Source organism: Vipera ursinii (genome assembly GCF_947247035.1).
Source record: "Vipera ursinii genome assembly, chromosome: 1".
Lineage (NCBI taxonomy): Eukaryota > Metazoa > Chordata > Lepidosauria > Squamata > Viperidae > Vipera > Vipera ursinii.
In genome coordinates, this window is record NC_139512.1 from 1,970,662 (window position 1) to 2,086,415 (window position 115,754).

At 43.9% G+C, this 115,754-nt stretch overlaps 3 protein-coding genes across 4 annotated transcripts; 1 reads left to right on the top strand and 2 right to left on the bottom strand.

Moving 5' to 3' along the window:
• Window positions 1-281: 281 nt before the first annotated feature.
• On the bottom strand, window positions 282-17,199 carry ISYNA1 (inositol-3-phosphate synthase 1). The gene is made up of 11 exons (XM_083358088.1): window positions 17,066-17,199; window positions 15,786-15,906; window positions 13,744-13,905; window positions 11,779-11,908; window positions 11,371-11,564; window positions 8,926-9,075; window positions 7,083-7,298; window positions 5,127-5,291; window positions 4,852-4,965; window positions 4,364-4,578; window positions 282-977 (listed from the first exon to the last, which is right to left on the bottom strand). The coding sequence occupies exons 2-11, from the start codon at window positions 15,897-15,899 to the stop codon at window positions 758-760; spliced, it is 1,680 nt and encodes a 559-aa protein (XP_083214214.1). The 5' UTR covers window positions 15,900-15,906; window positions 17,066-17,199; the 3' UTR covers window positions 282-757.
• A 33,907-nt stretch (window positions 17,200-51,106) lies between these two features.
• On the bottom strand, window positions 51,107-106,851 carry ELL (elongation factor for RNA polymerase II). Its single transcript, XM_083349534.1, has 12 exons — window positions 106,615-106,851; window positions 80,230-80,277; window positions 74,661-74,782; window positions 74,160-74,323; window positions 70,896-71,149; window positions 69,609-69,733; window positions 64,718-64,814; window positions 62,884-63,352; window positions 58,417-58,483; window positions 55,713-55,884; window positions 55,474-55,518; window positions 51,107-54,016 (listed from the first exon to the last, which is right to left on the bottom strand). Exons 1-12 carry the CDS (start codon window positions 106,744-106,746, stop codon window positions 53,900-53,902), a joined length of 1,812 nt encoding a protein of 603 aa, XP_083205660.1. The 5' UTR covers window positions 106,747-106,851; the 3' UTR covers window positions 51,107-53,899.
• A 5,201-nt stretch (window positions 106,852-112,052) lies between these two features.
• LOC310631651 (E3 ubiquitin-protein ligase TRAIP-like) lies at window positions 112,053-115,594 on the top strand. Of its 2 annotated transcripts, none has more exons than XM_083348276.1 (2): window positions 112,053-112,161; window positions 113,150-115,594. In XM_083348276.1, exon 2 carries the CDS (start codon window positions 113,215-113,217, stop codon window positions 114,583-114,585), a length of 1,371 nt encoding a protein of 456 aa, XP_083204402.1. In that variant the 5' UTR covers window positions 112,053-112,161; window positions 113,150-113,214; the 3' UTR covers window positions 114,586-115,594. The 2 variants fall into 2 exon arrangements, with proteins under 2 accessions (XP_083204402.1, XP_083204401.1); XM_083348275.1 differs by lacking the exon at window positions 112,053-112,161 and adding an exon at window positions 112,959-112,998.
• The last annotated feature ends 160 nt before the right edge of the window (window positions 115,595-115,754 follow it).

Below are 115,754 nucleotides of genomic sequence, written 5' to 3' on the forward strand. Positions count from 1 at the left end.
ACGAAGCCATCCTGGAAACAGTGAGGGAATGGCCCCCACTGCCTTGGCCCTGGCCCAGAGACCCTCAGGTCTGTCCCACTCCTGACCAGGCCCCCATAGGCACCCTTGATGAGAACAATGTAGAGCTGGCCACACCCACCCAGTAGGCCATACGCACTCTAGCCACGCCCACCCAATAGGCCACGCCCACCCTGGCCACACCCACCCGGCCCACTGAGGGCAACCGCAATGCTGATGCGGCCCTCAGTGAAATTGAGTTTGACACCCCTGCTATAGATTGTACAAACCACAGAGATCTGTATGCCAGTAGGGGGTTGAGGTAGCCTTAGCCGACAATGGAAGATTGGAGGCCAATATCACAAAGTAACCAGGCCATTTCATGTTTCAATGTGTTTATTCCAATGTCACCATTAAAAAAGGATAGCCAAATAAATCTAAATTTCTGAACTATATGAAAGATATGACTATAGTTACATCTTATTTCAAACATTCAAGTGTTCAAATTAAATTTCATTCATAACAGGTAAGGACACAGAAAAAGAAGGCATGTTGCCTGTCCCAAAATACAGCTTTGCCACTACTACATAAAAATCTAAGTAACCAAATACAAAAAAATGGGATAGTGTGTGTGTGTGTGTGTGTGTGTATGTGAGAGAGAGAGAGGGAGGGAGAGGGAGAGAAGGAGGCAAATAGTCCAAGCTGTAAATCTGATCTGGTTATCATGCAGTGTTGACTGGCAGTGGGGCATGCTGGATTTCTAATTTTGCAGGTCAGTTAAGCGGCTGTGGGCACTGGAGTCTGGGAGGCCATTGCTTTCAATGGGATCCACAAAGCCATTCCTGTGGGGGGCTGCCTTTTTAGGAGTGGATAGCCAAGCTGGGGGCACAGGGGAATGGCCTTGCTTTGCCCAGCTCCACAATCTCTGGGTTTTGTATTCCAGCTGCATGTGGTTTTGTGGCGGGAGCCCCACACAGGCCCTGTGGAAGAAAGGAAAAGAGCCAGCAGGTTAGCATACGTTGCTTGCAAGCAACCATTCCTCCCTAACACACCGACGTTTTAAATCTTCAGTCAAAAGGAGACATAGGTTTATATTATAGTTTATAGTTTATTTGATTTATATACCGCCCTTCTCCTTGGTGGGACTCAGGGCGGTTCACAGGGCATACATAAGAAACACTATACAAAAATTAAAAAGAATTAAATCCATGCCCAATTAAAAGCAGAAGTACAGATTAAAAACAATTAAAAGCCCATAATCCCCCATCAGGCCAGACCAGCTAATTCGAACAGATGGGTCTTCAGGCCCCGACGGAAAGTTCGAAGGTCTGGTGCCATCCGGAGCTCCACCGGCAATTGATTCCATAAAGCCGGAGCCCCCACAGAGAAGGCCCTCCCCCTGGGGGCCACCAGTCGACATTCCCTGACTGGCGGCACCCTGAGGAGGCCCTCTCTGTGGGAACGCACAGGGCGGAGGGGAGTCGATGCCGGCAGCAGGTGGTCCCTGAGGTAACCCGGACCCATGCCATGTAGGGCCTTAAAGATCGTAACCAACACCTTGAACCTCACCCGAAAGACAACTGGTAACCAATGCAGCTCGCGGAGCAAAGGTGTAACATGGGAGTACCGGGAAACTCCCAAGACAACTCTCGCGGCCGCATTCTGTACCAGTTGGAGCCTCCGAGTGGTCTTCAAGGGAAGCCCCATGTAGAGAGCATTACAGTAGTCAAGGCGAGAGGTCACGAGCGCATGAGTGACTGTACACAGGGCATCCCGGTTCAGATAGGGCCGCAACTGGCGCACCAGGCGAACCTGGGCGAAAGCCCCCCTAGTCACGGCCACTATATGCTCTTCCAAAGTAAGCCGTGAATCTAGAAGGACTCCCAAGTTGCGAGCCCTATCCACGGGGGGTAAGAGCTCACCCCCCATAGAAAGAGATGGAACATTTGGAATGTCCCGGGATGCCGGAATGCACAGCCACTCAGTCTTGTCAGGGTTGAGCTGAAGTCTGTTCCTCCCCATCCAGACCCGAACCGCCTCCAGGCAACGGGACATCACGGCGAGGGCATCACTGGGGTGGTTTGGGGTCGAAAAGAAAAGTTGGGTATCATCGGCATACTGATGATACCCAACTCCAAAACCACGAATGATCTCACCCAGCGGTTTCATATAGATGTTGAACAGGAGAGGCGAGAGAACCGACCCCTGAGGAACTCCACAAACGAGAGACCTAGGGGCCGATCTCTGCCCCCCTGCCAACACCGACTCCGAGCGTCCCAGGAGATAGGAGGAGAACCACTGAAGAACTGTGCCTCCCACTCCCAATCCCCTGAGACGCCGCAGCAAGATACCATGGTCGATGGTATCGAAAGCCGCTGAGAGGACTAGGACAGAGGAATGTCCCCTATCCCGCGCCCTCCAGAGATCATTCACCAGAGCGACCAATGCCGTCTCCGTGCTGTACCCGGGCCTGAAACCCGATTGGTAGGGGTCCAGATAATCCGCTTCATCCAGGACCAGAGGGAGCTGATGCGCCACCACACTCTCAACAACCTTCGCAAGAAAGCGAAGGTTGGAGACTGGACGAAAGTTGTTCAAAACGGCTGGGTCCAGGGCAGGCTTCTTGAGGAGAGGTCTCACCACCGCCTCCTTCAAGACGGTGGGGAAATAACCCTCACTCAAAGAAGCAGATATAACCGCCTGGAGCCAGCCTCGTGTCCTCTCCCTAGCTGCATAAACCAGCCAGGAAGGGCACGGGTCCAACAAACATGTGGAGGAGCTCAGCCTCCCCATAATCCTGTCCACTTCATCAGGGGTCACAGAATCAAACTCTTCCCAGATAACATTGACAAGACCGCCCGTGTCCTGATCGCCTGACTCTGCCCAGCTGGAGTCCAAACCGGTCCGAATCCGAGCGATTTTATCCGACAGATGATGACTAAATTCCTCGGCACGACCTTGCAAGGGATCCTCCCTCACCTCCTGATTGAGAAGTGAGCGAGTCACCCTAAACAAGGCGGCCGGGCGATTATCTGCGGACGCGATGAGGGCGGAGAAGTAATTACACCTCGCCACCCTCATCGCTGCGAGATAAGACCTAATATAGGTTCTTAACCGCAACCGGTCGGGTTCGGATCGGCTAGACCTCCAGCAGCTCTCTAGGCCCCGTTTCCGGCGCTTCATCTCCCGGAGCTCCGCGGAAAACCATGGAGCTCGCTGGGATCTGCGCCGGGTCAGGGGCCGCAAGGGTACAACCCGGTCAAGTGCCTCAGTGGCTGCCCTTCCCCAGGCTTCCACTAAGGCATCAGCCGAGCTGTGAGCAGTGGAGGCAGGTGGGGACCCCAGCGCCGCTTGGAATCTATCAGGATCCATTAAGCGTCTGGGGCGGTACCATCTAATTGGCTCCGTACCCCCACGGCGGGGGGTGGCAAAGCGGAAGACCAGCCGCAGGAGATGATGATCGGTCCATGACAGGGGCATAATAAATGGAGAGCCCCCACCTAGATCATCCAGAGCCCCCACCTAGATCATCCACAATCCAATATTGTGCAGGAAGGAAAAGGGTTTTCTACTGCTTATAAAATTCATGAATTAAAACTTGGCTGGGAGATCTATGGCAGAAGAGGAACACAAACTTTAAGGAACACTGCCATAAAAAAATGCTTTCTAGCTTGTCAGAAAGAGTTGGATAAATTCACAGAAATAGGTCTTACAGTAACTAGTAACCATGACAGCTAAACACAAATCTATGGAGGGAGCTATCCAAGTATCCGGTCCTTGGGGAAAACAGGAGGGTTGTTGTCTGTCTAGTAGAAACAATGTGGGAATGGAGTGCTATGTTTTAAGCTAAAGTTAATGAATTTAGGGGATAGTGGAGGGCCTGAAAAACCAGAGACCTGCAAGGAAGAAATGCAGTGTTACCATGGTGACTCGAACACAGTTCTCAGCAGGCCCAGTCAGAAACAAATGCAGGAGTTGCTATGGTTACCTTCACAACTCTTTTGAGTGAGATGGGAGGTTCAAAAATGTGAGTTAAAAAAAAGAAAAAAAAAGAAAATGCTCCTGTGGTAACAAAGGGGCAGTTGGGACTGAACCTATGTACCAGAGTCCGTTTGCGTCTTCCACACTCTTGAGTTTAATTAAGCCACTAAAACTAGCTTAAAAATTATGGAACTATGTACACGCCCCAAGTTGTGTTTTTTAGCTGAACGCCACCCGGAGCCACTTCGAGAGTGAGATGGATGGCACTTAAATTGGATAAATAAAGCGGAGAATTGTGCAGAGCAAATACGGATTTTCACTGCGATACAATCCACATACAGCTGACTGCTTATACGGGATGTTATCCAAAGAGAGTTGCCGTTACCTGAATAGGTTCTCAATAGCAGCCCGCTGGCGGAAGAGTGCGTTGACCACTGGAGTGCCTTTAGGAACAAGGGGAGCCTTGCAGAGGAAGCTCAAAAGGGACAAGACGCTGTGAAGGCGCTCTGGCTCGGAGTCTCCTATGCCCACCTGGATCCGTTGGCAGAGCTCAGCCAGAATGACCAAGTCTAAGATTATGGGAGCAGCCAGTAATGAATCCTGCAGAACAAATCAGAAATGCAACTTTGCAGGTTATTCCAACGTAGGAACATACATCCGGTTGGTGCAGGAATATAGACCAAGTTCCTAAATTCAGAATTGGCAGTCATTTCCTGCCTGTGGGCTAAGCAAGAAACGGAATACCTCCTCCCATATACATTCCTCCCTCCCAATCTCTTGAACAGGGGGGGGGGGAAATCCATAATCTCCTCTCCAATGTAGGGCTTCCAGAACACGTCTGCCTCGTGTAGAATCCTACAGCTGTGTACCCACCTCGCACACATTGTGAATGACGATGGTGTTGGTTCCCCCCAAAGCGATCTCCGAAGTATATTCATCTAGTGCCCGCTTGCTGTCACCAATGTAGGGCAGGTACTTGATCACCACCTGTCTGGGGAGTGTGCAGTGGTGTCTGTGAGCAAGCAACAGGTAAATAATCCCTTGCAGCCAAAAGAGATGAACACCCCCCGACATACACACACACACACACACCACAACCAGACTGGCACACTATTGTGCTCCAAATAGCACCACTGCCTCCCACTCACGCAGTGATCCGGCTGTTCCCCTGGTCCATACAGGACAGGGTTCGACTTCACCATGTCATCCACCACGTTGCTCTTGGAGATTTCCTTGGCGCGGAACTGAGCTGGTGCAGACAGGTTCCTTCCATCATTGTTGCCCAAGTGGTTGTAGCTAACAATGGAGACTGGCTGTAAGGAAGAAAAGAGCGGTTGTTGAAAATGCAAGGTTTCTAGTCCTTAGTATGAGCTTTCAGGGAAAATGAAAAGAATGCTATTCCAATCATATGCCTTGGTGGAGCAGTGGGCTAACGCCTCCTTAAGTAACACCAGCTGCCTGCAATTAGTGCAGGTTCGCATCCCACCAGGCTCAAGGTTGACTCAGCCTTCCATCCTTCCGAGGTAGGTAAAATGAGGACCCAGATTGTTGGGGGCAATAAGCTGACTTTGTAATAATGCCGCTTGGGGGGCCCTGAAAGCCCTAATAAGCAGGCATATACATAGAATGAAGGCTATTGCTAAGCACATTGGTTTGTGCTTAAATTGTAAGCCGCCCTGAGTCTTCGGAGAAGGGTGGGATATAAATGGGATTAAAATAAAATAAAATAAATATTGCAAAGCAATGACTGCTTACTTTCATGCCAATTCAGCTCAACCTTTGCATATAGATTTTAAAGAAAGGGATACCTGAGGCCAGAGATCTCCCATGGTCATTTGTAGAATTTTGTTAATCTTTCTCCAGCTGTTCTATTCCTGAAATTCACTTACTAAAAGAAAAAGGTTTCAATCTCAGATGGGAGGTCATCTCTGCCTTGAAACAATCCCTTCAGATGTGTTGGCTATCACACCTATCATCCCCAAATTCAGCCAAAGGGCAATTTGACTGCAGAGGATGGGAATGATAATCCAATGCATCAGGAGGATAGCAATAGCACTTAGATTTATATACTGCTTCATAGTGCTTCACAGCCCTCTCTTAAGTGGTTTATAAAGTCAGCCTATTGCCCCCAACAATATGGGTCCTCATTTTACCGACGTCGGGAGAATGGAAGGCTGACCCAACCTTGAGCCGGTGGGAATCAAACTGCTGGCAGGTGGCAGAATTAGCCTGCAATTCTTCATTCTAACCACTGCGCCACCACAGATACTAACATGGAAAAAACTGCCCATGGTCAGTCAGATTCATAAGAGATTTGTTCTGTTTGAAGTTGGCAAATTGGAGGTCTTGAAGTTCACACATCGTTCAAACTACAATTACAAAATATTACAGGAGCAGCAATTAATGGCACTTAGCATTATAAAGAACATATTTATGTAATGTTCATGGAGTTTCTTATTTTTTTACCCTGAGCCTGTGAATTCTTGTTTGGCTTGCAATATGAAAATGTATAAAGTGGTTCCAGCAAAGATCATACAGGTAGTCTTCAACTTATGACTGTGAGATCTTAAATCCTGTTATAAGTTATTACAGTCACAAGCTGAAGCACCCACGTGACTGGAAGTGTTTTTCCATCATTTTTCACCGAGTTCTTAAGAACGCAGTAATTGTTTTAATGAAAGTGGCAGTCATTAAGCAAATCCATTCATTCAAATGGAGTTTTTTGCTATCAAAAAACATGGGTTTGCAACCGTATGACTGCAGAATGTCGTGGCCAGTCATAAAAGTGACCAGTTGGCAAGCACCTGACATGCAGTCATATGATTGGGGGGAGGCAACCATTTATGACAGCTAGAGGGATGTTTTAAAAGCCATAAAGCACCTGTCCCATAGCTGTCATGATTGTAAGCCAAGAATTACCTGTACTACAGTTACAGTAAAGGTGGAAAAAATCTGCCTCCTCCTCATGTTTGTAAACTACTGTTCCCAGCATCCCTCACTATTGGAAGCTGGAATTCCACCACCTGTAGGAGGCCACATATTACCCAAACTTACAGCATAACCAGCAGTCCAAGGGTATGCCCCATCCCACTGTTGTCACTCACCTTAATGCCAGAGCTGATGAGGAAGTCCACCAGAACTGACTTGAGCTTTGTCTGACCAGATTTGAAATCGTCTCCGGCTATAAAGACTCCCTGTTGGATAGCAAGCTCAATAACTCCTGGCACAAAAGTGTTTTGGGGAGAGCCATTGATGTAGGTACAGCCTTCCAGGATACTTGCCACAGCAAAGAGTGTAGAAGGAGAAACCTCCCGGCCAGCCTGGGGGAAAGCATCAAGAGGTCAATTGGTCAGGAGACTGAAAGACAGACCTCCTCTTCTGCCCTTCAGCCCAGAGAGACCCATACCCTCAATGAACTATTGAACGTTACAGATGTTGAAAATGTCTATAAATTAGAAAAAACACAGAACAGGGCAATGGGCATTGAAGGGAGGACTGAGATACAATCTGGATTACAGAAGAAGCTGGTTCACACATTGTACTAAGCCAAGATACTAGCTAGGACTGGCTGAGTTCATTCATAAGGTCAGCCATGAGCTATTATTAGCTACAGTGGCTGGGTTCACTTACCTCACTTAAACCAAAACACACAAATGTGTTTATATACCTAAGGAAAGTGGTAATGTAATTCTTTTTGATGAAATGCGAAAGTCATAATATAATTGCAAATTCTCAGGTTGTCTTGAGGATTTTGGAAATTTTAATACTTGCACATCTGGAAGAAAACTGGATTGGACAAGGCTGCACAAGGTAATCAGTTAATTAAAGCTGAATATTTCTCTCATTCAACCTTTGCTACAAATGTTTAAAACTTAAAGGTAAAGGTAAAGGTTCCCCCGCACATGCGTGCTAGTCATTTCCGACTCTAGGGGCCGGTGCTCATCTCCGTTTCAAAGCCGAAGAGCCAGCGCTTGTCCGAGGACGTCTCCGTGGTCATGTGGCCGGCATGACTAGACGCCAAAGGCTCGGTGGCTCAGTGGGTTAAGACGCTGAGCTTGTCGATCAGATGGTCAGCAGTTTGGCAGGTCGAATCCCGAGTCCCGCGTAACAGAGTGAGCGCCTGTTACTCGTCCCAGCTTCTGCCAACCTAGCAGTTCGAAAGCACGTAAAAATGCAAGTAGAAAAATAGGGACCACTATGGTGGGAAGGTAACAGCGTTTAAAACTTAGGCTATTGCATTTTCTTTCTGAAAAACCTTTACTTTAATTATGTACCACAGCTAAAAATTAAAGTAGTTGATATTTGGGACATACTTACACCACAAGTACAAGTTGGTTTTTCAAAGCATTAACCTGCCTAGCATATCCAAGTAGCTGAGAAAACACACAAATATACTTTCATTAAAAGTCTGGCTCATATGTCATATGAGCCTTGGTGGAGCAGTGGGCTAATGCCTCCTTAAGTAACACCAGCTGCCTGCAATTAGTCCAGGTTCGAGTCCCACCAGGCTCAAGGTTGACTCAGCCTTCCATCCTTCCGAGGTAGGTAAAATGAGGACCCAGATTGTTGGGGGCAATAAGCTGACTTTGTAATAATGCCGCTTGGGGGGGGGGGCGAAAGCCCTAATAAGCAGGCATATACATAGAATGAAGGCTACTGCTAAGCTTGTAAGCCGCCCTGAGTCTTCGGAGAAGGGCGGGATATAAATGGAATTAAAATAAATAAATAAAATAAAATAAATGTGGGGGGGTAGGAGAGGAGGGGGCCAACAAACAAGAAAAATTAAGTTTTTAACTGGTTTAGATTTGTAATGCTTAGGAGTCTAATCTCAATACAACATCTTTAAAACCTAAAGTTCAAGTTAAAGGAAAAGAAAATACGTTTAAGGAACAGCAAGAGCCAGCACTGGATGAAAGAAGCAAGGAAGCAAATACACCCATATCTCACCTCAATTGCTTGGAGTAAATTGCTAGCTGTATCATTCACTCCAGGATGGATTTCACAGAAGCGCTCGGTGTTGGCCGTCCAGAGAACAATCACCTTATCTACCCCACTGGAGTTCTTGAAGTCCTGGATATCATGGCGAATCCGAGCCATCTTTGGAGGAAAAAATAAACAAGCAAAATGTAAAGATCTTAACTTCAAACGATAAAAGAGCAGTTGCATTGCTGCTTCTCACAAACTCATTCCATAAAGTCATACCAGATTCCTAATGAAGACATTTAAGCCAGTCTTTATAAATATAGCCTGGATCCATCACCAACAACTGTTATTAAGCCGCCTAGAGTCACTGAAAGGGTGGCCGTATTAATTAAATAAATAAATAAACTACCCATAAATTTGGGCCCAAATAAGCAGGAATCTAACACGAGAAATCGCCACTTCAAATGACTCAGCAGCCTTTAATAAGCTACTTTCTTCCCCCACCTAAAATAAGAAGGTAACAACCAGACTGCATAAGATAATGCATGCTGTACACTGCCCACTTGGGAAAACCCCTGGATAAAAGTAAATAAATTGGGATTTAACTAATCTAGGCAATTTAGACTATATATAGTACTACTGTAACATTCGCATCCTCAATTTTTTAATTTCTGTTCAGTGCCTAACAATGCCAGCAATTTCCAAGCAAGTAATTTCCAGCAGCAACTAATGGAAAGGCCGCTTACTGAGATGGGACACCAGAGATCATCTGCAAATTGTCGGAGAGAATATTAGGCTAGATGGCCTAAGGTAGCTTCCTAGTTTAAGGGGGGGGGAATAACCAGCTATGTTGTACTCCTGGAGATCTGGGCCTGTATATCAGCGAAGTGGGGCAGATATGCCAGGTTTTATCTCCAAAAGCTTTGCATAAAAGTATCTTTAAGGTGAAAAAAAAACTTCAGTTCTTGATTTGCTTTGCAGGCTCAATGAAAACGTGCATAACTAGAAGAGCCAGTTTAGTGTAGGAGTTAAGGCCTAAGGCTAAAAGATGGTAATTTCTGAGTTCTAGTCCTGCCTTAGGCACATAGCTAGCTGGGTGACCTTGAGCTAATCACACACACTCAGCCCTGGGAAGGAGGCAATGGCTAACTACTTCTGGAAAAAATACCCAAGAAAATGGCAGGAATTAATGCAGGCCTTTGCCACGAGTCAAAAACTGATTCGAAGATACCCTTTCACCCTGCAAAAATAATCTCTTAAGTAGGCTGAGAAGTCACTTTTGCAGTGGTTGCGATCCTGTGACATGTATGTCAAAGATGACATGCCACGACATTTTTGGCTGACCTGTCGGCGTTCACCAACACCTGATAACAGCTATTCATAAAAGCACACCCACTGTCATATGTTTCTCAGAGGCTGCACAAGAAGGAGTGTGCTTTTGTGCGTCTCCAAAGTCTTTAAAATTCATGCGAGAATGCAGCATGCTTTCACACGGTTTTCAGAGGCTGCGGAAAAGCATTCTCCAAAGGCACATCAAGAACAAGGGCCTCAGGTGAACTGGAGCTGCCTCAGGTAGGCCTCAGGGGCCTGTCAACAGAAAGAGAACACCGCTTGAGAATAAGTGGCAATCCTGGGGAGCTCTAGGCCATGGGGGCAACTGCACCATTCCCCAAGCCTTGTGCCCCTTGAGGATTGATGCAAGGTGGCCTTTTAAAATGGCAGAAGTAATGCTAGAATTGAAGTTGAGGCCCAGGGCCAGCCTTGGGGCTGCCAGGTGCTGCTGCTCAGGGTGGCCTAAGGTGGGAGGGAGATAGGTTTTTCTGTTGTTTTGGGGGTGGGGAGGTGTGACACGCCAGCAGAGTCCATCTAGGCATTTTTTGTATTTTTGACATACTAAGCCAAAAAGGCTCTCCACCACCGGTCTAATGGTTATGGCGCTAGACAGAGCAGGGAAATCCAAATTCTAGCCCTGCCTTTGACATGGAAGCCAGGAGGGTGACTTTAGCCTGGTCACTCTTTTAATCCTGGAAAAATCCTCCCAAGAAAACTGCTTGGACCTGTCCATCTTGTTGCCAAGAATTGAGACTCAATAGGAAGCACCTGCAGGCTGAACAGAAATGCAAAAACTGAACCATAAATATCTCCCCCAAAGCCTTGAAGGAAATGCCCCAAGCACACTTCCCAAAATTGCTATTAAAAATACCAAATGGTATTTTTACTGCAGAAATATTCTATTTAATTCAGCTTGAACTTTAATCCAGTTTTGACTAATGTAGATTTTAAGCCTGACCCTATTTAAAGATTGGCACCAAGGTGGAAGACAAAAAGTGGATCTCACCTCAAAAAAAAGACGTAGGTTAGAGGGGTTCTTTTTAAACCAGAGTCCCATTAACTGCTTCATGATTGAATATTGAGCTAAAGGACCAGACTCTAACTAACTTTATGCCTAACTTTGCACCTTCTACTCACCTGCTCCGCTCTGCTTCCGGTCAGAACATTGTCAGCTCTTTCTCCTTGATTGGCAGCGATGAAATCCGGGATGTAGATGGAAGGCCGAGGTTTCAGACCTATCATGTAGGGGCGCAGCTGCTCTTGAAGGGGCCAGTCCAAGACCTCAGCCCTGCGCATGGCATCAGCCAAATTCATGGAGGAGATGTCCCAGCCTAGCAAGATGGAATTTATTTATTTTCAGAATTTATTGGCTGCCCATCTTACCACAGGGTAGCTTTGGGCATTAGTTGTCAGGCCCATACTTCAATATGACCACCTTCCTTTTTTTTTTCTTTGACTGTTCTCCCCATTAAAGTATGCAACTTTTAAAAAAAGGCAAGCAGGCCCCGTCCCGTGACATTTTTCCCCCTCCAAACCAGTACTTACCATCAAAAACAATGTCATTAGGATGCACCATGGGGAGCATATCGTGGAAAGGAATATAGACATCTCCAGAGGGACCGGTCCCAAGACATACTGTGGATGCTTGTAAAAGAGAGCCGTAGTAGTTGGCATGCTGAGGGGTAGAAGTGGGAAAGCCGACATCAGTATGGGCAAAGAGGGTGAAGCATTCAATGGAGCCACCTAGTGACCTTATCTAGCATGGACCACTTGCGTTTTATATTAAATTTTAGAAGCTAGAGATGGAAGGGGCTGCCACTGGCTCCAGCCTGCTGCCAAGAGCCAGAATCCAAATTAAAGCGTCCTTGATAGGCTTTAATTTGGTATTCTAACCTCCATTTGAACATACCTAGGGAAGAGGACTCTCTGGATAATTGTCCCCTCTGCTGAATGAGCATTATTCTTAAGAACGTTTGGGAAGTTCTTACCATTAGAGGAAGGAGATGTGGTCCTTTCATCTGCACTTCAAAAGATTTCAGTGCAGATTGTAAGAATGGCCTAAAATTGCTTGAAATACTACAGAACTTGCCTGACTCATCCAGGACAGATGGAGAGCACAATTGCACAGCAGACAATTTTGTCCAGCACCATCAGGCCCACCACTTTATACACAGTTTGGGGGTGCCTTCGAATCAGCATTGACTCCTGACTATTGCCTACAGCCTAGACTAGTCCTTCTTGGCAAGGCTTTTCAGAATTGATTTGCCACTGCCTCTTTCCTAGGGCTGAGAGAGGATGACTTGACAACAGTCACCCACCTGACTTTCAGACTAAAGGGGGACTAGAACTCAAGTCTCTAGCCTTCTGCCTTCTTAGACCAAACTGGCTCTTACACAATTAGGAGACATTTAGGAAAAATGTTAATGGGAAAATACCTGGTCCCACAAGCCTACTAAGATTTCACTTTATAGGTCAGCATCATACCTTATTGTTTTCTCCTGGCTAAATTATCATTTCTCAAGTCATGTTTAGCACAAATTTAAGAGATGATAATTATATATATCCCCCTTCCCCATAAAATTAAGGTTCTTCCACTGTCCAGGCAAGGATTTACTCAGAACCTATGAATACCAGAAAAATGAATGATTAATATGCAACATGTTTACATTTTTACCTTATAAGTTACCCTATTAGCTTCCCACCCTTTCTGCTAATCATAGACATATAGAAATATTCCTTTATATACAATGTTACATATATAACATTCTACTATACAAAATTCTGTCTCTTTTCCTGAAAAGGAGGAATGTTACTTATCTAAATAAAAGAAGATCCATATATTTATTCACTCTGATATTCAGGAAATGTAGGAGAAAAGATGATCCCAAAGTACTTGAACTCAAATTTTGGGGGTATAAAAACTGCAAAAAAATGTTTTAGATCTCTCACTAAAATTGAGCAACATAGTCACCCCCAAAGGTAGGATTGCCGGTGGGTGATCCCCAGGGGGAGGGCGTTGTCTGTGGGCACGCCTGCCCTATGGAATCAACTGCCAACGGAACTTCGGACTGCCCCCGACCTTCGTTCGTTTTGCCGGGACCTAAAAAACTGGCTCTTTGAACTATCTGGCCTGGACTGAGGGGTTTTAATGATTTTAAATTGTGATTTTGACTTTTTGGGGCTATACTTAATTTAATTTTATTTTAATTTTATATTGTATTGTTTTTAAATTCTGCCCTGTAAACCGCCCTGAGTCCTTCGGGAATAGGGTGGTATATAAATCGAATTAATAATATTTTGCCAAACCCATTAAATGCCATTTATGAAACCTGGTACAATATTCCATAATGTCTCTGTTTGGTCTACTCTAGATAAACCTTTTACTAGGTGGAAGATAAAGCTAAATAATCATTAGACTTTGCAGATTATAAACCAATTTTTTTGTTCACAATTTTAGTGTCTCTCAGAAAACACGGCACATATAACCAAGAATCTGAATGGCTCACTTACCTTTTGACCCCTCTTGGTCATCCAAGAGAGACCCAGCCTATTGGCCAAAACAGCAGCAGTCACCGTTGTGCCATTGTTTCCCCCCCAGCCAACAAGCATCACACCCAGCTTGGGGACCCGCAGGCCTGTGCGGAAAATGAGATCAGTAGAAGTTGGCTTGACCTGTAGAAACACCCCACCACAGAAACCTTGTGAGATCAGAAGCTTAGTGAGGATGGAAGGACTCAGCAAGATATGCTAACTCCAAAACAGAAAATCATTCTTATTTCCATGTCTACACCATTTGCCATTATTTAGGGGGGTGTTTCTTAACCTTGGTAACCTTAAGGTGTGTGGACTTCCAACTCCCAGAATTCCCTAATCAGCATGCTGGCTGAGGAATGCTAAAAGTTGAAGTCCACACACTTAAGGCTGCTCAAGTTGAGAAACACCACTTTAGGTGAACGATTAGAACAGCTCAAAATTGCAATGGATCATAGATTACTTCATATTTAATCCTGGCAGCAGATCCCCTCTCACTAATCCAAATTATCTTCCTCTCCTTGCTAATAAAACTTCTACACATGAGCAATGCCTGAGACTGTGCAGAAGGTGCTTAATTCAGCTGGCTGTCTGCTTCCATGTAGAAATGATACTTGCAGATTTTATTGCAGTCAAGTTAACTGAGGAACCAATAGGAGGGTGGAACAAGTTTCCAGATTACCTTTGTTGCTGCTTTGCTAAGGACTTTAGGGTTCCTAATCTACCTTGAAAGTCCCTTCCCAAATTCTGCGTTTGCTCCAAGAAATAATCCCTTGTCCTCAAGGTCACTATACAATTCAATCCCCCCTCCCACCCCAGATGGAATGCTTGTAAGTTGGTTTCTTTAACAACATAGGAGCTACTCTCCCCATTTTATCAAAGAAACCAATTTACAAGCATTCCAGGAGTTTATTTCCCAAGCAAGTGGAATATCTGGAAACTTTCTGACCTAGCTTACCCTTTATAAACAGTGGGCAACATAAGAGGCCTAAAGCCAGTAAGTGAAAGAAAACAGACGAGGATGACATTCAGGCCTTTTTTTTTCATCTCTGCCCTTTGTAGTAGGGTCACCATCTTCTTTTTCTTATTTCTCACCCAGATATCTGGTCTTTACACTTCATTATATGTAGCCATTTTCTTTCTGTTCCCCTTACCTTACCTTTCCAGTTTTCAAGACCTTTTTCCATCTTTGACTTCTCATTGGGCAGTTTGGAACATGGGATCTTTTTAAACTTATAATTTCAGCCTACCTTTAGCTTCTTCCCCACAAGCTGGACCACATATATTCCTAACACTTCACTCCCATCGTTCTGGCAAACCGTCCCTGAATGTTTCCTTACAGATTTTATTGGCTCCACAAGTGGTATCAGTTGCCTTCCTCTTCAGACATTGTTGAAGAACAGGTGGTATCTTAGTTTCCTTTGGATCTTAATAAAGTATAAGATCCATTTAAAAGCTTTAAAAGCTCCTGGGGGATTTTTTTCCCTTTTTAATTTTGTACTACTCTATTTACATTCAGACACGTAGGATAGGCAATCAACTGCTGCAATCTGAATTCTTGTTCACAATTCCTACCAGACACCAATTCTCTTTTCCAGAATATTCTTTGCCATCTTCTTTCTACTTTTCCAGCCACATTACCACTGGTCAACAGTTACCTGCTCCATCGTTAGCCCCACCTGTCTCATTGGTGATTTTCCCTCTAAAAATTCTTTCACATTTCTGCAAAATGTAAAGTTCAGCAGAGCTTGTCAGTATTCCCTTTTAACAGTAGTCCTAGTTGGATATATAACAACTCAGAGAATTTATTCCTACCATCCTCTTCCTCATCATTTAATGCTTTGGCTGTTAGTTTCCTCCCAATGCCTTTCAAATGTATATCTCTCACAATCCCCTACCCAGGAGTGGCAAAGCTGAGTTTGACTGCTCCAACTGAATTTGACTTTGTATTTTCCTAGTTGAAGCACAAATTACTTTGATTTTTTTTTCAGCAGAGAAAAGCCACTGTGCCCCCTTCTTACCTTGGTGACACCATTTTCCTGGCAGACCTGTACTGTGTCATAGGTGTACTTAGCCTCAATGAACTCCTGAGTGTACTTCACATTTGGGCTGTCCACTAGAAATGATGTTGCCATGTTTGTGCTGGATCAGGAAGAATGGGAACAACCGAGTTAGCCAGAGTTTTAACTCTCTCCTTTAGTTAAAATTGGACACAGAGTTTGACTTATTATTCTGTTCGGCTGGAAAGGCAAAATGTCTCTCTAGGGTGGGCAGCTCGCACAGTCCTTTTGCTTTGAAGGGACTAAAGGGCTAACCAGGGGTAGGCAACCTTGGCTCTTTTATGACTCGTGGACTTCAACTCCCAGAATTCCGGAATTCTGGGAGTTGAAGTCCACAAGTCATAAAAGAGCCAAGGTTGCCTACCCCTGGACTATCTCAGACTAGGCTGCTTAGGCCTTCCCAGCAACCTATACACAAGCAACTCTTGTCTATGGGAATCCTAGTTTGAAAAAACTATAGTTTCTCAGGATATTCAGCCTATACAGGGCCGGTGTGAGAAATCTCTCCTAGACTCCCAGAATAAGAGTGGGGAAAAGTTAAAGGGAGACAGGACAAGGGTCACTTGGGGGGGGGGGTGTCTTTGGGAAGAGGGAGTGTCTCTTGGCGGCGGAATCCCTAAGGGAGACCCGCAGAAGAGCAACGGGGTTCTCCACCGAGACCCTCACTCCCCTTGCCAAGTGGTGAGCCTGGCCCGGCTCGCTCCCCAGCCTCCTTCCCACAGTCACTAGACACCCACTCCCTTGCCTTGCCTTGCCTTGCCTTTCTTTCAAGCCAAATCGGCCAGGTAAGGAGGGCAAAAGCTGGAGGGAGACACCGCGCCGTCAGGGGAAACGCCTCCCACCCGCCGACCGTCGTCTCCTCCCGAGCGAACCGGCTGCCTCGCCTCTTCCCCGGTGTCCCGCTTCGGGTTGCCCGCTTTCCTCGGGCAGTTTAAAGCAGGGGTCTTCAAACGTGGCCCTTTTCTGACTTGTGGACTTCAACTCCCAGAATTCCTCAGCCAGGGATGCTGGCTGAGGAATTCTGGGAGTTGAAGTCCACAAGTCAGAAAAGGGCCAGGTTTGAAGACCCCTGCTTTAAAGCCTGACTCCAGAGCGAGAGGACAAAAGGCTGAGCGGAAAAGGAGGCGCTGCCGCTCCTCTACCTGAGCGCCCCGGTGCCCGTCCTCCTTCCATCCCCCCGCCCGCCCCAGCCAGGCACCCCGAGCGGCTCCAGCTTAGCGCAAGACCTACAGCAAACCCACCTGGAGCTTCAACGGTCGGTTAAGTCCTACTCGCCGTTCCACCGCGCCGGGCTTTATCAAATCACAGGACCCGCCTCCCCCTCCCCGGAGGCTCCGCCTCTTCGGGGAAAAAAAAAAAGAATCTACATCTTTTTCCCCGAGCGCGCTCCCGCGGCTCTTGCCGCCGCCCCTTGCGCTGGGTTTCTTTGCGCTTTGGCCCCGGGCTTGCGCGCCCCTTCTCGTCTAAAGCCCGGTGGGAACGCTGGGCAGTTGTGAGTGAGGAAATCCTTAGTTCTGAAGCGAAGCCGGAGCAGAATTCGGTGTGTCTCTGAAATAAATCGAGCTTAGCTAAATCCTGCTTAGAAATGGAACGGGACGCCCCTCGAAAATCCTGAGTTGGGAAGGTGGGTTGCCATGCTGGAAGAAGACAGTGGCCATTGGTATATACCAGGGGTCTTCAAACTTGGCCCTTTTATGACTTGTGGACTTCAACTCCCAGAATTCCTCAGCCAGCTTTGCTGGCTGAGGAATTCTGGGAGTTGAAGTCCACAAGTCATAAAAGGGCCAAGTTTGAAGACCCCTGCTATATAGTCAGTGCAAGGGTGCCCGCTCTTGGCAATCTTTGGCAACTTCAAGTCCCAGAATTGCCCAACCAGGCTGACTGGAATTCTGGGATTTCAAGTCCACAAGTCTTAAAAGTATTCAAATTGGGACACCCTTGGTACAGTGGTAAAGGTGGTTGCCTTAGAAACCAGGACACCGAGTTCTAGTCCTGCCTTAGGTCTGAAAGGTGACTAGGTGACTTTGGGCCAGTCATTCTCTCAGCCCAGCTCACCTCACAAGGTTGTTGTGTGGAAAATAGGAATATGAAGGAGTATTAGGCATGTTTTCAGCCTTTAGTTACTTATAAAGCAATAAAGGCGGGATAATAGTCAAGTAAACTTCTTCTAAGTTCTTGAATGTTGTTGTTGTTAGTTGCGAAGTCGTGTCCGACCCATCGCGACCCCATGGACAATGTTCCTCCAGGCCTTCCTGTCCTCTACCATCTTCTGGAGTCCATTTAAGCTCATGCCTACTGCTTCAGTGACTCCATCCAGCCACCTCATTCTCTGTCGTCCTCTTCTTCTCTTGCCCTCAACCTTTCCCAGCATTAGGCTCTTCTCCAGTGAGTCCTTCCTTCTCATTAGGTGGCCAAAGGATTTGGGTTTCAGGATCTGGCCTTCTAAAGAGCAGTCAGGGTTGATCTCCTCTAGGACTGACCGGTTTGATCGCCTTGCAGTCCAAGGGACTCGCAGGAGTCTTCTCCAGCACCATAGTTCAAAGGCCTCAATTCTTTGGCACTCAGCCTTTCTTATGGTCCAATTTTCACAGCCATACATTGCAACTGGGAAGACCATAGCCTTGATTATACGCACTTTTGTTGGCAGGGTCATGTCTCTGCTTTTTAAGTGTGCTGTCTAGATTTGCCATGGCTTTCCTCCCCAGGAGCAAGCGTCTTTTAATTTCTTGACTGCAGTCACCATCTGTGGTGATATTGGAGCCCAGGAAAATAAAATCTGTCACTGCCTCCATTTCTTCCCCATCTATTTGCCAGGAATTGAGAGGGCTGGATGCCATGATCTTGGTTTTCTTAATGTTTAGTTTCAACCCAAGTTTTGCACTCTCCTTCACCCACAACAAGAGGCTCTTTAGTTCCTCTTCACTTTCTGCCATTAGAGTGGTATCATCTGCATATCTTAGGTTGTTGATATTTCTCCCGGCAATCTTAATTCCAACTTTTGATTCATCTAGCCCTGCCTTTCTCATGATGTGCTCTGCATGATGTGCTCTGCAAGTTAAACAGGCAGGGTGACAGTATACAGCCTTGCCGGACTCCTTTCCCAATTTTGAACCAATCAGTGGTTATTGCATATAGACATATATACCCTCTCCTGTGAATGTATCTATGAAAGCATCAGCAGTTCAGCTCAACTAGGAGAAAGCTTTACCAAGCGGAACAGAGTGATTCCCTGCCCTCCATAAATGGTTAATTCTTTTGCTGAGATCAGGGCCACAGGAGAATCAGATCCCAAACGTATTTGTGTGAACCACAACCTAAAACCCCTTCCAAGCTTCCTTCCGAGATTCAGTCCTGGAATACTGTATTATGGGTTTTAGTCAGTGGTGGGATTCAAATATGTGAACAACCAGTTCTCTGTTTGGATGGCGCTTCCGGAAGTCCATTCTGGGCCTGGGCAACAAAAAATTAGCTACCCGGTTCTGCCAAAGTGGTGCAAACCGACTGAATCCCACCACTGGATTTAATACTGTAGTGGGATTTGCAGACATTTCTGAAAGGGAGACCTTTAATCCCAGATAAGAAGTGGTAGTTTTGTAGACAGTTTTTTTAAAATTATTATTATCTTAGTTCTATTCTGGGTCTGGTCTTCCCTGGTTGCTCTAAGATCCATTGCAATAAGCTAGATAAAAGTTTGAGCTCTCTGGAAGCAAAAAAGGAAGACTTGCAAAGGTAATCTGCTTTTAAAATCCTCTATCATTTGACCCCATTCCTTAGGGAGAACTGGCAAGAGACCACAGTACTGTAGTCCTGGAATGTCCCCTCTTCTAATCCACCCCCCCCCACCCCCCCATCACGATTACATTCATAACAATTTGTACTCAAGCCTGTTTGTGTTCTGAAAGGCCCCGCAGGGAGAGACTGATGCCCATTGTTCTTTTCTTTCATCCAAAAAACATAGCTGGCCAATGTGTGTATTGGACAAAGAAACGAAAAAGATTTTGTGAGCTTTCAGGTTCAACAGAACAAGGTTACAGAAGTTGAGAAATGGAAAACAGATTTAGATTTAGAAAAATCTAAATTTTCCAGAGAACCATATAACCCAAAATTCAGCAAGAGGATCTCTTTAAGACTTGTGTTTTTCAACCTCAGGAGTTTTAAGATGTGTGGACTTCAACTCCCAGAATTCCCCAGCCAGCATGATTGCTCAAAACTCCAGACAAGTGTCAGGCAATTCAGTCAAGGCAGGGGAGAAAGCATCCTTGAGCAAGGGGGTTCCCTTTTGCCTTGAAGGAGATAGTGGTACATCCTCTCCTCAAGAAGCCATCACTTGACCATACAATATTGGCTATTGGAAGAAGAGGTCTTCTCCAGGCCCCTTCACAAGGGGATCCAGTAAATGGGGCCTTAAAAAGGTAAAGGTAAAGGTTCCCCCGCACATGCGTGCTAGTCGTTTCCGGCTCTAGGGGCCGGTGCTCATCTCCGTTTCAAAGCCGAAGAGTCATCGCTTGTCCGAGGACGTCTCCGTGGTCATGTGGCCGGCATGACTAGACGCCAAAGGCGCACGGAACGCTGTTACCTTCCCACCGTAGTGGTCCCTATTTTTCTACTTGCATTTTTATGTGCTTTCACACTGCTAGGTTGGCAGAAGCTGGGACGAGTAACAGGCGCTCACTCTGTTATGCGGCACTTGGGATTCGACCCGCCAAACTGCCGACCTTCTGATCGACAAGCTCAGCGTCCTAACCCACTGAGCCACCGCATCCCTTAAATGGGGCCTTAGAGGTGTTCTTTATAACTACCATCCTCCTATAGAATAGCATTTGCCCCTCCCCTCAAGATCTATCTATCCAGCACTTTCATGAAATATAGAAAGGCCATTAAAATCTGAGGGTTTTTTTAAGCATGGCAGAAATTCTATGAACTGTTTAGTGGGAGGGTTGTTTGAAATAATAGGGGGCATGGTGGCTCAGTGGTTAAAGTTGATAGCCCGGGTTCGAGACCCCAAGGCTGAGCTCCCATTCCTTGGCCCAGCTCCAGCCCCTCTAGCAGTTCAAAAGCATGTAAATGCAAGTAGATAAATAGGTACTACTTCAATGGAAAGGTAACAGCATTCTGTGTGCCTTAGCACATATTCATGCTGGCCACATGACCATGGAAATGTCTTTGGACAATGCTGGATTCCTTGGCTAAGAAATTGAGATGAATACCACCCAACGACTGGACAGGGGAAACCTTTACTTTTTGTTTGAAATTTTAGCAATCTGTGGCATAAAGTTATAATATTACTCTGTTACTGGTGTTTGTGTATTTAGAGCATAGACTAATAGGGTTAGAAGGGGTCTTGGAGGTCTTCTAGTTGAATCCCCTACTCGGTGGGATTAAAATACCTGAACAACCAGTTCTCTTATTGCATGCAGGCCTGGGCCTCCGAGGCCTAGAACGGACTTTCAGAAGTGGCATCCATGCACTTCCGGTGGGCTGTTCTAGGCCTGGGAGGCCTCCTCCCAGCGTCCGAGGCCTAGAACGGACTTCCAGAAGTGGCATCCATGGCCTTCCGGTGGGCCTTTCTAGGCCTAGGAGGCCTCCTTCAGGCCTCCGAGGCCTAGACTGGACTCCCGGAAGCAGTGTGCATTCAGCCAGTTCTCTGAACTCAGCAAAATTTAGCTACTGGTTCTGTCAAACTAGTGACAGAGAGTTGGCACCCTCCCCTGTTGGGATACAGCTGGAAATGTCGGAGGACGGGGGAGGAGAAGCTGGGGAGGCCGACTGACCATCTAGCACACCAGTGAGAGGACACTGGCAGCTGGGCAGGGCCGACCACGTTCAGTCGGTGGAACTGCCGGGGGAGAGTTGGCACCCTCCCCCGTCGGGATACAGCTGTAAACGATAGAGGACGGAGGAGGAGAAGCCAGAGAAGCCGACCATCTAACACACCGGAGGACGGAGGAGGAGAAGCCAGAGGAGGAGAAGCCAGAGAAGCTGATCATCTAACACACCGGTGAGAGGACGCTGGCGGCTGGGCGGGGCCGACTCAACTGTTTTCCTGCTGAGCCAAGCCGAGTGGAGCTGGGCCGAGTGAACTGGGCCGAGTGAACTGGAGCCGGAGTTGGGCTCTGCTCGTGCTTGTTCGTTTTATTGTGGGACCTGGGCTGTGGCGGGGGGAAGGGGGCTTTGATGTCGTGTCTCCCCCCCTCTGCCACTCGGTGAGTTCGGTTCTGTGAGCGCAGTGGACCTGGTGGCGCTGTGGCCGTGGCTATGGGGTCTGTTGTTGCTGTTGCCTCCCCTTGCCGCCGCGGAGGTTGCAGCTGTCCTGGTCGCCGTGGCTGAACCCGTTGTTTTGGGTCCGTTGTTATTGTCATCGGGCTGCCCTCCCCTTTTTCTGGACTTGTCATCGCCATCTTTTTTCTGGACTTGTTGCCACCTTCATTATGGCTTCTGCTGTCTCCGCCGTTGACCATACTATCGTCACCACGACTGTGGCTTTGGGACCTGCCACATGCTGACTGAACTCTTCATTGCTTCCACCTGCTGGCACCCTTCATTGCCCGATGTTACTGTTTCCCTTTTGTATGCCAGCCTATACTGTAGAAGACCTTTACTCGCTGCGAGATTCCCCCCTCTCACAGGAGCGTCCATCTGTTTTACAGAAGATCTTCCTTGATGATGGGTTGTGGAACCCCGAGAGATGGCTTGCCGCAAAGAGGAGTCTGAGGGGATTTTTATTAAGATTTTTAAATAAATTTTTAAGGGAATCTGCCCTGTACACCGCCCTGAGTCCTTCGGGAGAAGGGCGGTATAAAAATTTAATAAATAAATAAATAAATCTGGGAGGGGGGAGGCCCAAGCGATCCGGAATGAACTTGGGGGAGTTCAACCCGGACAGCAGTCCAGACCATCGGACGGTCACAGGGGGGGAGTGGGGGTTTGGGGGTAGACTCAGCTCCAAGTGAGGAGGGTCTTCCTATCCCGATGGTGATTGGGAGGGGCAGAGAGTGTGGGAGCAGAGAGCTTTATCGAAATTGGGGAATGGACCACCGCTGTCTTCAAGCGGTCACCTGTTCCCGCCGTCATTGCTCTTCTCGCTCCCCCAGGGGCATAGGATTGCAGGACCCTGGGCTCAGGTTGGTTTATTTCAACGCCAGGTCCGTGGTGAACAAGGCTCCCCTCATACATGATCTTATTGAGGAGGAGAACGCGGACCTGGCCTGCATCACTGAGACCTGGTTGGACCAAGAGGGGGGTATCCCCCTCTCTGAATTATGCCCGCCAGGCTTCTGGGTGCTTCACCAGCCGTCGGCCCAGGGCAGGGGTGGGGGGGTGGCAGTTATTATCAGGGAGAGTGTTTGTCCGCAAGTGGCCACTGTCCCTCAGATAGGCGGGAGTGAGTCTCCTTTTGAAGTGGGGTCCTGGAGTTCAGTTGGGCCTATTGATTACATACCTGTCTCCCAGCTGCATGTCATCGGCCCTGCCCAATCTCCTCGACGTCTTGCCCAGGTTGGCGATTGAGTTCCCCAGGCTTATAGTTCTGGGGGATTTCAATCTGCCTTCCACGGGTGAGGCGTCCGAGTCGGCCCGGGAGTTCATGGCTTCCATGACGGCCATGGACCTGACTCAAATAATTCAGGACCCGACCCATAATGGAGGGCACACACTCGACCTGGTTTTTATCTCTGGGCAGTGGATCAATGATCTGGGTAGGGGGGATTTAACCATCCAACCCCTGTCATGGTCCGATCATTTTTTTCTCTGGCTAGACTTTCAGTACACCACCCCCTGCCACTGGGAGGCGGAACTGACCAGGTGGTTCCGCCCTAGGCGCCTGATGGACCCTGAGAGGGTCCAGACGGAGCTTGGGACATTTCCTGCTTCCCTTGCCCACGACTATGCCGAGGCCCTAGTGGTTGCCTGGGAGAGGGCAGCTGCTGGGGCCTTGGATCGAGTTCTGCCTCTGCGGCCTCTGACCCGGCGCAGATCCCGGGTGGCCCCCTGGTTCACCGAGGGACTCTGAGAGATGAAGCGCCGGAAAAGATGCCTAGAGAGCTGTTGGAGGCCCAGCAGATCCGAATCTGATCGAACACAGCTAAGAACTTATCTTAAGTCTTACCTAGTGGCAATGGAAGCAGCAAAGCATGTTTACTTTTCCGCTCTCATTGTGTTCGCAGATAACTGCCCAGCCGCCCTGTTTAGAGAGACCCGCTCACTGCTTAACCAGGGACCGAGGGATGACCCCTTGCAGGGTAGGGCTGAGGAATTTGTTCAGTATCTGCAGGACAAAATCGCTCAGATCTGGACTGGCTTGGACTCTGACTGGGCGGAATCTGGCAGAGTAGAGAGGGCAGGTCTTGGTCATACCATTTGGGATGAGTTTGACCCTGTGACTCTGGATGGTGTGGACAGGATTATGCGTAAACTGAGCGCTACAACTTGTTTATTGGACCCATGTCCCTCCTGGCTGGTTTCGGCCGCCGGGGAGGTGACAGGGGGCTGGCTCCAGACAGTTGTCAACGCTTCATTGATAGAGGGTGTCTTCCCCTCTGCCTTAAAAGAGGCAGTGGTGAGGCCCCTCCTCAAGAAGCCTGCCCTGGACCCGGCCTCGTTGAATAACTATCGTCCTGCTTCCAACCTTCGCTTTGTAGCGAAGGTTGTTGAGAGTGTTGTGGCGCGTCAGTTACAGCAATTCCTGGATGAAGCGGACTATCTGGACCTGTACCAGTCCAGTTTCAGGCCTGGCTACAGCTCGGAAATGGCATTGGTCGCACTGGTAAATTATCTCTGGCGGGCCCGGGACAGGGGTTGCTCTTCTGTCCTGGTCCTACTTGACCTCTCAGCGGCTTTTGATACCATCGACCATGGTATCTTGCTGCGACGGCTCGAGCGGTTGGGAGTGGGAGGCACTGTTTTACGGTGGTTCTCCTACCTCTCGGGCCATTCGCAGTTTGTATTTGCAGGGGGGCATAGGTCTACCTCGAGGCCCCTTTCTTGTGGGGTGCCTCAGGGGTCAGTTCTCTCCCCCCTCCAGTTTAACATCTATATGAAGCCGCTGGGTGAGATCATTCGTGGCTTTGGGGTGAGGTATCACCAATATGCGGATGATACCCAGCTCTTCATCTCCACCCCGAGCCAACCCAGTGATGCCCTTGATGTGATGTCCCGGTGCCTGGAGGCAGTACAGGTCTGGATGGGAAGGAACAGGCTCAGGCTTAACCCCTCCAAGACCGAGTGGCTGTGGATACCGGCACCTCGTATTGTCCAACAAGTTCCATCTCTTTTGTTGGGGAGGTACTGCCCCCCTCAGAAAGAGCCCGCAACTTGGGTGTCCTCCTGGATTCACGGCTTAACTTGGAAGATCATCTAACGGCCGTGACCAGGGGGGCCTTCACGCAGGTTCGCCTAGTGCGCCAGTTGCGCCCCTTTTTGGACCGAGATGCCCTATGCACGGTTACCCATGCCCTCGTCACTTCTCGCCTGGATTACTGCAATGCTCTCTACATGGGGTTGCCCTTGAAGTGGACCCAGAGGCTTCAACTGGTGCAAAATGCGGCTGCGCAGGTGCTTATGGGAGTATCTTGATACTCCCATGTTACACCACTCCTGCGTGAGCTGCATTGGCTTCCGGTTACCCTCCGGGTGCGATTCAAGGTGCTGGTAATAACCTTTAAAGCCCTACATGGCTTAGGCCCGGGGTACTTGCGAGACCACCTGCTGCCATTGTCAACCTCCCATTGCCCGGTTCGCTCCCACAGAGTCAGCCTCCTCAGGGTGCCGTCGGCCAGGCAATGCCGGCCGGCGACCCCCAGGGGGAGAGCCTTCTCTGTGGGCGCGCCGAACCTCTGGAATGAACTGCCTCCGGAGCTGCGGATGGCCCCGGACCTTCGGTCCTTCTGCCGTGACCTGAACACCTGGTTATTTCAACAAGCGGGTCTGGACTGATTATGGTTTAAATTAGGCTTTTATTTGGTTAAATTGTCATGTATTTATCACATTTATTGTTTAATTCTTTTTTAATTTTTGTACTTTATGTTTCTTAATTTTTTATTGTTGTGAGCCGCCCTGAGTCCTTAGGGAGAAGGGCGGCATATAAATTTAATCAATCAATCAATCAATCAATCAATCAATCAATGCGAACCAGCTGAATCCCACCACTGCCTCTACTCAAGCAAGAGGTCCTATAGTACCATTCCAGACAAATGTCTTTGTAGTGTATTCTTAAAAATCTCCTGCAATGGAGCATCTACAACTCTGGCAAGGAAACTACTCCATCGATTAATTTTTCTCACTGTCAGGAAATTTCTCCTTAGTTCAAGGTTCTTAGTTCTGGATCTCTTTTTAATGATCTTCCACCTGTTACTTCTTGTTCTGCTCTCAAGTACTTTGGAAATTGGACTTTGGTCCCCGGATCCTGTCAAAGGTTGTTTCCAAGAACAGGTAGTTCTCAACTGACAACCACAACTGGGACTAAGGTTTCTTGGTGGAGCAGTGGGCTAATGCCTCCTTAAGTAACACCAGCTGCCTGCAATTAGTGCAGGTTCGAGTCCCACCAGGCTCAAGGTTGACTCAGCCTTCCATCCTTCCGAGGTAGGTAAAATGAGGACCCAGATTGTTGGGGGCAATTAAGCTGACTTTGTAATAATGCCGCTTGGGGTGTGTGTGAAAGCCCTAATAAGCAGGCATGTACATAGAATGAAGGCTACTGCTAAGCTTGTAAAGCCGCCCTGAGTCTTCGGAGAAGGGCGGGATATAAATGGGATTAAAAAAAAAAAAAATATTGCTACGCAAAGCAGATAAATCAGTCACACCTGATTTTATTTTCTTTTTTTGCCATGGTTGTTAAGCCAATCACTGCAGTCGTTAAGTGAATGATGCAGTCATTAAGCAAATATGACTTCTCCCATTGACTTGGCTTGATAGAAGCCAGCTGGGAAGGTTGCAAAGAGTGATCACATGATCCTGGGATGCTGCAACTGTCTTAAATATATATAAGTTGCCAAGTTGCTCAGTTTTGATCACAGCAGGATACGTAAACGGTTGTGAGAACTGGTTATGTCACTTTTTCCAATGCCATTGTAACTTTTTTATTATTATTAAAGAGTTTTACAAAAAAAATTTTACAATACATATCCCCAAAACCCACCCACCCCAAACCACCCCCCTTCCCCCCCCACTTCCCAGAGCTGAATACAGGGTTATAGATATAATAATCATATTCTAACTAAAATTATCCATTATAAAATTAACCAAATTCATAATGTGCTTTAACTCCCCTTTAACATAGATACATTCAAATTATTAAAAACATAATAATAATAACTTAAACAAAAATATAATTAATACTAATACTAAAATTAATAACAATATCCCTCTAAAATCTACTCATAAGCTAAGTGGAACTTTTTAGTCCCATATTTATTCTGAATATAATCTATCCATCTTCTCCAAACTGAAATACTGTAATTCACCCTGTGGGGAATGATCATATTCTTAATAAGTATTTAATTCCATGTTAATTTAAACCGGTTTATTTGTTAGTGGGTGCTGCTTCCTGGCAGGAGGAGGCCCACTCCTCAGCCCATCCATGGCAAGAGGGAGGAAGGGCCAGTTCTTCTGGCTTTAGAAGCAGCTCTTCCAGCACCAACACAGTTCTGCATTTCCTCCTCTTCCCCCCCCCTCCCCCAGGACAGAGGGCTCCTCAGCTTATTTACCACTAAGGAAGATGGTTTTCAGCTGGGACACCCATGGTGCTGCTGCAAGCAGCTTCAGTGCTGGAATGCTGGCTAAGAAGCTGCTTTCAAGGCCGTCTTTAATGTGAGGGTGCTGGCCAGCAAGGCTCACCCCCTCCCCCTCCTTTGTTAGGGATAAGCATCTAGCAGCAAAAACTGTGGGACACGCATGTTAAACAGCCACCATAACTTAGGAAACAGCTCTTCTGGGGGCAGGAGCACTGCTGCAGTCAGCCTTCCCCACCACCACCACTCCTGACAAAAAGACAACCTTGGAAGTTGCTCTGTAGTGGCACATATCAATCACACACACACACACAGAGAGAGAGAGAGAGAGAGAGAGAGAGAGAGAGAGAGAGAGAGAGTGAAGCTTCCCTTGGAGAAGTGAGAAAGATGTCTTTTGGCCACAATGACCACAAAATCCCACCTAATTGCCCAAAAGTGAGTGATCTTGAACATCAAGAACCAGGAGGGCATGCGTGTAGCAGGCAGACATAGTTAATAGAAGTAGAGACCCTTTCACCATCCCCCCCCAAACCTTGCCAATGCTTACTTTGCCCAATGGCACAGCTAGAAACCACCTCTTTAAACTCCTAGACCTAGTGGGTTAGGTAGGAGCTGAACATGGCACCCTCCATTAATGTTCTGTATACAGGCTCACTGAGGTATCTCCAAGTCCTGCTTAGCTCTTTGACTTATGAAATAAAGGGATTCTGAGGATATTTAGACTTCAAAAAGAAGCCTGAGAGAGGAATGCTAAAACTCCTAAAGCTCGTGAAAAGATGCCATCAAGAGGAAGATCAAGGCTTTTCTCCTACATCCAAAGGAGAAGAACACAGAATAATTAAGAGGAAGGAATGGTAGGAAAAATGGCCCAACAAGAATTGGTGGGCTATGGAATCAGTTACCTCAGGAGGAGATGGATTCTTCTCCTCTGAATACGTCCAAGCAAAATCTCTAGAACAGTGTTTCTCAGATGTGTGGACTTCAACTCCCAGAATTCTTTGCTGCCTGGGAAGTTCTGGGAAATAGCCTTTTGTTAGAATTTAGATTAGCTAGCTTTCACTGCCTTTCAAAAGCAGCTGAAAATAGACACTCTTCTGGAGGAGTTCTGGGAAATTCTGGGAATTAAAGTCCACACATCTTAAAGTTGCCAACTTTGAGAAACACTGGTCTAATAGTTCGTTTCAGGAATGCCTTAATTCAGATTCCTGGACAGAACAGGAACAATTTCTTAAAAGCTTCTTTTTGTTTTATGATGCCGATGGAGCTTCTGCAATTTGGTTTCTTCCAGAAATATTGAGACAACCTTGTTATTTAACATGGGTTTACTAACATACTAACAACTGAACGAAGCAAAATTGATTGGCAGATATCATATCCTGGGAATATGTTTAAAGACATCTAACTTTCTAAAAAGCACAGTTCAAAAGGGAAGCAATTCCTTCAGGATTGGGGCAGGCGCCAAGCAGGAAACTGATTTTGCAAATAATGAAAATTAGCGCAGCAGCTGCCAATAAGAACAAAGCAAATTCTACTCTGCATTATTGTTATTTTACTAGTGAATGTTTATTTGCGTGGCATTTATGCTCAAATAAACCAAGTTCCAAAAAAAATATCAAATAATGAAAGTAATCAGGTCAAGGCCAGGGTAGAGATATGCTTAGAGGAGATCATGTTTGGGAACACCAAGTCAAGCAAATTTCTCCGTTGAAAAAACTGCAAAGAAGGGAAACCTAGGTTTTACCCCCAAGGACATTGTCTTTAATAGAAGACAGAAGAAGAAAGTTTTTATAAGGGTCTGACCAATATGTTCTCTTGTTTGAAACAGGTGACCAAATTTTTTCTTGCAGTATGGCAGAACTAAAGCCGTGAGGTGAAAAGTGAGCACCCATAACATAAAAATAGTTGAACAGAACATTCATAACCCAAATCACAATATCTTTCTCTTAAGTTTAAAGATGTGGGTGGTCCAGCACTGGAGGTTTTTAAGAAGAGATTGGAAAACCATTTGTCTGAAATGGCATAGGGTTTACTGCTTGAGCAGGGGGTTGGACTAGAAGATCTTCACAGTCCCTTCTAACTCTTGTTATTCTGTTATGGAGTTCGATTTAAGATCCTACTGGATCTTGACTCCATCTGGAATAGTTGCTGAAAAGGAGGTGTTAAATGTTTCAAAAGACTGGAATAGGACCTTAAAAACTTTACTTTGCTATCTAGCCTGGGGCCGTGGCAGTATGGGGGAGTCCGTTTAACATAGTAGGGATTTGAATGTGGGATGTTATGAATGTTCTGATCAACTATTTTTATGTTATGGGTATTGTTTTTAAATGTTGGGTGTTTTCATTTAGTTTTGATTATCAGTCATCCAGAGTCTTATTTCTTTGTTTGTACCTCATCTTTATTTTTTTTACAAATAACTCAAGGTGGCAAACATATGCAACACACTTTCCTCCTCCTATTTTCCTAACAACAGCAACCCTGTGAGGTGGATTGGACTGAGAGAAAGTGACCGGCCCAAAATCACCCAGTTGGCTTTCATGGACCTGAACTCATGGTCTCCAACTTTCTAGCCTGATGCCTTAATTACTAGACTAGACCAATCTGAATGTACGATATATGAGATGGGAGGCCACATTTAATTTAATTTAATTTAATTTATTGAGATTTCTATACCGCCCTTCTCCCAAAGGGACTCAGGGCGGTTCACAGGGCATAAATATAAATGACAATACAAAAATTAAAAGACAATTAAATCAATGCCCAAGTTAAAACAAGAATAATAAAACAAGCCTATAAAAACCCATGTACCCCCATCAGGCCAGACCCGCTAGTTCAAATAAATGGGTCTTCAACCCGCGACGGAAGGATCGGAGGTCTGATGCCGTCCGGAGCTCAACCGGCAGTTGGTTCCATAATGCCGGAGCACCCACAGAGAAGGCCCTCCCCCTGGGGGCCACCAGTCGACATTCCTTGACAGGAGGCACCCTGAGGAGGCCCTCTCTGTGGGCGCGCACAGGGCGGAGGGGAGTCGACGCCGGCAGCAGGTGGTCCTCGAGGTATCGCGGACCCATGCCATGTAGGGACTTAAAGATCATAACCAAAACCTTGAACCTTACCCGGAAGACAACTGGTAACCAATGCAGCTCACGGAGCAAAGGTGTAACATGGGAGTACCGGGAAACTCCCAAGACAACTCTCGCGGCCGCATTCTGTACCAGTTGGAGCCTCCGAGTAGTCTTCAAGGGAAGCCCCATGTAGAGAGCATTACAGTAGTCTAGGCGAGAGGTCACGAGCGCATGAGTGACCGTACATAAGGCCTCCCGGTCCAGATAGGGCCGCAACTGGCGCACCAGGCGAACCTGGGCAAAAGCCCCCCTAGTCACGGCCACTATATGATCCTCCAAAGTGAGTCGTGAATCTAGGAGGACTCCCAAGTTGCGAGCCCTATCCACAGGGGCTAAAAGCTCACCCCCCATAGAAAGAGATGGGACATCCCAGGTGTCCCGGGAAGCCGGAATGTACAGCCACTCAGTCTTGTCAGGGTTGAGTTGAAGTCTGTTCCTCCCCATCCAGACCCGAACCGCCTCCAGGCAACGGGACATCACAGCGAGGATGTTAACATTTTCCTATGATTCACTCTTTTATTATAGGGGAGAATAAAGGGAGATGTGATTAAACCCTGCAAAATTGTCTGAAGGCGGGAGAAAAGAGGTTGTTCACCAACCAGATGCTGAGTTGGGTGTCCGTCACAACTCACCGGTTTGCGGTGGCTCAGTGGGTTAGAACGCTGAGCTTGTCGATCAGATGGTCGGCAGTTTGGCGGGTCAAATCCCGAGTGCCGCGTAACAGAGTGAGCGCCTGTTACTTGTCCCAGCTTCTGCCAACCTAGCAGTACGAAAGCACGTAAAAATGCAAATAGAAAAATAGGGACTACTACGGTGGGAAGGTAACAGCATTCCATGCGCCTTTGGTGTCTAGTCATGCCGGCCACATGACCACGGAGACGTCCTCGGACAAGCGCTGGCTCTTCGGCTTTGAAACGGAGATGAGCACCGGCCCCTAGAGTTGGAAACGACTAGCACGCATGTGCGGGGGAACCTTTACCTTTATCTAATTGATAAAGTAGCTTTCCTTTTTTTTCCCACCTCTCACTTCCTCACTTTATGCAAGATTTTCATCAGGACAGATGGAGACGCTTAGAACCAAACCAAGCCACTTTTATTTTCTAAGAATGCCTTTGCAGGCTGCCTGGGCCAGGAAGTCTTTTTTTTAAAAAAAAAAAAATGCAGGTTCTGCTGGAGGCTGGAGCTTTGCACAATGTCAGCTTCCCTTTGGAGGAAAAAAATTCACAACTTCTACAAAGCAAGCAAAGTGGGAAGTCTTCCTCAGGAAGTCAGATCCAAAGGGCTTCCTTCTTTTCCTTCCACCTACAGTAATGCTTTTCTTATTGTTCAACATTGTGACCGGCTGGAGGTTAAAAAAAAACCCAACCCAATTCTTTCTCCTTATCATTAAGGCAGTGGCTTCATTCGGAAAGCGAGGGCCTTGTTTGCTTGCAAGAGAAGGCTGGGAACCGTTCCTTTAATTTCCCCCCTCCTTCCTCCCTCCCTCTCCATCCCATCACATATTGTTCAGTCCTGCAACAAGGAAATCCAAGCTCTACAATGGAATTACCTAACCTCAGCAAATTTTGGGCTCCAAAAATCACATTTCTCTGTCTGGGTTCTTTGGTCCCATTTAGCGATGCCAAGTTGAGTAGTTTTCCACTTGCTTCCTTAGCCACAACAGCCCCAAAGCTGCTCTGGCCATCAGCCAGCCAGAGTGGGAGGGAAGGGGGCTGCCCATTTCTCCTGCCTAATTCTTCTTGACAAACAGCAGTGCTGCAGTTTCTGATTTCTTCCTTAACGTCTCAAGAGGAGAATGTACAACAGCCAGAAAGGGTCCAGGGTCCTCACAGTTCCCCCTTAAAGGGGCACCAATCTCTCCTTCTCCCTCATCTCCCAGATTACAAGAAAGGTACCCATTGTTTGTTTTGTTAAATTTGTTTGCTGCCCATCTCACCATGGACCTTCTCTGGGTGTCTTACAACAGTAAAATGGGGGGGGGGGATTGATAAAAAAAATGTAATCATAATGATGACAAAGGAATAAAACAATAAAAATAAACTATGTGAGTGCAATATTATGAAATTAAAAAGATGGGCAGAGTGGGAGCAGGAAGCATGGGGGAGGGGAGGGGGTCAGCTAATTACCCTTTTGGTGAATATTCTAAGAATCTCATGCTCTTAAAATGGGAATCTTTAAAAGACATCTGCTTTTCCTTCTAATTTGTTCAGTTATTAGGAGGATTCCTGTTGGGGTTTAGTCCGTTACATTTACACAAAATCTTCGAATAGAAACAATCTGGCCACTTGGAAGGTGTTGTTTAGATTTTAGAACTCAACGCAACCTACCTGATCCTTTGCTGGAGATAGGTACGGTTGCTTCACATTTGTCCTTTCAGTTTACCCCTCACTGAGAGCTGCAGTATACTGTGTTTCTACTGCTACTTCTACTGCTGTAATTAGAATAGAATAGAGCTGGAAGGGACCTTGGAGGTCTTCTAGTCCAGCCCCCTGCTCAAGCAGGAGAAGCTATACCATCTCAGATAAGTGATTGTCTAGCCCAGGGGTCAGCAACCTGAAACAGTGAAAGAGCCACTCGGAACCGGTTCCCTCACAAAAGGAAAAACTGGGAGCCGCAAAAAATGCGTGCGCATGCGCGTACATGCGCACATGCGCAGAACAGGGTTTGACTGAAGAGTGGAGACAAGACAAGATATGCACCTACCCTGCATATTTGAATTGATTGGTTGAACTTTTTTAGTCCCTTTTTTTTGGGACTGCATATGGCAGAGGACTGGGAGCCGCAGGAGACGGCTGAAAGAGCCGCATGCTGCTCTGGAGCCGCGGGTTGCAGACCTGTGGTCTAGCCTCTTCTTAGAAATCTCCACGATTTCTGGAGGAGCTCCCAGATCCGGAATGGTATAAGATCCCCTATACCCGTGGGCAGGGATTTGGACTAGAAGACCTCCAAGGTCCCTTCCAACCCCATTCTTCTATGTTCTTCCTTGGGAAGTGTGGTGCCTCCTAGTCAAAGTTTTCTCTTGATGAATGCATAGATGGCTTTTGCTTATTCTGACTCTACCAGGTAATTTGGGGTCTTGATGGAGATGTTTGGTAGATTAATTGAGAAGATCTTGCCTTTTTTGCTTCCTGCTTTTGTATTTAATGTTTTAAATATTATTTTAATTTTTAGCCACCCAAAGCTGCTTTTTAGAGTGAGATGGGCAGCATATAAATTTAAAGAATAAATTCACGTTATGAAAGAAATGTTTAACAAGCTAAAAATGATACCAATTCTAGAGAAGGAAAAAGAGTGAATAGATGAGAAAGAAAAAGGGGAAAATATGATAAAGAAGCATCTTCCAATTTTAATATCGGTTATAAATGCTCTTATATTTTACCCTCTCTCTCTAAGATTATATTTTGTTTCTTTTCATTGTCTACCTTTTCTAATTGTCAATTGCCATAAATCACAAGTTCATTTTTTTCCTTCCTTCAGCAAAACATTTATAGCTAAAGATTCTGTGGGGTTCAGCAAAGCCCCTATACCATTCAGAAGAAATGGCTATCCAAATCTCTTCCTAAAAACCTCCAGTAATGGAGCACTCACAACTTCTGGAGGTAAGCCTTTCCACTGGTTAATTGTTCTCAGTGACAGGAAATTTCTTCTTAGTTCTAGGATGGATCACTCCTGGATGGGTTTCCATCTGTTACTTCTGGATCTAACCTCAGATGGAGAGTTAGTATTGCTTTATATTGCACTGGTAAGGCCACACTTGGAATACTGCAACTAGTTGGGGTCACCACAATGCAAAAAAAGATGTTGAGACTCTAGAAAGAGTGCAGAGAAGAGCAAAGAAGATTATTTGGGGACTGGAGGCCAAAACATATGAATGGTTGCCAGAACTGGATATGTCTTGTAATGTAGCGGGTTCAGGACCACGTGGAGACAGCAAACAAAGAGTTCATACAAACAGCTTTTATTGAGTTCAAGACGAAGACAAAGGACGGAGCTCCCCGGAGCCCCTTAAGTACCTTGCCAGATTTACTTAAAACCAATCTCAACATCGGACTTTCCCGCCATACGCTGGCTAGCCAATCCAGACGCTTGACTGGCGCCACCTGGTGTTGTCAGTGGCCATGCCGTCATTGAACAACCCCACTATATACACAACATGTCTAGTCTAACAAAGAGAAAGAATAGGGATGACATGATAGCAGTCTTCCAGTATTTGTGGGGCTGTCACAGAAAAGAGGGGATCAGCCTATTTTCAAAAGCACCTAAAGGCATGTCAAGAAGTAATGGTTGGAAGTTTAACAAAGAGAGATTCGACATAGAACTGAGGAGAAATTTCTTGACAGTGAGAACAATTAACCAGTGGAATGGTTGGCCTCCAGAAGTTATGGAGGTTTTTGTGTCTTGTCTTTTGGCAGGTTTCATTTTTAGAATTACTTCTCCTGAATGGGTTGTTTTAATTGTGCCTGCTGATCCTCAGCTGCCTCTGTCATCATTGACGATCTTTCTTAATTTCCCACCCTAGGAAAGTGGATCGTATCAAAAATTATCAGACCAACTTCAGATTGTTTTTGAGGAACTTGGCGCTCTTGAATCCTCTTATTGCATCAAGGTGTGGTCCCAACGCTTGCAAACAGAGGGTTCCACCAAGTTTGGTTAAAAAAAAAAAAGTCAAGATGGTTCCACAAAGAAATCAAAAGTTCTGTGCCCTGCATGCAACTATTTTAATGGTCCCCGCTCTCTTGAAAACTATAACCATGTTTTTCATGGTTATATTGTGCATTGTGTTCCATTTTGGGGAACCTGCTGGCTTGGAAAAAAAAGGGCATTCGAAACGGAAGCTCCTAAAATTGGAGATGAATAGAATTACAATGCTTACAATTCTTGTTTAGAAATAGTTGTATCTAAAAGAACAGATTTTTTATATATATACAAGAGCATAATTTGATGGAAACTTCAAAAAAAAAATCCCAATTCTCAGGAAAGAAAAAAAAATGTGAATTTGTGCAATAAAAAGAAATACAGTTTAAAATCTGCCAGAATTGTTACAAACATTAGTACGTCCAACTTGGAAAGATTATTTTTTTCCTTCCTTTTTTCCCCCCTTCTCTGACCAGGGCATCAGCAGGCACTGGGAAAGAAGATTCTGTTTGTCCCCCCCACCCCTTCCCACCCCTTTTGGCACGCTTGGAATGGCTGATAAGAAGCCTGCAGCAGGCATTGGGTCACAGGAAGGCAAGCAAAGCAGTTCTGGAGAGGAGACATTCTTAATCCAGCAGCCAAAAAATAACAACCCAAAAGGAGCAAAAGCATGTTTTTAAAGTGAGGGAGGCACCATGCAAAATCCAGCTGGCAAACTCAACACACCTCTTTGGTTTATAAAACCAAACAGAACCACTCGCTGACCATTTCTTGAAGCCTTTAGCTCATTTATTCATTTACATCCTCCGTAGTCAACCTTGCTTGCAGAAAGGCCCCTGGGATAGACTACCTCTGTACAAGGAGTTTCTTCCTAAACATTCGTGGCTAAGAGATAATTAGGAATTTACTTTCTTGTCAGTCAGAGCATGAAATACTCCTTGACCTACAACCATTTGTTCAGTGACCTTCAAAATGACCACAGCGCTGAAGGAGTGGTGATTAGACCCATTCTCAGATTTGCCTCTGTTCCCAGCATCCCCATGGTCATGTGATCACAATCTGGGTGCTTGGCAACAGGCTGCAGCGCCCGGTGATCACGCGATTGCCTTTTACACACTTTCCTGCTGGCTTCCCTTGAAAGTCACTGGAGAAGCTGGCAGGGAAGGTTAGAAGTCACTGGAGTAAGTCTCTCCCCCTCCCCCCCCCTATTCTCTGCTTGCACTGTGCCAGCCACTTTCACATCCTCACACCCTCTCCCTGAACCTCACCGTGCCTTCCTTGCACCATCACGCATGCCCTTGCATCCTTCCTGAGTCTCCCTGATCCATGCGGCACCTCTTGCACACATAGCAATAGCCATTTACCTGCTTTCTGGCCTGGGACTTCTGTTGGTTTCCCCAACTGACTTTGGTTGTGGGAAGTCAGCAGGAAGTTGCATCTTCTCCTAACAATTGCGGAATTCAGTTAACAGCAGCTAGGAGTGCAGGGATTGCCACTGCAAAGCTATGTGGTTGTACTTTATAACTGGATCACTGAGCAATGGAAATCCTGGTCCCAGTTGCCCTCATAAGTGAAGGACAATCTGTAATCAAATCCTGCAAAGGCTACTCTTGACCAACCCCATGCTGGCTCAATTTGCCTACAGGGGAAATAGGTCGACAGACGATGCCATAGCTACTGCTTTACATTCTGTAGCAAGTCATCTCGAGAAACCTGGAAGTTACGTTAGGATGCTTTTTGTTGACTACAGCTCGGCTTTCAACACCATTTTGCCGAGCATTCTCATCGAGAAGCTGACTGACTTGAAATTCTCCCCCGCTATCTGCGATTGGATTCAAGACTTTCTTAGGGATCGAGTACAAACAGTGAGGGTCGGGTCTGCTTTGTCCACCCCCCTGAAGCTTTGCACCAGCACGCCACAGGGCTGTGTGCTTAGCCCCTACCTGTACTCTTTATACACTTATGATTGTGTATCATCTGACCCATCCACTGCGATAATCAAGTTCGCAGATGATACAACTGTGGTGGGTCTTATTACAGGTGGGGATGAGACAATATATAGGGCGGAGGTACAAAAACTATCCATATGGTGTAGTAACAACAACTTGCACCTAAACATCGGCAAGACGAAAGAGATGGTGTTAGACTTCCGGAGAAAAAAGGAGGAACCTGCCCCACTTTACATCGGGGAGGACTGTGTAGAGAGAGTTTCCTCCTTTAAATTTCTGGGAGTCTACCTCTGTGAAGATCTGACCTAGAAAGTTAACACAAGTCAGGTGGCTAGAAAGGCCCAACAGAGGCTTCCCTTTCTTAGGGTCTTGAGGAAGAACAGGGTAGAACAACAGCTAATGACCCTCTTTTACCGGTCTACTATAGAGAGCGCCATCTCGTATAGTATTGTGGTTTGGTATGCTGGTCTGACAGCCGCGGATAGGAAAGTATTACAGAGGGTAGTGAGCACAGCACAAGACATTGTGGGCTGTTCCCTGACACCACTGGATGACATCGCCAGGGCTCGTTGCCTTGGAAGAGTGAGGAAGATTCTCAGGGATGACTCATACCCTGGACGGTATCTTTACTCTCCTACCATCCGGTAGGAGATATAGGAATATAGCCAGCCGTACCAACAGGCTGAAAAATAGCTTTTATCCGTGGGCTGTTAGGCTTTTAAATGGGACATAATCTTATGCAGAATTGACTTGGGAGGCCGGTGTGTGGTGTAGTTGGTTCACACGGTGTGGTGGGATGGAGGGTTTGTTGTCACTGTGTGTTGGGGGGAGAGAGCATGGGGGGAGGCTCAGCTAATCTCAATGTACACATGTTGTACTTTGACAATAAAGGTTTATTATTATTATTATTATGAATTCTGGGAGTTGAAGTCCACACATTTTAAAGTTGCTGGGGTTGAGAAACAGTCTACAGGATAGTTCAGTTAAAATGCCACCAGAAGGTCTGAGTCTGCCACCGTTCTGATTGGAGAATGTGAGGGTGGATTATTGTAACACCAAGCAGAATTCCACTGAACATCAAAAGCAAAGTTAGTTAATACCCAGACAGGAGATTATAGCAATTCTCAGGGCTGGCAACTAAACTGGAAAGTTTTAAAAGATTATTAAAAAAAAAACAGAAGCAAACTATTTGCAGAGATGTCCACAGGGTCAAGATAATTTCCAGACTCATGCAATCAAAACTCAACCTGGGTTTTTATGTGTGTTTTGGCTGCCATTTTGACTTTTTTGACCATCCCATGCAGATAGCCTTGTCATGTTTGCATTATAGAGAAATCCTCAACTGACAACCGGTTGCTTACCTACCATTCAGAGTCATAAATGCACTTACTTGGGCTCTACGTATCACGCAGTTGCAAGTTCCAGCGGTCAGTTGCCCCCCCAACTCATGTGACCAGACTTCAGATGTTCAACAACCAAACTGCATTTACGGCCATTTGTAGCTTCCTGAGGTGTGACTGTATTTTAAAAACATTTTTTGCTGAAAACCAGCAGTTACCTCTGGTTTTTAGCAAAATTGTGCCTTATAGTGAACCATTGGTTTACTTAACAACTTCACTGTTCACTTAACATCTGCCACAAAAAAAAGATGGTAAAATTGAGTTGAATGTATGACCCATCCATTTTACAGCTGTCATGATGTATGACTGTGATGGGCAGGGTCCATTATGGTCATAATTGAAGGAGAACCTATATTGCTAAGGAAACAATTGTGAACATGTCGTATTGAGTTCAGAATTTCTGTTGCTAAGCAAGGCAGATGTTAAGTGAGCCCCACCCAATTTTATGGCCTTTTTGCCATGTTTGTTAAGTGATTTATATGGTCATTAAGCAAATCCAGCTTGATGGAAGCCAACTCGGAAGGTCTCAAGATAATCAGATGAACTTGGGATGATGCAATTGTCATAAATCTATCCTGGTTACCAAGTGCCTAAATTCTGATCACATGCCTGTGGGATGCTGTGATGATTATAGGAGCCGTGGTGGCACAGTGGTTAGAATGCAGCCAGGAGTTCGATCCTCACTGGCTCAAGGTTGACTCGGCCTTCCATTCTTCCGAGGTCGGTAAAATGAGGACCCAGATTGTTGGGGGCAATAGGCTGACTCTATAAAACCCTATGAAGCAGAATATAAGACTTAATATGCATAGTGCTATTGCTATTAAAAATGTGAGAGATGGTTGTCACTTTTTTCAGTGCTGTGGTAACTTCAAAGTGTCACTAAATATTTATTTAGTGACACTTTGAAGTTACCACAGCACTGAAAAAAGTTGTACTTTGAGGACTATGTGTATTCAGAAACATACAGGACTGCTATACCTTCTTCAATTCTTTTATCTACCCAGGGCCAGTTTGATTGACTGATAGGCAGGAAACTTGCAGAAACATCCCTTTTTCCCCCCGAGTGATTACCAATCCACTGCATTATTAAACAGAGATATAAGCATTTTGAAGTTTTCTGCATGCAAAATGGGTGATCAGAACCCCAGTTCATCTCTATTTCTGCCCCACTGCTGTTCCCAAAGCCCACCCCACTCCCCCGTCAGGAAAATATTGGATGGTTTCCATATGGTAAGTAAAGACAACAGCTGTGGGAGCATTTACTGGTAAATTTCCACTGGGAAAGTTTAACTTGGAGTGCGTTGCTTCCACTCCAAAAGTCCATGTAGAAGTAGATACTTCGAGAACAAGTGCCCTGACCAAACACTCCTTGTTTTTGCTCGTTTTTTTAACAAGGGGAAGAAGAAGAAAAAAACCCAGAAAGTTAAACAAAGAATCCTCTCATTTCAGCTGTTGTTTTTTTTAAAAAAAATCAAGATGTTGGGAATTGTGAAGGCTGGGGGGGAGGGATTCTTTCTAAATCACGTTTGCTTTAATATTCTGCACACGGTTTGTGCTGGCACATTAAAATTTCAGCAGTGGAAACAAAACAGGACCAAAAGACAATAGGGAGAGAGTTGAGCTGTAACTTTCCACTCCTGTCCAGACGACTCCGCTGGATGGAGAGCAGAATCCATCAGGGCCTTGGAGGGGCTGCATTTGGGGACTGTTGGGCAGAAATGGGGAAGTTAAAACAGGAACATGCCGTTCCCTATCTGTGAGACGGGTCTGCTGCCGTCCGCTTGCAATTCTGCTTTATACTCACCCCCCAAAGACCACATGTCAAAATAACTTAGGATTTCCTTCAATATGGTATTGATTTTTGGGAGGAGGGGGCCTCAAAAGTCAGTCCACTCCTGGCGATTGTCTGGACAGGTCCAGGACAGGTCACTGGAGGTCTTCAGAAATAGACTGGACAACCATTCAGCCAGGTTGGTATAAGGTCTGCTCTGAGCAGGGGGTTGGACAAGATCCCTTCTAGCCCTATGTTCTATGCATTTTTCTTTGAAACAGTTTGGAGAGTGACTTGCCATTGCCTTCTTCCTAGGACTTTATTTGTGTCTGAAGCACCAATAAATTATAGACACATAACAATCAAAACTGCAAATAAAATAGGCACAAACTAGGTCGTAGAAATACCTTATAGCACGTGTAAAAAGTACATAGAATAAATCGGATTAAAGCTAAATGACATTTGCCTAGTCTTGGGCCATGTCGACAGCGTTTTCTCTCTCCAGGATGAGGTTTTCCTCCATACATATTGAAGGACATTGTATGTTAGAAATTGCAGAGGATATTTGTGGCTCAGGTTGTAGATTCAGGCAGAGGTTTGTCTTACAACTTGCTACTTGGCTCCTGGATGCTTCATTACCAAACTAGGTAAGATCTTCAGCGGAGCTTTTGGGTGAACTATCTTGTTCCTTTATATAGGTCCTGGGTGGTCAGATGATTGTATGTACTGCAGCATATGTGGGATGAGTTGTTGTTCTTCACATTCACACACACTATCTTCTATAGGGAAACCCCATTTTCTTAAGATTGTCCTTTGATTTTCCTACTCCAGTGTGCAGTCTATTTAGACAGTTGTGTGGTTGTAACCAGTTGCCCAGTAGCTTCTTACTCACCTTCCTTAGTTCCAGGGTTATCTATGGTGGCTGGTTGTTAGGAGGGGCAGATGTTTTGAGGAAGCTGGTCCTCAATCGCAGTCTGAACCTTGGGGGTTGATGTCGGTGTGTTTCTGTGTTTCTACAGTCACTTTAACCCACTCTTTCTGTGCAGCATTTTCCCAGCAGAATTTTGAAGGGGGGGATACCAGCTAGATCAGGGGTCCCCCACCTGTGGGTCGTAGCCCACTAGTGGACCATGAACGGTTTGCAGCTGGGCTGCGGAAACAGCTACTGAGCACAAGTACGCGCATGCCCATCCTCAATTGTGCCGTGTGCGCGCGCTCCATTTGCTGAGTGGCAGGTGCGCTTGCCAGCCGCTCACACAGCACCATCCCCTCTGCCCCCATCCTCTATCCCTGCTGGTCCACAAACCCTGAAAAGTTAGGGAACTTTCAACTAGACCAGGGGTAGGCAACCTTGGCTCTTCTATGACTCGTGGACTTCAACTCCCAGAATTCCTGAGCCAGCCATGGCTCAGGAATTCTGGGAGTTGAAGTCCACAAGTCATAAAAGAGCCAAGGTTGCCTACCCCTGAAGTAGACAATGCAACTTTCATACTGGGGTCAATTTTAGATAGCCCTTGACCGGTCTTGCTGTTTCATTTAGGGCCACATCCACCTGTTTTGCATGCTTTGATCCATACCAAACAGCTGGCAATCAGGCATCCCTTAAGCAATGGTGTTGTCAGCAGCAAATCTTTTCAGCCCACATGTCTTCCTCGGTCAGAGACGCATGTGACTTCCTAGGGCTGAGAGTGAAGGACTGTGTCCCAACCCCACTGCTGGCTTTGCGTCTAAGGCTGGACGAGAACTCAGGATTTCCTGGTTTCTAACTTCAGATCATAACTATTTGCAACCATTTGTTTAGTGACCATTCCAAGTTTTAACAGCACGAAAGAGCAGGAGAAAAGCGGATAACTAGCAACAAGGTACATAAGACTCAGTTGTAGCGACTATGGGTTCACCTTTGGGAGATCTGGAGGACCAGGTTAGGGACAGATCATCCTGGAGGTCTATTTATACAGTTGGTAAAACACCAACTCAATTGCACATAATCAATTAATGGATGGCTAGCAGTACAGGGTGCGATAAAGCCAATTTTTTATTTTAGCCGAGTTATCTCTCAAGGAAAGGGCTTCCCTAACATTCCAAATCTTACCCAATAAACTTTGCTGCCACTCCTTCAGGATTCCTAAGATACATTTTCAATAGAAAGGAATTGAATCTAAATTAGCAATGTCTCAAGAAAATCACCTCTGCACTTAGTCTTTTCAATTCCTGCTTTGAGACTTATTTTGCCTTTTCCCTTTCAGCTCCCTCAATACCCGGCAGGCCTTGTTAGAGCAACACATTTAAGTCTTAACATGCTTGGAGTCTCAACACCACTCAATATTGTGTCAAGAGGTGTCTTCCAATTTCTCCAGTGTTTTATTCCTCTGCAAAAGAGCCTTCTGTTTTTCTATATAATTATTAAGCTGCATTAAATGATGGTAGCCATGTAGGGATAAATACAAGGAAACTATAGGGAAGATAGAGCAAGAACTTTTTGTCATTGTGAGAGAAGCCAAGACCAGAAATAATGAGTGTAAGTTGCAGATTTCGTTTAAGGATAAACTTCCTGGTGGTAAGATCTGTAAACAGTGGAACAGTCTGTCAATGGAGGTGGTAGGTTGTCAGTCTCCGAAGATTTTTAAGAAGAGGCTGAACAGTCAGCTGCTTTTGCACTTATTATATTGCTGAAAAGTGATGGAGAGGCTACAAGATTGCAATTCCCCCCCCCCCCCAATATATTTCTTCATTGCACTGTAACATGTGGGGTTCTTGATGCTCTCTGAGCTTGGTAGTTTTCTTGCAGATGTTTCATTACCAAACTAGGTAACATCAACACTTCATTGATGATATTACCTAGTTTGATAATAAAATATCTGCAAATCCCAATCCTGCGCTACAAATATTCTCTTCTATCAGTATATTAGTCACCTCTTCCATTCCTTAGTCTAAGCATCTGTTGATCACCTGTCACAAATGCAAAGGCAAGAAGCAAATTCCTTTGCTATGAGAATTTTACCAGCATATTCTGGTCCTTTGGGAGAAAGAAACCCTAAAGCCATTTGTTTTTCAAGGGAATATTCTGCTAGAAAATTCAGCAGAGCAGAATGATGTTCATGTAGCTTCAGATCAGTAGCATGTCTTTCTATCTGTTCTGAGTGAATATCTCTTTGGTATTTCTGAGAAATCTTGAATCAACAGAGTGAAGAACCCGTTGACTGGAGAGGTTCTTAGGTTTTACCAGATCAGCCAGACTGACCTCAGTGTATTGAAATAGTTGAGGTCAGATCATTAAGAACTGAGCTGCAAACATCTAGAAAATATACCAGGTGTGAGTAGCAGAAGTCAGCATGGATTTGTGGGTTACTAGTCTTTCTAGGTTAAACTTATCTCAGTTTTGATCAGGTAACCTTTTTTGAGGGAAATGCTGTGCACAGAGTATATCTCAAGTTAAGCAAAACATTTGAGAAAGTACCCAGTGAGCAAGGTAATTAAGTCCAGGCTGGGTGGAAAAAATAATATATATCTAGCTCCAAAATTGTATCCAGAAGCAACGGATGGAAACTAATCAAGGAGAGAAGCAACCTAGAACTAAGGAGAAGCTTCCTGACAGTGAGAACAATTAATCAGTGGAACAACCTGCCTCCAGAATGCTGCAGGTGAATGCTCCAACACTGAAAGTTTTTAAGAGACTGGACAGCCATTTGTCTGAAATGGTATAGGGTTTCTTGGACCTCCAAAGTCCCTTCCAGTATTATTATTAAGTTGGAATAAGATATCAGGCTTCTGGTCTGCGTTTGCGGCGCCTGCGGACGTGCGGGAAGACGCCTCTCCCCGCTGTCCGATCTTCCTTGGAGGACCCTGAAAAGGGTCGAAAGTCGCCCTGGAGGGGTGACCACCATGAGGAAGCCCTCCTTGTGATCATGGAAGGGCGGCAGCCCTCCGTTTGATCCGGAGCAGCTCCTCTGGCCCAAAGAAGAGATCAGCCATTAAGATGGCCGCTCTTTAAGCTGTTCCCTGCCAAAAGCCAAAAGCATCATCAAGCACAACGAAGCAATCTGGAGGATTTGGGTGAGACCTTACCTTTCTTATTCCCCTACTTTCCTGTGAGAACTTTTTGAAAATCTCCTCCCCCCTCTTTTGGCGTAAGCAGATTGTGAGCAGATTGGTGACTGCTTACTTGGGGAACAAAAAATTTAAAGCCTTAAAAGAAACCAAATCACTAAGCTAAAAGATTAAGCAAACTTATTTGTACTTTTGAAATTCCTGGGCTATTAAAAAGCTTTTATTTCTGTGGGGACCTACTACCCTATTTTCTGCTTAAGCTGTGAAAGAAGAGGAAAAGAAAAATACTGATTAATTGGATAAAAGCCTCATATCAGTCTAGAAAAAGATTTTACATCATATTTTATATGCTATTGATGACATCTTGTGGCAAAATCTGGTATAGCCACTAAACCTTTTCTTTATTGTGAGAGCTGGCTGAAACACAGATTTGTCTTTGACATTATCTTTAAAGATAAGAATTGGGAACACCTGGCACCAAAAACAATCTCTAGGAATAGTGGAGGTGGACACTCACTGACTCTTATTAAAGTAGCCTCTGCGAAAGACCTACCTGTAAACATCAAAGAAATGGAGGATTATATTCCACCACTTAACTATAAACTGATACTTGAAACAATTCTGGCACTGGCCGAGCAAAGGAAAGCCAGACTGCAAGATAAATCTGAGAGCTTAAATCTACCAAATAAAACTTTGACTTTAAATGATGATTTGACAATCCAAAAACAAATAGAAGAAGAGGAAGTTAACATCAAAATAGGAGACCCTAAAGAACAACAAATACAATCTATTGAGAACCTTGATGCCCAAATCTCTATAAAACTATAAAACCTACAATTCAAAAAACAATAGAAGCTGAAGAAAGCAACACGACAGAAGATACGAAGGGCTTTCAAATACAGTACGTTGAGAACCTAGCCAACCAAATAATAACTATAACATCGGTCATCCCCTCTTATCTAAGCCAGATGGAATTGGAAGAAGAAGACCAGACTGAACTAATGACAACTATACCATACCAAACATCGAGAATTGATCTATTAAAGCAACATCTTAATGATTACAAAGGGGACACTTTCTTTGCAAAACTGATAATTGGATGGTCTCCCTGGATTCATACAATGTGTGTTGGAAGAAAGAGAGACACATTTGAGAATTTAAAGGCACTGATATGGAAGCCTGATTGGCCCAAAAAGAAGGCGAGAGTTAGATTTAAAAGATTGGATTTGTCTTTCTGTTGGGACTTGTAATGATAGAGCTTAAAATTTCTTTTAATGGGCTAAGGGGAATCTTTAAAAGATATAAAGTGATTCTATACTTAGGTTTTAGATCTTTAAGGGAAAGCAAAATTAGCTATCAGAACATAACTTTGAATTATATTATAGAATTTGGAATGATATAATAAAACATTATTTTAATCATTGATGAACTGATTAAGATGATAAATAGAATATATTTGTTGTAATGATAGAGATTAAAATTTCTCTTGGGCTAAGGTGAATTTTTAAAAGATATAAACTGATTTTATATTTAACTTCTAGACTTCTAAGGGAAAGGAAAGTTAGCTATTAGAATTGATTTATATTATAGAATCTGGAAGGATACAACAAAAGATATTTTTTTCAATACTTGGTGAACTATTAAGATGATAAACAGAATATACTTGTATAAAATAAGAATGCACTGAAATTAATAATGTATGTATTTTAGATAGGATAATTACTATATAATGAAATGGGGGAAATGTGGGTTACCCGAAAATAAGTTTTCTTCTATATATTACAGGCTACTTTGAAATATTCTATTGCAATTAGGTAAAATTCAAAAACAGGACATGGATATGTATAAGTGAAAATATATTGAAAATTGTTCTAATTGATTGTGTCACAATTACAAATGTATTAATTTGATTAATTCGATTATGGTATCATAACTAAGGGAATCGGAGAGGGAATTCTTGTTGATGTAACTTGAGCTATCTACAAATGATTTTGTTATTTGCTATTGTTTACTTTTAACTACCCAACCACCATATTGCTTCATAAATATCTGGATATAAAATTAAAAAAAATTAATAAAACTTGTATTTAAAAAAAGGAATAAGATATCAGGGATGCCACAGGATTTATTTAGGACCCAAAATTGCTCAATATTTTAAATCAATGACTTGAATGAAAGAGTGAGGATTTTACGGATAATATAAAATATGCTAGGATAACTAATAAATCTCCTGCAATTTTGCCTTTTGTTTTAATAGTTTTTTCAAGCAAGCTAACAGTAAACAGCTTAACTAATGAACCACAAAGGCCACTGCCACGAACACTGACAGGGCAAGCCACCAGTATATAAAAATAAGAGCAAACCCCTCTGCCTTCTGGCACTGATGGTGTTACTTAGTTTGGTAATGAAATGTCTGCAAGAAAACAGCCAAGCTCAGAGCGCAACAAGGACTTTTGTTTCTAACTGTTGCTGGTTGCATGCCATCCAGAGTCCCCTTTAGTGAGATGGCCAGCCATATAAATTTTCTAATTAAATAATACTTCAGCAAATAGGAGAAAATTAAAACAATTTTGCTAGGATACAGAAAGGGACTATCTCCTGCCTCCACTCTCCCAGTTCAGTTGGTCCCGACCCGTATAACCTTAGGAAGATTCTAAAAAATTGAAAGGCCAGGTTAGGGATAGTCATGGAGGATGCAAGTAGTCCTTGGTTTACAACCGTAACTAAGCCCAGAATTACAGTTCTAAGTCATGACAGTCATTAAGTGGGTCATTGCTTGACACCTGATTTTACATTTTTTTTTGCAGCAGTTGATAGTCATTAAGCAAACCCATAGTTCATAATGGGCATTTTTTTTTGCCGGAACCCAGAAGCAAGTACTAGATTCCAGCAAAAAGTTATAAATCATGGTCATGTGATCATAGAACATCACAAAAGGCCATAAATGCCGCATGTTGCTGAGCACCCAAAATGTGATCATGGGGTGGGCTATTGGAACATTGAATCTGGGTCATAAATACATTTGTTGTGTTGTTGTAAGTTCAAGCAATCACTAAATGATAGTCCTTAAGGATGGATTACCTGTATCTCTAGTCACTGGGGAGATAAAAACAATGAATCAATTAAAAATTGTTTTTCCTCCATGTATTGGGCAAGGATGACAGATAAACCCATCTTTGGAGGTAGAATGTATATTTGATGGGCACCAACTGTATGCTGTGGTTACCTCATTTTTTCTCTGATTCCTGTTGATATTCTTGGTTTTCATTGCTGTTTTGCTTATACAGATGTTGCTTGGAGTTGCAATCACATTTATTTTATTTATTTATTAAATTTTTATACCGCCCTTCTCCCGAAGGACTCAGGGCGGTGTACAGGGCAATAAATATCAAAATATAAATACAAAAGTTAAAAAGAAGTTAAAAAGGATTAAATAATTATGTCCAATATAATACAATAATAAAACTGTGTTAAAACTAAATCCAACCCCAAACCCATCAGACCAGGCCAGATTGTTCAAATAGATAGGTTTTTAAATCGCGCCGGAAGGAGCGAAGGTCGGGGGCCATCCGGAGCTCAACCGGCAAGCAGTTCCATAGGTCTGGCGTGCCCACAGAGAACGCCCTCCCCCTGGGGGCCACCAATCGACATTCTCTGATCGGAGGCACACTGAGGAGGCCCTCTCTGTAGGAGCCCACTGGACAGAGGGAAGTTGACGCCGGCCGCAGGTGTTGCCGTAGGTAATCCGGACCCATGCCATGCAGGGCTTTGTAAGTCATTACCAACACCTTGAATCTCACCCGGAGGGCAACCGGCAGCCAATGCAGCTCGCGGAGCAAAGGTGTAACATGGGAGTATCGGGAGACTCCCAACACAACTCGCGCGGCTGCATTCTGCACCAGTTGGAGCCTCCGAGTGGTCCTCAAGGGCAGCCCCATGTAGAGAGCGTTGCAGTAGTCCAAATGAGAGGTCACGAGCGCATGAGTGACTGTACGCAAGGCATCCCGGTCTAGATAGGGCCGCAACTGGCGCACCAGGCGAGCCTGGGCGAAGGCCCCCCTAGTCACAGCTCCTATATGATCTTCTAAGAGCTGTGAGTCTAGAAGGACCCCCAAGTTGCGAGCCCGATCTACGGGGGGGGGGTAATAACATTGAGCAGTCATTTAAATCTAACTTACTGATGGAAATTCAGTCAAGATAAATGCAAAGCACTTCATATAAAGGAAAGTGAAACTTTTCTTTAGATGGATATAAGAGAAGACCCCTGATGTGATTACAACAGATCTAAAAAGAATATTGGAACTGACTGCAAGTTGAATGTGTCAGAAGTGCGATGTGGCTACTCAAAGGGGAAATGCCATTTTAGGCTGCACTAAAAAAAACCCTGATGTCCTAACCATAAAAAGGACAAGTTCCACTTTATTCTGGATTGGCTGATAAACCCTGGAGACAGAGCTGTGCTCACCACATGCTTCACAGGAGCCCAATGTGAAAAAGACAACCAGGAATTAGATTTTAAAAGGGAAACAGGGAGTTTTGCCTTTAGAAAAACGTGAGTAAAGGGGAAAATAATATTGCAATTTACAAGTTGAGTGGAAGTCCCATAGAATAAAGCCACACCATGTTCGCCAAATGCAAAGGGGAATATTAATCTAATTAATCAGTAAGCATTCAGAAAGTGGAAATGATCTTTAATTACAGGAAAAGAAGAACCGGTTGGGAAAAATAACACGAATAGTGGTTAAGAGGAATTAGTTATGTCAAGAGGTTCTAAATGACTCTTAGTTGGGGGGGTGCTCAAGCACAGGGTACATCCCAATTTGGTTGTGATATTTTGAATGGCATTAACAGAGCAGAGATTAAACAATGCATGAATATTTGCTTTGATTCTCCATTTCAAAGCAACTGACCTACCTGGCATTTTCTGGCCTAATATTGAATATTGAAGCAGCATTTGTCCTTGGAGCCCGTGCTTCTCCAAATTTTGTAGAACTGCTTTAAAACTCAGCGTACCTACCAAGATTGCATTTTAAAATGTGAATTTCAGGATGATGAGAAATCACAATTTTGTGAGACGGCTTAGGGAAAATCTATGGATATTTTTGTGCCATTAAAGCAGATAGGGAAATAGGCCTAGGATTAAGTCCATAGCATGAAGATAAGATTACAGCACAAATGTGGGAGGAGAAAAAAATGGTGGGAGAAATAAACTAAAATAAGTACTGCAACAGGATTTATGATAAGGCAACCAAAATGATTAATAAGAAAAGAAATATTATACTAACATGACTATTATTCTTTAGGAATATTGGAAAAAACTATATACTCAATTGTTATTTATCAAAACAATAAGAATTGTATTAACTCAATGTTTGCAAAAAAGGATATTTTTGGGAGAGGAAATCAACCAAAATTAACGTATGGAATACAGATTATAGAAATTAATTGTTAAAGATTGTTCTACAAATGTAACCCAGACAACACACTGTTTACCAATTATTGAGTGATTTATGCCTTGTTAAAAAAGAAAAAAATGGGTATTGACCCCCAAAGCTTTATTCCTTTGCATTTTTTCACGTTCTTGCTCTAATCAGCCTTTCATACTCCCTGCATTGTCAGTTTCGAACACAAACTAAAAAAGTGACTATACAGTGAAGACAACCTCTAAGAATCCTATTTCTTGAACTCTCCCAATTCTGGGGTTTGCAACTTTTTGGTGTGGAGCTAGTTCAAATTACAACCACAATTGGGACCATAATTTCCATTGCTAAGCAAGGCAGTGGCAAAGTGAGTCATTCCTGATTTTACGACCTTTCTCGCCATGGCTATTAAGTGTATCACTGCAGTTGCTAAGTGAACCACGTGTTTGTTAAGCAAATTCAGCTCACACCCCCCCCCCCATTGACTACTACTTGGAAACCAGCAGGGTTGGTGAACACATGACCTCAGGATGCCACAACCATCCTAAATAAATGCCAATTGCCAAGTACCCAAATTTTGACCATGTGATTGTAAGGGTGATGTGACGGTCATTAGGTTAAGGACATAACATTTTTCAGTGCTGTTGTAACTTTGAAGTTGAAAACAAATGAATGGTTGTAAGTCGAGGACTATCTGTTAAGTTTCCATTACCTCACGTTTTTCTAATGAGTGAAGAATTCCATTTCTGACAAGACTGCCGGTTGAATCTGTCAGTCATTCTCTCGTTGGTCCAATCTTTCTAACAGGCAGATTGTTCCATGTACCCTACTTGGAACTCTTTAATGGAAAGTGGGATAGATTCTATTCAGCATGTTCACTTCTAGGACCCCCTCAGATCACAGAAATCCCAAAGCCAGAGATTCTCTCAAAATTCACGTAAGAGCTCAGCACTTTAAAAGGTCACAGTGCCTGGGACACCGAGACACAGATGTCAAAAAAGCCTGTATGCATTTCCAATACTATGATTTTATTATGTGCTGCAAAAAATAATAAAAGTCAGTGTTCAGCTTTGTGTTTTATTTTTCCCTCTGTGTGTATGAATCCGTCCTCACCATTTTTTCAGAAGAGAAAAAGAAGGCCGAAATGCTATTTTAAACAGTATAATTTTGGCAGCGTGAAAAAACTGTTTTTCTTTTAATTCTTTTGTAAACAGCTTAATGGCTCAAAGTATCTTTTTATTTGTCATTTTACAAGTATTACAAAAACACGTTATGAATAAATTAAATCATATTCAAATAGGCTTTTGAGGGGAGATGTTTTACAAAGATCCACCTACCCCTGCAGAAATATTTGCCTGGAGCTTTATAAACTGCTAAGATGGCAATAAAGCAGATGACATACCTTTAAAATCAAAAAACAAAACTATGCTCGTTTAAACAGTCTCAGAATGAAGCAGCAAAGCAGAACCTCACAGTACTTTCCCTCTTTTGGATAGTCATTAAATATCTGTTCCAAATTCTAGAAAGTTCCAGAATATATATTTTATTATATTTATATACACACACTTGTGTAATGTACACAATACATCTTTGTATCCAACTCTGATTTGCAAAAATATTATATTGAGCAGATTATCATATAAAGAACCGAGATCCCTCTCTTAATAATTTCCCTCCAAAAATATTTGTTCCCCCCTCCCAACTCTGCAAGATTTCCCCCCAAAAAAAAGATTAAAGAGAGAACAGTCAACTTACAGCCCTTCCATTTCGCATTGTTCCTTATTTAAGGGAATTTAGATTTGATGTGTTTTGCGCTGTGCCACCAACCTCCATTAAGAGCTTTCAAGAAACAGACCCAATTACTATTTTTTGTCATAAACTGGATTCCCTTGTAACGTTGCTATGATGCTTTCTCAGTGATAGCCCAGTCCTACAATGGTAAGGCTTGGATTTAGGATTGTCAGAAGTTGGAAGTGCCGATTAAAATGGGATAAAGAGGAGGACTGGAGCACACAAGACTGAAGTCTGAGTCCTGTATAGGATGCACATACTACAGTTTGCCTCCCGCCTTGCCAATGCCTCATAAACTGATCAGCATTGTTTCACAGGAAATGGCACCTCATGACAACACACAAATTGCCTGCTGAAAATATCCCCCCCTCTCCCTTGTAAGTCACATCTTTTTCACAACTACAAAAATTTAAGAGCGGGGTGTGAAGTCTTAACACTCATAACAGGAGTATTTGACTTCAGTTTGGGACCAGACTCCAACTGGCATTTGGGAAAGTCCACAGAAGCTAAAATGTTTGCATTTCAATCTAACACAAGAACTGCAGCAGAAGAAAATTAATTTGAATGCCTGAGTTAAATGCCTAGAACCGGGTTCATCCACTCCCATCTGCTCTGTTCCTGTGTTTAGCTTCTCTGCTTTTAAAATCATCTCCTCCAGCACGAGAAATCTGTTTACAAACAAGCAGAAGATGGAGTGCTCCCAATCTTATCCTCAGCCAGCCTTATCTTAAGTGTTTGGCAAATAACCCTCCCATCTCTGCCCTGCCGTACGGCAAGAATGGTCAAGAGTGAAAAACTGCAGAGAGACTTTTTTTAAAAAAAAAAATCCTGGGCGATTTTAACTCGAAGGAAAAGATCAGGAGAAAAAGTGGCAGCCTCAGGCAGGACACCATTTCTATCGGGGGGGGGGGGGGGCGATAAAAACATTTTGAATAAGAAATATGTTGCTTCATCCATGCTGGGAAATAATCCTGCCACAAGCTCAAAACATCTGTCTAAAACCTGAACTGAAATATGTTCTGGATTCAAAATTCAAACTACCAGGATGGTCAGAACAGCTCATTTCACAAAATATTTCCAAGCATACCTTTCAAATTCCAACGGATGTAGAAGAGGAAGGTCACAATGACAAAATTAGAAATGGGGGGGGGGGGGGGGGAAGGGGAGGAGGCAGATGCAGAATTGTGCTTTTTAATCCTCTGGCTGGCAGCTCGTGGTTTTTTGGGGCTGGCAAACGAGCAAAGCAGAAAAACAAAAAGAAATTGGATATATTCTTCAGAAAAGTAGCATCCCTCTCTAATACGAGCTTTGATTTTGTGTCGTTCCCTTTGGAGAAGTTCAGCTAAAAAATAGGGGGGGGGAGCTCAGACCCTACATTTTACCATGCCTCCCTTTCCCCCCCTCTGCTATTTACTATTATTGGGGGGGGGTTTAAAGGGTCCCACCAACTGAGACCACAGAAAGATCTGAGGATCATTCACAGTGAAACGGGACTCGTTCATCTTGATCACAGAAACAAGCTTCATTCTAAGATTCCCCTCTTTAAAATTAACGTCCAGATAGATAACAGATTCTGTCTGGGCAGTCGGCAATTCATAAAACTAAGCTGCTGCATAGAGAAGGCAGGAAAGTTGAAGAAACTTCTCTGACAATGGCCAGCCATGCTAGGGACATTAAAAGCAGCATCCGGCTCCCAATTGGTTCACTATAAATCCTGGCCAGGAAGGAAAGGGGAGATTGCAGAAATACAAACAAGAAAGCAGTGAGTTATGCAAGAATTTAATGGACAGCGGACAGACAGGTTTGTATATGGAGTTGTTCCCTCCCACCCCGGGACAGTGAGCTCTCCCCCAGCTGGTAGAATTTGCAACAGAGCCCAGACAACCCTTTGCTTATTGGGAGGTGTGTGGGGAGGATAAGAACAGTCAATTCTTGGGGAGGAAAGGTCATTTGTTGGCATCTAAGAATACGCAAACTTTCCTTTCTTTAACTGCTTTTTTTTAATATCTGGGAAGAGACAAAGAGTTTAAAACGCTGAGATTAAGCCACATTGGTTCCTGGGTGTGTACAGTACAGTGATGGACTTCTCCCGGGGATTAAATCCTTGAGTCATTGAGCCCAGGAAGCTGGAGACTGACTTCTCCCTCGCTGTGGGACTTGTTCACAGGTTGACGTCCATCTGGGTGTCTCACTCAGCCCCCCGCCCCCGCCCCCGGCTCAGTGCCAAGACTGAAACTGCTGTTGGTCGTATTCAGCTATCAGTTTTTTGATATGGGCCAGTTTGTTGTGGAGATATTCACAGCGGTTCTTCTCCTGGCTGTAATTTGGGTTAGTCTGCCGGGGAGAAAAAAAAGAAAGAGAACAAGGTTGACTATGTTACGGTAGGGAAAGGAGTCTGCGCTAGCGGTTAAGGCACCGGATTAGAAACCAGGAGACTTGTGAGTTCTTGTCCTGCCCTATGTTGTGAAAGCTGATTGGGCAACTTTGGGTCAATCACCGGGAGACTGAGAGTTCTAGTCCTGCCTTAGGCATGAAAGCCAGATGCGGGCCACTTTCTTCCTCAGCCCACCCTAACCCACTGGCTTATTGTTGTGGGGAAAATAGGAGGAGGAGACAACATGTATGTTCGTCACCTTGAGTTTCAGACGGTTCTCAACTTATGACTGTAATGGAGTCCGCCCACCCTGATCATAAGTCATGAAGATCGTAGCCTGATCATGTGTACAACCCTACTTTATGACCCTTTTTTGTGGTGGTCATTAAGCAACCCCAGTTGTTAAGCAAACCCATTGGTTTGGCACGGGTGTAGTTTTGCAGAAAACCAGAAGTGCCAAAATTCATCGAAACCATCGTAAAATGGAATCACATGACTCTGGAACGCAGCAAATGGTCGCAAATGTGACCCTATTGCTATGTGCCCAAAGTTCAGCCACATGACCACGCTTCCCCCCCCTCCCCCCCGGGACCTTTGGTACTTTTAGTTGGGTCACAAGCAGCCCCAAGGCGAGTCTGTCTTAACTTCAAATGATTGGTAAGTGACCAGTGGTAAATCAAGGACTACCTTCAGGATTAAATAAGAAAGTAAAAAAGAGGTAGTGCCTTCAGTTAGGATAAAAATACCAGGCAAATAATTGCCTGTCCAACTTGAGTTAAGCGTTCTAGGAAACAAAAAAGAAGGAAGGAAGGAAAGTGAGCAGATGCTGTCATCTGATAGCAAGAAAAATAAGGGCTGCCTCTTGCTGGTTTCTGCCATCTGACACACTTCATCTAGCAACAGGTAATGCTTACTATGAGTTAAATCATATTAAAAGTAGTAGTTTATTGGATAGCTGCAATATACCTTTTGTATGCTGTCGAATTCCAGTAACAGGCACAAGAATTCGGGGTCCCATTTCATTCATTCTACCCCACCTGCAGTCTTTTAGAAATGGCTTTTTTTAAAAAAAAGGATTTTCGAATTTTAAAATTAGCCATTATGGCAGATAACTTGTTGCCAGGCTCCATTTCTTACAGCCGGTCTAACTGAAGCTTTTTTCTCTAACGTGGTGCTTTCCCCAGATCAGCTAGAGAACAAGATCCAGGAATCAGAGACGGCCCTGGCACTGAGGGAGCTGCGATTGTGCAAGGAGTCAAGCATAGGAAGGCCAGTTTAATCCGTTTCCTTCAGCCAAGCTGCTTCCAATCAAGCCAGGGTTTTCTCAAGTGAGAAAATGAGGATTTAGGATGTTTCATCCCTGGTTCTCTCATCTCAAAATGCATTTGATTTTGAACAAGGAGCTCAAGTGACTCACCTTTTTAATTTTTCGGTATTCTTGCAAGATCTGATCGTGGATAATCTGCAAAAGAATGACATGCCACGTATTACAATGATTTCTAAAAACATTTCTGCAGATTTCTTTCTGCAAAGGCATCGGCGGATTGAAGAGGCTGCCTTAGCTTGCAGCCAAGATACTTTGGTTTCCTCTCCAATCTTCTTCAACTGCCCAGAAGCGCCAGCTGCTGACGTTGGCCAACCCTCTGAGCTCCCCACCTTGTATTCTTCCGAGCCCTGAGATAGCTGCTTTAGTTCTGAATCCAGCTGCATGAACCGTCGGGTTATCCGCTCAATACGAGCGTGGAGGTCACGATACTCGCCATACTCCGCGTTGAAATCGTTCTTGTAGCTCTGACGTTGCTCCGAGGAAGAGATGGCGCCATATTTTCTGGAGCAGCGATAAGAATGAAGAAAAAAAAAATGAAATAGCCCCAAAGGAAACAATTACAGGAGGTCCTTTCAAGTTACGACTAGAGTAGAGCCTGCCCATTATGGTTGTTGTTAAGTCATGACTGTCGTAAATTGGATCAGTCCTGTGACAACTGGACCTTGTGACTTTTTTTGTGGTGGTGAAGTGAATGTGGTGAACGTAAAGCAAAGATGGGCAGAGTTTTTATCAAAAACCTGAAATGAGTGCCAGTTGATGTCACAAAACAGGACTGTCTGCTGCCAGGAACAACTTCCCATCGCCCTGTGCGCTCACACAGGGAGGGTCTCCTCAGGGTGCCGTCGGCCAGACAATGTTGGCTGGCAACCCCCAGGGGGAGGGCCTTCTCTGTCGGGGCGCCTGCCCTTTGGAATCAGCTCCCCCAAGAACTTCGGACAGCCCCAGATCTCCGGTCCTTTCGTCGCGACCTAAAGACATACCTTTTCTAACTGGCCGACCTGGACTGATGACGGGGGTTTTAATTTTTATTGGTTTTTAGTGGGGCTTTGTAAAATTTAATCTCTTTTAATATTTGTATTCATTGTTTTTATTGTTTTATTGTTGTTAGCCGCCCTGAGTCCTTCGGGAGATAGGGCGGCATACAAGTCCCATAATTAAATTAAATTAAATTAAAATGCAGTCACGTGGCGGCAGGATGGTGCAAACAACCACAAACGTGGCCGGAACTGGCTTGTATCTTCCCTTTTCCAGGTAGGTTGTAACCTCGAACTGTCCTAAATGAATGGTTATAAAGGTCGAGGACTACCTGTAGATAGCATTTGCATTTCACCTACTTTTCTAAGCCTAAACCAGGGGTAGGCAACCTTGGCTCTTTTATGACTCATGGACTTCAACTCCCAGAATTCCTGAGCCAGCATGGCTGGCTCAGGAATTCTGGGAGTTGAAGTCCATGAGTCATAAAAGAGCCACGGTTGCCTACCCCGGGCCTAAACCTTCCACACCCAGACTAATGGGTGACCTTTACTGATCGTGACCTTCCCCAGCCTGCTGCTTTCCCCGACTATTTGGTCCTAGGGAGCAATGCAGCCCATCCAGAGCCTCATGGTGAGGAAGGCTGGTGTGATATCAGGCCCCAGAAGAACAGTGGAAATATAAAGTCGCAAGTGATAAGGAATGACTCTAATGACTAGAAAGTTGTAAGAACCTGACAGTCAATATTGTGCTATTGTTAGCCAAACAGATGGTGCAGCTGCATTCAGATGAGTAATATTTTAGGATTAACCAACAAGATGATTAACAGGCGGCTGAAGACAAACAAAGGGAAGTGTTAGCAATTCTTCACCTAATACCATCTGCTCGTAATATTTGCTGCTATGCTGGTGGCCATTAACAGAACAGTTTAACTGAATGTAAGGAAAATGGACAGAGGGGTGAGTTGCTCATTGACAAAGAGAGACAGTTTGGTTTAGGGCAGGGGTAGGCAACCTTGGCTCTTTTATGACTCGTGGACTTCAACTCCCAGAATTCCTCAGCCAGCCATGTTAGCTCAGGAATTCTGGGAGTTGAAGTCCACGAGTCATTAAAGAGCCAAGGTTGCCTATCCCTGGTCTAGTGGTTAAGGCACCAGGCTAGAAAGCAAGAGACTGTGAGTTCAAGTCCCGCCTTAGGCATGTAACCCAGCTGGGTGATTTTGGGCCAGTCACTCTCTCTCAGCACAACCCACCTCACAAGGTTATTGTAGTGTAAATAGGAGGAGGAAGGTGTGCTTGTATATGTTCGCCACTTGTGAGTTATTTGTAAAAATAGTAAAGGCGGGCTATAAACAAACAAATAAATAAAAGGAAAACCAGCCATGAACAATGAACAATAAAACATGCATCTATCTATTGCTGGTACATTGGGCTAGCTCCTTTATGAAGGGAAATCCTCAACTGAATTTTATCACCTATCCAAGAACTCCTCAACTTACAACTGAAATTGAGACCAGATTGTCCACTGCTAAGCAAGATGGTTAAGTGAGTTTTATAACTTTTTTTGCCACGAGTGTTAAGGAAATCGTTGTTAAGTCAATTCTGCAGCTGTTAAGCCCATCTGACTTCCTTCAGTAACACTGCTTGCGGGAAGCTGACTGTGAAAGTCGCAAATGGTGATTACATGACCCGGGACTTGCTAGTTGTAAACACATGCCTGTTGCCCAGCACCTGAATTTTGACATGTGACTGTGGGTATGCTGCAACGGTTGTAACTTTTTTCAGTGCCATTGCAACTTTAAATGGTTGCTAAACTGGACGGTTTTAAGCCAGAAACTACTTCTCTCTGCTTCAATAATCATTGGGAGAGATATTTCTGGATTTGTTCAAGCACAGCAGCTCATGGCTTATAATGAAAGCAGCTCTCTCTTTTTTTTCCAGGTCTCTGCATGCTGAAAAGTAGTTTTGCAGCTTTAATGAGATGCAAGTGCTCATACAAGTTCTGATGCAACAGCTGCTCTCTTACTGTTCAGTACAACAGCCCCGATCCTTCCACACTTACAGCAAGTAGTCTGGCCTCTCTGATGTAGAAGATGGAACACTGGAGCTGTCGCACGTCCTGTTTAAACCTAGGAGGAGGAGAAAGGGAGAAAGAAAGTAATGGGACTGTCGACATTCTCAGATCAATGCTCTAAAAATCACCCTCAAAAGCTTTAAAACAGCTTCGCAAGATTTAATGACGTGGTGTGCAAACCTGACAGAAATTCACAAAGATCAAGGACTCTCTTTAGGATAAGCTAAAATAGTACCGCTTGAAAAAATATTGTTAACAGTTGTAAATAAATGTGGATAAAAGTGTTTGTGGATCAATAAGAAATATCTGTTTATGCAAGAGTGGGAATCTGAAAAAATAGAGCTCAGGATGGCTAGCAAGTAGGCGGCTAGACTGGATAGGGCTACTTCTGTATGCCATTCGGGATTATTCAGGGATGTTGTGCAGAAAAAATAATTCAGATACTCATGGCTCATTAAAAAGGGGGAAGTTTAGTATCAGTACTGCCTTGAATGGAGATGTCCAACTTTAAGACATGTGGATTTCACTTCCCAGAATTCCCCAGTTAGCTAAACCGGCTCAAGAATTCTAGGAGTTGAACTCCACAACTCTTAAAAGTTGCCAAGGTTGGACACCTCTGAGTGAACATTCACTCTAAATTCCATTTTTGGTTCAGATATGGGCAAAAAAATAATAATTAAGGATCAGAAAGGCTGATCACAACTCCAGGCTGTAGTTTGCAATAGTTTAAAATATCACGGCTTTTCATTTATTCCATTCATTCCTGGAGCACAGGAGATCCCAGGTTTTATCACATTTGGTAGTTAAGCAGTAATTGTTATCCATGGAAGAATCAGAAGCTGTTATGAAGCCTCTGATTCAACTAGATATGCCACTCGAGTATAAAGCAACTTCCTATTATCACAATTAAGTATAAAAACTAGAACTAAGGAGAAACTTCCTGACAGTTAGAACAATTAACCAGTGGAACAACCTGCCTCCAGAGGTGGTGAATGCTCCAACACTGGAGGTTTTTAAGAGGAGACTGGACAGCCATTTGCCTGAAATGGTATAGGGTTTCCTGCCTGAGCAGGGGGTTGGACTAGATGGCCTCCAAGGTCCCCCTTCCAACTTACTCATTATTATTATTATTATTAAACTAGTAGTTAGCAGTATTTCTAACGCTAATTGTCTCTTATGGATCCAAAGTGAGGCTGGTCCGTAAAAACATGGGTCACTTTTAGGATTGGAAGGTGATTTGGTTTAGAATATAAAAGGCCAATTGAACAAGATTAGTCCATGCTACAACAATGGATATCCATGTATGGGAAAAACGGAGCTTAAAATAAAAAGTAAACAATTCTTCCATTCCATACGAGGTCTATTGTAAAGTTGTTAAATGAGATTTTTCAACAGGATTTTCAACTCTCTGCTTACTCACTCCTAATGAGCCTATTCAGATTAGGTAAGAAATAAAATCACACTGGGGGACTTTTATGGGTTCCCTTAACAAACCTAAATCAAACTGAAAAAGCTACTTGGATAAGCAAGAAAATGTTTTAAAAAGAAAAGAAGTCCTGTTACCACAGTTCAACTTCCAGACAATTCTACCTGGATGACTGAGAATCTTCATCCACATCAGGATTCAAGCCTCTTCCCCTTCCTTGTACTTTTTGTGGTAGTCAGTTTGAAAACGCTAGCCACTCAACTTGAGTGTTTGTCCATTTTGCAACTTTTAGATTGCTTCAGATTAAAAGGAACAAAGCTACTGCAATTGCTTAGCAGGGTGTAAAAGAGAATCTGGATTGCAATTCCTCACTTCCCACGCCATCAGAGAATGACTCTGGAGGGTCAAAATGCTTATTATGTTGAGAACAGCACAGCCACCAGCCTTCTGTGTGCTGGACTTTTAAGCCAAAGACCAACAAAATGAAGCAGCTTACGAGGCAGGAGGACTAACACAACACAACCAAAAATTCCTATTCTGTGTGGAGTCCACAGGAATGCTCACAAAAGAAACTGCCTTCCAATTGGCTAGCCAACTGATTTGTCTACCTCTGTCTCATCTCTGCAGGTTTGCAGCAGCTTTTCAATGTCCGCAGGTAATCGCCCGGCCGCCCTGTTTAGGGTAACTCGCTCCCTCCTTAACCAGGATGTGAGGGAGGATCCCTTGCAGGGACGAGCCGAGGAGTTTAGTCATCATCTGGCGGACAAAATCGCTCAGATCCGGACCGGTCTGGACTCTGACTGGGCAGAGTCTGATGTGGAGGAATCGGGCGGTCTTGAGCATGTTATCTGGACTGAGTTCGACCCTGTTTCCCCTGATGATGTGGACAGGATCATGGGGAGACTGAGCACCACCACCTGTTTGTTGGATCCGTGCCCCTCCTGGCTAGCTTATGCGGCCCGGGAGGGGACACGAGGCTGGTTCCATGCAGTAATAACTGCTTCTTTGAAGGAGGGTGTCTTCCCTGCCGCCTTGAAGGAGGCGGTGGTGAGACCCCTCCTCAAGAAGCCTGCTTTGGATCCGGCTGTTTTAAATAACTATCGTCCAGTCTCCAACCTTCGCTTTTTGGCGAAGGTTGTTGAGAGTGTGGTGGCGCATCAGCTTCCTCTGTTCCTGGAGGAAACTGATTATCTGGACCCATACCAATCGGGTTTCAGACCCGGACACAGCACGGAGACGGCATTGGTCGCGCTGGTGAATGATCTCTGGAGGGCTAGGGACAGGGGTTGCTCCTCTGTCCTGGTTCTATTAGATCTCTCAGCGGCTTTCGATACCATCGACCATGGTATCCTGCTGCGGCGTCTCAGGGGGCTGGGAGTGGGAGGCACCGTTTTACGGTGGTTCTCCTCCTATCTCCTGGGCCGCTCGCAGTCGGTGTTGACGGGAGGGCAGAGATCCGCCCCGAGGCCTCTCATTTGTGGAGTTCCTCAGGGGTCGGTTCTCTCGCCTCTCCTGTTCAACATCTATATGAAGCCGCTGGGCGAGATCATTCGTGGTTTCGGGGTGGGGTATCATCAGTACGCTTATGATACCCAACTTTTTCTTTCCACCCCGAACCAACCCAGTGATGCCCTCGCCGTGATGTCCTGGTGCCTGGAGGCGGTCCAGGTCTGGATGGGGAGAAACAGGCTTCGTCTCAATCCCGCCAAGACTGAGTGGCTGTGCATATCGGCATCTCGGGTTAACCAGACTATTCCACCTCTAACGATGGGGGCTGAGGTGTTACCCCCCGTTGATAGGGCTCGCAACTTGGGCGTCCTCCTGGATTCACGACTCAATTTTGAAGACCACATAGGAGCCGTGACCAGGGGAAATTTTGCACAGGTTCGCCTGGTGCGCCAGTTGCGTCCCTATCTGGACCGAGATGCCCTGCGCACAGTTACTCATGCGCTCGTGACCTCCCGTTTGGACTACTGTAACGCTCTCTACATGGGGCTGCCCTTGAGGACCACTCGGAGGCTTCAACTGGTGCAGAATGTGGCCGCGCGAGTTGTAATGGGGGTCTCCCGATACTCCCACGTAACACCTCTACTCTGCGAGCTGCATTGGCTTCCGGTTGCCCTCCGGTTGAAATTCAAGGTGCTGGTTATTACCTATAAAGCCCTACATGGCTTGGGTCCGGGGTATTTGAGGGAACACCTGCTGCCGGCATCAAATGCCCTTCGTCCAGTGCGCTCCCACAGGGAGGGTCTGCTCAGGGTCCCACCGGTAAGATTGCCGGCGGGTGACACCCAGGGATAGGGCCTTCTCAGTGGGGGCGCCTGCCCTTTGGAACCAGCTGCCAGTGGAGCTGAGGACTGCCCCCGACCTCCGTTCATTCCTCCGGGGCCTGAAGACCTGGCTCTTCGAGCTCTCGGGCCCAGGCTGAGGAGTAATTTATTTTAATCGGGGTTTTAATTGTACAGGGTTAAGTTTAATCTCTTTTAAATTGGTTTTAACTTTTGTATTGTTGGTTTTTAATTCCCTGTAAACCGCCCTGAGTCCTCAGGGAAAGGGCGGTATATAAATGTAATAAAATAAATAAATAAATAAATAAATAAATGTCTAGAGAAGCATATTTCTCACTAGCTGTTCCTTGTCCTTTTTATTTGTGGCATCATGGACTGAACAAGGAATGATTTATATTCAAACCAAGATCACTGCCACCCAGCAATTATATTTTTATGAGTCAATACTCCTATCGTCTCCCCCCTCCCACTGTGTATTTGCTTAGGTTTGCACCCAAAGGATCAAGCTGTAGATACACAGGTATCGCATATCTATGTTGTTGGGACACCCTGCCTTAAACTAAACATGTCTTTTCCTGGGATTGCACAACTGCTGCCTGATCACAGAGGGAGATGCAGCTGCTTTAAAGAGCTGTAGACAGATGCCACAGAAGCTGTCCCAGGTGTTACAAAGTCTCTTGTTGCCTCTGCATCTGACACACCACCAAATCCATCAGCACCCTTCCTGGGTCCCATCCTCACCTGCACTGTCTTGTGAGGGGATCATTTTGGAGCCACCCTTCTTTAGTTCACAGTTGGGCTTCTCGTGGACCTGTTGCTGCTCCTCCTTCCTTTCTCGTTCCTTATGTTTCTTCTTCCTGGATTTCGAGTGCGCAACACAATTGTGCTTGCTCGTCTGGGCAGGGGCTGCGGCCGACCGGCTTGCTGTCCGCCTTTCGGCCGGCTCTGCCATCTCAAAGTCTTTGCCGTTATGGTTTAGATCATTGCTAACATCAGCAAGTGGGTCATGTGGCCTAGGTAGCTCCAGAGTGGGCAAAAGAGAGCTAGAGCTGACTGAATCAGCCGCCCCCATTGTGGGCAAAGAGGTCTCTTTCCCATTGGCAGAGCTGAGTTTGCCATTGAAAGTGGGCTGAGTCCTTTGGGCACAGTGAGAGATCCTTGGCTTTTTGTTGGCGAGGGGGTCAATAAAGTCCAGGGGCTGGGGTCGCTTCTGAGGAAAACAGAAACAAGATTAACAATGAAAGCAATGTTTGAAAAAGCATACAAAATAAGAACTGGACTTATCCGATAAATAAAAAAATATCTATTGCCACTAGGGGGCAATACAAGGCCACGTTTGTGTTCATTTTGGCATTTACTGATTTTCTTTTCCCATAAAGGGGGGAAAAAAACCCCACAAGTGCCAATAATATTGCTATTCTGGTGTTATAGTGCTTTCCCTCTGTTCACAGATTTCTCCTGCCCAAGCGTTCCTCCGTGACATTCTACAGATGTCTCTTCTTTTGGCATTTGGGCAGGTTTTGTAACGTATGGACTATTCAGCACATATTTTTGTGTACATGTGTTCAAAGCAGTGTTTGGCAACTTTTTAAGATGTGTGGACTTCCAACTTCCAGAATTCTGGCTGGCTGAGGAATTCTGGGACCTGAAGGCCGCTTATCTTAAAAGTTGGCGTGTTTGAAAAAGGGCTGGTCCAAAGATAAAAACTGGACATAAATTTAAAGCAGGGAAGTTGAAACAGAAGCTAGAACTGAAGAAGCTTCTCGAGGGAAGAAAAACCGAAACCTTTTTCGAGGAAAAAAAATAATAATACCCCAGAAAGTCCAGTTGCCTTTTGGAAAACACCTTTGGGACAACCACGACTGGCGGATGAGAATCTCCATATAGACAATCAGGGAAATTGAAAGCTACACTTTCCTAGATGAAAGTACCCATTCCTTCAGCCAAGTCCTACTAGCCTGACCACAACAGCTTTCAATGTCAGTCACGGAAACGCTTCTGAGCAGTTCGAAGGGCTAGGGGTTTTTTTGGGGGGTGGGGAAAGATCCTCCTCCTCCACCACCAATCTCTTCCTGCAAAAAAGCAGCAAGAAGTCTCATGGAACAGGCAGGCAAAGCCTTTTAATTCAACTCTTGATGTGAGGAAGGGTGGAGTAGCCTTGCTTCCCACCAGGGAGGGAGGGGCCAGCGAGTAGCTCCCTGGCAGCCTCCAGCTGGAGAGGAAACTGGAACTCACCTGTGGGCAGCCCGCACATCATCAAGGAAGCCGAGTGACGAAGGCCTGCTTTACAAACCACCTTCTGACAGTATGGGAGGCAAGAGGAAGGCAGATATGGGGGTAATCGTTGCAGCACACCAAGCCCAGCCAGCATGGGCTTGGAAAGCCCCTTTACACAACTGCTGCCTCCGAGTGAAACTTTACACTAGAACAAGGGGGTGTGTTTTTTAAGACAACAGCAAGGGCCTTCAACAATATTTGTGTATGCACTGAAGCCTGGAACTGCCCGGCCAATCTGAAAAGGTGTATCAACCTCATATCCTGGATGATATGTAAGCCGTGAGAGATTCCCACTCACCTGGGGAGGGGAGGAAGAAACGTTTGCGGTGTCCCTTGGCGGGCTGGGAGCAGGATTCTCAGGGACGCAGCTGGGATTCTGTGGCGGGCAGAGTTTCCTGGAAAAAGAACGGCCCAGCATTGGCTCTCAAGTAAAGCATCAACGACCGAAGCCACTGAGCCAGGAGCAAGTTAAAACATTCTGCATCGAAGAGCCAAACGTTATTTTTAAAAAACTCCATTGAATGGTGGAAGGCATTTACTACTTATCTCTCTACGTATGACCAAAACTCTTTTGTGTTTAGCTTTTTTGTCCCCTCACGTTTAGTCCAAACAATACATTATACCACAGCAATTTTTGACTCAAGCAACCTAACACCTCCTAACTTAAAAGAATGAGTAAAAATCCACGACCCACTACTCCTGTGGTTTTGATATTTCCATGATGCTCAGTTTTATTTGCAAAGTTGTGGGCACTGCAGCATCCATCCCCACAGTCGCACGACTGTGATTTCTGATGCTCCTTGCCATTTTCCCGCAAAAACAGTGGGGAAGCTGGCAGGAAGTTGAAACTTGAAATTCCCACTGCTTTTTTGCCTGTCTGTGGTCCTTCTGTTTATCAGCTTAAGTAAGTAAATACTGACTTATTATTGAATAAGTTCATTTGCCACTACAATTATTTTTTTCTATTTATGATATATTAATTATGGTGATTACTTGGTTATTATGATTATTATTACTTTGGTGTTTTGCATATACACTGAAAGCTTATGCACCGGAAACAAATTCCTTGAGTGTCTAATCACACTTTGCCATTATAGTGTAGTATAGTGTGAAGTGTAGAGTAGTGTAGTGTAGTGTAGTATAGCATAGCATAGCATGCATTGTATTGTACAGGTAGTTCTCAATTTACAAACACAATTTGTTAACTGAATCACTGCAGTTCTTACAATTACTAACATGGTTGTTAAGTGAATCTGGTTTCCCCATTGACTTTGCTTGTCAGAAGGTCGCCAAAGGAGATCACGTAACTCTGGGACACTGCAACCGTCATAAATGTGAGTCAGTTGTCAAGCATCCAAACATAAATCATGTATCCATGGGGATGCTGCAATGCTCAAAAGTGTGAAAAATGGTCATAAGTTACTTTTTTCACTGCCGTTGTAACTTCGGTCACTAAATGAACTGTTGTAAATCAAGGACTACCTGTATTGTATCGTATTGCATTCCTATTCCTGTTCCATTCAATCAGAATAGAGCTGGAAGGGACCTTGGAGGTCTTCTAGTCCAACCCCCTGCTCAAGCGGGAGACTCTATACCAGGGGTAGGCTACCTTAGCTCTTTTATGACTTGTGGACTTCAACTCCCAGAATTCAACATGGTTGGCTGAGGAATTCTGGGAGTTGAAGTCCACGAGTCATAAAAGAGCCAAGGTTGCCTATCCCTGCTCTATACCATTTTAGACAGGTGGTTGTCCAATCTTTTCTTAAAAACCTCCAGTGGTGAAGCACCTACAACTTCTGCTGACAAGCTGTTCCACTGGTTAATTGTCCTCCCTGTTAGAAAGTTCTAACTTCTTAATTAATACAGACTTCTTAAATTCTATAAATTCCTCTTTGATCTCATGGGATCATCCCGCATTGGAATTAAAAAAAATACGTTCAGCCTAACTTTAGTGTTTATTCTGATCACATCAGACTTTGCTACCTTATCTCTCAAAGGATGACCCATTCAAGGGTCGTCTGGTGAAGATTAAATTTTAGGCTGACCATATTTTTTTACTCCAATGCTGGATGGTTTTTCCTGACCAGAAAGCCAGCAATCGTTTTGTAGGACAGAAAGTGTTTTTCAGCAACTGCAAACAAAGGCAAAGGTAAGTGTTCACCTGGCCAGACTCTGCGGGTTTCCCACTCCTGGTGTTGTACAGGGATGTGTGCGAGTGTGCGTGTGTGCACAGGAAACAGACAGGACTCGCACAAATGCTTCTCTTCCTCACTGCTAATTAAGCAAGAGATGGCTCCATTTCCCCAATGTGTCATGTCTTCTGTTTCTATTGCCATGTTTTCCATTTGATTCACACACACACACACACACACACACACACACATACACACTTTCTTTTTTTGCTAAGGCAAACAAGAACTCTCTTTCCTTTTTCCTGTCCTGTTTGCACAATTTCCACAGTTTGTAAACCCAGCTGGCTCAGAGGAGAGACGCTGTTGGTTTAACAAGAATCTGAACGTCCGGGAGTTTTCTTTGGCAAATGAGGGGAACTAATGGGCACCGAAACCCAACTACTGAATTATAATTAAATGGAAAATTACAAATTATACACAGACTGCACAGAATCAGGGCATGGGCTGGAACGGCTGTATCAATTCAAGTCCTCCAGAGGAAAAAGAGGTGGTGACTTTTATGCCCCTTTCCTTCTCCTATTTATTTTTTTGGCCTGTGGATAAGCAGTAACCTAAAAATAGAGCGTGGAACGGATGAAGCTGCCTGGGCAAACAAAAAACGAACCAAAAGAAGCCCAGAAGGCGACAAAGTATATTCCAGTTATTACAATATAATTCTGTGTCTTGTCCCAAGAAAAAGCAAAGGGACAAGGTTTTGCAAACTGGCTCAACTCCTCTTACTCTGTTCTCGATCCGTTTTGCTTGCCTCTGAGAGGAACGGGCTGTAATTCCCCCATTTTCCAAAACTGAAAATCACGATTTATTACTTCCAAGGATCCTGCAATTTCATGCAGATTTTAGCCATAGATTTCTAAGCTTATTTTCCCAGGCATCTAGAGCAGTCTTTCTCAACTGGTTGCCGAGCTTGAGAAATATTGATCTAGAGCACAATGAAGATGATTTAGGAATAAGGAATGTTGTGGAACAAATTCCTAGAATTCTTAAGTCAGCACGATCAGTTAAGGGATACTTGGAAATACAATTTAACAAGAGATTTTTGAGCTTAATCTCTGTCAGTCTCAATTCTGGGCTATTACAAATTCAAACTGAGGTTTTAAAATGGCATTTCTCAACCTTGGCATGTTGAGGATTTGTGAATTTCAATTCCCAGCACGCTGGTAAGGGAAGTCCAGCAGTTGAAATCCACACATCTTCAAGCTAGAGAAACACTGTTCTAAAGTCTTACAGGTAGTCCTTGATGTACAATTGTAACTCAGCCTGGAATGTATGATAGCAAGTCATGCTTTTTAAGTGGATCACCACATGACCGTGCCCCATTTTGCAGTGGCCATTAAGCAAACACAGTGGTCATTAAGTGAATCAATTTTCCAATGGGCAGAGATAGACACCAGAAAAGGGCAAAAAAAAACACAAACAATTATGGTCTCATGATCGCAGGATGCTGCAAACAGCCATAAAACTGAGTCAGTTGCCAAACACCCAAAGTGTGATCATGTGATTGCAGGAATGTGTGTGCATGTGGCCATCAGAACTTCGAAAATGGGTAAGTACCTTTTTTTGGGGAGGTGGCGGGGGGAGGGGGGGGTCTGTCATAACTTTGAATGGTTGCTAAGTAGCCAGTCAAGTCGAGGACTACCTATACATGTTATATTCCACAGGAAAGCAATCTGCAGCTCCCAGGAAGGCCAAATATACTTTTAGTTGGGATGGGAAATCCCAATGGCCATTTCCAGACATTGTAGAACTTCAAGCCACTCAGAGGCCTCAAGGAGTGAGACACAAAAACAGCTCAAGCCAGCATGGCTTAGCCAAGAGTGATGTCTGGAGTTACCATCTCACAACTCCATGAAAAACAATGGCAAGAGTTAAGGACACAGCAAACCTGGCCTTTGTGACTTCCGCTCTCCTAAAATGGTTGCTCCCCTCAAGAACATGCTTCCCTTGCAATCTCTAAAAGCAACTTGCCAAAAGATGGCCGGAGTGGAGGCACTAATAGGTTGCAACAGCGTGAACTATCGCTGGTCTGATCCGAGAACATAAGTGAGCTTACCCTAAGAGGTTAACTTTGAAAGGGAAAAACATCTGTCATTTTTGTCATGTTGACGGGGAGTCTCCAAAAGGAGACCTCAGTCTTCCTTCTGCCTGTAATTGCCAGAGAATATTCTCCAAAAGCAGATTCCAAGACAAAAAAAAACCAAAAACAAATGAGGAAACGTATTAATGACCAAGGTGGGGGAAGGAAGTAGCCTGTTAGTGACCACTGGATCAGCATTATACTTCTTGATTCTGCTCAGCCAGTAAAATCAAGCAAGGTGTGTATATTCCGGATCCTATTGACCAAAGAGTGTCATCTTACGGGACCCAGGAAGTGCCTATTCTGTTACAGTGCCTGCCCTCCAGGCATGCAGATCCATACAGCTCCCACCCTTATGACGTCCAGGAAACTACTAAAAAACTAGTAGTTCTCCTAGGCCAGGGGTCAGCAACCTGAAACAGTGAAAGAGCCACTCGGAACCGGTTCCCTCACAAAAGGAAAAACTGGGAGCTGCAAAAAATGTGTGCGCATGCGCGTACATGTGCGCATGCGCAGAACAGGGTTTGACTGAAGAGTGGAACCAAGGCGAGATATGCACTTACCCTGCATATTTGAATTGATTGGTTGAACTTTTTTAGTCCCACTTTTTTTTTTGAACTGCACATGGCAGAGGACTGGGAGCCGCAGGAGACGGCTGAAAGAGCTGCATGCGGTTCCGGAGCCGCGGGTTGCAGACCTGTGTCCTAGGCCTTGGAACTAGATGAGGTTTGGCTTATGGATGGGGTGTTTTGCTCCTTCGATTGGCTGTGATCTCTTTTTTATAAGTATTGCTTTTCTTTTAATCTATAAGCCAACTCAAGAGTCTTCAAGGAATGAGACACAAACAAATAAACCAATGGACAAATAAATTGAGTACAGTTAAATGCGTTAACTGATTCTGAAAGAGACCCTGGAGCTCCTACCGGAAAAGGATCCTATTCAGCAGCTGTTGGTCTCCTTCTGAGTAGCCGGGCCAGTCCTTCTGCACCTCTTTGTAAAGATAATCTTTCAGGGTGCATGTGCTGTCTTTGGCATTCACATTTGCAACCTGCGGGACGGGTCAGAGGGGGAAGGAGTTTAAATACGCTGGATGGAAGCCAGAGAGACCAAGTATAATTGCAGCCCTCTAAAAGCATCAGACAAGGACCTAATTGCACCAGGGTGGCATGAAAAACCACACATCTGTGGGGTTCTTTTGCGTTTTGCCAAGCCATCCGTTAAAGAGCAGGATTCAGCATTTTTTAAAAAAGGCTTTTCTTATGAGCCTTATGAACCACATAAGAGGTTCTAGCTCTCATGAATGTGGAACAAAAGCTTCAAAGTCTAACTCTACATTTCTTGGCTGCCTGGAGAAAGAACACAAGATTTTAAGAACTTGAACAACAAGATTACAATTTTGAGGAAAATCTCTCTGTAATTTGTTCTGCTCCTTGACTGATCTTTTACTGAGAGGAGAAAGTGAATGTGCACCTTGGTAAGAACAAAGAAGCAAGGTAAGAGCAGCATAGAAGGGCTGCTCAGAGCTATAAATATAGTCTTCTCCCACTTCTCCTGATTACAGGCAGTCCTCAAGATACGACTGTAATGGAACTTGCCCATTATGACCATAAAATGAGTCAAACATGTGGCTGACCCAATTTTACTACCTTTTTAGTGGCAGTCATAAAAAGAAGGCCACGGTTAAGCAAGCACCACAGTCATTAAGTGAACCCATTGTTTGCTATGGTGAAAGTTTACCGAAAACTGGAAGGGACAGCAAAACCATTGTAAAACACGGTCATGCCCATCATAACTCTGAAAAGTGGCTAAGTGACTGGTCATAAGTTGAGTAAGTTACCTGTACAGGACACTCTTTCTTATGTTTTCTAAAACATCACTCACCTAATACATTATTAAGCATCTAACAGCAACCAACCATGAGCAAGAATGAGGCAGTGGGCTTTCCCTAGTGTGCAGCTTCTGCATGGGGACGCTTCGTTTAGATCGGGGGTGTCCAACCTTGGCAACTTTAAGATTTGTGATCTTCCAACTCTCAGACAGAATTCTGGGAGCTGAAGTCCACCGGTCTTAAAAGTTACTGAAGTTGGACTAAATTATTAAGATAATTTAGTGAACCACCTCCGGCTGTCCTCGATGGAGATGACTCCATTTCTTCCAACAGCCGACCGCAGGTGCGCACGTAGGCGTTTCATAACAATGTCTGAATTTACCTGCTGCAAGAGGCTGTCCAAGGAATCCTTATCTTGTGGAGAAAGGCCATCTTTTTGCAACCTGAGGAGGAGTTCCGGTTTCTTATAAGGTTTGAGAGCCAGCAGGTGCATCACCCGATCTCTGAAAGGCCTCTGGGAGACGGCACTATTGCCCTTCTTGATGGCACTGGCGAGGTTGACAGGGGTTGGGCGTATCCGTGAGGGAACAGTGTCGGAAACCCCTGGTGCAGGCTTGCGCATCTTAACGGTCTTTCCTATGGATTGGGGAAATTGGGGAAAAGGAAGAGAACACAGGAGCTTGGAGCTATTTTATTCTTTTCAGACAAAGTCAGCGTGGAATTAATATTCATACAGCCCGTAAAACACTTAGCATACTCAACAAAGCACCCCTATTGACATCTAAGTTACTTCTGCAGTTTTTGAGTTTGTGATTCTTTCTTTTAATAATAAATGGGCAGCGCTGGGTCAACCAGAATGGTGATCAAGCAAAGATGCAGATTTATAACTATTGCAATGTGAGGATTAGCTCCAAAGATAGGACTTAAGTAATTTACAGCCAAACCTGTTCAGTCTTTATGAGTCATAACCACTTGTTTTATCTCTTGAACAGGATCAGGAACCAATGAAGCTGTTGTAACAAGAGAGTCACATCCTCTGTCTCAGTGGCCTGGTTTCAAGTCAGCTGAAGTTTCTGAACAGTGTCAAAGGTAGTTCTCCTTAAAAGCATATATTATGCTGTTGTGGCTAATGCAGACGTCACTGTGGCTATGAACCCTTTTTAAAACTCCTCATGCCAACTTAAGCATTCCCTGTATTACTAAATACTTCCACAGAGTTCAGCTATCTGTCAAGAATGCTTTAATTCTGATTTCTATACACCCAGCAGGAACATCAACTCAGCAGCCAGATTGTTCCTTTCATCTCCTATGATTAATATGATAAATGGCAGCTGGTCCAATTCAGCCACTGGCATATATATGCAGCCTCTCTGTTTGTAATAATCTATTCACACTTATTCTTTTTCTGATAGTCGTAAATAGTGTAGTCTGTTCTTCTAGTTCTTGCGGGTAAGTCCTCATTTTACAAAGCCCACTTTTAAGCTTTTTTTCCTCCGTTAGGCAATGCTGCTGTGATGCAGGGCACTAACCCTAGCTTTCTCTGGCTTTTTAGATAGGCTAGATTACAGTTCCCCAAAACAGCTGCAAAGGCTTCTGGTCTCAAAGTATCACAAAATCCTCAAGCTGGAAGGGGCCACTTAACTCAAAACAGGAACCCAAACTGTAACTTCTTAGATAGACACCTGTCCAATCTCCATCAGAATATAGCCAATTAAGGGGAGCCTACGTTTCTCTCTCGATACAAGCTATTAGAGTCTGCTATCTAGAAACCTGTGTATTCTTCTCATTTGTTGCTCATCTTAGGAGAGAGAGAGAGAGAGAGAGAGAGAGAGAGAGAGAGAGAGAGAGAGAGAGAGAGAGAGAGAGAGAGAAGCCAGCCCTATTTTGCATGCCACATGCCACAAATTGAGGACAGCTGTCCCAGTTCTGATCTAGAGTGCTTGACCTTCACAGAAATTTCCCCATATTCACATTCAAGATTTCATATGGGCTTTGAAAATGTTTCATTTAAAAAAATAAGTTCCCTCACGCCGCCATTTTGATCCAGATATGACAATGGGATAAAAGCCATGTGAAAGGCACAATCAAATAAAAGGGGGGGGGGGAATGATGTTGTAATAAAAAGAGCCCTTTTTTGCCTCCGTGTTTATCTAACCCTTTTTTTTTATATAAAAAAAATCTCGATAGACATGAAGTTTGTCTTTGATTTGGCGAAGTTTGTCTTTGATTTGGCGATTTCAGCACAGAGCATAGATTGCTGAGGACCTTTCTAAAATGCATTTATTTTAGAAAAAAAACCCATATATTTCCAGCTACATCATGTGCAAAAAAAAAAAAAAAATACCACACCAAGGCCAGCTTCAATTGACAGTAAAAAGAAATAAAAAAAATAAGTCAGGAGCAACACATGCAGTGAAGCAGTCATATCCAGGAAGGCACACCCACATGGGAGGAGACATTCTCCCAGTCCAACCTTATGGCTTAATTTAAGGCACGTAGTTTCCCATCCACCAGCAAGCCAACCTCTTCCACTGCTCCTCTGATAAGCACTGCTCCAGCAAACCCCCTGGTGCTTTTCCCAGAAGAGCAGACCACACTTCCTTCCTCAAGGCTTGACTTTTGGTCTGGTTGAAATGTGTAACTGACTCAGAAAATGATGAGTCAGGGTAGCTTGCCAACCACAGCTGATAAACCTCTACAGCTTCTAAGTTCAGATTCGCTGAGGATGAGGGGGAAATACAGGCCAAGTCATGAAGTTGGGAAGATCTCTCTCCCGGGCTCTGAGACAAGAAGGCGTCACAGATCAGAGATGACCCCTCTAGTGCAGAGGCCCCCAACTTTTTGGGCACCAGGGACCGGTTCTGTAGAGATAGTTTTTTTCCACGGACCGGAGAGGGGGTGGTTTTGTGTGCTGCCTGCATCCCACGGATGGAGCTTTGCTTGTTTGTGCGGACCGGTTTGCTGGCATGCCGCGGGCCGGTACCGGTCCATGGATCACGGGTTGGGGACCCTTGCTCCAGTGAATGTGTGCTGCTGCCCTCCAGTCCTTTTGGGGTTAATCTATCTGGTCAGGTGGTTCTCAAAATACTATACTGGGAACCCTTTGCTGGAAATAGTCAGATTCTGAGCCTTGCTTTTGATGAAAGCAGCCCACTGGGCCAACCTCCTACCAATCTGGATGCCATCCAGCTGCGTGGACTAAGGCCAACATTCTCCAGTCAGCATGGCAGGAAGAAAGGCTGATTAACTCTTTGTGTCTCCACTATTTGCTACTCCATGCACTTTTCCTTCCTGTTTTTAGAAAAACAAAAAAGGCATGCTGCTGGATTACCTTTAAATCAGTGTTTTTCCAAACTTGGCAATTTTAAGATACATGGACTTCAACTCCCCGATTCTAGCTGGCTGGACAATTGAAGTCCACACATCTTGAAATTGCCTAGTTTGACAAACAGTGTTCTAAATGATCACAAACCACAAGGATTCTGTAAATGTTATCTTGCACTTGTTTAGGAAGTGTCTGTAATCGCCAAAGCTACTACAAACTAATGGCTAGATATATAGGCAACTTTTCACTATTCACCTTCCAGGTCGGTGTTGAATTCACATGCGTCTCCCTGTGTGCAAAACAAAAAAGCCCCAGACTTACCAACGTAACGCCTTCCAGGCTTGATGACAATGGCGCCCCGGCTCCGTGTCTCCTCTTCCACCAGGGCCATGCTCTGCTTTGCCTTCTGGTAGGATTCATCGGTGGCACAGACAGTGATTTTGTCCTGAATGCTGCCAAGGCAATCCAGCTGAATGTTACCATTGCTGTATTAAAAAAAAGGGGGGGGGGGAGAGTCAGAAATTAAGCTTTTGCCACAATCTCTCTCTCTCTCTCACACACACACACACACACTCTCTCACACACACTCATTATATCCCACTAAAAGTAAATTGTTTTGACCCCAGCCGCTGTTGCCTTCTGGGTTGCCAACCTGCATTATTCTCTAGTTCATTGAGCCCTTTGTTCCAGGGGCCTGCTTGGTACCAGGTCACGCCCGATGCACACCACTCTTTTACAGAGGTGGACCAGGCTTCGCAGGGAAGAGCCTGTAGGGACGTCTACGTCAGGAAGCAGCTCCTGCCAACACATAGCATTCCTCACCTGGACACATACTGCTGGATGCAATCAAAACTCCCCTGAGGGCTGTCCTTGCCAATATTAGAGAGATAAAAGGAAAATGTCCGAACTCCTGTTGGGCAGTCTGGTCTCGGTATTGAGATGTGCTGTTTTAGAAGAATAGGAAATATAAATATCTGTCCCGGCAAGAAAGATTAAACAGGTCTGAATTCCAATGAAAGAAAGTCCAGGCTATTAGGGAGTCTAATTAAATCAAAAGATTGGCTGTGGAGGGGATAGGAGGAGAATCCGGTGCATCTACCCAGAAAGAGATGCAGCCTTCTTTAAGGACCTAAGAAATGAGAAGGTGATTTATTCCAGGTGAGATATCCACTCAGCTAAATAAATACTCCAAATTTTGGAGTCTCGGGTAGAGAAAAAAATAGAAAATTTCTATTTCTTTATATGTTTTTTTTAAAGCTTTGGTTTTGCTCATTATTTTTAAAATGCTTTTTCTTGTCTGTCTTCCCCCCCCTCTTTTTCCTCCCAGGTAGTTTAGTCCCCCCCCCTTTTTCCTTTATATAGGTATTCCTCATCTTAAGACCACAACTGAGCCCCAAATTTCTGTTGTTGAGACATTTGTTAAGTAAATTTTGCCCCATTTTATGACCTTTCTTGCCACAATTTTGTTAAGTGAGTCACTTTAGTTGTTAAGTGAATCTGACTTTCCCATTGACTTTGCCTGTCAGAAGGTTGCAAAAGGTGATCGATCACATGACCATGGGATACAGCAACTGTCATAAATATGAGCCAGTTGCCAAGCGTACGAATTTTGATTGCGTGACCATGGGGATGCTGCAACCGTTGTTAAGTGTGAAAAAATGGTCATGTCACTTTTTTCAGTCCTGCTGGAACTTTGAATGGTCACTAAATGAACTTTTGTAAGTCGAGGAGTACTTGTAGTTTTTTTAAATTAGAGGTAAAGTTTACTTTAATAAATATCTATAATTCTTTATACAACAGTAATTGTTATATCACTATGTATGTACATATATTAAAAGGTAATATCTATTTTAAACAACTGGCAACAATAATATCTTTAACGCTTTTTAAAATTATATTTTAAAAAATAACACAAAGCGATAATCAAAAGATAGATAATACCAGAGTAAATAAAAATCAATAAAGAGAAGATTAAATAAGAAGAATAAAGCAGATGGTCAGCAGAACCTCTCTTAAAGAGAAAAGTGACAATGAAAAACTGGAAAGCATGCAAAAGAATCTCTTGGGATGAGAAGTTACAAAACTTAAATGCTTCAAAATCCTTATTCTGTGTTCCCATTTTGGTCTACGGTAGGTTCATAGGTTTTTCTCCAGATAGATGCAAGAAAAGGTGGTCCACCATGACATTAACCAAAGGCAATGAATGGCAGAGAATAAAAGTCTTGGAGTTCTATTGAGGCTAATATTCTCGTCTAGAAGCACTTAGTGCTAAAGAAAGAAAGAAAGTGGGGATTAGACGTGGCTCACTATAATTAATTCCAGACTGCTAATAAATCCAGTGGGTTGCATATATATTCTTGCAGGAGAGAACAACATATTATATACATACATGTTCACAGCTGTTTGTTATAAGCCCCAATGACACCAAAGTGATAACTTGGAGTTATTTGTGGGATGAGTGACATCATGGACACAGGTGTCATAAATTGCTCCCTCCCAGATAACCACACCAACATTTACATGTTTCCTCATGAAAAATAAGTAAAGCATTTAAAGCAAACAAATAAAAAGACACCCCCACCCCACCCCCAAAAGACCCTGAGGGATCAAAAAAAAGCCTGTCAGGAAACAGCTTTCTGCCTGAATAATCTACATTTATTTTATTTGTTTGGTTCTAAGTATGAATATAAGCAAAAGGTCCACGAATGTTCCAGAAGCATCTCTTCTGCTGCCACCCAAACCTACTAGCACCTTGGTGCTTTTGCAGAATTTCTTTGACAGATCGAAAGCCACAGGGTCCTCTAAGGAAATGCAGTGAAGCACAGAAGGCAAGGGTCACCCTGCACGGTTTCCAGTCCCCAATTAGCATTTCGGTTACAAGCAAGCCTGTTTCAGGACTAGAATGCGCATCTCGCCACCGGTCCCAGGGAATTATTATTTATGCCAGACACTCGAGGGCCTCTGGGCCTCTCTGCAGATGCAGCAATCCCTCTGATGGCAGACTGAGGCTGCTGCTGTTTATTCCTCTGGACACCACCTGCCCTTAAAAATAGAAGAGCTGCAGCTGCTGGTTTTGCTCCCTGCAAGCGATTGTTCGAAACAAAGATAACACCACCACCAAAATGAGAAAATGTTTAGTTTCGGCCAAGTTTTCCCAAGAATAGAATAACGGCCTTTTTTTTTTTCCTTCTGGTGGAAACTAATACTTGAACTGAGAAGATTTTCAGAAGTAATGCAAGGCTCTTAATGTGGGTTGAGGTTCCCCCAAAATCCATTACCTCCCACAGTTCCATTTGTCCCTCTCCTGAACTCTTAGATTGACCTTATGCACTCTTTAACTTTTCCCACCTGGTGTTACTAGAGTATGCAGATTTCTATAAGCTAAAGGATTTTCAAGCAGGCTTCATCTAAGAAACAAAGGTTCAGGAAGGCATTTCTCTATTTAGCATTCAAGTTGAGTTGCAGCTCTGATCATTTGTGAATCTTGACCTTCCAGCTCTCTATTCATGAGGTCTGGGAAAGGCCCTAAGGTAGGGGCCTCCAACCTTGGCAACTTTTAAGATCTGTGGACTTTAACTCCCAGAATTCCTCAGCCAGCATGGCTGGCGGGGGAATCCTGGGAGTTGAAGTCCACAAGTCTTAAAGTTACCAAGGCTGGAGACTCCTGCCCTGAGGGAAGGAGGCATTGAGAAAAGCCAGCTCTAGTAGAACTGGCTTAAAAACACCAACCCTCTGGACCTTTCAAAAGCCTGGAAGATTTACACCTGAAGGGCACCCTCAGATATGCAGACTTCAACTCACTGAACCTCCAACAATAGCCACAGTGGCTGGGGAATTCTGGCAGCTGAGGCTGACACGACTGGAGGACACCCACACTGACACAACTTATAAAATCTTAACCGTAATCAACAAGGCTGTACATGGGTGAGGTGATGAACAGCGGCCCAGTAATTAAGATAGGTACTGTTATTCCTCAAACTTCCCATAACCAAGGTGACAGAGTTTACCTCTTGCCAGCTCCACTTGAACCCAACAGCAGGAACAAAGAAAACATATTTTCGAGCCAAGCTGGCAAGTTGTCACTATGCTCTGTTGGATCAGACCAAGGTCCACTATGCTACCTCTTGCAACAGCTAGTAACTACGAGCCTGGAAGGTCCAAAACTGTGCGGAGTAGAATATCAAACACCTGACTGTCCTCAAAGTCTGGTTAATAAGGTAGACTGTCTCTAACCATGGGGTTTTTATTTCAAAACATTTTCATCTATGGGAATAATCACAATCACCCTCTACAAATCTGCCCAATGAATTCAGCAGTTATACAGGCGGATATATATAATAAATCTTTTCAAGATTGTCACCAAGGTCCTATTGTTCTTTTAGGCCCGTCTTAAAAATACTATTGTTTTAAAAGCACAACACACAAGCTGAAAGAAAGTAAGACTCGGGGTGTGCTCCTTCTATGGCTAATAGGTGGCTGCCTCTGGCAGAGTTGCTTTTCCATCTTCCCAATCAGATAATCTTGAGCTGCTTCAACCAAGCCAGTTTCGTTTCCTTGATTCCCTTCTGGCTTCGTCTTGCATCCTTCTCTAAAAGGTAAAGGTAAAGGTTCCCCCGCACATGCGTGCTAGTCGTTTCCGACTCTAGGGGCCGGGGCTCATCTCCGTTTCAAAGCCGAAGAGCCAGCACTTGTCTGAGGACGTCTCCGTGGTCATGTGGCCGGCATGACTAGATGCCAAAAACGCACAGAACGCTGTTACCTTCCCGCCGTAGTGGTCCTTATTTTTCTACTTGCATTTTTACGTGCTTTCGAACTGCTAGGTTGGCAGAAGCTGGGACGAGTAACAGGCGCTCACTCTGTTACGCGGCACTCGGGATTCGACCCGCCAAACTGCCGACCATCTGATCGACGAGCTCAGCGTCCTAACCCACTGAGCCACCACGTCCCATCCTTCTCAGGGAAGCACAATTCTGCTGACAGAGGGGCAAACAGGGGACTCATGCCTGCACTCACTCTTGTGAGCCCCACTGGGCCGAGCTCTGTTCAGCCTGCCACCCAGAAGTTTCTTCTCTTTTAAGCAAGCCAATTAACTCCAGTCTCATTCACCTCGGGCTACAATTACAGGTGAGTGCCTGTTCTTCCGATTCAAAAGCTCTGCAGCTTGGGGTTTATATCCACGGTTAAGTGTCTAATCAAGTTCATTCAGGTCCCTCCTCCTTCTTCCTCCATTTACTCCTGTTATCCGGACCACACAGTTTCATTTTAACTGTAGCACTGCGGAACTTAAAAGCAGATAATAGCTTAAAATAGCAGTCAGCAATTTTGACAGTCCTTGGTTTCTGGATGTGAATCCCTCCCACGTTTGGCAAAATGTTTACCAAGAAAAGCTGCACTGGGCTACGACCTGCATCCATCATTGCATCTTGGCTCATACAGGGTCATGCTGAATGATTAATGTAGCCACAAAGGAGGAGTGCAGGTCACTCGGTTTGGATCTTTGAAAATTCTTCTGAGCCATACGCTGCCTTAGGGACACCTCAACCGTCTCAAATGCTGCCAGGTTTACACACACAATGAAGGTTTCATCATGACTGAAGAGGCAGTAGGAAACCACACGTTACTGGGCAGACTCAAGAGTTTATAACTTTTCTATGCACAAAGTAAGTGAGGATCTTCTTTGGTCACCTCACAGTCTCCACATGTGACACAGAGGGAGGGAACTAGGAAGAGAGGTTGAAGGAAAGTCCCTTTCACATTTCATTTAATTACCTCCAAATTCAGAAATTTAACTGTAAAAAACTATGTAAAGTCATGCAATACTTTGAGATTCTCTCCTAAAATCTTTTTTTAAAATAATAATAATAATCAACTGGCTGCTTCACAACACCTTGCTTGCTAGAGCCACTATTTAATTTCCTATCTAAATTGGTGAAGTTACTTAGTAGCCCCGAGCCGTATATTATTTCTGATTAGAGGTGGGGCCATCCTGAACCAGTCTGGGAAGAATCACGAGTTCACTATGATACACATTTTTAACCACTGGAAATTTTAATATTTGAATTGTAGCATTAAAAACAGTTTTATAATTATTTAAATGAGTGCTTCCCAATCTAAGTAACTTTATAAGGAGTGGACTTCAACGGTCACTATAGCCATTGCTGAGAGGTCTGGGAGTCGAAGTCCATGCATCTCCAGATGGTCAGAATAGAAACACTGGTTTAAATTGTTTATTAATGCATATTATTTAAAAGTACAGATAGATTTGTCTAGTGTTGCTCTCTTTTATTACATTTTAACAATTTTAATCTGTGTAGTGGAAGTCACAAGAATTTTAAAAGAAAAATACAAATGGGCTTTCAGACATCCAATCAAGCACAATCCTTCAACTTACCCCTTGACTTCCTTGAAACTGGATTGATGGCTTCAAACCCACAGAATCCTATACAAAAGGGGGGAAAATATAGATGAGTCACAAGACTTACTAAGCATTAACAGTGATGCTATTCCCTTTGAGCTACAGCAGACTGATTTGATAGCTAAAAAAAAAGGCCAGGAGCATTCTATCAATTTTAAGAGCTTTAAAAGTCTCTATTTAAAATTTTTTTTAACTGGCTTCTGTTTGTCATTGTTAAAGGTTCATGTATCAGCCACAAAGATCAAATGGAACTACCATGTACAAAGAGATTTATTCTAAAATATCAACTGCTAAAATCAAGCAATAGGGAAAGGACGTGTTTTCTTCACAATGTTTTCCGATGATACCTGATTGGCTGGCTAGGGAATTCTGGGAATTGAAGTCCACACATCTTCATGCTGCCGAGGATGAGAAACAATGATCTAAATGGAGACTGCCCTGATTCACTAGACTTACATTTATTTATATTAAGAGAAGCTGCCCACTGCACTATAAACCTACTCCCCATGGCCACCAAAAATTATTCTAAGCCATCCCCATATACAGGTAGTTCTGGAGTTACGAGTGTAATGGAGCCTGCCCATTCCTCTAATTCAAAAAGTCAGAGTGAATCTCGTACCTAAAACGAGATAACTCCCTTGCTCGTTAAGACACACGTGGCTCGTTAAGTGAACATGAGGCATCTCAGGGTGGGGAAGTCCATGGACAGCCTAGTGATGGAACAGGTCCCCAAGGCCTTCCTGACCCACTAAGATACTGCATGCTTCCCCCTCCATTCCTGCCGCCCGGACTCACCTGGAAAAGATCCGTCTCCTCTCTGCTGCCGTTTCTGCTTCCGCCCGGATCTGAGGCCAGGGGACGCTTCTGTGGCCCTCTGGTGGCCCAATCCGGGTGCTGGACGCCTTCTCCAGGCTGCTGCTGCCCAAAAATGGGCTGCTGGAGGGCCACAGAATCCTCCCCCAGCCTCAGATCCAGGCGGCAGCAGCAGCCTGGAAAAGGTGTCCGGTACCCAGATTGCAGAGAACAGAGGCCTAAAGTACCAAGAGATCACGCGAGATCAGTAGCGTGAGATCTCACCCCACCGATCTCGTGTAATCTTGCGTTACTTTAGGCCTCCATTCTCTGCAGCCTGGAGCAGCCAAGGAAGCGAAGGATGTCAATCTGCACAGGGTGAGTATCGAAGGCCTGGTGCCTAGGGAGATCCATGGTGGGGGTGGGGAGGGAGGGAATAACCAGGGTGAATGTTGCAGTGCCACTGCGGTCGCTCGTAAGGGCGAACAACTGCCATAGTGCTGCCATATTCGTAATTTCGGGACTCGCTCGTAAGCACTAGGGGGCGCATATTTCATAACTTCCAACTAGCGTTAAGTGAACGCTCGTAACTCGGGGATTACCTGTAACGATTAACACTTAGCTTTGCTCCTTAAGATCTAATGGGGAAAGGATACTTTACATATCCACCTTCGCAAAAATCAGCAAGACCGAGTCTCAGAGACTGACTTTCTTAGTAGTAGCCCTCCCTCTGCACCAGCCTGCCTCCTGAGAGGAAATGTCCTCTCCCCCCCCACCCCCAATTGATGTTTCTGGAGCTGACAAAGCAAACCTCTTTAAGACAGCATATGAACTCATTCAACAGGTTACAAGTTTATTTAGTTTTTAGGAGTTTTATTATTAGTTTATGAATAGATTTTAACATTTTACTTATCTCGTTTGTTGAAGGTTATCTCTAATCAGAAAAGTACACATGTATACATTTTGGTAACTAAAAACTATGCACATGTTCTTATTAAATAGAAGCAAACCAAAATGATGCTTAATTTTCAGCACACATCCAACACAGTTGTTGTTTCTCCTTCAAGCTTGTCTGTACTAGCTCAACTTGGTTAAAGTGGATATCTGCAATTATTGTCGGTGCCGAGTCACAATAATATTAGGAAGGCTGCAAGGAGAAACTTGCAAAGCTGTAGCTTTGATGTATCACTAATACCCCTACTCAGCCTTCAAGGATGAGGGATTGTTTTCTTCCTATACCCAGCTCCTCCATATCATCTGAATAAGCAGCAGTTCTGGGATATTAGGCTGAAAGATCAGAAAAAAGTTATGTAAAAAAAATTTCTTGACTAGCAACTTTGGCAAAAATACAGGTAGTCCTCGATTTACGACCATTCATTTAGTGACTGTTCAAAGTTACAATGGCACTGAAAAGTGACTTATGACTGTTTTTCACACTTACGACTGCTGCAGCATCCCAATGGTCATGCCATTAAAATTCGGATGCTTGGCCACTGGCTCATATTTATAATGGTTTCAGTGTCCTGGGCTCACGTGATCGCTTTTTGTGACTTCCTCACAAGCAAAGTCAATGGGGAAGAAGCCAGACTGACTTAACAACCATGTTACTAACTTAACAACTGCAGCGATTCACTTAACAACTGTGGCACGAAAGGTTGCAAAATGGGGCAAAGCTCACTTAACAACTGTCTCACTTAGCCACAGAAATCTTGGGCTCAGCTGTGGTCGTAAGTCAAGGACCTCCTGTATTTTCAAAAGAAAGAGCAGGAAGGACTATCAATTCACTATGTAGCACCGTTTACAGCAGACGTGCTACCTGCCAGCGGCTCAGCAATCCTCAAGAGAGCCGAGAGTCTCTTGCTTCATTAGGAGCTCCTCAGGTTACGTGGGCTCATGGGTCCCCCCTTGAGACGCTGCTGCAGCGCAGCAAAAGGAAGGAGCTGGCAGGCTTGCTAGGAATAGCGGCTTAAGTCACCGAGTGCTCTGTCCCTGCAAGATAATAGTGACTGTTTCCACAACTGCAGACAAGAATCCATCAGTGGAGAGGTCTCCCTTCTCTCCCAGAAAAAGAAATCCCAGAACCAGGTTCATATTTCATGGCACAATAAAGGCTAGTTACCTCTTCTAATAGAAGCTAGTTGAAATAATGTCCATCAACCAGTGTCCAGCCAGCCCTGTTCCATTTGCTGATGGCTCCCAGGTAAACACCTGATCCATCCCAGGCCTGGAGCACACAAGGCCTTCAGCACACCACCAGGAATGTGAGGTAGAAATGACACTGCACCTCTCAACACTGTATGCTAGCAATCACATATAAATGCTCAGGCAAGGCTGTTGCCTAGTAACTTTCAGGTTAGGGACCAGTTTCCTCCAGTGCACTTTATAGGAGGCCCTCTTTGAAGACAACTTGTGGCTTCAACTCTCCAAAGGGCAGCAGTCCATCTGCTAACTGGGGAAGCAGATTTAGATATGGACTGCTGAGGCTAGAGAGTAATCAACACTGACTGTTTTCCAATTTGCTTCCTGGACCAATTCAAAACACTGGTCAACACCTCTGAAGGTACATGACCCAGCTCTGTGATTACTTACAGGAGTATCTCTCTTGACAAGAATCAGTCTGTCTCGGGTGTTCTTCCGAGGATGATCTGCTAAGGATCCCCACCCAGTGTGAAATGAAGGGAGTGGGGGCTCCGTAAGCTGTACCCTCACCAGCTGCCCCCATACTTTACTTTCCACAGTACAAAATGTACTGAAGCTCCTGGCTTTGGGGAAGACGTTTAAGATTCGGCTATTTCACTGAGTGTTGGTAGTAATGAGCTTCTTTTGTAGTTACTGATAGAAGAGGATATTTGCAGTTCGTTAAGCTTGCAATTTTCCCTATTACCTGGCGCAGATTTGCTAAATGTATGTTTGTTTAGTTGTAATCTGCTTTGAATCCAGAGAAGTAGGTGAGATACAAAAGGGGGGGGGGTGTAAATAAACAACTAAATTGGACATCCAGGTATGAGGTCACTGCTATACTCCTCCATAGAAGCTTGTGTACATATGTTTACTTTTCTTCTGTCATGTACTCATCATACGTTAAATAATAAACAAATATAATTCTCCATCTTTTTCTCCTCTGCAGGCTCTGTCAAGGCGCAGCTAATGAAGAATGATAAGGCAGAGCAGTAACAGGCAGGAAGCCATTTACAGAGATATTATGTCCTGTGAAGGCACAGTTTTTCCTCCATGCGTTAATAAACTGTTCGGTTCTTTGGGGGAACAAAAAGGAATCAAAATATCCAGCACGCTTCACAGGGCGTGCCAGAGAAAGGACCCAGAGGAGAGAAGGCATGAGGTCAGATGGCAGGACAAGGGCTTACTAATAGGCACCCTGGTGCTCATCAAACGACAGCAATCACACCGCTGAAGTGATAATTAGCCAGGATGCAGCATTTCCCGCTACATGCAAACAGGAGTAGCTGACAGCTTCTGTAGGGTACCTGTATAATATTAATTTAAGAATGGGAATAGATCAACTGGGCCAATCTAGAGGAACTCACCAAAGGGCATCTGCTTATACGTGCAAGGGCAGGGATGGGGAGGTAGAGCTGCCCCACACATCCCGCAGCTGCTTAATTTACTGGTAGGACCGCCGCAGCCAGGCCTCCCACACACCGACACTTGTCGCACCGAGTGGCTCATCATGCTGGTGCTGCGGCTCACGGCAGGAGGCCGCACAGCACTTTGGGCCATTGCCGCTGCTCGAGGCTGCACGGCGCTTCATGCAGTTGCCGCCGCACGTGGCAGGAAGCTGCGTGGCGCTTCGGGCCATTTCTGCTACTCGTGAAAGGATGCCGCGCGGTGCTTCGAGCCGTTGCCACCGGCCCAAAGCGCCGCGCAGCCTCCTGCCATGAGCGGCAAAGGCTCAGAACACCACGCGGCTTCTTGTCACAAGCAGCGGCAACAGCACAATGCGCCACATGCGTCCAGCTGCAAGTGGTGGCAAGAGGCCGCTGAAGAAGTCAAGCAATGGCAGGACAGGTGTCAGGGCGTGGGAGGCCTGGCTGCGGCGGTCCTAAGATAAGACATCCCCTGAAAATAAGACCTAGTGTCTCTTTTGGAGGCAAAAAAATAAAAATATGAAAATATTTTGGGGGAAACACGGGTGGCAGTTTGCAAGCATGCAAATATGAGTAGATCAATAGGTCCCATTTTAGTGGGAAGGTAACAGCATTCTGTGAGCCTCAGCATATAAGAGCCTTGGTGGAGCAGTGGGCTAATGCCTCCTTAAGTAACACCAGCTGCCTGTAATTAGTGCAGGTTCGCATCCCACCAGGCTCAAGGTTGACTCAGCCTTCCATCCTTCCGAGGTAGGTAAAATGAGGACCCAGATTGTTGGGGGCAATTAAGCTGACTTTGTAATAATGCCGCTTGGGTGTGTGTGTGAAAGCCCTAATAAGCAGGCATATACATAGAATGAAGGCTACTGCTAAGCTTGTAAGCCACCCTGAGTCTTCGGAGAAGGGCGGGATATAAATGGAATTAAAATAAATAAATAAAAATAAAATATAGTCATGCTTGCCGCATGGCCACTGAAGTATCTTTGGACAACGCTGGCTCTCTCAGCTAAGCCACGGAGAAGAGCACTGCACCGAGTCCGACACGACTGGGAAACCTTTACCTATCTCACCTAAGAGCCCCCAACGTGTCCTTAATAAATACTGTCATCGTAAGCTAGTAGAAGCAAGTGTGTGTGTGTGTGTGTGTGTGTGTGTGTGTGTGTGTGTCTTTGGTTGAAAGTAAGCTTTAAATTTTAAAATATTTATTTATTCATTTATTTATTCAATGGATATGCCATCCATCTCATATAGAAAACACTCATATTCCAGGTCAAAACATGATCAGTGACTGATACTCAGCAACTCAAAAGCCCATCTGGACATTCAGGGGAAAAAAAACTTATTTAAAGTTGGAAAGTCCGTTAACAGTTATGTGAAAAATATCACCCCTGCATTGCAAACTTGATGTGGAGGAAGGTTCGCGATAAGCAACACTGAGGAGCCTCTGGCCCACCAGACATGCTATGAAGAAACTCACAGCATCCTTCACTACTACTGGCTATGCAGACTGTGAATGCTAAAAGTTGGCAACAACTGGAGAGGTAGGGCTTCCTCCTCCCTGATTTAAGACTTACTTAGAATGCATTTGCAGAAGTGACAGTATATTATTTACAGCTTATCCACAATTCTAGTTCAAGTTTTCAAGCTGAGTCGTCCTCCGTGATAAGGTTAAAGATTCCATGTGACCAGAAAAGAAAGCATTTCTAAATGGGAAAAGCAAGATTTTTTTTTTTACTTCTTATCAGATTATTTGAGCTGGTGCACTTTTGAACTACGTGTTGCTTATATTGCCTTTCTCATTCACGCATACGTGCTCCACAAAGAAAGCCTAAAATTGCCTCCTAGGAATTGGCAAGACAGAGTGTCACAATTCTAGAGGATTAAACTCTTCGATGCGTTTTGAAATCATTTTGGTTGCGCAGCAAAAGAAATGCAGAAGCAGGTTAGCAAAATTGCACATTATAACTCAAGCAAGTTAGCATTTTGCAAACTTAGGGCGCGCAAAATAGACAGGAGGATTATTTCTTGTCCCAAACATACAATCTATGGTACTTTTTTTTTCTTTTCCAAAATTCAGACAACAAGCTGGCAGCAAGGAGAAAACCCAGCGCCAGAGAAGCCAGTCCTAGAGTATTATTGCAGGCTTGTGCGTAAACATCGGTAGCTTAGGGTACACAAAATGTTCCATACTTGAAATGCTTTGAACCTGAAACACTCTATTCTGGGTTTAAAACAGTCTGTGATGATCATATTGGAAGTGTCTGGCATCCCCGAAATGTTTCAATCCTGCAAGCAGACTTCAGAAAAGGTTTGCTCTTACCTTAGCAAAAGTGCTTCAGGTCTATTTTAAAATCAGAATATTTGGAACAACACTGAAATTTGATCAGGCTGAAATAACTGTTCCTAATGTGAGTGAGAGTCGTTCAGGCATGAAACATTTCAAATTCAAAATGTATTATTGCACACCAACAGTTAACCACAACATGAAGCTCCTGCAACAGCAACTGTTTGTTTTAACAGCAAGGTTCCTCAAATTAAAAGCTGTTCCTCAACAAGACGGTGTCCAAAAACAAGGAGACAGACAGACCTGGGACTCTATGACTGAGCACTGTCTAGACTTCACCGTGTGATCTGATGGGTGGCTATGTTTTTATTTGTCTGCGTGCACGACTCAATGAGCAATTCTGAAATCCTAAACACACCAACCTGGAAGTAATTTGTAGAGGATTGCATTGCAAACAGTGGCATTCCTAGAGTCAAAACCAGGGGTCAAAATCCAACTTGAGAATAGCAAATGACCGAGGGTGGGGAACAGTATCAATGGTCAGGCCAACGTAGAAAAAGATAAACAGATGCCCCTTCATCAAAAAGCTATTCCTCAATCTCTTAAACAGTTTCCAACTGTTTTCTTTTTTGGGGAAATTGTTAAAAGTAGAGGGGATCTGTAACCGCAGAAACCCTTCTGGATATAGAGCTGAACCCACATTTGACTAACTTCTGGATGACCTGTGTTGGGATCAGGATAGGGGGAAGTGTGGTTGTCCTAATCATGTTTGATGTGAAAGAGGTCCCTGATCATTGTCAATTATCTGTGAGGGTTGGATTTAGAGGTGGTTTTCCTTCTTTCTGATTGGGCAGACCCTGTCAATGGTGGTAGGACCAAAGGACCTTCTACCATGAGAGTCTTCAAGCTAGACACTTTTGATTCTCTTCTCCACAGAGCCACTGGGTGAAGATATCTACCACCGTGGAATCACCAGTATGCAGTCTGTATTCATCATTACATCTCAAGACTAAGCTGACAGGAGATGCAGCCGAAGCCCTGTCCTAGTGCCCAGACTCTGTTAGGTTGTGGGTGAGGACAAACAGACTTACATTCAGTTCCCACAAGACCCAGTGATTTTGGGCACAAAGTCTTCTGATTTCAGGATAGTCTTCCTAAATCCATAGCTCCTGGCCAAAGGGCCTTTGCATAGATCCATTCTTTGGGTCAGTTACAACCCTTCCTGAATCAAGACACCATGCTCACCATCATGATCTCTCTCCTGCGAACTACTGTAATATGCTCCACAAAAGTGCTTCCCTTGAAGACTACCTGGAAGCTTCAGGGGATTCAGAACACACAGGCTCAGAGCAATTATACTGCCCAATGGTTTTCTTATATATCTCTATTGCTTTAAAAGCTTCAGAGATTACCACACTGGTTCTGATTGTTTTGTTTTGTTTTTTACTTTTAAACACGTCACAATTCTTGGGGTACCTTTGAGATTGCCTGTGCCCAAAGATTTCTGCCTATCTAAATCAGAACTGAGAGAGGAGGTCTCTTCCCTGATGTGGGGAACCCTGGAATAGGGCTTTCTTAACTACATGCTCTTTTCTATGGAATAGCATTCTCCCAAAGATCAAATTGACCCCTGTTCTCCTGAGTTTTGGAGACTGACGTCCTCCTGGGACAGAGATTTGATCTCCTGCAGTGGGGAGTATTATTTGGGATTGGTTGTTAGGAGTATTGTGGAATTTTATGATCTATATTGCTTATGTATATTATTTTGAGTAACGTATCAAGAATGTGTACTACCCAGAGTCTAATAATTGAAGGAGTGCAAGAACCCAATAAATATTTTTTTTCTTCTTTCTTTCTTTTTCTTTCTTTCTTTCTTTCTTTCTTTCTTCCTTCCTTCTTTCTTTCTTTTCTTTCTTTCTTTCTCTTTCTTTTAAAAGAGTGTTCCTATGGTTCAAATTTGACATCTTGTCATCCTTGTGTGAGATTAGAAGGCTGAATGTTAACTATTTCCTCAGGGGAAACGGCAATTGACATCTGCCCATTATTATTTTAAGAGACCTTATTGGATCCCAAGGTCTTTCTCCCCCCAAAAAACCCTAGTCTTTCTGGCCCTCATGCTGGATAGTGGCTGGGAATGTACGGTAATTCCATCTCAAAACATCTGGAGGCATAAACTGGAAGTGGTAGCCACCCTTTTCTTCATTTCCTCTGAATGCCAGGAAAAGACAAAACTGTAGGTTAGGACAATCCAGGAGTTAGATCAGGGGTCTTCAACCTTGGTAACTTTAAAATTTGTGGACTTCAACTTCCAGAATTCTAGGAGTTGAAGTCCACAAGCCTTAAAGTTGCCAAGGTTGAGGATCCCTGAGTTAGATGACAGAAAGCAGATAGGGTACTAAAGGTCATTTTTTTGAAATGTGCTTGGTACACATTTCAGGCACAGATATTTAATTTTACCTTGCCATGCAGAGTGTCAAATCACAAAGACAAAAACCATCTGCCAGGATCACCCATCAACAGTAAAGTAGCAAGCAGTCAAGAAATACTTTGCAGACTAGCCCATGGCAGAGTAGCCGTGGAGGCCTTGGGAAAAAATAGCCAAATGCCATGATGTACCTATAGCTACAAAAATCAGAACTGTGAAAGCTACGATACTCCCCGTGGCATTTTCTGGAAGCCAAAGTTAGACTTTAAAGAATGACAGGAAGAGCATTGACGCCTGTGAACTTGAATATTGGAGGTGGTTTCTGAGAATACCATGGACAATGAAATAAACAAACTAATAGGTCATTGTAATAATCAACACAGAATTCTCACTTGACCCACAGATGATCAGGCTCAAATTTTCATTCTTCAGATACCATTGAAGAGAATATCTAGTTCTCTGGGGAAGGTTCTAGTGCTAGGAAAGGTGGAAGGGAAGAAAAGAGGAGGATGGCCAGCGCCAAGATGGATGGACTTAGTTGCAAATGGGGGCGCTATTGGGTGATGGGAAAGAACAGGATAGATCGTCACAAAGAAAATCAATCTATATGGCCATATGGTTACTAGGACTTGAAAACAACTTGATAAGACATAATTAACAATAATGAAAAATCTTCCATGCAATGTTACAGCAGGTGGGAGCAGATAGTCCAGCTCTAGTTAACTTAGGAAAAAGTAAACAACTTTAGACTGGCTAGTCATGAAGTCCAGAGCCAAGACTAAACTGGCAAGCCATTTCCATATGTTGCCAAGAAAACAGTTAAAGAAGTTCCAGGCAGACACTAAGAGTTAAACCTGAGTCAAGGAAGATTTGATTTTACATTTAAAAATTCCGTGTTTTTTTTTGTATTGTTTTTTCAAATAATGTTTTCCCTTAAAGGATATTGGGTTTTCTGATTTTAGGATGTTAGCCCACAGAAAAGTTTTATTTTCTGTTTGTTTTCCTCACTGGACTGGGAGCTCATGTAGCATGGCAGGGCTGTGGACCTCAGACAGTGCAATTTAGAATGTTTAAAGTCAAGGGTTCAACTCCCAGAATTCCTCAGCCAGCCATTCCTCATACTGGCTAGGGAACTCTGGGAGTTGAAGTTCACAAGTCTTCAAGTTGCCATGGTTGGACACCCCAATTTCTCTTTTAATTCCTTATTTACTTTTGTTTTTAATCCACAATAGATTTACCACTAAGCAAGTACAAGCAATGAACAACACATTTAATTCTTTACTGAATTAGGATAAGGGAATATAGGAAACTATAAATATTTACCCGGGGTTAAGATTCATTGAACTTTGTGAGACAAATTTTTGATTTCGGCCTATAGAATCCATTTACTAATAATAATCCCTTTAAAAAAGGAAAGACCTTCCTTTTAAAGGTTGATGTAACTTTTATTAATATATAAGTGAAATATAAACTGATTAAAAAGGATGTTAAAAGGTACAGTATTTTTATAATGCATGATATAAAATATTGGGAGGATGTACTTAAATCGGAAAATCTGGACAGTTAGATGACTAATATGAAGAAATTATTACTGATAAGAATTGGATTGAATATAAGGGAATTTAAGCGAACAAAAATTATAAAAATAGGATGTATGCTGAACTAATGATGGTTATGAGAATAATATAAGCTGAAAATAATGTTATATATAATTATTATTTGTATAAATATAAAAATGCCTATATCTGATCATTTATATATTGAAAATATTAAGAATTATATTTTGGTTAAGGTTGAAGGAGAATACAAATGGGAGAAGGGAAGATCAAAGAAATGTATCATTAATAAATATATTAATTATGGAATTATCAAATTTAATTATTATTGATTGTTAATTAATTATTATTGTCCCTTTTTTGTTAAAATATAAACCAAGACAACATGCTGTACAGCAGGCACTGGAGGTTGTTATAGTTAAAAACTAATACAATATCTATATTAAAAAAAGGAAAGATCTAAGGAAATGTGAAAGTAGTTTTCATACAGTCAGATTAAGCAATCTGATACTGTATCAGGCCATCATCAAACAACAAACTTATGAACACTACATCAACCACCCATTTTAGTCCCATACCTTGGAAGCAAAAACAATTAATTGCTAAAATTCTTTCATAATGGCTTTTTTTGCAATAAGTAACTGATTAGAACTGTTCCTGGATTTTTGTTGCATGCTTTGTTGGCCTAGTTAGAAACAAAACTGTATAAAATTGCATTATGATGGAATTAACGATTACATTTCTTTACAGTTATAATTTTAATGTGAAGAATTCTCCTATGAGTGCCCTTAAGCATATACATCCCGCCCTCAGTAACATATATCTTCAATTCAATATCCACACAAATAATGGCATTCGCTATGAGCGAATCAGATATTTTCTTAATTTTTCTGATTTACCTGGAGAATTTCAGTTACTTAGCCTATTATTCACTTAAAAAGTACATTATTCTTTAATAGTGTTCATTTCCAGAAAAACAAAATCCATTTGAATCCTATAATTATGACTTGAAGGGATTAATATGCAGAACTATACATGCCCCGGGTATTTCTGAGTTGCTTACATTTTCAGTTGTGGCTGCCAAGCTGTCTTAGTTGCCGTACACTGTTTCCAGAATTAGAGGATATGAACTGGTATAGAAAAACAGCAATCAGAGAGGCAAATGCGCTCATGCCTTGTCTGTGGTTCCTGGAAGCCTCTGGTTGAATTACAGTGAGAAACAGGATGCTGGACAAGATAAGAAAAGCCATGGAATTGGATTTCTTATGTTTATGTAATGCTTCCCTGCCAATGGTTGTTTTCTGTCGATTTTGTCTTCTACATACTGGGTCTTCTACTTTCCACAAGCAGACGGTACTTACTCCAACCCTTCTCCAGAAATCTTTCTGTGAGGCAACCTATCATATCCTCCCACCACCACCATTTCAAAGGTGAAAGGGCCAAAGCAAAGCCACCAAACTTGGTTCTCTACTGCAAAAAGGGGAGTCGGTGTTCTCCAGGCCCAATGAGGATATAATTACCGGCTCCCTGTTTCAAGAAACAGTGATGCAAGCTGTTAGGGCACTGAATGTGTTTTAAAGCCCTGGGCAAAAAAACAACCACCCCCCACCCACCCCACTGAAAAGGCCGCATTGATTCCTCTCATCTTCCTTCTCTAGGAGCTTGAAAACCAAAACCCACTTCCTTGCTCAATTTATTTTTTACTTTTTGTTATTACAAGCTCCCTATCCCAGCTTTTGGTTCAGCTGGTTTGTTGTAGCAGGATTACATATTTGGTTACGACTCACTGCTTAAGAAAGAGAGCAAGAAAAACATACCTACTGGAAGAGGAACAAAAATGGCTTACAACATCTGTCCCAAGCTGTTATCTTCCAGATGTGTTAGACTAAATGTTTAGCCCTCTTAAAGGGCATGGTGATTATTGGAGCTGTAGTCCCAACGCATTTGGAAGGCACTAAGTTGGGGAATGCTATTTTAAACACAAACAACTCAATTTTTTTTATCGGTTCTGAAAAGAACCTCAGACACTTCATCTTTTTCTATACATTGTTTTTTAGCTTAAATACTACATGCGTTGTCATTTCCCAGAATTTAATACCCACTAAAACCATTTTTTTTAAATAGAAGAGGAAATTCTCATTTATTTTATTTTATTTATTTTAATCCCATTGGTATATCCCGCCCTTCTCCGAAGACTCAGGGCGGCTTACAATTTAAGCACAAACCAATGTGCTTAGCAATAGCCTTCATTCTATGTATATGCCTGCTTATTAGGGCTTTCGCCCCCCCAAGCAGCATTATTACAAAGTCAGCTTATTGCCCCCAACAATCTGCCATACAGCTGCAAATATGTTCTTAATAGTGGGACAACCAGGCACCAACACTCCTGCAAAATTGGGAATGAGACGATCTCACAGGAGATGGAAACTTCCACTATCAGTGCAGACAAGTGCCAACTTCTGCTTGGGTAGTGACCCTGCAACCAGGTCATGCCATTCCAGGACTGCCAGCGGGGGCTTAAATGATGACACTCTACTCATAGGGAGGGGGCAGTGGCAAGCCACTCTTGAAAAACCTTGCCAAGAAAACAGCAGGGACTATAGTCCATGCATTCCCTAGAAGTCAAAAACTGACTTGAAGGCGCGCATACACCCCATGTGCAAAACGTGGCCTGAGCTGCAAGCTAATACATGGGGGGGGGGAGAAATATAACACTAGAATCCCCTATTTTAATTTCCTTTATAACAGAATAACAAGAGTTGGAAGGGACCTTGGAGCTCAAGCAGGTGACCCCTATACCATCTTACATACAAAGAAATTTGTGAAAGGTTGGGGCTGCCCTGTACCAACTCACTCTCTAGTGCTACGTTAAGAAAACAAAGTTATAGATGGGCTGAGCGCATTTCATAGGACGGTTCTTTGTGTGTTGCACACTAGCAAGCTGAATGGGAGAAATGTGCTGCTTTATTTGGTTTATTTTTATTTTATTTTTTTTAAATTCCATTTATATCCCGTCCTTCTCCGAAGACTCTGGGCGGCTTACAAGCTTAGCAGTAGCCTTCATTCTATGTATATGCCTGCTTATTAGACCAGAACAATGTTCTGTGAAACTCAATGACTGTGACCAAGAATGGTCAAACAAAGACCTTTAGGAGGTGCTACAAGCAGGGCATAAATGCGGTTAGGACTTTCTGTTTCCCCTCACAACTAGTATAAAGGCAAAAGTACCACTTAATACAGAGACTTTGTTATCCATGATCACATCAGCTGTTGTTATGGTAAAATAAAATCATTACAAAAGTGTAACTCATTGCAAGATAATGATGATGAGTTCTGATGGATCACAGCAAATTTTTTCTCAGTCCGGCATCCCGCTACCAACTGTACATAGCAATCCTGATGTGAAGCCATACTTGCAGATGATCAGAAATTTCAAGCTGATATAAAATGCAACTTAGTTTTACATTAGTAAGGTGAGATGAAAGCTGGGACAGGAATTCTCTTTCAGTTGCACCGATTGCCAACATTGCTATGAGTCCAATTTAACCTGTTGTATTAACCTGTAACATTGTATACTGTTTGGGGCAACATTATTCCGCCTGTACTTTTAGGTCAGCCTTCAAAACCCGTCTTGTGGGCATGCCAATAAAAGCAATCATTCTGCTTGAAGCCAGGGCCTTCTTAGGAACAGCTCCACATCTGCAGAACTCTTCCAAATGAGATATTACTGTAAGGGCTTTCAAGATTCAATAAGCTTAGGAATGCTTATCAGAGAGCCAGATTAAGGATCCAGGAGATTGTGAATTCTAGTCCTGACTTAAGCATGAAAGCTGGCTGTGTGACTTTGGGCCAGTCACTCTATCTCAACCTAACCCATCTCACAAGGTTGTTGTTGTTGTTCTTGTTGTGGGGAAAATAGGAGGAAGTAGTACTATGTATTTTTGCCACCTTGAGTTACTTAGAAAGTAATAAAGGTAGGATAAAAATCCAATAAGTGCTCTTTGTGACTGGTTAGGAGTGTGTGCAGTACGTGCAATGTTAAGCCAGGTTGCAGCTGTAAATAGGCTTTGTACATAAGGTCAGTTCAGAAGCAGGCAGCTTAGGGTTTCCTAATTTCAGGCCCTCAGGCAAAAAGTCTGCCACAAAAGATCTGTACAGACTTTTGTTAAAGCAGATATCAGAAAAAGAAAAAAAAGGCATAGCCAGAGAATGCAAGGGAGGGAGGGAGGGAGGGAGAGAGGGAGAGGGAGAGGGAGAGGGAGAGGGAGAGGGAGAGGGGGAGAGAGAGAGAGAGAGAGAGAGAGAGAGAGAGGGAGAGAGACTCCTCCCATGTTTGTTTAACACAGGGCACCCTAATTGCTTACTTTAACTTTATGTACCTTCAAAATAAATTGATAATTTTGGGACTGACCATCTCCACTATGATAGGTACTTTGTATCCACACAAATCTCTTATGACAAATGTCTGCCATGACAGCCTATCTCACATATTCTCAAAATTCCTAAAATGCTCCCACCTACAAAAGGCAGCTTATTCTTAGCTTATTTATATCAACTGCAGGGTATTATTTAAATGTATGTTATTTATATTCAATTCAAATTGTTCAAGCTTAAGAGTTACCGTAAGTATGAATGTGATTTTTTTTCTTTTTTACCAGCACGTAATCCATCAATGTAGAATGTGGCTGGACTCCTCTGGAAGCTTTTCGGCCTGCCCTGTTTTGAGAAGTATGTCACTATTATCCAGAGGCAGTGCCCACATCCTTGGTTGCATTTAGTTTGGAAGTAAAAACTGCCTTACCCTGGAATCTCACCCAACTGGACAAGACCTTTGGAAAGGTTTGCTTACCTCAGGAGCTGTCGCAGGAGGAAATGGTTTTGTTGATCAGGGTAAAGATGGCAGAGTAAACTAAAAACCCTCCAAGTCCTACTGAAAATGAATACAGGTAGTCCTTGACTTACAACCACAATTGGGACCAGAATTTGTTAAGCTAGGGCCAGGCATGTCAAACTCGCAATGTCATGTGATGTCGCACGAAGTCTTGGGACTTTTCCCCCATTGATGGCAATGGGGTGGGTGTGGTTTTGCTGTGATGCATCCGGCCCGCCAGCCGGCAGTTCGACATGCCTGAGTTAGGTAGTGTGTTAAGTGAGTTGCACCTGGCTTTATGACTTTTTTTGCCATGGTTTTTAAGCAAATCACTGCATTTGGCAAGTGAATAATGCAGTCATTAAGTGAATCCTGCTTCCCCCACTGTCCTTGCCTGTTGGAAGCTGGCTGGAAAGGTCTCAGACGGGGAACACATGATCCCAGGATGCTGCAACTGTCGTAAATATATGCCGATTCTCAAATACCTGAATTTTAATCAGGTGGCCCTGAGGATGCTGCAACGGTCCTAAGTGGGAAGACTAGCTGTCACTTTTTTCAGTGCTGTTGTAACCTCGAATGATCGCTAAACGAATGGCTGTTAAGTTGAGAACTAGCTGTGTTCATCTGACTGGGCCAATCTGCAAACTGGCCAGTTCACAGGTATGTTGTGGTGATGAACTACCAGCATGCCTGGAATAGAGCAAGAGGCAATGGTGAAGATCTGCTTGAATTCAAAGTCAGAATAGAGCTGGAGGGGATCTTGGAGGCCTTCTAGTCCCTGGTTCAGCCCTTGCTGACCTTGTAGACGTGTCAAACTCGCGACGTCATGTGATGTCACACGATGTATCGGAGCTTCTTCTCCATTGCCAATGGGGTGGGTGCGGTTTCCTGATGATGCGTCCGACCCGTGGGCCGGCAGTTTGACACCCCTGTTGTAGAGAAATGGTCTGCCTCCTTCAAGAACTCCTAGAGCAGGGGTCTTCAAACTTGGCCCTTTTATGACTTGTGGACTTCAACTCCCAGAATTCCTCAGCCAGGAATTCTGGGAGTTGAAGTCCACAAGACCTAAACGAGCCAGGTTTGAAGAACCCTGTCCTAGAGGAAGAGGGTATTGTGGCAGGATCCCATGTTGCCTGCAGAAGGTCTCATGATCAATCCTGACATCTGCATTTAAAAACATTGTCAGGTAATAACTGGACTGAGGAAGTCTCTATGGCCAAGATCTTGGAGAACCTCTGCCAGTCAAACTGGGCAATAATACTGCAGAGATGCTAAGCCGAGAGCCACACATGGCTCCAAATCTTGAGTTCAGGCCTGAACAAAGTTGAAACGGTCAACATGACCAAAGGGGAAAAAATAAAATTAAAATTAAACATAGGCCTGTGGAAATACTTTTTTACTTGTGCAGCCGTACTTATACTGCTCATAGGCTGAGTCCATTCCTCAGATTGAAAAAAAAGTCATCTAGCTTGGTAACACTAAGTTTATTTATTTATTTTTAAACTTATATGCTAACCCATCGCATTACTGAAATGAGTCTGGCATCTTCCAAATGATAGAAAAGATAAAATGTGAGAACAATGAACACCTGATAACATCAGATTCAATTGCCGTCAGCTCCAAAGGACCAAATTTCTGCGGGTGCTTAAGTGGGAGAGTTTCAGGCAAAGATTATGCAGATTACCGAAATAAGAAAAGGGGGAAAAATGGCTTTGTAGAAAATTTCCCATTTATATCTGGAAGTGACCGCTCTGTATGAGAAGCTTATGCTGGCATCATTCTCAGATTTAGCAGAAAACAGCTTCAGATGATTCTAGGAACATTGTCTGAAAACCTTTTCCTAAAATATTATGGGCTTCTAGACAAAAAACATCTACTCCCTGAGCACACCACCATTCCCCTAAGACTGGGCCAAACTTTGTGAAACTGCCTGTTTGAGTAGCACAGTCCTGCACAGCTGGCGAGATTCAGAGGATTCCCAGAAGAGCACAGTACGTTCCAGCATTTTCCACCTGCATATGCTGGTCAACCTCTCCCAGAGATTAAGACACCTACCGTCCTTAATTGACATACGTTCCTCCTTTATTCTGTTGTGTAACTTCACAAAATAATTCCAGAGGTTAAAAAAAACAACAACCCATGAACCTCGAGATGCTTAATTTGTCCCAGGCAGGAGGCAGAATTCCTAGCCCTATTGCAAACTATCCTTCCTTCCCTTTAAATTCTTTAGAGAGCAACAGAGCAGCTAAAGTGAGGTGATCACTTTGTCTTACAACAGAAGAGACAGATGTAAAACAGTGGCTAGGAAAACAACACAAGCAACTCATTAAAATCTGTATTTCCATATTGCTTTGTAAACATTGGCCTCCACTATCCTTGCTCCAAATACTTCATTTGTTACCATCACCCACACACCCAGGGAAAAGTTAACTACTAACAAAGTGTGCAGCAAAGAAAGACATTGCATAATCATCTTCGGATCTCCTGTTGGATCCCACAGCAACTGCACTCATTTCAGAAAAAAAAATGGCAATTTTCCCCCTGTGCATCAAAAAACAACAACCACCCAGCAACATAAAAACAAGCTGAGAAACTAGCAAGTTCTGATCAAATCTACAAGATGCAATCATAGTAGTCATATGTTTTATTATCGGGTCTATTTTACAAATAAGAATTGACCAAATGTTCCTAAAAGCAGAATGTTAATTTCTCCTACTTGCTGACTTTTCATATGTTTTGTGTGCCTACCCAAACTTTGCAGCAGCTTAAAAATAGTAAGTTTTATTGTGAAAGCAGCATTCCTGACCCAGTGGCCACTGCATTAGGATATAAACCCATAAATCTCCACTGTCTTAAATCTATCTGTCTGCCTGTCAGATGCCGTCAGAGTATGGGAACTGACATACCTATCTCCCTGAAACTTGACTTGCTCTTCAGTTAAAGAAACAATCTCCCTGGAAGGTACCATCCTCATATTTATTTACAGGTAGCCCTCATTTAGCAAGCACAATTAGGACTGGCAACTTGGTCATTAAGCAAAGCACTTAAGCAAAGTTTGCTAAGTGAAACTAAGACTATGATTAGGAACTTAGTTCAGCTTTCTTTTGCTTTACAACCCGGAATGATCAGAAATGTGAAGATCTGTTACAGTTATTTCTTCATCAATGTTATAACTACTGATGAATCACTAAGTGAGGACAATCTGCATTATATTTATATGACTGCCCCTGTCAAATACATGACTCTGGGTGGCTAGCAATATTAAAAATGATAAATACACATACACATATTAAATATATGTTAATAAACCTCTGTTACTCAGATCCAAAGTTAAGTTGAATTTTGATCTGAGAAATTTCTTAACAAGGTTTGCGCTCAATTGTGTATCTAAGACTGAAAGGGGTGCACACAAGGGAAGATGCTGCAAAACTGGAAAGAGTTGTATCATTTCTCAGCTGCCAGTGAATCAGATACAAGTAATACATATGACCAGGCAGGAAATGCAATGTTGAAGACTAATAACATAGGGAGGTTTATTTGCAAGATAATGCTACAGGATTAGAAATAAAGAGACAAGTTAGAATTAACAGAGGTCTTATAATCCAAGGTAGCTGCTTTGAATGAAAAATGTCATCAGCCTAATCTATGGTTAAAAGGATGAGGTAGCAAATGGAATATGAGGCTACTAGAACAGGGGTGTCAAACTCAATTTCATTGAGGGCCACATCAGCATTGTGGTTGCCCTCAGGGGGATGGGTGGGTGTGGTCTGGGTAGGTGTGGCCTACTGGGTGGGCGTGGCTAAAGTGCATATGGCCTACTGGTTGGGCATGGCCAACTCTACATTGTTCACATCAAGGGTACCTATGGGGGCCTAGGCAGGAGTGGGACAGATCTGAGGGTCTCTGGCAGAAGGAGGGTCTCTGGGCCAGGGCCAAGGCAGTGTGGGCCGTTCCCTCACTGTTTCCAGGATGGCTTTGTGGGCCACATGAAATCACTTTGCGGGCTACATCCGGCCCCCGGGCCTTGTGTTTGACATGTCTGTACTAGAAGGTCAGGTAATCTATTCCCACATTAAGACAATTCTATATTGTACAAGTGACAGATATGATCAATTCCATTCAGCATGGAAGTTCACAAATCAACATTTTTTCCTATAAACAAAACACCTACAACAATTTGCAAACAAGCACATACTCTGAAAAAATAAGATTACTTTGGGCCATACCATCCATATATATAAACACACACACACACCCTCCTAACTTTATATAATATACATACATCTATCTATCTATCTATCTATCTATCTATCTATCTATCTATCTATCTACACACAAACACACACACTCTTATATATATACACAATACACACCTCTAACTATATATAATATACGTATCTCTATTTAATCACACACACATATATATGTATATATGTGTGTGTATGTATGCGTGTGTGTATATATATATATATAAGGTAAAGGTAAAGGTTCCCCCGCACATGCGTGCTAGTCGTTTCCGACTCTAGGGGCCGGTGCTCATCTCCGTTTCATAGCCGAAGAGCCAGCGTTTGTCCGAAGACGTCTCCGTGGTCATGTGGCCGGCATGACTAGACGCCAAAGGCGTACGGAACGCTGTTACCTTCCCACCGTAGTGGTCCCTATTTTTCTACTTGCATTTTTACGTGCTTTCGAACTGCTAGGTTGGCAGAAGCTGGGACGAGTAACAGGCGCTCACTCTGCTACGCGGCACTCGGGATTCGACCCGCCAAACTGCCGACCTTCCGATCGACAAGTTCAGCGTCCTAACCCACTGAGCCACCGCGTCCCTCTATATATATATATATATATATATATATATATATATATATATATATATATATATATATATATATATATATATATATATATATATGGATCCTTGGTTTTTCGGGTTTTTCCCCGCGTAGAATTAAAGGTGTAGGCGCAACGTTTCGACGGAATCCCATCCGTCATCATCAGGCTTCTGCTTCCTTCTTCTGGGAGAAGCATGTGGCTGTTTGTTCCTCTTTTTTAAACTGCCAGAGGGGGTGTGTTCTGTGGAGGTGTGCTCTGATTGGGTAGGGGACCAAGTGTGTTCTGATTGGGTGGGAGTGTGTTTTGAATGGTGGGTGTGTTCTGATTCGAAACGTTGCGCCTACACCTTTAATTCTACGCGGGGAAAAACCCGAAAAACCAAGGATCCACATACAGGCACCCGCGAAAACCTCAGAAAACAAATATATATATATATATATATATATATATATATATATATATATATATATATATATATATATATATATATATATATATATATATATATATATATATATATTCAGATCAGATATAAACACTTAGCAAAGAGAAATTACATTAGCAACCACTAACACAAACATATCTGCATTTCTCCTTTTTTCCTCTATGTTACCTGGCCTACTGCCTGTGGTGTAACCTGCTCAGACTAGAATTAGCTCTCCTGAGTTTGACAGAATGATATTTAACATCAACTGGGTTTTTGAGATTCGGAGGACCCAACCTATTGTCTTCATGTAAAACAGAAGCTTTGCCTCTGAGCTGTCCTCTCAAAGCAAGATTTAGGCTTGGGATTTCCTAACTACTCTGTTCCTTTGAATCACTGCCAGTCACTTAAATACGTGCGTCTCCGAAGAGGCACTTCCTTGCCAATCTGACTACTCACAGGATGTCACAACTACTTCAGCCGACATTCAATTACCACAGGTCTTGATGTGCGTGAGCAAGAGGAGGGAGAGAGGCAGCTCAATGCAAACAGACAAATCCACCCAGCTGGTGTGTGTGTGGCAGAACTGCCTTCACCAGAAGGTTTTCAGCAGGATAGAGACCTGTCAGAGAAGACTTAAATATAGGGTGGGGCTGGACAAAAGGATGTTTCACATTCACAGGTGCCACCCTTAGCGTTCTGCAAGGACAAAGTACACAGATACATATAACATTTTTCAAATCTTTGACCACTGAATCAAACTTCTAGGCGCTCAGGATTATCCATCAGACAGCCCTTGAAAAGCACCTATTTATTCTTATCACAAAATTGCAAGCATGCAACCATTCACCATGTCCCGCTGACTTCAGAGACCTTCCCCACAAAGGCCCAGGTACTGCCATTTTGAACAAACCATTATACTATCTATCTGTAATCAATTTGCAAATCACAAATAGATTGCTCAGTTGGTGTCACTTGTACAGGGTGCTTAATCCTGATAGCGAATTATGTTTGTAATACTGTCTGCATTAATGTGTACCAAGCCCACATAAAGACACAGCGTAATTTCTACAACCCCAGCAGGGCCAAACAGTCAAACTCCCTTTATGTGGCAATGCAGAGAAGGTGACAAGTTCTGTTCATCGATGAAAATCACCCATCTTTATCAGGTTGCTCTGATTTCCACCCCCCCTATTGGTCAGTTACTGTGAGCTGAGATAAACACTGAACAAGATTGGTATATTTTAACATTTTTGTATCATAGCACTGGAAAGGGCATTTAAGCCACAACTTCTAATGATGCTTATTGCAGGAATCTGAATTTAAAAACAGTGATGGATGCTCTTTCCAGCACTAAACACTTCATGAGTATACATGCTCTTTCTCTTTCATATGTAACGCCCTATTATCTTTTGCAGGAAACACAGGCCAAAGGAATTATCTGGACTTTCTATGAATGAACAGAGAATTCAATGTATCAACTGTTAGGACATAAGAAATTTAACCACTGTGTTTCATAATCAAGAGGGGATCTAAACTAGGATCTCAGAGCCAAATAAAAAACTTCCCAATGGCCAAGTAAACCAGCTTTGCACATGATATAAAGCCAGGTCCAGTTTGGGTCAACAGAAAATAGGTAAGATAACTTTTATTTATTTATTTATTTACACACACACACACACACACACAAAACACCATGCATATATACATGCTATATACATACATATACATACCTATATATACATATATACATATTAATCACTGTCCATTTTGAATACATAGCGGAAAGAGGAAACTTGAAGAGTTCACAAGGTTGATACTGTATGGAACAAAGCTGTGACTGAATCTGGATGCTTCGGATAACACAAAGCCCCCCTCCCAGAAGGTAACAAGGAAAAAAGGACATGGAGAGGATGGATAGCAGATGCAGTCAAGTTTAGCTTGCATCAACAGAATGCACCATTCCAAACTATTGCTGTGACTAGCAATGGCCTCTTTTTGTAAAAACTGCAAGAGTGTTACAGTGAACAACACAGCCAAGAGTTTCATTCAGGTTTACACTGAACAGTTAAATTAAAAAAGAGGAAAGGCAATTCAGACAGGAGTCACTGCTAATAATAAAGAACCTGCTTTGCATATAAGAGAATCCTGGTTTAATTCCTGGAAGAGGCCCCAACTTGAAGACCCAGGGAGGCTTTATCAGATAGTATGTAATACTATATATTGAAGAATTAAGAATCAGATTTGGCCAACTCCAGTTTTCTATAAAGGATGCATTGCTGGTAGGACTGGACCTAAGTTTCATAAGATTAATTTTTATTGCAATCATTGGAACAACGGCATTATGCAATAATTAAAGATTACAGTCCCAAAATGATCGTAATGCCAAGAAATCCCACAGCTGTAATTTATTGCCTTAATTGGGGAATGATGATAGTGAAAGACCACCCCCATTCCTCTCTTCTTCAGGAAATGTATATAATCTGCCTATTCTGTATCCTCACCCAAGTTATACAATTGTATCCACAAAAAATCCCATAAGTGAAAAAGCCCTTTTTTGGAGAAAAGCATCAAGCACTTCCTCTTATTTCATATCATTCTCTCTCCAACTTTTTCTGCAGCTGATGAATATGCCCTTGGAAGTAACTGCAGTAAGAAATCCGTGTTAAGGTGATCAGTATTCAGCTAGTAATTAGCAGGAGCCCTCTTCTTAGCTCGCCTGAGGCCCACCGGGTAACCAACATCCCACTTTAAAAATAGAGAATGACACAATCCCAAACTGCCTTTACTGGAAGCTGAGGTTGCCAATGATAAACAGGTTTGCCTCTTGGCTGCAGCAGCTCAACTTGGATGGAGGGGAGAACTGGAAACAAAATTGTTATATTTTAAAGAACAGACACAATTTGTTTTTGTTTTTGTTTTTTTTTAAAAAAATCACTATTTAAAAAAGGAACTCAACATTTTCCTTCAAAGCCTATGGCTTAAACTCTTTCCAAGAGTTCAATTTAGACGAGTATTTCGACACCCGCTCCAAAGGAGAGCTTCCAAAGTACAGCATTTGGCAGCCCCCCCAAGAAATCTAAGTCAGCTTCTCCGTCATCACAGTTCACACAACTCAATACAAGACAGTAAGCAGCAGCAGCAGCAGCTGACAATGAAACAGCCCTTCCCCCAGCCAGATTCCAGTCTTCCAGCTTAATAAAAAAAAAACCTGCATCCCTTTAAAGTGTATTCAGTACTGATGTTCTTGGTAAACAAGCAGTGGGGGAGGTCAGAACCAAGAATTTTCACTTGAGTCTCAAGTGAAAATTCTTGGTTCTGACTTCCTCCCCCACTCCTTGTTTTACCAAGAACATATATCAGTACTGAATACACTTTAAAGGGATGCAGGGTTTTTCTATTATTATTATTAAGCTGGAAGACTGGGATCTGGCTATTTAATTATCTTCCCAAAGCTGCAAAATAGGTCTATTTAAGATACCGATTAATAGCGGAATTTAGGCCAAAATATAGAAGCTCTCTGTTTTCAGATTGGAAAAAAACAAAAAAAAAAGATGGATGGCGGGGATATTTCTATCACTAGCATTATCTCAACTTCCTCTCTTAATCCAAAGATTAAAAATATGAGTTAGGCATCACTGCGTGCCTTGGAATGCCATCCAAGGAAGACCTACCGTATGACAAAAAGTGTTTATGCAACTTTTAAAAAATAAATAAAATAAACTTTTAAATTTGTTGCCTTTGTCAAAAATATAACAGCCAAAGATTCAATGGTCTGTCACAATGTTTGCGCTCTATTAGCCAATCGATCAGTTTAGCATGGAGGACCCAATTGTTCTTTTTCACACTGCTAACAACAGCAGGAAATCAGTGAAATGTTTCCCATGGCCAGTGTCCAATGAGAAAAGAGAGCCCTTTACAAGCTACAATCCTCACATATACTCAAAAGCACTTGAGTCCACTGCTATACTGGATAGGATCTTCACACTGCAGTCCTTGACCAAGACTTGGGCAACCCCCCAAACTCAGCACAATTGAGCAAGGAAAAAGGAAGCTGCCATCCTCATGGGTTTTTATGTCAATTATCTCTCTCTCTCCACTCACACACACACACACACACTGCTCATTGTTGTTGCTCATTCTCCCTTTATGCTACAACATGAAAGTCGAGGAACCTGTTCAGGTCCTCCTCATGTACACCTAATAATGGAAAATAGAAACAAAATAGAAACCAAAATTTCCCTTTAAAAGCTGCCTTTCCAGGAGCATTTTTTTAAAAAGAAAACTTTACTTTTTCTAACATTTGGGAATCTATTATTGTCTATACAATTTAGGCACGTACCCTAATTCAAATTCTACTTTCCTTCCCAGAAGTTAACAATACTATTCTTTAAAAACATTTTAAAGCATATTTCTTTCTAAAGTATTCCAACAAAACCCAAGACTAATTATTTAGAAATTTATTTCTCATATTTAGTTTATTCAAATCTTATTAGAGTTGGACGCTTTTAGGGAGCTTTTGCTGCTGGTGGTGGTGGGGGTAACAAGGGAGTGTCTAATCTCAACTGATCCCCAAATCATGTGCCAATCGCTTCATTCCTTTAAATATTTATGAAAACAGCCTCTTCACTTACTTCTATGGCACATTTGGAGATAGCAATAAGATTTGTACTTTTATGTGTCCTGCATCCATTTTAAGAGAGCCTTCTTGTTGAGAGAGGGGAAAAAACAAGCTCCCCCTTTTAAGAGAGTTCAATCAATTCCGAAAATTCAAGTCATATATTTTTCACTCAACATCCCTACTCCAGTCGTTTAATTTCCAATCCATGATCAGTCCTCTAATTGACTATTTAAAAGGTACGACAAGCTGCTTTTTTATTATTACCTTCTACAGTAGCACTTTAGCCTTTACCTAGAGAGATTTTTGCCAAGCTACATCTTTGACGTTCGAAAGGAGAAACTTCCAAAGTGGGCCTTTGGAGTGAAAGGCATAACAATTCCTTTATATATATATATATATATATATATATATATATATATATATATATATATATATATATATATATATATAATTTCTCAGGACGGTATTTATTTTTTGATTGGGAGGAGGGGCAGAAAACCCTGCCCTTTTCACATTTCCTTATGTCTAAGATTTGCTTTCTTTCTAATCCAGGTCGTTTATTTTTATTTATTTTTTTGTGGCAGGGAAAAGATTTCATCAGCAGCATTCCACACTCCTGCGTGCCCCTATATTTGGAAGAAGGGCTCTGTCCTTAAAAGAGCCATTTGTTTCTTGGTGAGGACATCTTTCTTCGAAGACTCGTTTTGAGGAGAGAGGGTCCCTCTTCCTGCTCCCTCACCAAATTAAGGAGAAGGTGAGTCCACCTTCCTTTCCTCTCAAACCCTGGGTTGGTGAGAGAAAGGAAACCCCCCCCCCCAATTTTCCAGCCACCACTTTCCGAGCTCGCATTAAGAGGAGGCGGCTTCTCCTCTCTTCACCCCCCCCACAACCAACTTCTCCTAATAAGAGGGGAGGGTCGCTACCCCGCCCTCTCCCGGCTCGAAGACCCACCTTGCGTCCCTGGTAGGCCTCGAAAGCTCGCAGGGCCGACTCAGTCAGCTTGACGTGGAAGACAGAGACTCGTGTGCCGCGGCCGAGGCGCCCGCAGGACAGCGCGTACCCCCTCTCAGCCAGCGCCGCCATCTTGGGAATCTCCGCGGCGGTGGCGGCGGAAGCCCCTGAGACACGCCCCCTCAACCATTATGGAGCAGAAACGCCCCTGTGTAACGTCATCTAACCGCGCGACGGCAGGCTTCGGCTGCAAAGTACGACGGGAAGTGTAGTGTACAACTTCTTTTTTTGATGGGCTTATGCTTATAGGCGCCCCCTTCTGGTACGTTTTTCAAACTTTCCATCATCGCTATTGCCGGGAACTGTAGCCACAAACTGCGTAAGGGTCACTTGCCGCTAGGCATGTGGGGGGATGTAGTCTTTTTGGGTTTATGCAAAATCTCTCTCCACTTCTGAAGTGTTCTAACTTTAAGGCAACGCTTTTTACGGATTGGGGTGGCGGCTCTGAGGAATGTTGCTTTTATATTTTTCAAATGTATACAGGTCTTTTATGCAGAAAATCTAAAGAATTTTGTGCCTCTGCCTTAAAAGTTGGCAATGATGTTGAATGGAATAAATTACTGTGCAAGAGGTAAGGGCTACTGCTGTAGAAGAAAGAAAAATGTGGTGATGAGATCAACAAAGCATCTTTTTGCTCCCCTTGGACAACTTATAAGACTTTTCAATGAAAATGGTTCATAAACATATTCATGTATAATATGAAATGAGGTGTATATATGTACTGCACATAAAATTTTCAAATATTCACAGAACGGTGGTGATGATTAATAGGTTGATTGTCATGTTGAGCATTATGGTTGCATTTTTTATACAGATGAGTTTTCAGTATTTGAAACTGACGATCAAATACTGCACTGACACATTTGACCCAAACAAACTGGTGAATACTATTGTGTAGTGGGTTTCAGAGGCAATGACCAGATTGGTGAGGTACAACAATTTATTAACTCAAAACAGAGCTGTCAAAAACAGGCAAGTGCCTGCAATTTATACATTCCACCATTGGGGCGTCAGCCAATTATAACATTAGCTTGCTCCCGCCCAAACTTGAATATTTAAGTTTCCCTCCAAAACAGTTGGAGGTACGTTAGTTTCACAACCCATTAGTTCTCAATACATAACATCCCTCCCTCCTAGGATATTTGTTATCCTTGCTTAAGGCACATAATCCTTAAGGTAGACCGGGGGCCTGCAGATTCGGTCAGACTGCCGTAATGTCATTTGGGAGTCCGGTTTGCCTGTACGATCGTCTGCCCCTGGTTGACCCGTGGCGTGCTGGCTGTCTTGGTCACCAGATGGGAGAGATGGTTCCATGACCTGTGGTGCCTCTGTTTCTGTAGAGGCAGCCCTGGCAGGTGTGGGCAGGTGTGGAAAAGTATAGTCACCCGGAGTGGCTGAATTCCTCTCGAACTCCACTTCTGAGGTTGACCCAGCCTGCCAACGCCATAACTGGTCAATGTGGCATCTAACCACTCCACCATCTTCCAGAGCCACCTCGTACAACAATGGCCCTGTTACTTTAGTTACTCTAGCTGCAACCCAGGGTGCCCCCTGCCCATAGTTTCTGGTCCATACCAGTTCACCCACCTGTAGGTTCCTGGGAGGCTTTCGTTGAGCTGTTTCTGCTGCTGTCCTGTCCGGGTGGAGTCGGTTGAGCTTCGTTGTGAGCCGGTGGCCCCACCTTAGTTCTGCTGGGCTGCGACCCATTGCAGTACTAGGAGTCATGTGTTGGCACAGTAGAAAATTTGACAGGCGGTGATTCCAATCTCCCACTTGTCAACTGCTTGAGCGATTCCTTGCTGGACCTCACCATTTGCTTGGTTTGACCGTTGGAAGCGAGGTGAAAGGGAGCAGAAGTTGCATGCCGTACCATCTTGGTGTTTAGGAATTATTGGAATTCGGCCACTGTGAATTGCGCCCTGTTGTCAGACACAATGACGTCTGGTAGACCTTGTGTGGTGAAGGGCCGTCGCAGCTCCTGGATGACCCTGGTGGTGGTCATCGATGGGACAGGTAGTACTTCCAACCACTTGGAATAGCTGTCCACAAGGAGGAATACCTGCCCCTGGAATGGGCCTGCAAAGTCAATATGCACATGAGACCATGGGGTGTGCGTGGTCTCCCAGCGGTGCATGGGTGCTTGGGGCATCTCAGGTCGGGTCTCTTGACAGACCTGACAGCTCCTTACTTGGGTTTCAATGTCGTTGTCCAAGTGTGGCCACCACAAATATCTCCTGGCTAAAGCCTTCCTTCTCATGATCCCGGGATGCCCTTCCTGTAAGGACTCCAGCGCCCTGGCTTGAAGACTGGGTGGAACAATGATCCTGCTGCCCCACAGTACACAACCCTTGTGGGCTGTCAGCTCATCTTTCCAGTACCTGTAGTGCTGGAACTCAGGGCCTGACCGGGCTTCTGGCCATCCCAACACCCAGTTGAGGACGCGGCTCAGCATTCTGTCTGTGGCGGTTTCAGCGGCCACGTCCCCTGCATGTAGGGGTGTTTTGAGTAGGTCCTGGATTGCCAGGATGTGCGCAGCCGGGGCTGGGTCCAGATCCGTCTGTGGCAGCGGCAGTCGGCTGAGCGCGTCAGCGTGGCCCATTTCCTTCCATGGCTTGTGGACTAACCTGTATGAGTAGGCAGCCAGGAAGATTGACTATTGCAGCATCTGCGGTGACAGGATCTGCGGCATCTGCTTGTCAGCCGTAAAAAGGCCAAGCAGCAGCTTGTGGTCTGTGAAGACGGTGAAAGGTCACCCATATAAGAAGTCATGGAACTTCTTGACACCTGCAACAATGGCAAGAGCCTCTTTGTCAATTTGTGCATAGTTCCTCTCAGTAGATGATAATGTTCTGGAGTAATATGCAATGGGGACCTCGCGACCGTCTGGCATCTGATGGCTTAGCACTGCCCCAATGCCATATGGTGAAGCATCGCAGGTTAGCATTACTGGCAGTCTTTCATTAAAATGAACCAAGACGGACCTTGAGGATAGCAGCGACTTGACTGTCTTGAATGCCCTATTGTGGGTGCTTGACCAGACCCAGGGTGCTTTTTTGTCCAGTAGATGGTGGAGTGGTTCTGCCAGGGCAGCCTTATATGGCAAGAACAAGTGGTAGAAATTCAGCAAGCCTAGGAATGCTTCCAGTTCCCCCTTAGATTTGGGTCTGGGGGCTTGTTGAATTGCCTTAAGCTTGGCCTCTGATGGGTGGATTCCAGCAGCATCTATTCGGAACCCAGGGAACTCTGTGGATTCCACGCCAATTTGGCACTTTTGTTTCATTTTAAGCCTGCCTCATGAAAACGTTGAACTACTGCCCGATGTTCCACCAGGACTTCCTCTGATTCCCCTGCGATTAGAACCTTGTCAAAGTATGGGAAGACACCGGGTATGTTTTTAAGTGTCTGTTCCATGATGCTTTGGAACAACCGGGGGCTACGCTTACTCCAAACTGTGGCGGCGCACTCGGAATGCCCCTCTATGTGTGATGATGGTTTATGCCTTGGCAGTGGCATCGTTGACTAGCAGCTGCTGGTATGCCTGGGCTAAGTCTAATTTGGCAAAAATTTAGCCTCCTTGAAGCAAGGCGAGTATGTGGCTTACCACCGGAACTGGGTAAGCATGTTGCTGTAGTGCCTTGTTTATTGTACACTTGTAGTCTGCACAGATGCAAACATCCCTGTTTGGCTTCACTGGTGTTACTATGAGAGTCTCCCACAGGCTACTGTCCACAGGTTGAAGCTCTCCCTGCTGCACCAGTTTGTCAAGTTCCATGTCAATCTTTGGCTTTAATGCGAAAGGCACTTTGCGCAGTTTCACTCGGATCAGAGTGACTGCTGGATCAAGATTGAGTGAAATGGACGCCCCTCTGTATTGACCCAACTCCGTGCTGAAAACATCAGCATATTGTTGCCATATGGCTCCCAGGTCAGCTGTTTCTGTGCGATGGATAGCCGTCACACGGATGCCCAGAGCTTCGAACCAGTCCAGTCCAATTAGGCTGGTGCACTGTCCATCTGCGACCACAATGCTGAGGGGACCCTCAAACTCCTTGACCTTAACTCTAATGGTGGCTTCCCCCCTTACAGTAACACGGCAGTTCTGGAAGTCCGTTAGTATAAGGCTTGATGGCTTGAGTGGAACTCGCCTTTTGACTTGTCCGCAAATATAATCAAAAGTCTTGTATGAGATGATTGATAGGGCTGACCCAGTGTCTAGCTCCATGGAGCAAGGGACCCCTTGAATTCTAATTTGGAGTTTTAACTTCTCCTTGAGGGGCGTTGGGCTCCCATTCATTGGATACTTCTCCCTAAGCAGTATCCAACCCTGTTCTGCCCAGGGACCCATTTACCTTTCTGCTGTGGTGCCGCAGTTCATGTTTCTAGTTGGCGACCTCTACAGACTTTGGCGATGTGCCCTTGCTTTTCACAAGCACAGCAAACAGCTGTGTGAAATCTGCACTCTGCCCTTTTATGCTGTCCCCTGCAGCTAGCGCAGTTGAGCATTGCCATCTGGGTGGCTCTCTCCATTGGTCTCCCCTAGTTCATCTGCGGTCTCATAGTGGATCACTGCTAGTGGATCACCGCGGGGCTGGTGTGTGGTTTTGGTGGCCGGGGAACCTTCATTGCTCCTCCAGGACCTCCTTCAAAGTGTCTTGGAAAGTCAGTTTTTCCATGGCGAATAGGTATTACTGTAGCTCTCTATTTTGCAAGCCATAAACAAGTCTGCCATAACTCGAAAGCATGGCGCCAAGCAATTATTGAGAGCTTCCAATCAAAATGTTCATTCAACCTCCTTTTGAGGTCTGTGTATGTCATTGACTCTACGTTTCCCCGAACATAGCTTGCTGGCACAAACAGAGTAGGGTCATTGCCTTGAATATTTTAGTTTCACTACCAATTAGTTCTCAATACATAACAAACACACTACGTTTGTGTTGATTGAACGTTAATAACTTTTGATTAATAAGAAAGCCTTAAATTCTTACAAATACATTTATTTTATCCTATTGCAATTACTAGGATCTATATCTCTAGAGAGAGTGGTGATAAACAACTAGATTCCCATGCAAAGAATTCTGGGGAACGCCTCCCCATTTCGCTATTTTCTAGACAGAAGGGCGTGACGACAGCGAAGACACACCATAGGTTAAACGCGCCTACAAGAAGGCGTGGCTATTCAAATAAACCTCTTGACGTCAGCCGGCCGAGCCGGCTCTGTTTGGGCCACCCGATTTAGGCTGCTAAAATAGGAATTATCACTAGATGGCAGCAGTCGCCCTAGGACAGAGGGTGAGGCTGCTACCGCTCCTTCTCTCCTCTCTCTCTCAGCGTCGCATCTATAAGCTAAACGAGCTTTGCCATTCCTTCCGGCAGGGAAAACGGACGCGACCCGGAAGATATCGCTGCGAACCGCCTCCCCTGCTGCTTAAGCTTTTCGTTTGACTCCTTAGCACCCACCGCAAGGACTTCGGTTTCAAGGAAGAGCAAGTACGGGTGTTGGGGATGGGACGGGGGCGGAGGGAGGTATTAAAGCGGAGGAAGGCAGCGGCTCGGCGCCGCACGCGAGCGGAAAGCGGCCACTCAGGCTCCCGGCTCCGCTCCGCCTTCTGCGGGATGCGGTGAACCTGCGCTTCGAAAGGCAGCCCCGCCGAAGCCCACCAGTTCTCTCTCTGCTCGGCCTCCTTAAAGTCCCAGGAATTAGTAGATCGTTGCTGAGCCCCAAAGGTGCTTTTTTTTCGAACGGCAGCTGAACTTTCTTTGTTTTTTTTCTGGAAGACGTTTCGCTTCTGAGCCAGACCTGAAGAAGCTTCTTGGATGAGAAGCGAAACGTCTTCCAAAAAACAAAAAAACAAAAAACAAAGTCCAGTTGCCCTTTGGAAAAAAGCACCTCTGGACAACCCTGACCTGGATGACTGAGAATCTCCATAGACGTTGTTGCTTAGTCTAGTTCAGAGGTCTCCAAACTTGACAAGTTGAAGACTGTAGACTGCAACTCCCAGAATTCTCCCACCAGCATTTAAATTTATTTATTTATTTATTTATTTATTTATTTATTTATTTATTTAATTTGTATACCGCCCTTCTCCCGAAGGACTCAGGGCAGTGAACAGGGCAATACATAATAAAAACAAGATACAAAAATTAAAAATTATTAAAAAGTAATTAAACAGCAATGCCCGTAATAAATTAGTACAGATTAAAAGTTAAGACCAATTTATAAAACACAACCCCATCCCATCAGGCCAGGCCAGCTTGTTCAAAAAGGTGGGTTTTAAGATCGCGCGGGAAGATTGCCATGGTTGAGAAACACTAGTCTAGATAACGGTAAGAAGGCCTCTGAAAATGTTCAGGGGCTGCTTCTCTGTTGGTAGCCCTTGTGAAAATAGATTATTGCTTTTGATTAATGTGATGTTACTGTACTGAAGGTGGTGTGATGAAAGCGGGATAGGTAATGCGTCAACATTTCTCCATTCAGATTTCTGTCCCCAGCCGGAAGAAGGTGAAAGGAGCCAAATTTGATTTTTGCAACCTAACACCATCATGCCTATCCGTGCCCATTGTACCATCTGTTCTGATTTTTTTGACAATAAGACTGATGTTGCAGCTATTCACTGTGGACATACTTTCCACCATTTGTGCCTCATCCAGTGGTTTGATACTGCACCAAGTCGGACCTGTCCACAGTGCAGAATCCACGTTGGAAAAAGACATATAATCAACAAATTGTTTTTTGATGTTGCCCTAGAGGAGCAGTCAGAACTGGATGCAGAGAGTCTACAGAATGAACTAGATAGGGTGAAAGCTCAGCTATCCATGAAAGAGAAAGAAAAACGAGATTGTCAATGTATTGTAAATTCATTGAGAGAGACACTGGATCTACGTAATGCCACTATAGAATCGCTCCAGAAAACTGTTTCTGACGTGGAGATGCTGTGTTCTACACTCAAGAAACAAATGAGATATTTAGAACAGGAACAAGAAGAAACAAAGAATGCAAAGGAAGAAACTAAAAAATTACGAAGGAAGGTGAAATCTATGGAGAGAATTGAGACACTGTTACAGGGTCAGCGTTCCCAAGTAGAAGAGATGATCCGTGAAATGGGAGCAGGGCAAGCAGCAGTGGAACAGCTTGCAGTCTATTGCATCTCACTGAAAAAGGAGTACGAAAGTCTGAAGGAGTCCCAGAAAGCATCAAATGATACAGTCGAAAAACTGAGAAAGGAGTTGTTTTCTGCTAATCATAAGCTCCAGAAAATTGTTCTAGAGTTGGAGAAAACAACCGAAGAGTTGAAAAATACACAGACAGATCTGAGAAATGCAGATAAGGAGATTACAAGTTTGAAGAAAAAGATAGGAGTCCTACAAGATACCATAAAAGCGCCATCACTAACCAGTGAAGCGCTTAGCCGGCTTGTCTCTGAAAGCCCTGCTCCTGCACAGTTTCTGAATCCAAAGTTTCATCAACCTGTTCACAATGATGAGATTGACCTTAATGCTACCTTTGATGTAGAGACTCCAAAGCCTCACAAGGCATCTGCTGCTCCTGCCAAAAAAATCAAGCTAGATAAAAACCCGGCGGCATCCATGGCCAATTTATCAAGAGTTCTGAAAGGAACAATGGAGAACTGCTCTACTGACACAGACGATGAAGATCTTTTACCTTCTTTTATAAGAAAGTCAGTCCTGACTAAGAAAACTGTTCTAAAAAGCATACCCCAGAAAAATACAGGGATTGTAAGAATGGGCTACGATGGCTTAGGAGGCAGAACCAAGTTCATTCAGCCTACTTTTCCAACAGAGATTCGGCCCCTGACTATGAGAAGCAAGAAAAGAACTGTTTCAAAGCAAACCGGAATAATATCTTCTGCTTCTGGCATCAATCAGACTAAACTAGACAACTTCCTTAAGTAAATATGGATCTCCTCAGAGTAAGCACTGATCCTGGATCATCTTCTACATTAGCTACTGTAGATGTGTCAGCACAAGTGCAAGTGAAGACTGCTGGTCTCCCTATTGCTCTTTAGTCATCAGCAGATTTATTATGCTGATGTATTATTTATTATGTTGCCAATCTTTGGACAGGATGAAATTGAAGAAAGAAATATTCAAGAAAAGAACTTCATTTATATCTTTTGCCTATAGATATGAAGGATTGGAGGAAAGAGCAATAGGCTTAGAGGAGTATTTTTTTTCTGATCCATATTTCTGTTTCACTGCCTGTATTCCAACACATAATCCAATGTGCTTCATAGTCTTCATTCCTTAATTTTCAAAAGGGTTTTGGAGGGCGAATGTAACATCTGTTTAAATAATTTACAGCAGCTGTGACTATTTCCTGGGCCTGTTCATCAGTTGCACAATCCAAGGAAAAGATGGAACTGCTTTAAGGTGTTACAAATGGAGTTACATTTGCTCTCCAGGGCTCTCCAAAGCACATTTGGAGATCAAATTCAAAGTGCTTCACTGTTAGGAACTATATAAATTATACAGGGATGTCTTTGAAGATACTTGTTTTCACTATTTGGGCCTCTTGTTTTTTGTTTCCTTATGAAACTGACTGTAAAAGAAGGTGCTACTTATATACCACAATGTTTTCTTTTGCCTTTATTCAAACTAAGGAACAGAATAATTCCAGAGTAAATTTGAACAAGAACATTCATATATATTTTGCTCCGTATAAGAAAGGGCTAGATTATTTGTAATTAATGCTGCTTATTGCTTTAAAATTTGGAGCAAATCCCTTTGAATCTACAAACTTTTTTCCAGATAGAGATATTGCTGGTCTGAGGCAAATGTTCAGTTTTCTTTCATATTGTATTGGTAGGAGGCATCTTTTAATTAAGAGTGAATTCAAACTTTATATTCTGTGGGGAAAAATGTTTCTACATTAGTCCAAAATTAAACCACATGTCAAACTATAGCCTTGATGTACCTGACCTTTCAATAAATTAATGAAGAGTAAAAAAACATTTCTCTATTAAGAGAATGTTTACTTCTTGAACTTCTCCAGAAAGCCTCTGGTGAATCCAGACTCTTAGGTTCTCAAGACAAAGATAAATTGCCTCTTAGTACTTCAGTTT

Bases quoted from the DNA above. Each gene is read 5' to 3' on its own strand.
- ISYNA1 (XM_083358088.1), bottom strand. From the start codon at position 15,899: ATGGCAACATCATTTCTAGTGGACAGCCCAAATGTGAAGTACACTCAG. The intron at 9,076-11,370 runs GTGAGTAGAAGG...TTTCCTCCAAAG, and splicing joins CCGGAAGCAGAGCGGAGCAG to ATGGCTCGGATTCGCCATGA. The intron at 4,579-4,851 runs GTGGGTACACAG...TTTGTTCTGCAG, and splicing joins TCATTCACAATGTGTGCGAG to GATTCATTACTGGCTGCTCC.
- ELL (XM_083349534.1), bottom strand. From the start codon at position 106,746: ATGGCGGCGCTGGCTGAGAGGGGGTACGCGCTGTCCTGCGGGCGCCTC. The intron at 74,783-80,229 runs GTAAGTTGAAGG...CTTCTAAAACAG, and splicing joins AGTTTCAAGGAAGTCAAGGG to CACATCTCAATACCGAGACC. The intron at 55,519-55,712 runs GTGGGGAGCTCA...ATTCTTTTGCAG, and splicing joins AGGGCTCGGAAGAATACAAG to ATTATCCACGATCAGATCTT.
- LOC310631651 (XM_083348276.1), top strand. From the start codon at position 113,215: ATGCCTATCCGTGCCCATTGTACCATCTGTTCTGATTTTTTTGACAAT.